Source organism: Salmo salar, chromosome 11 (genome assembly GCF_965601325.2).
Source record: "Salmo salar chromosome 11, fSalSal1, whole genome shotgun sequence".
Classification (NCBI taxonomy): Eukaryota; Metazoa; Chordata; class Actinopteri; order Salmoniformes; family Salmonidae; genus Salmo; species Salmo salar.
The window spans coordinates 110,484,671-110,620,744 of NC_138301.1; the positions used below are offsets into that span (position 1 = coordinate 110,484,671).

At 42.8% G+C, this 136,074-nt stretch overlaps 4 protein-coding genes, 1 long non-coding RNA gene and 1 pseudogene across 13 annotated transcripts; 4 read left to right on the plus strand and 2 right to left on the minus strand.

Moving 5' to 3' along the window:
- The first annotated feature begins 4,717 nt into the window (after positions 1–4,717).
- LOC106563687 (sorting nexin-12) lies at positions 4,718–8,083 on the plus strand. Of its 2 annotated transcripts, none has more exons than XM_082958262.1 (5): positions 4,718–5,094; positions 5,422–5,517; positions 5,774–5,898; positions 6,164–6,254; positions 6,477–8,083. In XM_082958262.1, exons 1-5 carry the CDS (start codon positions 4,930–4,932, stop codon positions 6,480–6,482), a joined length of 483 nt encoding a protein of 160 aa, XP_082814388.1. In that variant the 5' UTR covers positions 4,718–4,929; the 3' UTR covers positions 6,483–8,083. The 2 variants fall into 2 exon arrangements, with proteins under 2 accessions (XP_082814388.1, XP_013984962.1); XM_014129487.3 differs by having other exon boundaries at positions 4,719–5,094; positions 6,718–8,083.
- A 2,871-nt stretch (positions 8,084–10,954) lies between these two features.
- LOC106563685 (cationic amino acid transporter 3) lies at positions 10,955–24,675 on the plus strand. Of its 3 annotated transcripts, none has more exons than XM_045690118.2 (13): positions 10,960–11,103; positions 12,327–12,849; positions 18,359–18,841; positions 19,001–19,162; positions 19,402–19,591; positions 19,779–19,897; positions 20,459–20,681; positions 20,807–20,946; positions 21,231–21,333; positions 21,509–21,717; positions 21,841–22,007; positions 22,130–22,238; positions 22,383–24,675. In XM_045690118.2, the coding sequence occupies exons 3-13, from the start codon at positions 18,475–18,477 to the stop codon at positions 22,529–22,531; spliced, it is 1,938 nt and encodes a 645-aa protein (XP_045546074.1). In that variant the 5' UTR covers positions 10,960–11,103; positions 12,327–12,849; positions 18,359–18,474; the 3' UTR covers positions 22,532–24,675. The 3 variants fall into 3 exon arrangements, with proteins under 3 accessions (XP_013984958.1, XP_045546074.1, XP_082814389.1); XM_082958263.1 differs by lacking the exon at positions 10,960–11,103 and adding an exon at positions 11,236–12,093; XM_014129483.3 differs by lacking the exon at positions 12,327–12,849 and having other exon boundaries at positions 10,955–11,103.
- A 1,209-nt stretch (positions 24,676–25,884) lies between these two features.
- Positions 25,885–42,592, minus strand: LOC106563684 (ras-related protein Rab-39B). The gene is made up of 3 exons (XM_014129482.3): positions 42,251–42,592; positions 41,270–41,496; positions 25,885–31,680 (listed from the first exon to the last, which is right to left on the minus strand). The coding sequence occupies exons 2-3, from the start codon at positions 41,482–41,484 to the stop codon at positions 31,254–31,256; spliced, it is 642 nt and encodes a 213-aa protein (XP_013984957.1). The 5' UTR covers positions 41,485–41,496; positions 42,251–42,592; the 3' UTR covers positions 25,885–31,253.
- A 9,978-nt stretch (positions 42,593–52,570) lies between these two features.
- Positions 52,571–56,993, plus strand: LOC106563706 (ras-related protein Rab-38-like; annotated as a pseudogene).
- Positions 56,994–57,224: 231 nt separating this feature from the next.
- On the plus strand, positions 57,225–80,061 carry LOC106563683 (phosphatidylinositol-binding clathrin assembly protein). 6 transcript variants are annotated; one of them, XM_014129481.3, is made up of 20 exons: positions 57,225–57,533; positions 57,925–58,042; positions 59,607–59,749; positions 60,457–60,532; positions 60,740–60,842; positions 61,152–61,245; positions 61,353–61,464; positions 64,463–64,569; positions 65,523–65,564; positions 67,387–67,472; positions 69,100–69,193; positions 69,447–69,562; positions 69,807–69,907; positions 73,440–73,577; positions 73,694–73,724; positions 73,990–74,128; positions 74,628–74,651; positions 74,770–74,826; positions 75,972–76,091; positions 76,936–80,061. In XM_014129481.3, the coding sequence occupies exons 2-20, from the start codon at positions 57,961–57,963 to the stop codon at positions 76,966–76,968; spliced, it is 1,698 nt and encodes a 565-aa protein (XP_013984956.1). In that variant the 5' UTR covers positions 57,225–57,533; positions 57,925–57,960; the 3' UTR covers positions 76,969–80,061. The 6 variants fall into 6 exon arrangements, with proteins under 6 accessions (XP_013984956.1, XP_013984950.1, XP_013984953.1 ...); XM_014129475.3 differs by having other exon boundaries at positions 57,225–58,042; XM_014129478.3 differs by having other exon boundaries at positions 57,225–58,042; positions 76,954–80,061.
- Positions 80,062–84,132: 4,071 nt separating this feature from the next.
- LOC145858938 (uncharacterized) lies at positions 84,133–101,440 on the minus strand. Its single transcript, XR_014379325.1, has 6 exons — positions 101,244–101,440; positions 100,111–100,158; positions 99,513–99,584; positions 97,518–97,615; positions 94,526–94,562; positions 84,133–85,459 (listed from the first exon to the last, which is right to left on the minus strand). It is a non-coding gene; the product is annotated as an uncharacterized LOC145858938 (long non-coding RNA).
- Between the last annotated feature and the right edge of the window lie 34,634 nt (positions 101,441–136,074).

A 136,074-nucleotide genomic window follows, 5' to 3' on the forward strand; every position in this document is an offset into this window, starting at 1 on the left:
CCACGTTCAAGACAACTAGAAACTCGGAACTGGGAAATCTCAGATTTCAGTGAGTTCAAGTCAATTGGGAACTTGGAAAAAAACTAGCTCCGATTGGGAAAATACGTTTTGAACAGTCATCCAACTCGGAATTCCAAGTCGGGAACTCGGGCCTCTTTCTAGAGCTCCGTCCTGAAAATCACTGATGTCATGATTCAACCTTCTTTTTTCCCTGAGTTCCCAGTTGTCTTGAAAGCACCATAAATCCAGAGAATGCCATACTTTGATTACAAAGTTTGATGACAAAATGTGCCCATGAAGGACCCCCTTGCCACCTTCCTGTTCAAGTGAGTACAGTACAACAAGGTGAGTCCAAAAATGTCTTGTATGCTGCTGCATAAATGATGTAATATGCCAGGAAGATATGTATACTGTAGCTAAAAAAGTAATACTAAGTGTGTGTTATGTAGTAAACTGTTAGTAGCCCATGTGCCTCAACCTAATAATTTGATACCTTTCCCCCTCACAATTTAGCCTACTGTTCTGACTTTGTGGTGCACATGTAGCCTATAGCCTGTTTTAGAGAAATGTAATCATCGACTATTGTAAAAGCATTCATTGTCTTGTAAAAGCATTCATATGCCCCCCATTGTTGTTATTATTATTTTAAAAATTAAAGGCAGTAAATGAGGGTGAATTAACTGTTTCGCTGCCATTCAAGGCTCCGCTGATAGCCAGGTGTAACAGTGGTAAGGATGCACTACATTGTGCTGAAAAGAAAGATCTTTTGGGACAGCTTTATGTAGGCCCTAACTGTTTGTGGGCACCATTTGTCACCATTATAGTGAAATGAATGTATTGTTTAGTGTTGTGTAGTGGCTTTGCTGGCATGCGGCACACAATTGGCCGAGCGTCATCCGGGTTTTACTGGGGTAGGCCATAATTGTAAATAAGAATTTGTAACTGACTTGCCTAGTTAAATAAAGGTTAAATAAATAATATATTTTTTTTTAAATGTGGGGAGTTAGCCCCACCAAGATTTACATGCTAAAATCGCCATTGAATCCTACCATTGGAATTGACTGGCCAGCTGACACTTCATATACAGTATATCAAATAATGTTGTAAATTGAATCTGATAGTGTTTCTAACTTCATTTGTTTTCAAGAATGTATTCAAATCAAATTTTATTTGTCACATGCGCCGAATACAACAGGTGTAGGTAGACCTGCTTTACAGCATTTCTATCAGCATCTTAAATGTGCAACCAGAGGGAAAAAAACTCTAGACCAGCTTTACTCCACACACAGAGACGCGTACAAAGCTCTCCCTCGCCCTCCATTTGGCAAATCTGACCATAATTCTATCCTCCTGATTCCTGTTTACAAGCAAAAACTAAAGCAGGAAGCACCAGTGACTCGGTCAATAAGAAAGTGGTCAGATGAAGCAGATGCTAAACTACAGGACTGTTTTGCTAGCACAGACTGGAATATGTTCCAGGATTCTTCCGATGGCATTGAGGAGTACACCACATCAGTCACTGGCTTCATCAATAAGTGCATCGATGACATCATCCCCACAGTGACTGTCCGTACATACCCCAACCAGAAGCCATGGATTACAGGCAATATCCACACTGAGTTAAAGGCTAGAGCTGCCGCTTTCAAGGAGCGGTACTCTAACCCGGAAGCTTATAAGAAATCCCATCTGACGAACCATGCCCTCCGACGAACCATCAAACAGGCAAAGCATCAATACAGGACTAAGATTGAATCGTACTACACCTGCTCCGATGCTTGTCGGATGTGGCAGGGCTTGCACAACCACAAGCTGCCTAGTGACACAAACCTACCAGACGAGTTAAATTACTTCTATGCTCGCTGCGAGGCAAGTAACACTGAAACATGCATGAGAGCACCAGCTGTTCCGGATGACTGTGGGATTACGCTATTCGTAGCCGATGTGAGTAAGACCTTTAAACAGGTCAACATTCACAAGGCCGCTGGGCCAGACGGATTACCAGGATGTGTACTCCGAGCATGCGCTGACCAACTGGCAAGTCTTTTCACTGACTGTGTCTGTAATATCAACATGTTTCAAGCAGACCACGATAGTCCCTATGCTCAAGAACACTAAGGTAACCTGCCTAAATGACTACCAACCCATAGCACTCACGTCTGTAGCCATGAAGTGCTTTGTAAGGCAGGTCATGGCTTACATCAACACCATTATCCCAGAAACATTAGACCCACTCCAATTTGCATACCACCCCAACAGATGCACAGATGATGCAATCTCTATTGCACTCAACACTGCCCTTTCCCACCTGGACAAAAGGAACACCTATGTGAAATTGCTATTCATTGACTACAGCTCAGCATTCCACACCATAGTGCCATCAAAGCACATCACTAAGCTAAGGACCCTGGGACTAAACACCACCCTCTGCAAATCGATCCTGGACTTCCTGACGGGCCGCCCCCAGGTGGTAAGGGAAGGGAACAACACATCCGCCACGCTGATCCTCAACACGGAGGCCCCTCAGGAGTGCGTGCTCATTGCCCTCCTGTACTCCCTGTTCACTTATGACTGCATGGCCAGGCACGACTCCCAACACCATCATGAAGTTTGCCGATGACACATCAGTGGTAGGCCTGATCACCGACAACGATGAGACAGCCTATAGGGAGGAGGTCAGAGACCTGGTCGTGTGGTGCCAGGACAACAACCTCTCCCTCAACGTGATCAAGACAAAGGAGATGATTGTGGACTACAGGAAAAAGAGGATCGAGTACGCCCCCATTCTCATTGACGGGGCTATAGTGGAACAGGTTGAGAGCTTCAAGTTCCTTGTTGTCAACACCACCAACAAACTATCATGGTCCAAACACTAAGACAGTCCTGAAGAGGGCACGACAAAGCCTATTCCCCCTCAGGAGACTGAAAAGATTTGGCATGGGTCCTGAGATCCTCAAAAGGTTCTACAGCTGCACCATCGAGAGCATCCTGACTGGTTGCATCACTGCCTGGTATGGCAACTGCTTGGCCTCCGACCACAAGGCACTACAGAGGGTAGTGCGTACGGCCCAGTACATCACTGGGGCCAAACTTCCTGCCATCCAGGACCTCTATATCAGGCGGTGTCAGAGGAAGGCCCTAAAAATGTTCAAAGACTCCAGCCACCCTCGTCATAGACTGTTCTCTCTGCTACCGACCGGCAAGCGGTACCGGAGAGCCAAGTCGAGGTCCAAAAGGCTTCTTAATAGCTTCTACCCTCAAGCCATAATACTCATGAACAGCTAATCAAAGGGATACCCAGACATCTCTTTTACGCTGCTGCAACTCTCTGTTTATAATCTATAAGTAGTCACTTTAACTCTATCTACATGTACATATTATCTCAATTACCTCGACTAACCGATGCCCCCCCGGCACATTGACTCTGTACCGGTACCCCCTGTATATAGCCTTGCTTGGTATTTTACGGCTGCTGTTTAATTATTTGTTACTTTCATTTTCTATTTTCTATTTTTTACTTATCCATTTTTTAATTAACACTTTTTTATTTTTTATTCTTAACTTCTTAAAGCATTGTTGGTTAAGGGCTTGTAAGTAAGCATTTCACTGTAAGGTGTATTTGGCGCATGTGACAAATACAATTTGATTTGATTTACCGTGACATTTCTATTTTATTTAACCTTTATTTAACTAGGCAAGTCAGTTATTTACAATGACGGCCTACCGAAAGGCAAATGGCCTCCTGCGGGGACGGGGGATTCAAAATAAAAATATAGTGCAAGACGCACATCACAACAAGAGAGACACCACAACACTACATAAAGAGAGACCTAAGACGACAACAACATAGCATGGCAGAAACACATGACAACACAGCATGGTGACAACACAGCATGGTAGCAACACCACATGACAACATGGTAGCAACACAAAACATGGTACAAACATTATTGGGCACAGACAACAGCACAAAGGGAAGAAGGTGTAGACAACAACACATCATGTGAATCAGCCAAGAAATGCTTACTTACAAGCCCTTAACCAACAATGCGGTTTTAAGAAAATAGTTATATAAGCAATTGTTATAATTGGCTAATTCCTCTGTTTGCTTATTTTACAACTATATTTGAATAAATCAATGTTTGAATTGTGTCTCATGTGTTCAAATTAATCACATTTGATCCCTGCTTTCTTTAGCCCCCCCCCCCAGGAATGAGTTTATCTGACAAATAACAAACTTCAACTAAAAACACTGCATGACATGTACAGTATGTTTGTCTAAAGTTTGAGGCGTTTGAATCTATTTTATGACATTTCCAGAATCACTGATCGCATTAGATACTGGGGCACGTTCAGTCAGTGTGGGGATTCTATTAATTCCCCGGGCATTCCCGGGGTGAACCGGGTTAGCGTTGATTGCGTTCGTTTTAGAACCCGTTTAGGCCGACACCGAAAGTCGGCTCAAAACCAAGGTTAAGCACGTGGAGTAATTTGTAGGATTCTGTGTTTTCACATGCAACATGTATTGCTCTTTTAAAAGTCTTTATCTACCTTCCCAATGAAAACTAGTTGGAACATTTGAGCATCTATTTTAAGGAAAGGAGATACTGTTTGTTTTTGAACGATACATACTGTTGCCTTGTTGATAAAACACATGGCCGACTGGCGCAGATTACTGTTCCATTTGAGAGGGTGCTCCTCGACACCGCTTTTACCCTTTTTACGTCACGGTGCACTTAATCGAACTCCCTCAGTGTGGCTGGGTGTGTGTAGCGAGAGAGGGCACAGGGTGGCCCTCTAAATCTGGGTAGATTCATTTACACCACATTTAAATTGGCATACCACATCAAATTAATGAAAGGGGAGATCTAATAATTATTTCTCAGTATTGAGTGTTCTGACGTGAACTCACTGGGTTGTCGGATAAGGAAAATGTCAGATCCCACAGTGGCTGATACTCGCCGGTTAAATTCAAAGCCTCAGGACCTGACGGATGCTTATGGTCCCCCCAGCAATTTTCTGGAAATTGACGTTTATGACCCACAAACTGTTGGAGTCGGGCGGAACCGTTTCACAACTTACGAAGTCCGTATGCGGGTAGGTTGCTGAAGATGAATATCTGTCGTTAGATATCAAGGTAAACCTACAAACATTTTCAGCTAGCTAATTAGTTATAGCTTACTAACGTTAGGTGGATGAAAATCGAGGCCCGGGATTTAGTCCGGCCTACTCACTGAGGTATTAAGAACGGGCCTACTAGCTAGATAACCTAGCATTGTCAGCTAGGGAAGTTATTAAAATAGCTTTTGAGGTAACGTTAACTTTCTAGCCCTTTTAGGCTAACAGGGTTAACTAACGTTAGTTATATACTTGTCGGCTGTCTCTTGACGAGAATATTCTTGTTTCTGTTTTCATTAAATGCAGACAAACCTGCCGATTTTTAAGTTGAAGGATTCCATTGTGCGAAGAAGATACAGTGACTTTGAGTGGTTGAAGAATGAGTTGGAGCGAGACAGCAAGGTGAGTGAAGGATTAGCTATTTGTTTTTGGGTAAAATGTATTTTTGGTAGGACCTATATTGATGGACTATAATATATACTGTATCTACATATCATTACAGTAGAGTTTTTCTCAATGGTGACGTCTACATAAGTTGCTTATTACATTACTAATGTCATTAGTTAGAGAAATAATTTTGTAATTAATTAGTCATGGTTAAGTTAATCAGCTATTTTAACGGCTATGGACTAAATGCATTGCTATTGATTTATTCCAGATTGTAGTGCCGCCCTTGCCTGGGAAGGCACTGAAGAGACAGCTACCTTTCCGTGGGGATGAAGGCATTTTTGAAGAGGCTTTCATCGAAGAGCGACGTGTGGGTCTTGAGCAGTTCATCAACAGGTGGGTCTTAACTTACTAAACATTAGAGGATCATCTTGAGACAACCGATGCCAGGAGAAAACACATTTTGATCAAACCAAGATCAACTTTTTTGTAATAATGTGAAGTAAGCTGAAACAGTGTTGTGGTGGCAGATTTGGAATTGGCTTCTGCTGGTGTAGATAACTCAGTCATATTTTTAGACACCATTTTTAAATGCACAGTCGGCAAGATGTTTAAATGCATATCTTTATCTATAAATTCATGTCTTTCTCTTTTTTTCTAGAATTGCAGGTCATCCTCTTGCTCAAAACGAGCGCTGTCTTCACATGTTTTTGCAGGACGAGAGCCTTGACCGTAACTACATTCCCGGAAAGGTACGGCCGTTGGGTTTGGACTTGGGTTTGACAATGGGGTGTGGAAATGACTGCTTTCTGCTCTTCTTCCTTGTTCTGCTCTCCTCTGTTATTTTTCCACTGAGCTCTTTGCCATTCAAAGTAGTGCAGTACTTGTTTTATTTGATATGTTGTGTATATACTACTGTGTATGGTGAATTGAGTGGTGTGTTTACTGATTCTATTTATTCTCTTTTTATACAGGTATGAAGTAAGTTTGACTGTCTATTTACATTTTAAACACAAATCTTTTGGAAGTCAGATGATAGCATGGCCACAAAATCTTGTGATTTTACTGACAGTTCACACAGCTATTATATCTGTGCTGCTTAATTAGTATTAAAAAAAAAAAATCTGACCTGACTTTACATAATGTGTGGAACATCTCTTTCACTAATGGAAAGATGATATCTGATCATATGTGGCACAATTGTTTGGGCTCCAGATCCAGTGATCCAGAGGCGAGATGTGCATAGCACCGGCCAGAACCCGTCTGATTTATCACCTCGTCCCGATAAAGCATACAGAGCCCTATCCACGTTGCAGCCGCAGCCACCTCTGACAGCTGCCTCTGTCTCTCTAATGCCTTGTACTGTATATACATGTATATTCTTCTAGATACCCCAGCAACACCGGTTCACGGCCCTCTGCAGCCCTGTTATGTGTGTAGCCAAGCACACTAAATGGGGTGTGTTACAGGGAAGTTAGTACATTGTTGCAGATTTACATATAAACAGAAATTCAATTTTTTTTAAAATCTGTATCTGAATTTTCCCCCTAAAAAACATTGCATTTGGCACTGTAGTTGGGTCCACCTCTATGTATCAATTCCAGCTATGCCTCATAATCTGCCCAACCTCCCAGCGACATTAGTTTTGTTTCACTTGTCTTTGTCCCTCCCTCAATAAATTATTTTCTTGAATGATTTAATCCACAAATCACAATCTGTCTCTCTAATGATCTTCATCCATAGAAGACTGGCTGTGTCTACGTGTAAAGTATATATGATAACCTAATAGAAAATACATAGCTGTTTGAGGGGAAATTGGTATACTCTCTCTGCCCAGCATAGCCTAAAGGATTATGTGTTCATGGTTCTGTCATTCCAGTTAATGGGTTACCTATTTTTCTTCGCACATCAATAAAGAAAAAATACCTATTTCTGTCATTCCTTCTGGAGACGTTTCACTTTTGTAATAGTCTGATTTCTTACCTTTAAGTATTCAATCATAATGTATCTCTGTCCCTTGGTACCCACAGTAACCAAAATTGTTTCTCCAATTGTATGATTAAAATCTCTGGATGTCAGTAAACAATGGTACCTTCCAAAGTTAAGCAAAATGTAGCATCATTGGAAAACAAATGTTTTTTAAAGGGAGATCTTCCCATAGTTTTCCTCTAACATGACATTCCATGTTTCTTTGCATTTTCCATTGAAATAAGAATTTGTGGCTTTCCAAATGCTCTTGCAGTTAGATTTTTCTATTATGATTACTTTTTATTATCAGATCTTTGTTTGCCTTGAATTGTTCATTATCAGTCTTTGCATCGTTTTCAGTCTGTTTATGGGAATGTAATGTCAGGTAATCAAACCACTGTGAAAACAAGGGGCTGATGAATAATCCACACATTTTTATTGATAAAGAAGCTTTTGGCATGAAGTTTATTGACCTAAAGTATTTCTTGAATGCCTTTTTTGTCTTATGTATTTTGTCTTCATTATTATCATGTACATTTAATCTCCATTTTCAGAAGAGCTGCCTTGTTTGTACCATAAATAAAATTCCCTCTGCCTGCAGGGCTATGTCCAATTGTCTCTTTTAAATGCTCTTTTCAAATTCATGTCGGGATATGTGTTTCCTAATGCATCTTGTACAGGACCATACTGTTTATTTCCTGAATTAGATTTTTAACTAGAATGTCATTTCTTAGGTCGCCTCGTATGTGTCCAGCTGATTAAGGAAGTAGAATAGTCCCTGTTGCTCCAAGAGATTAGTTTATGGAAACTAAGTTCTTAATTGAAAGTAAGTCATATTTTCTAATAAACCAGGTATTTTCCCTTTATAAGCATTTTCCAGCAATCATAATCTGTGTTAAAATGTAAACTCTTGGTATAACTAATAACTTCAAAAATAGGTCAGCATGGTTATATAAGATTACACTCCATGGACAACCAAAGTACTGAGTGCTGTAGTTGGGTGGATGTATGGGGTTACTTGCTCTGTTAAACTTTAACTTTAATTTCTTAGTAGCATACTCTAGGAATTTGCGGGATTAACGGGGGAGGAAAGTTTAGTCAAGGGGATTAAACTTCTCCCAAAAATACCTGACCTGTATGGTTCATGGCTCAAAAATCTAATTAAAGTTGACTAATACGACACAATTGTCCCAAATAACCATCTGTTAAGATTTAATTGAAAGTAGCACTAAGACTAATAGGATTTTCTGCTCCTTTGTAGCCACCCCACATACAGTATGCAGGTGTGGTCAGTTAGTTACTATAGCAGGGGATGAGATGTGGATGGACGAAATGATTCACAATGGGCTATTCATGCTATAAAAGATTGCTTGAGTACAAACACTACATACTTTTTCAGTTAAACATGCTTTAGATAATGTCCCATGTCATATTTCTTAGAATATAGTGCTAAACAAAAACAATGTATGTGTGAAGTAAAGAGTTGAGTTTTTGGAGAATCCATTACCAAAACTGCATAGTTTATGTTTAATGTCAATCGAGACTGAGAATATCTACTGATGGCAAAAAAGAACCAAGCCTCTCTTTTGATCTACAGGCCTTGTCCTGTGCAATGAAAGGGGGCAGAATTGTTGAACTGTATGGGACAGTAGTGAGATTAGCAGTGTTATGTTAATGGTGCAGATGGAGATACCATCCCAGACCGTAAGGCTAGTGGTGACGACGCTTGTTTTATTGAGGGAAACACGCAGTTTTGTTAGCTTGATAAAGTGGAAGTTAATTGAAAGAGCAACTCAATGCCTGCCTTGAGGGAGGCAGACTTCACTGAGCAAGGACAATAGGTTGGGTATTAACCAAAGTTAAACTGAAAATAGTCAAATAGAAAGACTAGCCAATTGAAGCATTGTCGGGATATAATTAATCAATGCATATTTTAATTCCTGTTTTATTCTTTCTTATCATGGTCTGTTATGGAGAGTTTGCATGCCCAATGAGATATGAGGACTTGGGAGGCCATATGTCATACATATAGTGACAACACAGAACAATGAGACAGATATTTCACCGGATGTAAAAATGTGAAGCATCCGCTTGGCGTTTCCACTCACTACCAAATATGGAAGCCATGTGTCCGGCAGTGGGAGAAGCTGGAACGAGATGGATTTTGGCTGACATTCTGCACATTTTCTCATCGATGAAACATTTGATCTCAATACCATTTTCTGTTCCCAAAACTAGAATCTGTTACGAACAGAGTGGACTAAGATATGTAGACCTTACCTTTTGCTAAAGTTTTAAAAATGTTATTGTTTCGAAGGAGTGAAAAGGCGAATTGAGTTATTGCAACAGCGCACTTCACAGAGTAGGCATTCCCTAACGTAAATATGCAAATATATACTAAAATTCGCCAATAGGATCTCATAAACTCATGCTTGGCTCTGCCCACCTCCTTGCTCGTTCTGCCCACATGACTAATTTGTTTCCATTTGGTTTAGTTCTAAAGATATTTGGTGACACCATTAGTATGACCTCATTTAACATGGTCATTGCACCTCTAACACTCCACACAAGGGCATTGGGGGTGGAGATGAATAACCTTTTTTCTTCTATTAATCTGGGTGATAAAGCTACACCGGATATCGTGAAAAGTCCTTGGCACCAGGACAGTGGCTGGAGTGAAAGATCTTGAAAAGAGAATGACCCTCTCTTTCCGTACTTGGGTAAGCCTCTTTTGGGGATGGCAGGCTGCTGCCTGAACTAGTATCTGGGCGAGGGAGACATGAATATGATGAGTTCTCCTCTCTCAATTAAATTCAATTTAAAGGGCTTTATTGGCATGGGAAACATATGTTTACATTACCAAAGCAAGTGAAATAGATAATAAACAAAAGTGAAATGAACAATAAAAAATTAACAGTAAACATTACATTTACAAAAGTTCCAAAAGAATAAAGACATTTCAAATGTCATATTATGTATATATACAGTGTGGTAATGATGTGCAAATTGTTAAAGTACAAAAGGGAAAATAAATAAACATAAATATAGGTTGTATTTACAATGGTGTTTGTTCTTCACTGGTTGCCCTTTTCGTGTGGCAACAGGTCACACATCTTGCTGTTGTGATAGCACACTGTGGTATTTCACCCAAAATATAGTTTATCAAAATTTGATTTGTTTTCGAATTATTTGTGGGTCTGTGTAATCTTTCTCACTCTCTCTCTCTCTCTCACACACACACACACACACACACAGGAAGCCACTTTGGAACATTGAGAAGCACCCTGGAATTCATGAATGGCTTGCTCCACCCCTCAAAGAAGGGTCCCTGCTATCTAGAATCCTTGGGACGTCCATACCCCCCTTTGAAGTTGAAATGTAAAATGGTTAGGTAACGGTTATGGTGGGGTTTAGGGTGTGGAGGTCCAAAGAACCCCTGACAGCACTACCCCATAATGAAGGGCTTGTTTATACTACGATTTAAACGTCACTGGCTCCGCCCTCTGAAAATCAAAACGTCCACAAGGACATTTCCACCAAGGAAATCGGGATGTTTCATCAGCCTATGGAAGTCAGCAGTATTTTGTCGTGCGGTGGCTAGGTCCTCCGAACACTTCAGAGTGAAGAGCAACGGTAAAGTAGCTAGCAAACATCACACATTTTATTGAAAAGTATGTCTGCTTTATACCTTTTGATATCGTGGTCCATGTGTTTGCATGAACTGCACGAGCCTCCGTAGTCTTTTACTCTGACGCAATTATTTCTCGTGTGCTGTCAGATGTACTCATGTTACTCGCTTTTGAAACAATACATTCATGGTTATTGTTTTGGTATTAGAATGATCGGTGGTATTTATTTGTTTGAAACAAATAGATGGTTACCTAACCTAACATCTTACAACGAACGTTACCAGCATTGCTCGCTAGGCGGTTGTTTTAGACGATAGCTAACTAACATATTGCTAATATTGTAATGATCAATTTCATTAAATACGTGCAGTTAAAATTTACATTACTGCAACTGTCTGCCGTGCGAAAAAGTGTCAGTTCATTATTGTTTAGTCAGTTCGTGCTAGCTAGCAAACAAACAGTCTTGAGTCAACTAGCAAACGTTATCTAACTAGTTAACAATGTAATGTATATATTTAACTAGTTAGCTAGGAAACTACACATCAACGAACTGTGTGGATGTGTGTAGCATAAATATGGATGCGTTCAGGACGCTCTGGCCTAGGAGTAGCGTTGGTCCGAGCGTCCTGACCTCACAGCGGCACCCAAGCTAAGGTTGGCTAGCTTATTAGCTACTTCGAGACAAAAATGAGAGAACACCTCACTCTGACCATTTTACTCGCCCTAGCAGCGCTGGTTAGTCTGTCTTCATGTTATCCAGAGCGTTGGTGACTGCAACTGTGCTGCTGGCAACAATTTAATAACGATTTTTTTTTTTGTCGACGTTTACTGGCACCGCCCATATTCAACGGGTGTTGAGCGTTAGTCATAAATGATTCTGCGCTCTGCACGCTCACACGAGAGTGCTCTGAAATCGGAGTAGATAGCCAGAGTGCATTTACGAACGCGCACTAACGTAGCTAACTAGCAAACCGATCATGGACAACTTTCACAGGTTAGTGTAATAAACTCACCAAAAGAAGAAATGTCCTCTCACCATCAACTGCGTTTATTTTCAGCAAACTTAACATGTGTAAATATTTGTATGAACATAACAAGATTCAACAACTGAGACATAAACTGAACAAGTTCCACAGACATGTGACTAACAGAAATGGAATAATGTGTCCCTGAACAAAGGGGAGGTCAAAATCAAAAGTAACAGTCAGTGTCTTGTGTGGCCACCAGGTGCATTAAGTACTGCAGTGCATCTCCTCCTCATGGACTGCACCAGATTTGCCAGTTCTTGCTGTGAGATGTTACACCACTCTTCCACCAAGGCACCAGCAAGTTCCAGGACACTTCTGGGGGGAATGGCCCTAGCCCTCACCCTCCGTTCCAACATGTCCCAGACGTGCTCCATGGGATTGAGATCCAGGATCTTCGCAGGCCATGGCAGAACACTGACATTCCTGTCTTGCAGGAAATCACACACAGAACGAGCAGTATGGCTGGTGGCATTGTCATGCTGGAGGGTCATGTCAGGATGAGCCTGCAGGAAGGGTACCACATGAGGGAGGAGGATGTCTTCCCTGTAACGCACAGCTTTGAGATTGCCTGCAATGACAACAAGCTCAGTCCGATGATGCTGTGACACACCGCCCCAGACATGACGGACCCTCCACCTCCAAATCGATCCCACTCCAGAGTACAGGCCTCGGTGTAACGCTCATTCCTTCGATGATAACCGCGAATCCGACAATCACCCCTGGTAAGTCAAAACCGCAACTCGTCAGTGAAGAGCACTTTTTGCCAGTCCTGTCTGATCCAGCAACGGTGGGTTTGTGCCCATAGGCGACGTTGTTGCCGGTGATGTCTGGTGAGGACCTGCCTTACAACATACAAGCCCTCAGTCCAGCCTCTTTCAGGCTATTGCGGACAGTCTGAGCAATGATGGAGGGATTGTGCGTTCCTGGTGTAACTCGGGCAGTTGTTGTTGCCATCCTGTACCTGTCCCGCAGGTGTGATCTTCGGATGTACCGATCCTGTGCAGGTGTTGTTACACGTGGTCTGCCACTGCGAGGACGATCAGCTGTCCATCCTGTCTCCCTGTAGCGCTGTCTTAAGCGTCTCACAGTACGGACATTGCAATGTATTGCCTTGGCCACATCTGCAGTCCTCATGCCTCCTTGCAGCCTGCCTAAGGCACGTTCACGCAGATGAGCAGGGACCCTGGGCATCTTTCTTTTGGTGTTTTTCAAAGTCAGTAGAAAGGCCTCTTTAGTGTCCTAAGTTTTCATAAATGTGACCTTAATTGCATACAGTGTAAGCTGTTAGTGTCTTTAACGACCATTCCACAGGTACATGTTGATTGTTTATGGTTCATTGAACAAGCATGGGAAACAGTGTTTAAACCCTTTACAATGAAGATCTGTGAAGTTATTTGGATTTTTACGAATTATCTTTGAAAGACAGGGTCCTGAAAAGGGGATGTTTTCTTTTATTTTTTTCTGAGTTTAGTAGCCAATAGACAGGTCCTTGGGCTTGGCATGACTGTTGTCCGTTAGCTGCAGCTAGCGCCTTGTGATGTGTTGCATCAGTTTGGGCTACTGGCAGGTAGCTTACGTTATCTTGATGGCTGCATTTTACAGTTGTAGCTAGCCACTACAGTAGGAACATTTTTTTTTTTAATTTAATTTTCAAATTGAGGACCATGTGTTGACAGTTGTGGTGTTTGACTTCAGTCTCATGTCAGTTGTGCATGGGCAGGATGGTGTCACTTCTATAAACAGGATGATATCACTCTCATTTTCAATAGGCCTAGCTAGCTATTCTTGTTCTTCCCACCTGTTTTAGAATGGTTTAGCTGGCAATAGGTTTCCATTTTTATTTGCACTCACTGAGTTTGATGTTCAGGTTGGTCATTATGCAGAGGACAAATTATGTTCTATTTTTTTGCACCTTCTGACACTTTCTAGGGGTCGCTTTTTGCATTGGGAGGTGTTTATTTGTTCACCTTAGTATTCTAAGCTGATCGATGGAAATAGAAATGCTTTCATCATGGTAATAAGAGACATTTTCAGAAATGTTTGGGGGCAAATTTTCCCCTAGCCTGGTGTATTTCCTAGACTGGTCAGTTGTCATGGGGAATGTATTGGACCTTGAGGAAGGAGGGAGGGACCCTGTTGGCTTGGTTCCATTGGTTTGAGGGGTTGCGCAGTTCACTCACAGCAGTATGTCCTTCTTTGCCTAGAGAACAGATTGTTCCATAACTTCAAACAGCTGGACAACTATTGACAATGACACATGAAATGTAGCCGCCCATCACGTAGCTCCAAGGGTGAGCTACCCACTGAGATTAGAATGCTGAAAGGACACTCTTGAATTCCCTACACTGACAGAGCGCCGCATTTATACAAACCCCTTAAAAAGTATCCACTCCCCAATTAACGCTACTCTACCCGCATTACATGGTGACCCGGTTTGTCACGTGATTCTTCTGGTCATGAAGTCTGCAGTCATTAGTCGAACATTAAATGCAGGTCCGCAATTTTCTGATCCAGTCATGTTGAACAGTGCACCCATTAATGGGTATGCTTGTTACAGTTAAAATTAGTTTTTTTTAAGAGTAGAGCAAAATCTAAGTTTTTTTTTAGTTACTTGCATAACTCTCCTCAACAATGTAGTACAATATTGATCAAGCTGCACAATCTCTCTACAAATCCCCCTTTTGGAGACTGGTGAGGGCAAGTGACCGGCAGAACAACCCGTCGACCAACCCTCCTCTCTATCCCACACGCTGGGACTGAGAGAGACAATAAATCCCCCATACCATACTACTTCCACCTTATTATTATCTCTGTGGGTCTTCTCATCTACACTGTGTGTAAGCCTAATTGTTTTCTAATGTTAGTCAATATCTATGTATTTCAGTGTCTATGACTGCCATGTGGGTATAAAAAGAAGAATGGTGAACTTTACCAGTGGGCAGGAACACTGTCTATAACCACTAAGGGAACCCACTCTTTCCATTTACTTGTACACTATAATAACTAAGCAAATCATTTGGTCTTCAGTGTGTTTGTTTCGTGTGTTAACTTTTAGCACTAGCAAGTTTAGGACACCATGATAACAAAAAACTAGGCTAATCATAATAACCTCATATCATACTGGCAGAGAAGAGGCTAGTCAAGAAGTAAACAGACATGTTGTTGACAGTGAGAGTCAAAACAATAACATGCTTTGTGTAGGGTGAGCAACAGTCCCTAATGAGATTAACAGGTTCGTTAGTCTTGGGATAATCCTTTTAGACATGTTTACAAAAGCTCAGTGAGGCATCTAATATTCACTACCTACTCTACTACAGAGGGAAGGTGGGGGGCTAGTAAAAAGCACCACAGCAAAAGCCTAAATGCAATCCAAATGCTATTAGGCCAATTAGCCTAGGCCTAGTAATTTGGGTCTGCTGAAGTAGTTCTATCCATTGTATACTACAGCCTACCTATTACAGAAAAGGGCAGATGGACACTAAACCCTTTCAACCTGGAGGCTCCAACGAGCATGTCTGATTTGAGCTTTCAGACGTTACATTAGAAGAGTTGAGCATTAGCTTCTTCACAACCTGGTTTCACACATCCACTCACGCATACACACAGGCCAGCCACCCTGCGTCACCCAGACCAAAGAGGCTATCTCGAGAGCTTACTGTGTGGGCAGAACAAAAGACTAAACCTCTCAGGCGCTGCGCATGAATCGCTGGCAGGGAGACTCACAGAGGGCACATTCCCAGGGCCAGAGATGCGGCCTGCCTAACTCTAAAATGGCTACATTTACATTTTGAGTAATTTAGCAGATGCTCTTATCCAGGGAGGGATAAGTGCCTTGCTCAAATGCACATCAAGAGATTATTCACCTAGTCTGCTCGGGGATTCGAACCAGTAACTTTTCGGTTACTGGCCCAAGGCGGTTAATCGCTAGTGTAACTCTTCACGGCGAGCAGAGCACTCGGTATCTGTTTCAGCATGTCAGTCTTGCATAACTATTCATTGTTAAATCAGCCCCTGGAGAGCACAGTCATGCTTTCCGTGTTTTACAACAGCGGTTTAAGTTACAGGGTGGACATGCCAAGCCCATGCAGACTTAAATGAGGGAAGCCATTGTGCTTGTCCAAGTAAAGGAGACAGTATTGTTGGCTGCAATTATTTTCTACTTGGCCCCATATCAGCACCATCCTGATCCAATCACGGCTGCTAGCCCGATCATTTTTTTCCCCCCTGTAGACAGTTTGTATCAGTGACTGTGTCAGACGCAATGCCCTTTACATGAAAGTTGTTATTTTTGAACAATTGTTTTAATTTCCCAGTACCTTCAGAGGCCAGGGGCTATGTTTATTTTATACTGCCATTCCTTTTTTGTTCTGTGTTTGCAAATAGTTTTCTCATCACTCTTCCGGTGATTGTGCACTGTGTTCTATGGATAACAACATGTAGAATGGACCTGTACACATTTATTATTATAGACCTAAGTGTCACAGGCTAAGCTACAAGTCTCCAGCCTTTGTAGAGTGTTTGTGGTGTGCTGCTGCAGAGCCAGTGTCTCAGATGTGTAGAATAAGCAGTAGCCATAATGACCTTAAGTACTGTGCAACATGTGTAATGCATACAGGGGTGTGGTAGTGGGCGTGGCCAATGGCACAGTCACCAAACGGAAATGTTAGATTTCTTTAGCTGTTTTAAAGCAAATTTCTTGCAATTCTACACATTTTGACATTGGCGGAGAGATACTTTTAAAGCTAGTTTCCTGCTATTCTACACCATTTCGTAATGGGGCTGAACAAAAAAAAATGCAGTTTTAAAGCTATACTGAACAAAAATATAAACGCAACATGCAACAATTACAAAGATTTTACTGAGTTACATTTCATATAAGGAAATCAGTCAATTGAACTTCATTAATTAGGCCCTAATCTATGGATTTCACACGACTGGGCAGGGGAGCAGCCACGGGTGGGCCTGGGAGGTCATAGACCCACCCACTGGGAAGCCAGGCCCACCCACAAAAGGGCTTTAGTACAGACATAAATGTTTTTTGTTCAGTATGATTTCCTGGTATTCTACACATTTTGCCATGGGGCTCAAACATGAACAAAATCAGTGTCAGTGTTGTGACAGTGTTGAACTTGGTAATATGATTATTTTTTTTTATCTTTGTAGGCTAAATGCCAAAGTGGTTGGCTTACCACGTGGTATCACTTCATTAGGATAAACATTTTTACTATCTGTATTTTGGAAACTTGATATGGACTTGAATATGTGATAGAATATAGCCTATTCGGTACTAGAGTATAATAAAGCAATAAGACACGAGGGGAAATGTGGTATATGGCTAATATACCACGGCTAAGGACTGTTCTGATGTGCAACGCGGAGTGCCTGGATACAGCCCTTAGCCGTGGTATATTGGCCATATACCACAAACCCCTGAAGTACCTTATTGCTATTATAAACGGGTTACCAATGTAATTACAGCAGTAAAAATAAATGTTTTGTCATACCAGTGGTAGGTGGTCTGATATACCATGGCTGTCAGCCAATCAGCCTTCAGGGTTGTAACCACCCAGTTTATAATAGACTACACAACAATTGTTTCTGATGACTGAAAGTTGGTCAGCATGTCTTTAACTCAGTAGTCCTCCAGGAAGGTTATAAGTGGATTGCAACGCACAGAGATATTGGTGTTCGCTTCCATGTCTTCTTATCAAAGCTCTCTCTGTCAGTTCGTTTTTTATTTTCATAAATCCCTAAGGTGAATAAATGTAATTCTGGGAAGTTCCATAGTACCAGCATGCTGTTTCTTAGAAGAATGTGTGGTTTGGTTGTCTGTAGTCTGGAAACATGCAGGAGGGGAATTTAAAACATGGACCAAATCCCAAAATGAAAGAATTACTGGAATTACCAGATTAGGAGGAACCACTAGTGTGGCATCAAACAGAATTGTAATGTCCCGACTTGACCAAATATTAGCCATTTTAGCAGTAGGCTATTCCTTTGCCAGGGCAATTTTCTTGAATGTTCATGTTGTTCGCTCTCTCTCATTCACACGAGAACTAATCAGTTAATCAGTTTGTTATCCCAGAGACAGTTGGTTTGCAAACAAGGATTGCACACAAAACAAAGTAGAAAAATAAAATCATGTCATTAGCAAGAACTAATAGCATACATTTTGCCTAAATACTTTCTTATATACTCATGAATCTGCTTCTCCACTGTGTTTGACCTTAGGATCTCTCCTGCTGCATCTCAGCTTGTGACGCATTTTCACTGCTCTGATCAGCAACTGCCTCGGCTTCACTGCCTCGGCTTCACAGCCTCGGCCCCAGCTCCCTCCACAGACAACCATGGTAGAAAAGATGGCCTCCTTCGGCCGGATCCTGCTGCGACGCAGGGCACTGGATTTCTCCGATGAAGGAACCCGCTTTGCCCGCTGCCTCTCCACACTGGACCTGGTGGCCTTGGGGGTGGGCTCCACCCTGGGGGCAGGGGTGTACGTTCTGGCTGGTGAAGTGGCCAGGGAGAAGGCTGGACCTGCCATCGTTCTCTGCTTCCTCATCGCTGCACTCTCCTCTATGCTGGCCGGACTCTGTTACGCCGAGTTTGGCGCCCGCGTACCCAAGACGGGTTCGGCGTACCTGTACAGTTATGTGACGGTTGGTGAGATCTGGGCCTTCATCACGGGATGGAACCTCATCCTCTCCTATGTCATCGGTGAGTTGGTAGATTGGAAATCAGTGAAGCATTCAACGGCTTCGCATTGCGCTACTATGTTCATGGATGGAGGCTTGTTTCTAGGATGGCTTATCCTCTTTAGTTTGGTTGATGTTTTACGTCATGTTAACTTATTCTCCTTGGTCCTCTGTCCTTAAGGTACAGCCAGTGTGGCCCGAGCCTGGAGCTCTACATTTGATAATCTGGTGGAGGAGAAGATCTCTTTCTTCTTCAGGTCTTCCATGGCCATGAAGGTCCCGGGGGGCGTGCTGGCTGAATACCCTGACCTGTTTGCACTCATCATCGTGCTCTTATTAACTGGTGAGGACTCCTCCAGCATTGTCAACCAACATGGATAATGTTGGGGCCCGAGGAGGCAGCACATAACTAATAACCCCGTCATAAAAGCTGTATGTACACTATTGTAATGTGACTTGATTTCTCACCTAGTTACCTTGAAGATGAAAGCACTAACTGTACATCGCTCTGGATAAATGACTCAAATGACAATGTACAAATGTAGATTTGTGTTAATCATGCCATCATGTTGCTTCCTTCAGGGCTGCTGGCATTTGGAGTGAGTGAGTCTGCCTTGATCAATAAGATTTTCACTGGGGTCAACCTGGTGGTGCTGGGCTTCATCATCATCTCAGGCTTTGTGAAGGGAGACCCAGACCACTGGAACCTCACCCTGGAGGACTTTGTTAATACCTACCCCAACTACAACAACACCTCCAGCATATCCCAGGAGTGAGTCCTTCATTTAATATGGCTACCAGCTGAGATTTAGCTGTAGATTCCATTATAAACCAATCGTACGGAGTAAATCATGTTTGTATGTGACTAGCTGTGTTTGATCTCTGCATTTGGTTTCAGAAATATAACAGTAAAACCATATAATTGGATTTTGTCCCCCTGTGTCCTCTCTGTCACTCAGGGTTGTGGATAAGATGTTTGGCTCAGGTGGTTTTGCTCCTTTTGGCCTCAGTGGCATTCTGTCCGGTGCTGCTACCTGTTTCTATGCATTCGTTGGTTTCGACTGCATCGCCACTACCAGTGAGTTACTTACCTTGCTCCAGAGCTAAACAAACTCTTGACAGTTTAATACTTTTTTGAGAAGTAGCCATTATTTACTATTTTACACCTAGGGTTACTATACATAACTTTAACCCATTTTATAAGAGATTGTCCAAAATTAAAATGGTAAAGGCATTTATACATAAGTTCTAGTCGTACTTTATCAAGTTATTTGAGCTATTTACTTTGCGCTAGCGCTAAACATTAGGTAGGTCCTCGTTTCTTCTCAAGAGTCACTTACATTCCGTTATTCAAAATGTCACTTTTAAAATGGTTGCCAATTTTAAATAGTTGAAGTTCTCTTTGGTGGTCCTCTCTCATTTTACATTTACATTTTAGTAATTTAGCAGACGCTCTTATCCAGAGCGACTTACAGTAGTGAATGCATACATTTCATACAATTTCATACATTTTTTTTTTTTTTTTTCCTGTGCTGGCCCCCTGTGGGAATCGAACCCACAACCCTGGCGTTGCAAACACCATGCTCTACCAACTGAGCTACAGGGAAGGCTCATAGTGCTGCCTTGTATTTTCCCCCAGGCGAAGAGGCTAAGAACCCCATGCGTTCCATCCCCGTGGGCATCGTGGCCTCTCTGCTCATCTGTTTCTTCGCCTACTTCGGGGTGTCTGCAGCCCTCACCCTCATGATGCCCTACTACCTGCTGAACACCCAGAGCCCCCTGCCAGAGGCCTTCACCTACGTGGGCTGGGATCCTGCTCGCTACATCGTGGCTGTGGGTTCCCTCTGTGCTCTCTCCACCAGGTCAGTTAGGCTGATAGATCACACTATGGCTACTGTTCTATAGCTCCCTTAACCTATCCACTACGCTCATCGGTACTTAAGTCACTCTGTCTTTGCTATGTAGTCAATGTTTGTTGTTTTCCCAGCCTGCTTGGGTCCATGTTCCCCATGCCGAGGGTGATCTACGCCATGGCAGAGGATGGGCTCCTGTTCCGTGGCCTGTCCCACATGAACACGCGCACCAAGACCCCCCTGATAGCCACTATCGTCTCTGGCTGTGTGGCATGTGAGTTCAGCCCTCCACCCTCTCTCTGTTCATTCATCTGGTTCTGCTCTACTCCCTCTGGGTTCCACTGTAGTCATTTCCTGCTGTTCTCTGTGTTTATGTATGAAAGTAGGAATGTACAGCAGCATGAGGGAAGACCGTAGAAAAATATTCTCTGAACAATGGAATGCTGTTTTTTGTTCCATTGTTTTTTAATAACTAGTGTAAATAACCAACTTCATGGAGTAGATTGTCTTTATGTAGTGAGTATGATGGTAATGCTGATTTGTCACCTCTCCCTGTAGCTCTGATGGCCTTCCTCTTTGACCTGGCTGCCCTGGTTGATCTCATGTCCATAGGGACACTGCTGGCCTACTCACTAGTGGCCATCTGTGTGCTTATCCTCAGGTTGGTGATGACTTATACCACATTATTTTAAACATACTTTAATACCTAACCTAGCATTTGTGATATTGAAATGGTGATTATCCTCCTATACTGGATTTGCTTCTGGTATTTTACATGGCATGCTCAGTGTGAATACCTCCCATGTTCCAGGAGACTGACCTGTCTGTCTGTCCAGGTACCAGCCCGGCACCCTGAGCTCATCCAGTCAGACAGAAGAGCTGGTTGGAGGGGAGAAGGTGGCCCGGGGGGACAGTGGAGATGAGTACGATCTGGAGGACCGCCCTCTCAGGGACAACTTCACCCCCTGCCTCCTCCTCTTCCCCAGTGGTGCCTTACCCACCAAGACCTCCGGGAACATCGTCTATGCCACCACGGCCATTATCTGTGAGTGACACCTCTCTCACCCACACTTACCGTCTTATGCGGTTGACCATTGGTTGTTTTCAAAGCAGCTCTTTTTTTTGAGAAAGCAAATTTTAACTCGCGCTCTCTCTTCATCCTTTCTAGCTGTGCTCATCACTGTGCTGTGTCTGGTGCTGGCAGGGAAGCTGGATGAGTTGATGGAGGTTCAGCCTGTGTGGGTCACAGTGTGTGTAGTCCTGGCCTTGCTCTGTGCCCTTTGTGTCATTATCATCTGGAGACAACCAGAGAGCAAGGAAGCCCTCACCTTCAAGGTCACTTCCTGAGTATTTATTTCATTTAAACAGGTCCAGTGTTTATTCATCTCTTACAACCAGTTTATAATCCAGCTTGATATGCAGTAAAAGTATGACTAACCTGTCCCTCTTCCCTCTAGGTGCCCCTGCTGCCTTGGCTGCCTCTGTTCAGTGTCTTTGTTAACATCTACCTCATGATGCAGCTGGACCTGGCTACGTGGTGCCGTTTTGCTGTGTGGATGGCCATTGGTGAGTTAACGTGACATTATATACAATAGGAAATGTTTCTAAAGTCACAATAGAATCACAAGCTAAGTCTGTTTTTATGAGCAGCAGAATGTTAACTTAATTTGTGTGGACTCCTCTAACCATTCCTCTTACTCCTTCCCTCAGGATTCACAATCTACTTCTTTTATGGGATCTGGCACAGCAGTGCGGCAACCAGCAGCACCCCTGGGAAATATGAGCCTGCCCTTCAGACCAAGAAGAAGCCCATCTACCTGGGGGGAGACGAGAGTGAGGTGGAGGGGATGAGCCCCTGAACGACTAGGGGCTGGAGGAAACCCCACACATTATACCTCTGCAGTGGAGGCAGACAATTCAACTGACTGACACTACAATTCATCTGTTTTTTTTCTTTCGTTTTTGGTATATCTCTGTTTTAAGCTTTATTGGACAGTTGAGGAATGATATTTTTAACAGTTGAAACATTGCTATTAACATCACTAGTGATTTTATTTATTAGAAGTTAGTCTCTTCCAAGTTTGATTTTGTCTGTGCCTCTAATTGTTATCCCCTGGTGTCCAGCAGCAATATGAACTACAACTGGCCAGGAGTGTTGGTAAGGGCCATGTGTAAACAGAGTACCAGTGTGTCTATGGGGTTTACAATCTTGGTCAGGGCCTCAGTGTACTTGGGTCAACAGCACAGGTTTAGTGGATCAAGGCCTGATGCAGGTGTTTTGGAGATCGCTGGCGTAGACAAACTGTCCTCCATCACCTGTCACAGAGCAATGTATTTAACAGTAGGGCCTTGTACACCTTGTGGCAGAAACGAGTATTTATGGTTGGTGTCAGCTTGTTCTGTAAGATGAAATATCACCACAGAGACGTGGGAACTAAATATCCTGAAGGCATTTATGAACAATCTGTTGCCAGTGATGTCTTTGTCATTTAAACCGTTTTTAAACATATGGTAAAATAGTCAAAGTAATGATGTAAGTTATTGTCTTCACGGTGGTTAGTCCCTGTGTAACTGAAGCAGTATATGCATATTAGGTTCATCCAAAGAATACATGGAGATATTGTACCTTAAAGTTGATGAAACGACATCCTGGCACCACACCACTTATCTGGCTGCTGTGTCAGTTTCATTTGATATATTTTGGGCCGTACTGTACTCTTGTACCCCCACCCTTCATGTATCTCTGTTTATCTCTCTGGAGTTTGGCTTTACAAATCAGAACTACCCTTTTCTTTATATGGACATACTTGAGTTTGAGATCTCTGCCTGCCTCGAATGCTTGAGCTGTCTCTACAGATGTTTAATAAACACCAGTACCCTGGGGGTCTATTCAGTGGCTCTGTGTTGAATCTTAAAGGCATTGACTTCGGTCCTGGTCATGCACTACCTACCACTGATGTAACTTTAGTTGTAGATTCTTGTGAAAACATGTTAGCAAATGTTTTTTTTAAGTTTCCGTTGAAACTTGTTCTTGGAAGCTTAGCTGTCGAGTTTGCATCATTTTATCTAAACATTCTATTCTGTAGAATTGTTTTATATATGTAATTTAGTTTTCTTTTATGCCTTTCAAATTAAGTTAATCAAGTAATGTCCTTTTATAGATGTTATTGTGTTCTTACATGTGCAGTTTTTAAAGTACCCTTTCTTTAATGATTTACTTTATATAGCAAAACTTTTGCACCACCAAATGATTGCGACTTCAACTCGTGATTCCATTTGCTATTAATCACTAGTTGTGGTGCTGCTTGAGCAAAATGCTGTGCGTTGGAGACACAAGGGAAGGACATCATCTGCTCTCTAAATCTGAAGTATATTTGTGCTCAGCTGTAAAGATACGGGAGTTGGTGAGGCTAATTGAGTTCTATGGTTTCTTAAAGGAAAATACCATCCAAAAACTGATGCATCATACCAACTGTATTTCTGTCTTTAGAAAATGATATCTTGAAAACTTGATTGTTGACTTGCAAAAGATGTTGGGCCAATATCAACAATGGACTAATGAAACAAATACCAAAATAGGTTTTGTGTGGAGTTTTCCTTTTAAGTGAGTTGTTGTAGTACAGTAATAACTAATGTACAGTATGTGTATAGCTGTATCATATTTGTATAATTCTGTATATTATACAAATGGACACTAATTCAAAGATGTTTTATACTTGTGCTTCTTAACATACATTTTAACAACCTACTGTTTCTTGAGAACTTGTAAGAATCTCAAAGAAACCAGTGCCTGAAAATACCACCCGCCTCAGATACCAGGGGCTTGTAAACCAAGACTCATACCAGGCCATAGTACTGATTGATCAGTACTACTCTAAATGCTGTCACATAAATATCAATTATATTTTTGGTCTGGTTTTATATACTGTGAATATATGCCTGTCATGTAGAAATGAGCTGTATTTTCAATGTCTTTTCTAAATAAATGTTTATGATAATGACATTCTATGCCTTTGTTGATTCTCAACAGTAGATGGAATTATTTTTTAATAATTTTTAAATGAATTTTTTTATAAAAATGAATAAGCTTATCAAACCAAGGGAGGCAAAATCCATATCCATTTTCTCCACATCTACAGATTCACAACACTTAAATGTTGCAACTTTTGGAATGGCATTGCATGCCTAATATCTACCTGAAAGTATTTATTTTGGTTCATGTGATGAACATGACAAGCATTCAGATTCTCCTGGCCTTGCTCTATACCCTTTGTGTCATTATCATCTGGAGACAACCAGAGAGCAAGGAAGCCCTCACCTTCAAGGTCACTTCCTGAGTATTTATTTCATTTAAACAGGTCCAGTGTTTATTCATCTCTTACAACCAGTTTATAATCCAGCTTGATATGCAGTAAAAGTATGACTAACCTGTCCCTCTTCCCTCTAGGTGCCCCTGCTGCCTTGGCTGCCTCTGTTCAGTGTCTTTGTTAACATCTACCTCATGATGCAGCTGGACCTGGCTACGTGGTGCCGTTTTGCTGTGTGGATGGCCATTGTTGAGTTAACGTGACATTATACACAATCAATAGGAATTGTTTCTAAGTTCATAATAGAATCCCATATGATTTGGCCACCCTATATTTGAACTTTAATGTTCTTGAACTTTTAAATAAGAATTTGTTCTTAACTGACTTGCCTAGTTAAATAAAGGTTAAATAAAACATTTAATTGTGTGCCTTGTAACCATTCTCAAGGTCAATTATTTAGTGTGTGCTGCCCTCTTGTGTTTGTATATGGCATTGTACTAATGGAGACTTCAAACAGTTGTTTCACAGATAGAACAATGAGACTAATATTTCACCACATGTATAAATGTGAAGCATCCGGTTGGCGTTTCCACTCTACCAAATATGGTGATGAGAGGAAGCCCAGTGGCCGGCAATGGGGGAAGATGGAGTGAGATGTATTTTGGCCAACCTTCTGCTAATATTCTCATCGATTAAACATTTGATCTCAATACAGTTTTCTGTTTGAGTTATTGCACATGTGCACTTCAAAGAGTAGGCGTTTCCTAACGGAAATATGCGAATACTTGCCCGAACGTGGCTTGGCTCTGCCCACCTCCTTGCTTGTTCCGCCCACTATGATTAATTTGCTTCCATTGGAAATGACAGGTTGTGGTCTAACTTTAGTTAATAAAAAAAATCTTTGGTTATTTTCTCATCAAGTGTTCACAATTTAATAGGGAGTATATAGTATCTTTGCAGTACAAATAGATACATCACTGACTTTACATGAATGTAGTTTCCAGTGCTTTGACCTGCGTGTACACTACATGACCAAAAGTATGTGGACACCAGTTTGTCGACCATCTCATTTCAAAATCATGGGCATTAATATGGAGTTGGTCCCCCCTTTGCTGCTATAACAGCCTCCACTTTTCTGGGAAGGCTTTCCACTAGATGTTGGAACATTGCTGCGGGGACTTGCTTTCATTCAGCCACAAGAGCATTAGTGAGGTCGGGCACTGATGTTGGGCGATTAGGCCTGGCTCGCAGTCGGCGTTCCAATTCATCCTGAAGGTGTTCGATGGGGTTGAGGTCAGGGCTCTGTGCAGGCCAGTCAAGTTCTTCCACATCAATCTCGATGATGTGCGAGGTCCATCCATTTCTGTATGGACCTCGCTTTGTGCACGGGGGCATTGTCATGCTAAAACAGGAAAGGGCCTTCCCCAAACTGTTGCCACAAAGTTGGAAGCACAGAATCGTCTAGAATGTTATTGTATGCTGTAGCATTAAGATTTCCCTTCACTGGAACTAAGGGGTCCAAACCATGAAAAACAGCCCCAGACCATTATTCCTCCTCCATCAAACTTTACAGTTGGCACTATGCATTGGGGCAGGTAGCGTTCTCCTGGCATCCGCCAAACCCAGATTTGTCCGTCGGACTGCCAGATGGTAAAGCGTGATTCATCACTCCAGAGAATGCATTTTCACTGCTACAGAGTCCAATGGCGGTGAGCTTTACACCACTCCAGCCAACACTTGGCATTGCGCATGGTGATCTTAGGCTTGTCTGCGGCTCCTCGGCAATGGAAAACCATTTGATGATGCTCCCGACGAACAGTTCTTGTGCTGACGTTGCTTCCAGAGGCAGTTTGGAACTCGGTAGTGAGTGTTGCAACCGAGGACAGACAATTTTTATGTGCAACGCACTTCAGCACTCGGCAGTTCCATTCTGTGAGCTTGTGTGGCCTACCACTTCGGGGCTAAGCCGTTGTTGCTCCTAGACGTTTCCACTTCACAATAACAGCACTTACAGTTGACCGGGGCAGTTCTAGCACGGCAGAAATTTGAGGAACTGACTTGTTGGAAAGGTGGCATCCTATGACGGTGCCACGTTGAAAGTCACTGAGCTTTTCAGTAAGGCCATTTTCCTGTCAATGTTTGTCTATGGAGATTGCATGGCTGTGTGCTGGATTTTCTACACCTGCCAGCAACGGGTGTGGCTGAAATAGCCGAATCCACTAATTTGAAGGGGTGTCTACATACTTCTTTTTATATAGAGTGTACATCCAGTTTAACCTCTGGAATATCAATTTCTTTCAACTGCTTGTTGAATAAACAGTGTTTTTCCAGGCTGGAGAATATTTTTTAATTAATTGGGGTATGCGTATGCATGCAAAGGCAGCTAACACTGAGCACATGTATTTTGGATGGGCATCATAGAGCACTGGAATATTGACCATGCCTTTGCTGAGATCAAATGTTAATTCCTTACAAGCATATGAGACATGGAACCTGCCCTTGTGCTATGCACTCCAAACCTATACACTGTTAAAGAAACATGGTCTGCTTTACGTTTGTTTCAAAAAAAGAAATGACATTTACAAGTCACAATTTAATTGGAATACATCTTAGCTCTGACTAGATTTATCAAGACATGATTCATAGCCATTTCAAACCTCTGCATGACATTGTGCAGGTAAGCACCATCACTCAGAGCCTCAGGGCTATAGCAGAGAACATGAAATATGAAAAGATTGTTCTCTCTACATTCCTATATCACAGTCGTTCAATGGTTTAGAATGAAAAACAAAGTTGGTTTAGCGCCACTGCTGTGAATTCAGCAGCTGATCTGGTATCTGGCCTAGCAGAGAATACAGTCAGGAGAGTCCATTCAACGACATAGGTGGGGAGTACAGGAGGCTGCTGAGGGGAGGACAGCTCATAATAATGGCTGAAATGAAATGAATGGAATGGTATAAACCATATGGAAAACATGTTTCACTTGTTCCATACCATTCCATTTATTCCGTTCCAGCCATGACTATGAGCCCGTCCTTCCCAATTAAGATGCCACCAGCCACCTGTGGTGGGGAGGGTATTCACATGTGTCTGGCACATGGAGGCTCAATACGCATGTATAATATGTAGGTAACGGATGTCTCTCTAAAGGCTGTGGACTTCCCCAGGGATCTCTCTCCTTTCATCATCAGAGGGGGTGACTTCAGTGAAAGAAGGGGAAACCAAACTATCTTATTATCCTGAACAGAGCAACACTCCAGTTGCTGTAAGATACAGTGCATTCGGAAAGTATTCAGACCCCTTGACTTTTTCTACATGTTGTTACGTTAGTCTTATTTTAAAATGGATTCAATAGGTTTTTTTCCCTCATCAATCTACACACAATACCCCATAATGACAAAGCAGAAACAGGTTTTTGGAAAATTTTGCAAATTCTTTCCTTAATGTGTTTGAGCCAATCAGTTGTGACAAGGTAGGGGTGGTATACAGAAGATAGCCCTATTTGGTAAAAGACCAAGTCCATATTATGGCAAGAACAGCTCAAATAAGCAAAGAGAAACGACAGTCCATTACTTTAAGACATGAAGGTCAGTCAATGCGGAACATTTCAAGAACATTGAACGTTTCTTCAAGTGCAGCCGCAAAAACCATCAAGCTCAATGATGAAACTGGCTCTCATGAGGACCGCCACAGGATAGGAAGACCCAGAGTTACTTCTGCTGCAGAGGATAAGTTCATTAGAGTTACCAGCCTCAGAAACAGCAGCCCATATAAATGCTTCACAGAGTTCAACAGACACATCTCAACATCAACTGTTCAGAGGACACTGCGTGAATCAGGCCTTCATGGTCGAATTGCTGCTAAGAAACCACTACTAAAGGACACCAATAAGAAGAAGAGGCTTGTTTGGGTCAAGAAACACGAGCAATGGACATTAGACCGATGGAAATCTGTCCTTTGGTCTGATGCAGAGTAGGTGAATGGATTATCTCCGCATGTGTGGTTCCCACCGTGAAGCATGGAGGAGGAGGAGGTGTGATGGTGTGTTGGTGCTCTGCTGGTGACACTGTCAGTGATTTATTTAGAATTCAAGGCACACTTAACCAGCATGGCTACCACAGCATTCTGCAGCAATACACCATAACATCTGGTTTTGGGCTTAGTAGGACTATCATTTGTTTTTCAACAGGACAATGACCCAACACACCTCCAGGCTGTGTAAGGGCTATTTTACCAAGAAGGAGAGTGATGGAGTGCAGCATCAACAATCTGGCCTCAACAATCACCCGACCTCAACCAAATTGAGATGGTTTGGGATGAGTTGGACCACAGAGTGAAGGAAAAGCAGCCAACAAGTGCTCAGCATATGTGGAACTTCTTCAAGACTGTTGGAAAAGCATAGCAGGTGAAGCTGGTTGAGAGAATGCCAAGAGTGTGCAAAGCTGACATCAAGGCAAAGGGTGGCTACTTTGAAGAATCTAAAACATATTTATGTTTGTTTTAAAAACACTTTTTTTGTTTACTACATGATTCCATGTGTTATTTCATAGTTTTGATGTCTTCATTATTATTCTACAATGTAGAAAATAGTAAAAATAAAGAAAAACCCTTGAATGAGTAGATGTGCCAGAACTGGTATTCAGACCCTTTACTAAGTACTTTGTTGAAGAACCTTTGGCAGCGATTACAGCCTTGATTCTTCTTGGGTATGACGCTACAAGCTGAAACGTAACAAAATGTGGAAAAGTCAAGGGGTCTGAATACTTGCCAAATGCACTGTATCTCCTACAAATATTGAAAGTCATGGAATTTCCCATTTCTATCACACCATTATGACATTTCATGTTCTATAAATGAATTCATCCAGAACACCCTGGCTATTTACAAATGGATAAAATGCAACTATACACGTGCAGTATTGAACAACCCTGTTGGAGAGTAAAATTCAGGTCGATTAATACATGTTGTAGCTTTCCTTTCGAGCAAATGGTTAGTTTCCTGCTGCATAGATACTTTGAACTTAGGAGGCTCTTTAAATTGCTCTCAGATATGGTCTGCTTGCATTAACGTTGTATATGGACATTGGGCCTGGCAGAAAATGGGATCATAGCTAACCCAAAATGTTAAATGGGGAGGGTGGAAACTGGCATTGAGAAAAAAAATTTTTTTTAGAGGTACTAAAGGTTGTGGTTGGAAGATATAACGGTTAGATAACGGTTAGAGTCCAATAGTCTGGGAAGAAATATTGGACACGTGCAGAATGTTGCTTAAGATCATGTTAAAACTACAAGCATATGACCCTACAGTATGAAGGTATTAATAAACTAAAGAAAAAACTACTCTAGAACAGCTGACCCCATTTAAAGCTTGGTGTTCACAACATCAGGAGGTGCTATCGTTGTGTAGATGTCAATGTTTAAGGGGTGGGCTTACTGTTAAAGCCAATGGAGTAGATAAAACTTCTTTCTCATGGGAACGATTATGGTGGATGGCCAGGGTAGTTAAAAAAGGTGATATCTTATACAGTACCTTGTGTCCCCAACTGTGCATTTAATATGAGCAACGATGAAGAAAACGGCAAATGAAAAACACTGATGTTAGGCATCTCACAGTGCAGCCTACCCAACACTCAACTGTAGAAATTCCCTGTTGATACTCATGTAGAACTGATTCAGTCCACGCAAGCTTTGGTTCCATCTGTGATGAAAAGGATGATGGCAATACACTATAGTGTTCTTGGTTGTTCATGTGTCTGGTGGTGCCATCAGTCTCGCACCAAAAGCAGAGGAGGCATTGCACACAGCCAGTAATACAACACAGGCTTTCCTCAGTGTACTGGTTCTTTCCATAGACAAGGTGGAATGAGCTGTGATAGATTTGGTGTTTCCCTTGTATTGAACACCCCCCCCCCCTGAAAGTTGTGTGAGCTCTCCAGACTCCAGAACACAGAACAGATGTGTAAAGTTTGAGGTGTGTTCCTTCTGTGGGGCACAAGATGAAGCATAAATACAGGGAGGACAATGAAATCATAAAACAGGCAATTTCTTGTCTTTCGAGTGCCTGTAACAGGTAAGACAGACGCCAGGAAGGTTACTGTGGAAAGTAGCTGTATTCATGTTTTATTCAGTGGTAGACTAGAGCAGAAATGGCCTTCCAGTAGTCAGAATGGGAGTGAGAGAGAACTATAATGTGACAAGATTGGGAGCTAGTGGGACCTAATGTTACAGGACTGCATGGGCTGTGAGGAGTGAAGCCAATGAGACAGACAGGCTAATCAGCAGAGGCACCGGCGGCCGCTCTTGGTGACCTCTTCTGAGGAGTGCACCACGTTGGGCACCAAGCCACTCTTCACCCCCTCCCAGCCCTCCTGGATGTTGATGTCACCGCTCTTCACGAGCTCGAAGATGTCCCGCGTTAGCTCAGTGAAGGCCTTTTCCACGTTGATGGCGTCGCGAGCCGATGTCTCCACGTAGCGCATACCATAGGTACCTGCCAGCTTCTCAGCCTCTTGCTGGCTCACCTGCCTCTGGGGCTCCAGGTCGCACTTGTGGCCCACCAACAGAAAGACGATGCTGTGAGGCTGGACGTGACTCCGGGCCTCCTCCAGCCACTCATGCACATTCTGGAAGGAGCGACGGTTGGTGATGTCGAACAGCAGCAGCCCCCCAACAGAGTTACGGTAATACGCCCTGGTAATAGACCTAGAGCGGGTGAGAGGATAAGCAAAGAAGAGGGACAGCATTTAGATAAATGGTAAATACACTGAAAAATATAACATGTTGTCATGACGTGGCCCTTTCTGTGTATAGATCGTGGCTTCTCACTCTCTCCTACTGTTCTGTTATCTCAGGTCATAAATTCCTGGCGGAGACTCGCTCCCCCTTTTCATGCAGTATGGAGAGAGAGACTTCCACAGTAGAACAAAGGAACTCCTGCTAAATTCTACTACAATACAGAATTTGAGACTGGAACAATATCCATGTTTTGGAGAATGTGTAAACGGTCGGTGGAGAAGCCAGCTACGATCCGGTCCGTTTTGTTTCATGTTTGTAACCTCATGAAAGACAATACAGCCACATTACCCTAACTCTGTTTATACAGGTGCCTCCGTTATGAGGTTTGCATCAAATTATTGTATAGAATGAATGAGTAAAGATGAAACTATTTGTGAAATGATGTAATGTGATGTTAAACCTTTAATGTGAGAGAATTGTAATCCCCTTTAAAGTTGAACTAAGTCATTGGCCCGCCCCCGTGAGCATAGACATGATCAGGCGTCATAGAACCTCCTTTTCTACTGTTATGAATAAAACCCCCTCCTGAGGAAATCCTCTTCAGACCACGCATACCTCTGTGTCAGCTGAGGTGGCACAGGTTTGAGTACCAAGATTGAGCAAACCCACAGCGTGAGCTGTGATTGTGAATAGTTTAGACTGAGCAAACCCACAGCGTGAGCTGTGATTGTGAATAGTTTAGACTGAGCAAACCCACAGCGTGAGCTGTGATTGTGAATAGTTTAGACTGAGAAAACCCACAGCGTGAGCTGTGATTGCGAATAGTTTAGACTGAGCAAACCCACAGCGTGAGCTGTGATTGTGAATAGTTTAGACTGAGAAAACCCACAGCGTGAGCTGTGATTGTGAATAGTTTAGACTGAGCAAACCCACAGCGTGAGCTGTGATTGTGAATAGTTTAGACTGAGCAAACCCACAGCGTGAGCTGTGATTGCGAATAGTTTAGACTGAACAAACCCACAGCGTGTGCTGTGATTGTGAATAGTTTAGACTGAGCAAACCCACAGCGTGAGCTGTGATTGTGAATAGTTTAGACTGAGCAAACCCACAGCATGAGCTGTGATTGCGAATAGTTTAGACTGAGCAAACCCACAGCATGAGATGTGATTGTGAATAGTTTAGACTGAGCAAACCCACAGCATGAGCTGTGATTGTAGTGGTTGAATTCCTAACCATACCACATGGAACATTGGCTACACGGCTGGAAATGGTTAAAATCTGAGACTATCTATCCCGACAGAATAAGAGCAAATCTTAGATACTAATTAATAGTCGGCAGCCCTTCTCAGTCCACACCCACTTCCCTTTGTCCACCAAGCCGTCACATCGCCTTAGCCCACTAGGGAACCTCCCCTATCCTGTGTTAGTAACCAATATCTACTGTTTTGATTGTTTATGCATTTCTGTGATTATTTAGTTAGTTAGTAAATAAATGATTAAGCCAATTGGTGTATGGACGATTTATAGTAAAGGCTGGGTTCGTGCAGATGACCAACAATTTATGACATTTGGAATGAGACTGACGTGAGGTAAATAATAATTCATTAATAAGAAGACTAATTGATCAGATATTAAAATATCTGAAGAGTTATATTAGAAAAATTATAACTTTGTAATCTGAAGATTTCCCTGTTGCCCCGACTTCCTGGTTAATTACATTTACATGATTAGTTTAATCACGTAATTATAATTACAGAGAATTAATGATGCCAAAGACACGACAATGTAAAGTCTTGGTCCCATGTTTCATGAGCTGAAATACAAGATCCCAGAAATGTTCCATACTCACAAAAAGCTTATTTATCTCAAATTTGGTGCACAAGTTTGTTTACATCCCTGTTAGTGAGCATTTCTCCTTTGCCAAGATAATCCATCCACCTGACAGGTGTAGCAAATCAAGAAGCTGATTAAACAGCATGATCATTACACATTGTGCTGGGGACAATAAAAGGCCACTCTAAAATGGGCAGTTTTGTCACACAACACAGTGCCACAGATGTCTCAAGTTTTGAGGGAGCGTGCAGTTGGCATGCTGTCTGCAGGAATTTCCACCAGAGATGTTGCCAGAGAATTTAATGTTCATTTCTCTAACATAAGTTGCAACCAACATTGTTTTAGAGAATTTGGCTGTTCTTCCAACCAGTCTCACAACCGCAGACCATGTGTATGGCGTCATGTGGGTGAGCGTTTTGCTGATGTCAACATTGTGAACAGAGTGCCCCATGGTGGCGGTGGGGTTATGGTATGGGCAGGCATAAGCTACGGACAACAAACACAATTGCATTTTATCAATGGCGATTTGAATGCACAGAGATACAGTGACGAGGTCCTGAGGCCCATTGTGTGGCCCATTTTTTTTAAGGTATCTGTAACCAACAAATACATATCTGTACTCCCAGTCATGTGAAATCCACACATTAGGGCCTAATGAATTTATTTCAATTGACCGATTTCCTCATATGAACCGTGACTCAATAAAATCTTTGAAATTGTTGCATGTTGCGTTTATATTTTGGTTCAGTATATAAGTGTGGCGGTCAGTGCAGTTTAAACAGAGGATGTGACATGGAGAACAGTGGAGGTCAGTGCTGTTTAAACAGAGGATGTGACATGGAGAATAGTGGAGAACAGTGGAGGTCAGTGCTGTTTAAACAGAGGATGTGACATGGAGAATAGTGGAGAACAGTGGAGGTCAGGGCTGTTTAAACAGAGGATGTGACATGGAGAACAGTGGAGGTCAGTGCTGTTTAAACAGAGGATGTGACAGGGAGAACAGTGGAGAACAGTGGAGGTCAGTGCTGTTTAAACAGAGGATGTGACATGGAGAACAGTGGAGAACAGTGGAGGTCAGTGCTGTTTAAACAGAGGATGTGACATGGAGAACAGTGGAGATCAGCGCTGTTTAAACAGAGGATGTGACATGGAGAACAGTGGAGGTCAGTGCTGTTTAAACAGAGGATGTGACATGGAGAACAGTGGAGATCAGTGCTGTTTAAACAGAGGATGTGACATGGAGAACAGTGGAGGTCAGCGCTGTTTAAACAGAGGATGTGACATGGAGAACAGTGGAGGTCAGCGCTGTTTAAACAGAGGATGTGACATGGAGAACAGTGGAGATCAGCGCTGTTTAAACAGAGGATGTGACATGGAGAACAGTGGAGGTCAGCGCTGTTTAAACAGAGGATGTGACATGGAGAACAGTGGAGGTCAGCGCTGTTTAAACAGAGGATGTGACATGGAGAACAGTGGAGGTCAGCGCTGTTTAAACAGAGGATGTGACATGGAGAACAGTGGAGGTCAGCGCTGTTTAAACAGAGGATGTGACATGGAGAACAGTGGAGGTCAGCGCTGTTTAAACAGAGGATGTGACATGGAGAACAGTGGAGGTCAGCGCTGTTTAAACAGAGGATGTGACATGGAGAACAGTGGAGATCAGTGCTGTTTAAACAGAGGATGTGACATGGAGAACAGTGGAGGTCAGCGCTGTTTAAACAGAGGATGTGACATGGAGAACAGTGGAGGTCAGCGCTGTTTAAACAGAGGATGTGACATGGAGAACAGTGGAGGTCAGCGCTGTTTAAACAGAGGATGTGACATGGAGAACAGTGGAGATCAGTGCTGTTTAAACAGAGGATGTGACATGGAGAACAGTGGAGGTCAGCGCTGTTTAAACAGAGGATGTGACATGGAGAACAGTGGAGATCAGTGCTGTTTAAACAGAGGATGTGACATGGAGAACAGTGGAGGTCAGCGCTGTTTAAACAGAGGATGTGACATGGAGAACAGTGGAGATCAGTGCTGTTTAAACAGAGGATGTGACATGGAGAACAGTGGAGGTCAGCGCTGTTTAAACAGAGGATGTGACATGGAGAACAGTGGAGGTCAGCGCTGTTTAAACAGAGGATGTGACATGGAGAACAGTGGAGATCAGCGCTGTTTAAACAGAGGATGTGACATGGAGAACAGTGGAGGTCAGCGCTGTTTAAACAGAGGATGTGACATGGAGAACAGTGGAGGTCAGCGCTGTTTAAACAGAGGATGTGACATGGAGAACAGTGGAGATCAGTGCTGTTTAAACAGAGGATGTGACATGGAGAACAGTGGAGGTCAGCGCTGTTTAAACAGAGGATGTGACATGGAGAACAGTGGAGGTCAGCGCTGTTTAAACAGAGGATGTGACATGGAGAACAGTGGAGGTCAGCGCTGTTTAAACAGAGGATGTGACATGGAGAACAGTGGAGATCAGTGCTGTTTAAACAGAGGATGTGACATGGAGAACAGTGGAGATCAGTGCTGTTTAAACAGAGGATGTGACATGGAGAACAGTGGAGGTCAGCGCTGTTTAAACAGAGGATGTGACATGGAGAACAGTGGAGGTCAGCGCTGTTTAAACAGAGGATGTGACATGGAGAACAGTGGAGGTCAGCGCTGTTTAAACAGAGGATGTGACATGGAGAACAGTGGAGATCAGTGCTGTTTAAACAGAGGATGTGACATGGAGAACAGTGGAGATCAGTGCTTTTTGATTTTTTTTTTTTTTTAAGAATTCATGTGCATGGCCTTATTTCTATTACAGCATATTGGATTACTCTCACTCTCATTCATATTCCATTCACCCAGTCAATATAACAGCGATAGGTTTAGGCTACAACATGATACTCAAATTTTCCCTTTACCCATCATGAGGTTCCTACAACCTAGCCTATGAATGAAAGTTTACAATGTAGGTGCACACAGGTTGAGAGACAAATTTGAGGCGAGTGACATTCAATACCGCCGTGCACACTCTTGCCTGCATCTAGCTGATATAGGGTGTAATCATTAGTCCACCAGTTGCAAATGGTAGTTTCTATTGGACAAATACAGGTATGTTTATACCCGTTTTATTCCATTTGCTTCTGTTTAAGAAATGTTTTTCAACAGAATCGGCAGTATGAATACACCCCTGATCAGAGTTCACTCATAACAGCCACATTGTCGCTTGTGGACTTCAATGCACAACAAATCAGCTGTATGTGACCAGGTGAAAAACCCTTTCCAAGACAAACCTCTATAAACAGCCTACATCGTTGTCACCATATTAGCTAAAGTAATGTCCTAGTCAGCATAGCTAATAGAACTAATGCGTTAGTAAACCCGCTACAGTCATGCAGTAACGTTAGTGTACAGTCAGCTAGCAGTTACACGGCGGGCCCCGGTGGCAATAAATGAGTAATACCAAAAGCTTACTTTGACTTGGAAGAGTTTCAGGGTTGTGTTGAAAAGTTATAGCCAGCTAGCTAACATAGCATCCCTCTGTTTGAGCAGAGTGATTCAGTAGGCTAAACTAGTTAGCTGCATTACTAGCTAAGTAAGTGAAACAGATGGGTCCCGGGAAGGTGTGAGCGGTGGTGGATTGGCCCCAACCTACGTCCAGAGTACAGTTGCAGCGTTTCCTGGGATTCACCAACTTTTATCGTCGCTTTATCCGGGGCTACAGCATCCTGGCTTCCCCCCGTCTACACTCACCTCTCCCAAGGTTCTGTTCACTTGGTCCCCAGCTGCTGACCGGGCGTTCCGGGATCTTAAACACCGCATCACCACAGCTCCCATCTTGGTTCATCCTGACCCGTCCCGCCAGTTCGTGGTGGAGGCCGATGTTTTGGATGTCGGAGTGGGGGCTGTCCTGTCCCAGGGGTCTGCCCTGGACCTCAGGTTACATCCCTGCGCCTTATTCTCTGACCGCCTCAACGGCATGGAGAGGAACTACGATGTGGGGAATCGTGAGCTTCTCGCGGTGAAGATGGCGTTGGAACATCCATTCATTGTGTGGACCGAACACAAGAACATGGAATATCTCCACACCGACAAGCGCCTCAATTCCAGGCAGGTTAGGTGGGACCTACTGTTCACCCGGTTCAACTTCTCCCTCTCCTACCGGCTGTGCTGTCACGTCGCTATAGTCCCACGACTACTACCCCGGAACCTGAGACCATCCTTCCCACCTCGTGCCTGGCGACGGCACTCAGCTGGTTAGAGAAGCAGGTTCGGGAGGCATAGTGTTCCCAGCCGAACCCTGAGGGGGGGGGGTCCAGATAACCGGATGTTTGTGCCTGACGCGATGCTTGCCTACCACCCGGGCTCCCGTCGGACCCTGGCTTTTGTGAGACAACGCTTTAGGTGGCCTACCATGGTTCCTGACATCTCACATTCTTCACCGCATGCACGGTCTGTGCGCAGAACAAGACTCCTCGGCAAGCTCCGGTTGGTCTCCTCCAAACTCTGCCTGTCCCTCACCGTCCCTGGTCTCACATCTCCCTGGACTTTGTCACGGGTCTCCCCCCATCTGATGACAACACCGCCATCCTGACCGTGATCGGTTTTCCAAAGCCGCCCACTTCATTCCTCTCCCCAAGCTACCCTCTACCAAAGAGATGGCCCAGCTCATGGTGCAGCAAGTCTTCCGGATCAATGGACTGCCAGTTGACATGGTCTCTGACCGGGGTCCTCAGTTCTCGTCCTGGAAGGCGTTCTGCACCCTCATTGGGTCATCGGCCAGCCTGTCCTCCGGGTTCCACTCCCAGTCCAACGGCCAGTCAGCGCGAGCCAACCAAGACCTTGAGACGACTCTGCGCTGCCTGGTCTCCGCCAACCCCACCACCTGGAGCCAGCAGCTTGTGTGGGTCGAATACACCTGCAACACCCTTCCCTGCTCTGCCACGGGCCTATCACTTTTCGAGTGTTCCCTGGGGTATCAGCCCCCGCTCTTCCCTGAGCAGAAAGAAGGGGTCAGCATACCTTCGGCCAAGATGTTTGTCGTCGTACCTGAAGGAGAGCCCGGTCGGTCCTTCCTTAAGACCACCTCCAGGTATTGACGACAAGCGAATCACCACCGGACCCCGGCTCCACGGTATCATCTCGTGCAGAAGGTATGGCTGTCCACCCAGGATCTGCCCCTCCGAGTGGAATCCCGCAAACTCCCCCCCGGTTTATCGTCCCTTTTCCCATCGCCAAGGTGATTAGCCCCTCTGCTGTTCGTCTTCTGTAGCCCCGTACCCTCCTTATACATCCCCCCTTTCATGTGTCCAGAGTTAAATCCATGTCTCACAGCCCCTTGTCTCCTGTTTCCTGCCCTTCTGTATCTTGCCCCACCTCACTGGATTATTGACCCCTGCCTGCCCTGACCCTGAGACTGCCTGCTGTTCTGGACCCTTTGCACCCTCTCTGGATAATTGACCCCTGCCTGCCTTTGAACTGTCATTTGCCTGCCCCTGTATTAGAAATAAACGTTTGTTCCTTCGACACTGTCTGCATCTGGGTTTTCCTGAAACGTGATAGAAACTGAAAGTGAAAAAATGACTCTCTCACTCTATTTCTCTATTGCTTTTTCATTTTGTAAGAAATGAATTAGTTAAAAACTGTTCAACTATTGTCTTTCCCTCTCTTTGAGTCAACTACTCACCACATGTTATACACTGCAGTGCTAGCTAGCTGTAGCTTATGCTTTCAGTACTAGATTCATTATTTGATCCTTTGATTGGGTGGACAACCTGTCAGTTCATGCTGCAAGAGTTTTGATAGGCTGGAGGATGTCCTCCAAAAGTTGTCATAATTACTGTGTAAGTCTATGGAAGGGGGTGAGAAACATGAGCCTCCTTGAATTTGGATTGAAGTCAATGTACCCAGAGGAGGACGGAAGCTAGCTGTCCTCCAGCTACACCATGGTGCTACCCTACAGAGTGCTGTTGAGGCTACTGTAGACCTTTGCAAAATAGTGTGATGAGACAAATTATAGATAAAATGATATATTGTTATACACTACCAGTCAAAAGTTTTTCAACACTTACTCATTCAAGGGTTTTTCTTTATTTTTACTATTTTCTACATTTTAGAATTATCAGGAAGCAAGGTAAGACCCAGATGCAGACTGTCAAAGTAACACTATTTAATGTAACAACAGGGGCAGGCAAAGACAGGTCAAGGCAGGCAGGGGTCGAAAATCCTGGGTAAGGCAAAGGTACACGACGGCAGGCGGACTCAGGGTCAGGGACAAGCAGGGTTCAGTAATCCAGAGGTGGAACAAAGGTACAGGACGGCAGGCAGGCTCAGGTAGAGAGGTCAGGCGGGCTGATACAGGGTCAGGACAGGCAAATGTCAAAACCGGGAGGACTAGCAAAGAGAGGCTGGGAAGCGATAGGCGCTGACAGGAAAAACACTGGTAAGCTTGAATGAACAAGACGAACTGGCAACAAACAGAGAACACAGGTATAAATACACGGGATAATTGGGAAGACAGGCGACACCTGGAGGGGGGTGGAGACAAGCACAAGGACAGGCGAAGCAGATCAGGGCGTGACAAGAATAATCTTGAAGACATCAAAACTATGAAATAACATATGGAATCATGTAGCAACCAAAAAAAGTGTTAAACAAATCAGAATATATTTTCTGTTTGAGATTCTTCAAATAGCCACCCTTTGCCTTGACAGCTTTGCACACTCTTGGCATTCGCTCAACCAGCTTCATGAGGTAGTCACTTGGAATGTATTTCAATAACAGGTGTGCCTTCTTAAAAGTGAATTGGTGTAATTTATTTCATCCTTAACGCGTTTGAGCAAATCAGTTGTGTTGTGACAAGGTGGGTGGGGGTATACAGAAGAAAGCCCTATTTGGTAAAAGACCAAGTCCATATTATGGCAAGAACAGCTCAAATAAGCAAAGAGAAACGACAGTCCATCATTACTTTAAGACATGAAGGTCAGTCAATACGGAACATTTCAAGAACTTTTCAAGTTTCTTCAAGTGCAGTTGCAAAAACCATCAAGCGCTATGATGAAACTGGATCTCATGAGGACCGCCACAGGAATGGAAGACCCAGAGTTCTCTCTGCTGCAGAGAATAGGTTCATTAGTTACCAGCCTCAGAAATTGCAGCCCAAATAAATGTTTCACAGAGTTCAAGTAACAGACACACCTCAACATCAACTGTTCAGAGGAGACTGTGTGAATCAGGCCTTCATGGTCAAATTGCACATTTAACCAGCATGGCTACCACAGCATTCTGCAGCGATACGCCATCCCATCTGGTTTTGGGCTTAGTAGGACTATCATTTGTTTTTCAACAGGACAATGACCCAACACACCTCTAGGCTGTGTAAGGGTTATTTGACCAAGAAGGAGAGTGTTGGATTGCTGCATCAGATGACCTGGCCTCCACAATCCCCCGACTTCAACCAAATTGAGATGGTTTGGGATGAGTTGAACCGCAGAGTGAAGGAAAAGTAGCCAACAAGTGCTCAGCATATGTGGGAAGTCCTTCAAGACTGTTGGAAAAGCGTTAATGTAGAAAATAGTAAAAATAAAGAAAAACCCTTGAATGAGTAGGTGTTCTAAAACTTTTGACTGGTAGTGTAATAATAATTACAGGTGACTATAAAAGAAAACGTGTAATTTATTTCACACAAGTTATGTGGTCTTTACAATGGAAGATTTTATTTTTTAAATCGAAAAAGTGTCACCTGAATCGCTCTTGTCCGGCTGTGTCCCAGATTTGAAGTTTAATGCGTTTTCCTGGCTCTATCTCCACTAGGCGCGAGAAGAAGTCTACACCGACTGTGGGGTCGGACACATGCGCAAAGCGTCCCTCTGTGAATCGCCGGATCAGGCACGACTTTCCTACTGTCGAGTCCCCAATGACGATGAGTCGAAACTGGTACAGCCATATCGCTTCCATCTCTCATAGAATCTATGGGGGAAAAAATAATATATTTGACGATTAGTAAATCATGCGCATGGCCCGTCTACAGCTAATCAAATAACTTAACACTTGTTTTGACCCCAAGGGTAGGCTATCCAATCCACTATCAGTGATATCCTTATCGGGCTATTTTTTTTTTTACAAATGTAGTCCTGTGTGGTAGGCCAGCCTATATTTTTTAAACCTATTAGTGAGGATGTGTGCGCAAAACCGCGCAAAATATCGAAAACCGACTTGATTGTTTGCCCTGCTTTAAAAGCCCACAGCGCACGGTTGATTTGCTTTTTCTTGAAAAACTGTTATCTGCATTATAATTATGAGGGAAGTGCCTCTCCTCTTTCCTGGTGAATACACAGACAGCTCTTAAAAAATAACACTCGCCTATTCAGCTCACATGTGGATACACAGTTGTTGCATAGCAAAGCCGATCAAGTGCAATAATATGTGTTGACATAAAAACCGTTTTTCTTAAAAACACAATTAAAAGGGCAGTTATGCACATTTTTATGGACAAACAATAGGCTACGTATTGAATACTAATTTCACCATTGCCAAAAGCTACATAAATCTGAACGAGTCTTATAACATTTAAAACGCATTTAACTTATCTTCTTTCTGCTCTTCGTAGACAATAGTCTTAATCTAAAATCGACTTACAACGGTATTTAATTTGGCAATGTTATATTAATCCATAATACATTTTAGAACATGGTCGTGTAATAAGTTGCGTGCTATTAATTACCTTGTTAGATGAGCGATCAACGGCTGGAAATCGCAAACCCCATGATCTTGAGAAATCTCGTATATCGAAGATGCTCTCTGAAACAGTGATCCCAGCAGGCCTAGTCAAACACTGTTTTACCCCAAGCAGTGATACGCAAATAGGCCTTGTCCTAGTATCCTTTTGTATTATTTTATTCTACACAGGGAACTGTTATTGTGATGGCGAGTTTGATGTAAAATTGGCTAATGGCCGTCCTTACAACTTGTCGACGGGTTAATTTCATGGCAATTTCATGTTTAAAGATGGAGATGTTTGTGAAAATCCGCTGATGAAATGGCAGTAACAACAGCATCACATAGCATTACTCATTCCTCATCAGCACCATTACCGTAAGAACCCAGACATCAACGCAGTAATATCTCTATGCCTCAGAGGGCACTACATTGGGTGCTACAAATGGGCATTTAAATGGAGTCCTATAAAGAAGATCAGATTCGGGTTATCATACCTGACATAAAGGGATTGTCTTTGTGGGAGAAAAAACAATGACAACTGTGTGTAATGAACACGAGGGGAGACGGAGAGCTGGTTTCAAGCACAGGGTGCAGCAGGTGTTTATTGGTAAAGGACCACAGGAGGAGGCAGGTAGCTGGGTGAGGGGCAGGCAGAAGGTCATACACAGGGGGTCCAAAAAGGCAACAGTACAAGCAGGGAAAAGGCTAGTAACGTCATCTGGGAGATCAGGCAATAGGTTGATAACAGGTTATCCGATAGGCTAAAGTACATGCAGGGAATAGGTAAAAGGCATTGTTAGTGAGGCAGGCCAAAACTATCATACACTGGAGGATTAAATTACAGGGGAAACCCAGCACTCCAAATAGAAGTGTGTCACAAACAATACCTCACAAAGATGGGTGCAGGGAACTGAACTAAATAGTGTGTAATAATGACATACAGGTGTGTGAACAGGTGATTAGAATTCAGGTGATTGGAATCTGGAGAGTGAGCTGCGTTCAGGGGATCTACGTGTTTGAGAGTGTGAGTTTGAAGCAGAGGTTACACTGTGTAACCACCTGAACGATCAAAATATCTAGGGTGTGAATCATGCTCTGAGTTAGGCCTACAGTAGGCTGCAGGATATAAGAGAATGAGTGTGGCTTGGCAGTAAACCCCCCCCCCCCCCCCCGTTTATTATGACATCGGGTAGCAAGCACACTGGTCTCGAGGTGACTGGAGGGCCAGAAACTCATTGTGGAGGTGTTGCAGAGCTACCGAGTAGACCTATAACAAATATATATACACTGCTCAAAAAATAAAGGGAACACTAAAATAACACATCCTAGATCTGAATGAATTAAATCATCTTATTAAATACTTTTTTCTTTACATAGTTGAATGTGCTGACAACAAAATCACACAAAAATAATAAATGGAAATCCAATTTATCAACCCATGGAGGTCTGGATTTGGAGTCACACTCAAAATTAAAGTGGAAAACCACACTACAGGCTGATCCAACTTTGATGTAATGTCCTTAAAACAAGTCAAAATGAGGCTCAGTAGTGTGTGTGGCCTCCACGTGCCTGTATGACCTCCCTACAACGCCTGGGCATGCTCCTGATGAGGTGGCAAATGGTCTCCTGAGGGATCTCCTCCCAGACCTGGACTAAAGCATCGGCCATCTCCTGGACAGTCTGTGGTGCAACGTGGCGTTGGTGGATGGAGCGAGACATGATGTCCCAGATGTGCTCAATTGGATTCAGGTCTGGGGAACGGGCAGGCCAGTGCATAGCATCAATGCCTTCCTCTTGCAGGAACTGCTGACACACTCCAGCCACATGAGGTCTAGCATTGTCTTGCATTAGGAGGAACCCAGGGCCAACCGCACCAGCATATGGTCTCACAAGGGGTCTGAGGATCTCATGTCGGTACCTAATGGCAGTCAGGCTACCTCTGGCGAGCACATGGAGGGCTGTGCGGCCCCCCAAAGAAATGCCACCCCACACCATGACTGACCTACCGCCAAACCGGTCATGCTGGAGTATGTTGCAGGCAGCAGAACGTTCTCCACGGCATCTCCAGACTCTGTCACGTCTTTCACATTTGCTTAGTGTGAACCTGCTTTCATCTGTGAAGAGCACAGGGCGCCAGTGGCGAATTTGCCAATCTTGGTGTTCTCTGGCAAATGCCAAACGTCCTGCACGGTGTTGGGCTGTAAGCACAACGCCCACCTGTGGACGTCGGGCCCTCATACCACCCTCATGGGGTCTGTTTCTGACCGTTTGAGCAGACACATGCACATTTGTGGCCTGCTGGAGGTCATTTTCCAGGGCTCTGGCAGTGCTCCTCCTGCTCGTCCTTGCACAAAGGCGGAGGTAGCGGTCCTGCTGCTGGGTTGTTGCCCTCCTACGGCCTCCTCCACGTCTCCTGATGTACTGGCCTGTCTCCTGGTAGCGCCTCCATGCTCTGGACACTACGCTGACAGACACAGCAAACCTTCTTGCCACAGCTCGCATTGATGTGCCATCCTGGATGAGCTGCACTACCTGAGCCACTTGTGTGGGTTGTAGACTCCGTCTCATGCTACCACTAGAGTGAAAGCACCGCCAGCATTCAAAAGTGACCAAAACATCAGCCAGGAAGCATAGGAACTGAGAAGTGGTCTGTGGTCACCACCTGCAGAACCACTCCTTTATTGGGGGTGTCTTGCTAATTGCCTATAATTTCCACCTGTTGTCTATTCCATTTGCACAACAGCATGTGAAATTTATTGTCAATCAGTGTTGCTTCCTAAGTGGACAGTTTGATTTCACAGAAGTGTGATTGACTTGGAGTTACATTGTGTTGTTTAAGTGTTCCCTTTATTTTTTGAGCAGTGTATATCCAGATCCAGTACCAGTCAAAAGTTTGGACACACCTACTCATTCAAAGACACACCTATTCATTCTTTATTTGTACTATTTTCTACATTGTAGAATAATAGTGAAGACATCAAAACTATGAAATAACATATTTGGAGTAATGTAGTAACCAAAAAAGTGCTAAACAAATTCTTCAAAGTAGCCACCCTTTGCCTTGATGACAGCTTTGAACACTCTTGGCATTTTCTCAACCAGCTTCATGAGGAATGCTTTTCCAACAGTCTTGAAGGAGTTCCCACATATGCTGAGCACTTGTTGGCTGCTTTTCCTTCACTCTGCGGTTCAACTCATCCCAAACCATCTCAATTGGGTTGAGGTTGGGTGATTGCGGAAGCCAGGTCATCTGATGCAGCACTCTCCTTGGTCAAATAGCCCTTACACAGCCTGGAGGTGTGTTTTGGGTAATTGTCCTGTTGAAAAAGAGCAAACCAGATGGGATGGTGTATCACTGCAGAATGCTGTGGTAGCCATGCTGGTTAAGTGTGCCTTGAATTCTAAATAAATCACAGACAGTGTCACCAGCAAAGCACCCCCATACCATCACACCTCCTCCATGTTTCACGGTGGGAACCACACATGCGGAGGATTATCTGTTTACCTACTCTGCATCTCACAAAGACACAGCGGTTGGAACCAAAAATCTCCAATTTGGACTCATCAGACCAAAGGGCAGATTTCCACCGGTCTAATGTTCATTGCTTGTGTTTCTTGGCCCAAGCAAGTCTCTTCTTCTTATTGGTGTCCTTAAGTAGTGGTTTCTTTGCAGCAATTTGACCTTGGCCTGATTCACGCAGCCTCGTCTGAACAGTTGATGTTGAGATGTGTCTGTTACTTGAACTCAGTGAAGCATTTATTTGGGCTGTAATCTGAGGTGCAGTTAACACTAATGAACTTATCCTCTGCAGCAGAGGTAACTCTGGGTCTTCTTTCCTGTGGAGGTCCTCGTGAGAGCCAGTTTCATCATAGTGCTTGGTGGTTTTTGCGACTGCACTTGAAGAAACGTTCAAAGTTCTTGAAATATTCCGCATTGACTAACCTTCATGTCTTAAAGTAATGATGGACTGTTGTTTCTCTTTGCTTATTTGAGCTGTTCTTGCCATAATATGGACTTTTACCAAATAAGGCTATCTTCTATATAAGAAAAACAATGTGACATATCCAAAATGTACCCAAAAACCATCCAGTGTGAACAATGTTGAAGAGTTGCAAAAGCAACTGGGCTATTACCTTGTCACAGCACAACTGATTTGCTCAAACGCGTTAAGAAGCTAAGGAATTCCACAAATTAGCTTTTAACAAGGCACACCTGTTAATTGAAATGCCTTCCAGGTGACTACCTCATGAAGCTGGTTGAGAGAAGCTGTCATCAAGGCAAAGGGTTTAACACTTTTTTGGTCACTACATTACATTTACATTTACATTTATGTCATTTAGCAGACGCTCTTATCCAGAGCGACTTACAAATTGGTGCATTCACCTTATGATATCCAGTGGAACAACCACTTTACAATAGTACATCTATATATTTTTTTTTGGGGGGGGGGGGGTAGAAGGATTACTTAATCATATCCCAGGTATTCCTTAAAGAGGTGGGGTTTCAGGTGTCTCCGGAAGGTGGTGATTGACTCCGCTGTCCTGGCGTCGTGAGGGAGCTTGTTCCACCATTGGGGTGCCAGAGCAGCGAACAGTTTTGACTGGGCTGAGCGGGAACTGTGCTTCCGCAGAGGTAGGGAGCCGAGCAGGCCAGAGGTGGATGAACGCAGTGCCCTTCTTTGGGTGTAGGGACTGATCAGAGCCTGAAGGTACGGAGGTGCCGTTCCCCTCACAGCTCCGTAGGCAAGCACCATGGTCTTGTACTAGATGCGAGCTTCAACTGGAAGCCAGTGGAGTGTGCGGAGGAGCGGGGTGACATGAGAGAACTTGGGAAGGTTGAACACCAGACGGGCTAGGGCGTTCTGGATGAGTTGTAGGGGTTTAATGGCACAGGCAGGGAGCCCCGCCAACAGCGAGTTGCAGTAATCCAGACGGGAGATGACAAGTGCCTGGATTAGGACCTGCGCCGCTTCCTGTGTGAGGCAGGGTCGTACTCTGCGAATGTTGTAGAGCATGAATCTACAGGATCAGGTCACCGCCTTGATGTTAGCGGAGAACGACAGGGTGTTGTCCAGGGTCACGCCAAGGCTCTTAGCACTCTGGGAGGAGGACACAATTGAGTTGTCAACCGTGATGGCGAGATCATGGAACGGGCAGTCCTTCCTCGGGAGGAAGAGCAGCTCCGTCTTGCCGAGGTTCAGCTTGAGGTGGTGATCCGTCATCCACACTGATATGTCTTCCAGACATGCAGAGATGTGATTCGCCACCTGGTTATCAGAAGGGGGAAAGGAGAAGATTAATTGTGTGTTGTCTGCGTAGCAATGATAGGAGAGACCATGTGAGGATATGACAGAGCCAAGTGACTTGGTGTATAGCGAGAATAGGAGAGGGCCTAGAACTGAGCCCTGGGGGACACCAGTGGTGAGAGCACGTGGTGCGGAGACGGATTCTCGCCACGCCACCTGGTAGGAGAGACCTGTCAGGTAGGACGCAATCCAAGAGTGAGCCGCGTCGGAGATGCCCAACTCGGAGAGGGTGGAGAGGAGGATCTGATGGTTCACAGTATCAAAGGCAGCAGATAGGTCTAGAAGGATGAGAGCAGAGGAGAGAGAGTTCCATATGTGTTATTTCATAGTTTTGATGTCTTCACTATTATTCTAATCACATAAAATCAAATGTTATTGGTCACATACACACGGTTAGCAGATGTTAATGTGAGTGTATCGAAATGCTTGTGCTTCTAGTTCTGACCGTGCAGTAATATCTAACAAGTAATCTAACAATTTCACAACAACTACCTTATACACACAAATGTAAAGGATTGATTAAGAATATGTACATATAAATATATGGATGCGCGATGGCCGAACGGCATAGGCAAGATGCAGTAGATGGTATAGAGTACAGTATGTACATATGAGATGAGTAATGTAGGGTATGTAAACATTATATAAAGTGGCATTGTTTAAGTGACTAGTGATGCATTTATTACATCCAATTATTAATTATTAAAGTGGCTACAGATTGAGTCTGTATGTTGGCAGCAGCCACTCAATGTTAGTGATGGCTGTTTAACAGTCTGATGGCCTTGAGATAGAAGCTGTTTTTCAGTCTCTCGGTCCCAGCTTTGATGCCTGTACTGACCTCGCCTTCGGGATGATAGCGGGGTGAACAGGCAGTGGCTCGGGTGGTTGTTGTCCTTGATGATCTTTTTGGCCTTCCTGTGACATCGGGTGGTGTAGGTGTCCTGGAGGGCAGGTAGTTTGCCCCCGGTGATGCGTTGTGCACACCTCACTACCCTCTGGAGAGCCTTACGGTTGTGGGCGGAGAAGTTGCCATACCAGGCGGTGATACAGCCTGACAGGATGCTCTCGATTGTGCATCTGTGAAAGTTTGTGAGTGTTTTTGGTGACAAGCCAAATTTCTTCAGCCTCCTGAGCTTGAAGAGGCGCTGTTGCACCTTCTTCACCACGCTGTCTGTGTGGGTGGACCATTTCAGTTTGTCCGTGATGTGTACGCTGAGGAACTTAAAACTTTCCACCTTCTCCACTACTGTCCCGTCGATATATGGAATGGAGGGGTGCTCCCTCTGCTGTTTCCTGAAGTCCATGATCATCTCCTTTGTTTTGTTGACGTTGAGTGTGCGGTTATTTTCCTGACACCACACTCCGAGGGCCCTCACCTCCTCCCTGTAGGCCGTCTCGTTGTTGTTGGTAATCAAGCCTACCACTGTAGTGTCGTCTGCAAACTTGATGATTGAGTTGGAGGTGTGCATGGCCACGCAGTCATGGGTGAACAGGGAGTACAGGAGAGGGCTGAGAACGGGGTGGAGATGTTGTTTCCTACCCTCACCACCTGGGGGCGGCCCGTCAGAAAGTCCAAGACCCAGTTGCACAGGGCGGGGTCGAGAACCAGGGTCTCAAGCTTAATGACGAGTTTGGAGGGTACAATGGTGTTAAATGCTGAGCTGTAATCGATGAACAACATTCTTACATAGGTATTCCTCTTCTCCAGATGGGTTAGGGCAGTGTGCAGTGTGATTGCGATTGCATCGTCTGTGGACCTATTGGGGCGGTAAGCAAATTGGAGTGGGTCTATGGTGTCAGGTAGGGTGGAGGTGATATGATCCTTGACTAGTCTCTCAAAGCACTTCATGATGATGGAAGTGAGTGCTACAGGGCGATAGTCGTTTAGCCTCTATGGGCTAGGTGGGACGCTTGCGTCCCACCTACGTAACAGCCACTGGCAGCCTGTGGCGCGATTTTCAAAACGTTAAAAATCCTATTACTTCAATTTCTCAAACATATGACTATTTTACAGCTATTTAAAGACAAGACTCTCGTTAATCTAACCACACTGTCCGATTTCAAAAAGGCTTTACAACGAAAGCAAAACATTAGATTATGTCAGCAGAGTACCAAGCCAGAAATAATCAGACACCCATTTTTCAAGCCAGCATATAATGTCACCAAAACCCAGAAGACAGCTAAATGCAGCACTCACCTTTGATGATCTTCATCAGATGACAACCCTAGGACATTATGTTATACAATACATGCATGTTTTGTTCAATCAAGTTCATATTTATATCAAAAACCAGCTTTTTACATTAGCATGTGACGTTCAGAACTAGCATACCCCCCGCAAACTTCCGGGGAATTCGCTAACATTTTACTAAATTACTCACGATAAACGTTCACAAAAAGCATAACAATTATTTTAAGAATTATAGATACAGACCTCCTCTATGCACTCGATATGTCCGATTTTAAAATAGCTTTTTGGTGAAAGCACATTTTGCAATATTCTAAGTACATAGCCCAGGCATCACGGGCTCGCTATTTAGACACCCGGCAAGTTTAGCACTCACCATAATCATATTTACTATAATAAAAGTTTGATTACCTTTTGTTGTCTTCGTCAGAATGCACTCCCAGGACTGCTACTTCAATAACAAATGTTGGTTTGGTCCAAAATAATCCATCGTTATATCCGAATAGCGGCGTTTTGTTAGTGCGTTCCAGACACTATCCGAAATAGTAAAGAAGTGTCGCGCGCATGGCGCAATTCGTGACAATAAAATTCTAAATATTCCATTACCGTACTTCGAAGCATGTCAACCGCTGTTTAAAATCAATTTTTACGACATTTTTCTCGTAGAAAAGCGATAATATTCCGACAGGGAATCTCCTTTTCGGCAAACAGAGGAAAAAATCCCAAAGGCGGGGGCGGTCGGGTCACGCGCCTAAGCCCAGTGTCCCTTGATCGGCCACTTGAGAAAGGCGATAATGTGTTTCAGCCTGGGGCTGGAATGACGACATTCTGTTTTTTCCCGGGCTCTGAGCGCCTATGGACGACGTGGGAAGTGTCACGTTAGAGCAGAGATCCTTAGTAAATGATAGAGATGGAAAAGAAGTTCAAGAAATGGTCAGACAGGCCACTTCCTGTAAAGGAATCTCTCAGGTTTTGACCTGCCATTTGAGTTCTGTTATACTCACAGACACCATTCAAACAGTTTTAGAAAATTTAGGGTGTTTTCTATCCATATGTAATAAGTATATGCATATTCTAGTTACTGGGTAGGAGTGGTAACCAGATTAAATCGGGTATGTTTTTTATCCAGCCGTGTCAATACTGCCCCCTAGCCCTAACAGGTTAGCTCAGTTACCTTAGCTTTCTTGGGAGTAGGAACAATGGTGGCCCTCTTGAAGCATGTGGGAACAGCAGACTGGGATAGGGATTGATTGAATATGTCCGTAAACACACCAGCCAGCTGGTCTGCGCATGCTCTGAGGACACGGCTAGGGATGCCGTCTGGGCTGGCAGCCTTGCGAGGGTTAATACATTTAAATGTTTTGCTCACGTTGGCATCGGTGAAGGAGAGCCCGCAGGTTTTGGTAGCGGGCCGTGTCAGTGGCACTGTATTGTCCTCAAAGCGAGCAAAGAAGTTGTTTAGTTTGTCTGGGAGCAAGACATCGGTGTCCGCGACGGGGCTCTTTTTCTTTTTGTAGTCCGTGATTGACTGTAGACTCTGCCACATACGTTTCGTGTCTGAGCCGTTGAATTGCTACTCTACTTTGTCTCTATACTGACGCTTAGCTTGTTTGATTGCCTTGTATTCGGTCATGTTCCCGGTCACCTTGCCATGATTAAAAGCAGTGGTTCGCGCTTTCAGTTTTGCGCAAATGCTGCCATCAATCCACGGTTTCTGGTTGGGGAAGGATTAAATAGTCACCGTGGGTACCACATCACTGATGCATTTGCTTATAAACTCGTTCACCGAATCAGCATATACATCAATGTTATTTTCTGATGCTATCCGGGACATATCCCAGTCCACGTGATCGAAGCAATCTTGAAGCGTGGAATCAGATCGGTCGGACCAGCATTGAACAGACCTGAGCACGGCGTTTCCTGTTTTAGTTTCTGTCTATAGGCTGGGAGCAACAAAATGGAGTCGTGGTCAGATTTGCCAAAAGGAGGGCGAGGGAGGGCTTTGTATGCGTTGCGGATATTAGAGTAGTAATGATCCAGAGTTTTGCCAGACCGGGTCGCGCATTTGATATGATGATCAAATTTAGGGAGCCTTGTTTTCAGATTAGCCTTGTTAAAATCCCCAGCTACAATAAATGCAGCCTCAGGATATGTGGTTTCCAGTTTACATAGAGTCCAATAAAGTTCTTTCAGGGTTGTCGAGGTGTCTGCTTGGGGGGGATATAGACGGCTGTGATTATAATCGAAGAGAATTCTCTTGGATGATAATGTGGCCGGCATTTGATCGTAAGGAATTCTAGGTCAGGTGAACAAAAGGACTTGAGTTCCTGTATGTTGTTATGATCACACCACAACTCGTTAATCATAAGGCATACACCCCCGCCCTTCTTCTTACCAGAGAGATGTTTGTTTCTGTCGGCGCGATGTGTGAAGAAACTGGGTGGCTGTACCGACTCTGATAACGTATCTCGAGTAGAAATAAAGAAAAAATCTGGAATGAGTAGGTGTGTCCGCACTTTTGACTGGTACTGTATATATTTTGACGAGAACATACAAGTTTATAAAATGAAAATTTGACCTTTCATGTATGGACTATGGAATCAAGTTGGATAACATAATTTCCTTGACTCCATCCTTAACATCCTCATATGTTAAGGTGCACAGTGAACCTTAAAAGTTCTGTATGGAAACATTTGAAAGAATTTCAGGCTCTAGTTGGAATGGAATTAAAACTAAATCGTAATATGTTTTCCATGTGCCATCAATACCGGCAAATATTCGATCAGACAGCAGTGTGAGTTTTGAATGGGCTGTTGTACAAACTCAGACTATGCAGCAGGAGCATTTGTTAAAACTTCTCGTTATAGCGGACCTTGGGGTCAGAAAAAAGGTCAGTCATCAACAGTTATGTCCATCAGATCTTTTCTCAACATTATCGCGCAACTATTGATGTTGACTTTGCGCTGAAGGTTCTGCACTGGGACAGTGACACCGTTATAAGACTACAGCTTTGGGACATTGCCAGTATGTAAAACCACTTCATTTTACTTTGATATTACTTGATATATTATCAATTCATTGTAACACCAGTGGTTTGGACAAAACTGCAGACAATCAGTCTACATCAGACTTTATTCAAGTTTATTTTTTTAACAACTCAATATCAATGAATTAGCACACTTTTGATAATTATATTTTGTCTTGTCCATAGATAGCCTGTGTTACATGTATCATCATAATCACCAGTGTACAGTATTTCTCCCTACAGAATTTCATGTGTGCTGTGGAGGAATATGTGTCTTGTCTCTTTGTTTATTAGGGGCCCCATTAGCTTTAGCAGAGGCAGCAGCTATTCTTCCTGGGGTCTACAAAAAAACATGACAAGTAACAAAACACTGATACACTGACAGACAATGACAGGGTTCACCTGGTCTCATGCTCATTAGAGCCATATGAGCACAACAGTTACTCTCTCGCTCTCTGTATGTGTGTGTGTCTGTACTATGAAAACTTGACCTTTTCTGCTGTTTTTGGGATGTGCCAAATCATAACGCAATATAATTAGATTATAAGTACATATAATTACAGTATACGCTAGATCAGTGCTGTATGCCGGTCTGACCCTGATGTGTGCTGTTCATGTATTTGTTTGTCCCAGGACCAGAAAGATATGGGAACATGAGCCGTGTGTGTTACCGGGAGGCTGTTGGAGCTCTGGGAGGGTTTGACGTGACCCACGCCTCCACAGTTGATGCAGTGCTCAAGTGGAAGGAAGACCTGGACACTAAGGTCACCCTCAGTCATGGCAAACCTGTCCCAGCTATGGTGCTGGCCAACAAGTCTGACCAAGTCTGCTCCCAGCAGCTCAAACTGGACATATTCTGTGGGCAAAAGGATTTGTGGGCTGGTTTGAGACCTCAGCCAAGGTAAGGGAGGAAGATAATGACACAGATAGGGAAACGCTTCAGCTTGCTTACTGTAGTTCTCCTAGTCTCTCACAACTGCCATCTGTGGGCTGCTCTAGAGGGTATCTTTGCAATGGCTAAGATACACTTAAATGGTGTGTGTGTCTGTGTGTGTCTGTGTGTGTCTGTGTGTGAGACAGACTAGCCTCAGTATATTAATATTCTAATCTAAACACATTTCAGACTGCTGGGGAGCTCCCTGGCTGGAAGATCACTTTCTACAATGGTCTCTATTTCTTATAAAAAACACACACACATTTGACAACAGGATTTGATTGTCAGCTTGGGTTAACTTAACTCATTCGAATGTAATCACAAATATATGCGATCAATTGGAATGAAATGCTAGCATGCCGTCGGGCATTTGAGAAGAACACAGGCTAGTTAGCCAAGGGGAATGTGAACAGGAACATGTAAAATGGTCCAGCAGGCTGTGTAATGTGTGTTCCCTCCTCACAGACTGAACCTGAGAGAAAGGGAACACTCACAGCTACTCTCTAACCAGTTATTCAGTTTAGTGTGAAGGCTGATTGGGTGAATATGTCACTGGGGCCAACCCAGCTGATAGTTTACATTGATAAAGATGATGAAAGATTAGAAGAAACCTTCTGTCTGATGTAAAAGGATTTAAAATGCTGAGCAGATCTGACCTGGGATTACTCCCCATCTGAGATCTATTGTCTTCTGTCTCCTAGCTGCCTCCTAGCTGTCCCCTAGCTGTCTCCTAGCTGTCTCCTAGCTGTCCCCTAGCTGTCTCCTAGCTGTCCCCTAGCTGTCTCCAAGCTGTCTCCTAGCTTGTCTCCTAGCTGTCTCCTAGCTTGTCTCCTAGCTGTCCCCTAGCTGTCTCCAAGCTGTCTCCTAGCTTGTCTCCTAGCTGTCTCCTAGCTTGTCTCCTAGCTGCCTCCTAGCTGTCTCCTAGCTGTCCCCTAGCTCTCTCCTAGCTGTCTCCTAGCTGTCTCCTAGCTGTCCCCTAGCTGCCTCCTAGCTGTCTCCTAGCTGTCCCCTAGCTGTCTCTTAGCTGTCCCCTAGCTGCCTCCTAGCTGTCTCCTAGCTGTCCCCTAGCTGTCTCCTAGCTGTCCCTAGCTGTCTCCAAGCTGTCTCCTAGTTTGTCTCCTAGCTGTCTCCTAGCTTGTCTCCTAGCTGTCCCCTAGCTGTCTCCAAGCTGTCTCCTAGCTTGTCTCCTAGCTGTCTCCTAGCCTGTCTCCTAGCTGTCCCGTAGCTGTCTCCAAGCTGTCTCCTAGCTTGTCTCCTAGCTGTCTCCTAGCTTGTCTCCTAGCTGCCTCCTAGCTGTCTCCTAGCTGTCCCCTAGCTGTCTCCTAGCTGTCTCCTAGCTGTCTCCTAGCTGTCCCCTAGCTGCCTCCTAGCTGTCCCCTAGCTGTCTCTTAGCTGTCCCCTAGCTGCCTCCTAGCTGTCTCCTAGCTGTCCCCTAGCTGTCTCCAAGCTGTCTCCTAGTTTGTCTCCTAGCTGTCTCCTAGCTTGTCTCCTAGCTGTCCCCTAGCTGTCTCCAAGCTGTCTCCTAGCTTGTCTCCTAGCTGTCTCCTAGCTTGTCTCCTAGCTGTCCCATAGCTGTCTCCTAGCTTGTCTCCTAGCTATCTCCTAGCTTGTCTCCTAGCTGCCTCCTAGCTGTCTCCTAGCTGTCCCCTAGCTGCCTCCTAGCTGCCTCCTAGCTGTCTCCTAGCTGTCCCCTAGCTGTCTCTTAGCTGTCCCCTAGCTGCCTCCTAGCTGTCTCCTAGCTGTCCCCTAGCTGTCTCCTAGCTGTCCCTAGCTGTCTCCAAGCTGTCTCCTAGTTTGTCTCCTAGCTGTCTCCTAGCTTGTCTCCTAGCTGTCCCCTAGCTGTCTCCAAGCTGTCTCCTAGCTTGTCTCCTAGCTGTCTCCTAGCCTGTCTCCTAGCTGTCCCGTAGCTGTCTCCAAGCTGTCTCCTAGCTTGTCTCCTAGCTGTCTCCTAGCTTGTCTCCTAGCTGCCTCCTAGCTGTCTCCTAGCTGTCCCCTAGCTGTCTCCTAGCTGTCTCCTAGCTGTCTCCTAGCTGTCCCCTAGCTGCCTCCTAGCTGTCTCCTAGCTGTCCCCTAGCTGTCTCTTAGCTGTCCCCTAGCTGCCTCCTAGCTGTCTCCTAGCTGTCCCCTAGCTGTCCCCTAGCTGTCTCCAAGCTGTCTCCTAGTTTGTCTCCTAGCTGTCTCCTAGCTTGTCTCCTAGCTGTCCCCTAGCTGTCTCCAAGCTGTCTCCTAGCTTGTCTCCTAGCTGTCTCCTAGCTTGTCTCCTAGCTGTCCCATAGCTGTCTCCTAGCTTGTCTCCTAGCTATCTCCTAGCTTGTCTCCTAGCTGCCTCCTAGCTGTCTCCTAGCTGTCCCCTAGCTGCCTCCTAGCTGTCCCCTAGCTGTCTCCTAGCTGTCCCCTAGCTGCCTCCTAGCTGTCCCCTAGCTGCCTCCTAGCTGTCTCCTAGCTGTCCCCTAGCTGCCTCCTAGCTGTCCCCTAGCTGTCTCCTAGCTGTCTCCTAGCTGTCTCTTAGCTGTCCCCTAGCTGCCTCCTAGCTGTCTCCTAGCTGTCTCCTAGCTGTCCCCTAGCTGTCTCCAAGCTGTCTCCTAGTTTGTCTCCTAGCTGTCTCCTAGCTTGTCTCCTAGCTGCCCCCTAGCTGTCTCCAAGCTGTCTCCTAGCTTGTCTCCAAGCTGTCTCCTAGCTTGTCTCCTAGCTGTCTCCTAGCTTGTCTCCTACCTGTCTCCTAGCTGTCCCCTAGCTGTCTCCTAGCTGTCCCCTAGCTGCCTCCTAGCTGTCTCATAGCTGTCCCCTAGCTGCCTCCTAGCTGTCTCCTAGCTGTCCCCTAGCTGTCTCCTAGCTGTCTCTTAGCTGTCCCCTAGCTGCCTCCTAGCTGTCTCCTAGCTGTCCCCTAGCTGTCTCCTAGCTGTCCCCTAGCTGTCTCCAAGCTGTCTCCTAGTTTGTCTCCTAGCTGTCTCCTAGCTTGTCTCCTAGCTGTCCCCTAGCTGTCTCCAAGCTGTCTCCTAGCTTGTCTCCAAGCTGTCTCCTAGCTTGTCTCCTAGCTGTCTCCTAGCTTGTCTCCTAGCTGTCTCCTAGCTGTCACCCTAGCTTGTCTCCTGGCTGTCTCCTAGATGTCTCCTAGCTTGTCTCCTGGCTGTCTCCTAGCTGTCTCCTAGCTTGTCTCCTAGCTGTCTCCTAGCTGTCCATAATTTGTATATTTTTGGTTTTATTGCGTAGGAGAACACTAACATTGGTAAACCCTACTGTAGAGAGAGCCAGGAAACTGAGAAGCTAGTGCTTTGTGAAAGGTTGTTGTTATAGCCAAATACTAATGATATAACATCAATACCATACTAGCCCAGGGGTTTGTCTTCAGATGTGTCTGAATCTGATTGGACAGAATGCCTACTGCAGGCTTAATCGGTTTGAGTTTTAGACAGATTTCATCCACTTGAAATCATGAACCAGCTTCCTAAAATTAAATTGCAGTGTTCCACTTTAAGATGCCCTCCCCGGACCCTTTCTGTGTTGGCCAATCAACCCCTTTCTAAGTCACCTGATTCATAGGCGATACTGCCATTTTACACATGAAGTTTAACTGAAAAAATGAATAATCAGCCACCTAACAAAAAAACATTTGTAAGATGTAAGAACCATTTGTAAATGCCTTCAGATTAAACCATATAGAGCACGGCAATAAAAGGATATGGAAAAACTCGGTGTCACTGCTACAAGACCTCGACACGAACACCGGGAAGCTCGAGAGAAAATACACTAATCATGCTATTTTGTACGTCTTCAAAATCAGTCTAGCAGCAATCATCTAACCAGCGTGAACGTTGAGTGATCAACCGAGCATTGGTAGGCTACCTAATCAATGATTGCTGCTGTTCATGTAGTATACTGTACTGGCTGTTCACTAACTGGCATCACCCTTAGAAAGCTTTTACGGGGATACATTCACGACCATCCGAACGAATCATTATCGGCTGATTTCGGTGTGGTCCGTTTTGGATAAGGTGTTTGAATTTGTATGTGTGGACCATTGGATTGCCAATAAAATATATGGTTTACTGAATGTAGCCGTCTATTTTATTTGGCTGCCGTATGAATTCTGCCATCGGATTCAAGTCAGTGTACGTTTTTTGTTTTCAGACGGGCAATCTGTTTAGAGGGCACGCTCCCAATCACCACTAAAGACATTTTGATTTCTAATTCCCCGATTACTTGCTTTTGGAACATGTCTGGACAGTCTATCACGGATCGGATCGCTGCGGCTCAGCACAGCATGACAGGATCCGCTATAAGCAAAGCGGTCTGCAAGGCCACGACGCATGAAGTCAGCGGACCCAAGAAGAAACACCTTGACTGTAGGTTAAGTAGACCACCAGTGTCCCGCCGTTACTACATATTTCGCAACAAAAAGCATTGGTAACATTGAATATTCAACAAGACCTGTATGTTCATCATGTTTGATTGGCCATTGGTGTATTTTTAATAGCAAGGTTTTCGACATTCTATGGTAATAGGCTATGAATAATTGCGCATCATAGCCTTCAACAGCTCATGTAGTCAATCATTACAGTGTCATCATCCTACAGTAGGCTATCGTACTGTAGCCTAAACATAATGAGACAAATAGGTTATTACTCAGTGTCATATATGCAAATGCACACATTGTGATCATAAATAGCCTATTACCTTATTCATCATTGTATGAAATAATAATGCAATCATTTCCTCATTTAATAGGACAGGCTATGTAGGCTAACATTTTCTGGCAGTTTAGCTTTAGAGGCATAATTTGAGTTCATCTACCTATTATTTCCTCTATTTCCTACTGAGTTTTAGACTAAAATAAGTCTAATTTAAGACTAATAACTTATTAACAATGGTATTATTCAGATATTATTGCTGCCTTAAAGGCACAGTATACTGTGCTGTATGTAGCCTTTGAGGTTTCTCAGCTACTTTAGTCTGTGGTGAGCTGGTGTCCATGGGCCATTCATATTAGTGCAATGACAACAGTATCATAGACAACCTTGATCTCAACATTTCTATGATTATCTGTGTGGTGGGGAACTGGAGTGTGTATTGATATCAAGTCATTTCTCCACATTTAACTGCTGATGATTAGGTTAGGTGGCTTTCTACCCCAATAATGACTGTGTCCAGTCAATCACTGAAGCTCAGTCAGGCCTGTCCTGTAACAACACAGACCCAGAGGGTTATTGGTTCAATGGAACAAATCTTGTGTTGCCGCTCTGGTTATTTTCTGGGAAGGAATTTTTCATTATAGAATTCTCTATTTACCCAATCTTTATTGGAAGTAATCAATTGTGCAAATTTGAGTCATGTTAGAGTCATTTTGTGTGCAATTACATAAGCTAAAATAATAAAAAAATGTAATTTCTGAGTGGAATCGAAGACTTAAAAATGTGGTAGCCTACTGCAAATGTAGTTATTTAAAGAGTCTGTAATGCTATGGATTATCCTGATGCCTCACATAGTTCAAATTTCAGTCTTTGAGGAAAGTGGAAAAATCCTGTGGGTAAGAATGTAGGAAATGTACTTTTATATTCTCTTGTATGGTTTAGCATAAGCTTAAACTCCTGGGAGGGAAATCCCTCCTACAGTCAAATGTCTGGAAGGAATACATAATTATATTTGAGTTCTTTTGATCACCGTCTGCTTTACAATCAGATTTCCAGTTTGAAATGTTAATCGCTGGTTAGTCACTGTAATTAAGGCATAATAAGTGATAGTTAATTCGCTAGTAACAGGATCTTTTTCAAGGGTGGGAGGTGCCGACCAGAGATCCAACTGCGGTTAGGAATCTTCACATGAGTTGATCAACCTGTAAAGTAGACTATATGTAAACCACAGAAACCACTATCCAATGTTTAATTGTCCACATGCCGTGTTTTTTGGCAGACCTGATCCACTGCACCAACGAGCTGACCGTGAGTGTCCCCCACCTGGCTGACACGTTGTTTGAGAGGACGGCCAACAACAGCTGGGTGGTGGTGTTCAAATCCCTCATCACCACGCACCACCTCATGATGTACGGCAACGAGGTGCGTAACAAACACACACACATGCGCACACACACACACAGTTTTAACCTAACCATAAGCCTAACCTTAACACTAAGCCTAAAACTAGACCTAACCCTAACTAAATAAAATAAAAACTCCTAACCGTAACCTCTAAGCCTAAAATAGCACTTTTCCTTGTGGGGACCGGCAAAATGTCCCCACTTGTCCGATTTTTATTTTATATTTTTTTATTTAACCTTTATTTAATTAGACAAATCAGTTAAGAACAAATTCTTATTTACAATGATGGCCTACACTGGCCAAACCCAGACGACGCTGGGCCAATTGTGCGCCGCCCTATGGGACTCCCAATCACAGCCGGTTGTGATACAGCGGGATTCAAACCAGGTTGTCTGTAGTGACGCCTCAAGCACTGAGATGCAGTGCCTTAGACCGCTGCGCCACTCGGGAGCCCAATGATGTACGGCAATGACTGGCTTCACTGTAGCTCAATTGTTACTGGTAGAGCATGACACTTGCAACGCCAGGATGGTGGGTTCAATTCCCGGGACCACCCGTATGTGAAATGTATGCACGCATGACTGTAAGTCGCTTTGGTTAAAAGTGTCTGCTAAATGGCATATAATGTATTATTATATTATGCACTGTACTCTGGAATTAAAACATTTGATTGAATCTTTATTCTTACTGGTTTTGATCCCACTCTCTCTGTATTTTATCACCAGCGATTAATTCAGTACCTGGCGTCCAGAAACACACTTTTTAACCTGAGCAACTTCTTGGATAAGGGGGCATTACAAGGTACTGTAGGGAATTTTTCAACGCAAGCCATTTCGCACCAGAGACATACTGTACATGCATAAAAAACATTATAATCGTGCAATGCATGAACAACAGTGTGCAGTACAACAATTCAAACTGTCACTCTGAATGCGCTGCAGAGGTGTGGCTCTGTAAGCTGCCAGGCCAGCACTCTAAATATGAATGTAAGTGCTCCCTCTCTGCCAGGTTCTGATATGTCAACGTTCATCAGACGCTACAGCAGGTATCTGAATGAAAAGGCCCTGTCCTACAGACTGGTGGCTGTGGACTTCACCAAGATGAAGAGGGGGTAAGATGTCCTGTAGTGGCTAGTGTGGAAAACCTCCACATTGTCACCCTGGGATACATACTTTACCTCAGTGGCCAGGCCCACCTCAAGAGGGAGAAACAGTGGCAATAATTGGGGACAAGCCTTTAATTAGATTGAAGGTAATCCAGCTAAACAAGTCATTTATTTCAGCAGCCTCTTTGGATAATGTGTGGATTATATTACGTATCAACATGATTGACAGGGAGTTGTTTGATTCATGCTGTATGAACATGTTAGTCAGTCACCACTTGTCCTGTTAAAGTGGCGCTGCGTGTCTCTTGCTGACAGGGTTGATGGTATGATGCGCACCATGACCGTTGACAAGCTGATCAAGACTCTACCTATCATTCAGAATCAGCTGGATGCTCTGCTGGACTTTCAGGTAGGCTGCATGGTTGTGGTGTTGAGCGGTCCTTAATATGGGCTACATGATGACAGTGAGCTAGCTGTCAGTATGAAATCTCAATGTCGCATCTGTTCTCTTCCCAGGCTAACTCTAATGAACTGACCAATGGCGTCATCAACAGCGCCTTCTTGCTGCTCTTTAAAGACTCCATCCGCCTCTTTGCTGCCTACAATGAAGGAGTTATCAACATGCTGGGTAAGTACACTATCTGTTAGTTAGAAGATAACTATGGTGTTACGAGGGTGTTACTAGGGTGTTACTAGGGTGTTACTAGGGTGTTACTAGGGTGTCACTAGGGTGTCACTAGGGTGTCACTAGGGTGTCACTAGGGTGTCACTAGGGTGTCACTAGGATGTCACTACGGTGTCACTATGATGTCACTATGATGTCACTATGGTGTCACTAGGGTGTCACTAGGGTGTCACTAGGGTCTCACTATGGTGTCACTAGGGTGTTACTAGGGTGTTACTAGGGTGTCACTATGGTGTCACTAGGGTGTCACTAGGGTGTCACTAGGATGTCACTATGGTGTTACTAGGGTGTCACTATGGTGTCACTAGGATGTCACTATGGTGTCACTAGGATGTCACTATGGTGTTACTAGGATGTCACTATGGTGTCACTAGGATGTCACTAGGGTGTTACTAGGATGTCACTATGGTGTTACTAGGATGTTACTAGGATGTCACTATGGTGTCACTATGGTGTCACTATGGTGTTACTAGGGTGTCACTATGGTGTTACTAGGATGTTACTAGGATGTCACTATGGTGTTACTAGGGTGTCACTAGGGTGTCACTAGGGTGTCACTATGGTGTTACTAGGGTGTCACTATGGTGTTACTAGGGTGTCACTATGGTGTTACTAGGGTGTCACTAGGGTGTTACTAGGGTGTTACTAGGGTGTCACTATGGTGTTACGAGGATGTCACTAGGATGTCACTAGGGTGTCACTAGGATGTCACTATGGTGTCACTAGGATGTCACTATGGTGTTACTAGGATGTCACTAGGATGTTACTAGGGTGTCCTAGGGTGTTACTAGGGTGTTACTAGGGTGTCACTAGGATGTTACTAGGGTGTCACTAGGGTGTCACTAGGGTGTCACTAGGGTGTCACTATGGTGTTACTAGGGTGTTACTAGGATGTCACTAGGATGTTACTAGGGTGTCACTAGGGTGTCACTATGGTGTTACTAGGGTGTCACTATGGTGTCACTATGGTGTTACTATGGTGTTACTATGGTGTTACTAGGATGTTACTAGGATGTTACTATGGTGTTACTAGGGTGTCACTATGGTGTCACTAGGGTATCACTATGGTGTTACTATGGTGTCACTATGGTGTTACTATGGTGTTACTAGGATGTTACTATGGTGTTACTAGGGTGTCACTATGGTGTTACTAGGGTGTCACTATGGTGTTACTAGGGTGTCACTAGGATGTCACTAGGATGTCACTAGGATGTCACTAGGATGTCACTATGATGTCACTATGGTGTTACTAGGATGTCACTATGGTGTTACTATGGTATTACTATGGTGTTACTAGGATGTCACTAGGATGTCACTAGGATGTCACTATGGTGTTACTATGGTGTTACTATGGTGTTACTAGGATGTCACTATGGTGTCACTAGGGTGTCACTATGGTGTTACTAGGATGTCACTATGGTGTTACTATGGTGTTACTATGGTGTTACTAGGATGTCACTATGGTGTTACTAGGGTGTTACTAGGGTGTTACTAGGGTGTCACTATGGTGTTACTATGCTGTTACTAGGATGTCACTATGGTGTTACTATGGTGTTACTATGGTGTTACTAGGGTGTCACTAGGGTGTCACTATGGTGTTACTAGGATGTCACTATGGTGTTACTATGGTGTTACTAGGATGTCACTAGGATGTCACTAGGGTGTCACTAGGGTGTTACTATGGTGTTACTATGGTGTTACTATGGTGTTACTAGGGTGTCACTAGGGTGTCACTATGGTGTTACTAGGGTGTTACTATGGTGTTACTAGGGTGTCACTATGGTGTCACTATGGTGTTACTATGGTGTTACTATGGTGTTACTAGGATGTCACTAGGGTGTCACTAGGGTGTTACTATGGTGTTACTATGGTGTTACTAGGATGTCACTAGGATGTCACTAGGGTGTCACTAGGGTGTTACTAGGGTGTTACTATGGTGTTACTATGGTGTTACTAGGATGTCACTATGGTGTTACTATGGTGTTACTATGGTGTTACTAGGATGTCACTAGGATGTCACTAGGGTGTCACTAGGGTGTTACTATGGTGTTACTATGGTGTTACTAGGATGTCACTATGGTGTTACTAGGGTGTCACTATGGTGTTACTAGGATGTCACTATGGTGTTACTATGGTGTTACTAGGGTGTCACTATGGTGTTACTAGGATGTCACTATGGTGTTACTAGGGTGTTACTATGGTGTTACTAGGATGTCACTAGGATGTCACTAGGGTGTCACTAGGGTGTTACTATGGTGTTACTATGGTGTTACTAGGATGTCACTATGGTGTTACTAGGGTGTCACTATGGTGTTACTAGGATGTTACTATGGTGTTACTATGGTGTTACTATGGTGTTACTAGGATGTCACTAGGATGTCACTAGGGTGTCACTAGGGTGTTACTATGGTGTTACTATGGTGTTACTAGGATGTCACTATGGTGTTACTAGGGTGTCACTATGGTGTTACTAGGATGTCACTATGGTGTTACTATGGTGTTACTATGGTGTTACTAGGATGTCACTAGGATGTCACTATGGTGTCACTAGGGTGTTACTATGGTGTTACTATGGTGTTACTATGGTGTTACTAGGATGTCACTATGGTGTTACTACGGTGTCACTATGGTGTTACTAGGATGTCACTATGGTGTTACTATGGTGTTACTATGGTGTTACTAGGGTGTCACTATGGTGTTACTAGGATGTCACTATGGTGTTACTAGGGTGTTACTATGGTGTTACTAGGATGTCACTATGGTGTTACTAGGGTGTTACTATGGTGTTACTAGGATGTCACTATGGTGTTACTAGGGTGTCACTATGGTGTTACTAGGATGTTTGTAAATGTATCTACAAAAGAACTAGCTAAAATGCTTTGTCCCTTTTTCTTTTGTTCTTTGCTTAGTTAACATATCCTCTTTTTTTTTTATCCTAAAGAGAAATATTTTGACATGAAGAAGAACCAATGCAAAGACGCCCTGGAGATCTATAAGACGTTTCTCAACAGAATGACCAAGCTGTCAGAGTTTCTCAAAGTTGCAGAGGTAATGTTTCCCTGTTTCGCTTGTGTTGAGGAAAGGAAGGTTTCAGATAGATCCAGCAGGAAGGTAGGGCTCTTCTCCTAGACCTCTGCTCCTCTCCGTCTCTTTCTCCCTGTCCCTCTGTTGCCGTGTGGTGGAGGCTCATGCTGAGGTCATGAATGCAGAGGTTAGCCTATTAGTGGGCATAAAAATCTCACAGTGAAGGCCCCTCCATGTGCTGCCTGTTCTGATGCCTGCGTTGCATGTCTAAGCAAGAGGTTTTTTTCTTACTCTTTCCTTCCCTTTCTCTCTTTTGCAATGATGAATGTCTGCTGTTATCCAAGTGAAGTACTACTTGTAATTCAGAAGGCCGTATTGCGAAGATAATTAGTGTCTCTCTGTAGTTTTATAGTTTCTCCTGCATTCTTTTATTAAAAGGCGTTCTTGCTGTCTTTACTGATTTGGTTACTATTTGGAGGAAGGTTTGGGGTGATGGGGGTGGGGTTCTATCCAAAAACGGGCTAACGTTGACTTTAAGGGCCCATTCATTTAGTCGTCTAACAATGTGTTTGTCATTTGTTCCCCTGCCTTTTTCGTTCAAAGTCAACATTAGTTGTGTGTTTCTTTTGGATGTTTCTCACCTTGCAGTCACATGAGTATTACAGCCCAATGTACCCGGCCCACCTGTCAATGGCATTTCAATGTGTAAACATTCATTTCAAACCAGTCTTCAGATCCTGTGTGTGTGTGTACTGTATGTACGTGTGGGCATGCCAATTCCCCTGTTGTCTTTTTATTGTTTTGTTTGTAGTCAGTGCATGGAGTAATGGATCCTTTGGTTTCATTCTTCTATTTCCCTCCTCCACACACCTACCCCCCCTTTATTCCGTGGTTGTTTGTTCATTTGTTTGTTTGTTTATTTTTTTAAATTATGTTTGGTTTTTACCCCCCCCCCTCCCTCCTTTTTTGTGACACAGCAAGTTGGAATTGATCAGGGTGACATCCCCGATCTCACACAGGTCAGTGGTACATTTCATCTCAATATCTCCCATGTGGCTCCATTGTAAACGCTCTCATTCCCTACTCACCCTACAGACTTCCACAAGCCCTTCCTCTCATTCTGATGAACCCCCCTCTCTCTGAGCTCTGGGGTACAGAGGGGGCTACTTTCAAAATGGGTTCCAAATATGTGACCCTTCCTAATTTTGGAGATTGTGCAAAACATACGTTTTAGTGATATAGCAGACGCTCTTATCCAGAGCGACTTACAGTTAGTGCATTCATCTTAAGATAGCTAGTTGGGACAACCACATATCACAGGCATAGAAAGGACATTTTTCCTCAATAACGTAGCTAACAGTAGAGTTGGATCTAGAAGTGGGGGGTCAAGTGCTGGTGATTTTTTTTTGCTTTACCTTGATTTTAGTATTTTTTTTCTAGTTGAATCACAAAATACATTTAGTTTGATTTTGAAATGACACTGAAAAGTCAGGCAAATTCAGCCTCTGTCCTAGCAGATATGGGCCTATGGTGTTGCCCATATAAGCCTTTTGTACATCAAGGTTTGACATCCCTTCATGATTTCTCATACAGTTTAACTTTGTGTTGCCTCAAAATGAACACTATTGTACATATTTTACCTGAAAAGATATCCCATCAAAATAGCTGTGGGGAGAGCAGCGAATGGTTTCTACCAAATTGGTTTCTGCAAATATTTCTTGAAAAGTGTCCATAATGCCATCCTAAGCAGTGCATAACATCTGATGTAACGCTACAAACGCTTGTTGAAGCTTTCTTCAATGACACTCATGGTGTTTCCCTCCACATTGGGAAAAACAATCATGAACAAATGGTTCTGTAAACTGTTATGTCATGTTTGCAGTGCTTATGAAGACCTTATGTATCCCTGTTCAACTAAATAGTAACCCATGTCTTTACTGAGCTGTAGATGTTTTTTCTTTACTTTAAACCTTTAGAATATTCTAGCATCTGAAGAAGGATATCCAGAATTCTAATTATTCACGTTTCCCCCAAATAATTGTACAAGTTGCTGCATGTGTTAAGATTGTGTTCTGTAATGGAAAGCAAGCCTCTGGTTGAAACATGGGTATGACATGTGCAAAATTAATTTGCTCATCCTTGGTTTATTAAACCATCTTTTTTTAGATCTTTATAAAATATGCTATTCATTTGCCAAATGTGTTTACCTAATTTTCATCAGATATTTGGCTTTTCTGTCAGTTAACTCGTTTGGCTCCCAAACCCTTTTTGAATTGGACACTAAGTTAATGACAGAATTGTAGCATCCACTAATATTATGTCTCCTCTAACCTGTAAAATACAATTTATTACATTAATATTCATGAATGAATAGTGATACTCAACTTAGCATATAAAACGGAATCCATTGGTTAACTGGCCGTTAATGGACTGTGATTTGTGTGTGTGGGGGCATAGATGCATGGGCTAAGCTCTTTTCTGTATTCTGAACCCCTCAGGACCATACACTGTAATGACCTCCCAGGCCTGTCTACTTGATTGCATGAGAGAGATGACTGATCTGCGCATGTGTGGCGTGAAGCCAAACCTAATTATACCAGATGTATTGATATGTAAAAATACCTGCAAATATGGAGACTATGCTGAACAATGTGTTATTTGGCTCTGTGTGTGCGCGTGTGTGTCTGTGTGCTTGTGCGTGCAAAAATTTGTGCGCACCGCGCCTGTGAGTGTGTGTGTGACAGCACGCTTTTGGGTGTGTGTGTTTTCCCAATTTCTCTACACAATGCTGTTCTCCCTTGGTAAAGTATTGTTGCTTCACCCTCCCCCTTTCTCCATCAGGCCCCTAGCAGCCTCCTGGAAGCTCTGGAGCAGCATCTGGCCTCTCTGGAGGGGAGGAGAACCAAGGAGCTCTCCACAGACACCAGGTAACACTTTGAGTCTGAAGGAGGCATTTACACTGAAGCTGGCATGTCAACATATTTATCAGTCACTGAAGCTGGCATGTCAACATATTTATCGGTCACTGAAGCTGGCATGTCAACATATCAGTCACTGAAGCTGGCATGTCACCATATTTATCAGTCACTGAAGCTGGCATGTCACCATATTTATCAGTCACTGAAGCTGGCATGTCAACATATTTATCAGTCACTGAAGCTGGCATGTCAACATGTTTATCGGTCACTGAAGCAGGTATGTCAACATATCAGTCACTGAAGCAGACATGTCAACATATCTATCAGTCACTGAAGCTGGCATGTCAACATATTTATCAGCCACTGAAGCTGGCAGGTCAACATATTTATCAGTCACTGAAGCTGGCATGTCAACATATTTATCCGTCACTGAAGCTGGCATGTCAACATGTTTATCGGTCACTGAAGCAGGCATGTCAACATATCTATCAGTCACTGAAGCAGGCATGTCAACATATTTATCAGCCACTGAAGCTGGCAGGTCAACATATTTATCAGTCACTGAAGCTGGCATGTCACCATATTTATCAGTCACTGAAGCTGGCATGTCAACATATTTATTGGTCACTGAAGCTGGCACGTCAACATATTTATCGGTCACTGAAGCAGGCACGTTAACATATTTATTGGTCACTGAAGCTGGCACGTCAACATATTTATCAGTCACTGAAGCTGGCACGTCAACATATTTATCAGTCACTGAAGCTGGCACGTCAACATATTTATCGGTCACTGAAGCTGGCACGTCAACATATTTATCAGTCACTGAAGCTGGCACGTCAACATATTTATCGGTCACTGAAGCTGGCAGGTCAACATATTTATCGGTCACTGAAGCTGGCAGGTCAACATATTTATCGGTCACTGAAGCTGGCACGTCAACATATTTATCGGTCACTGAAGCTGGCACGTCAACATATTTATCAGTCACTGAAGCTGGCACGTCAACATATTTATCAGTCACTGAAGCTGGCACGTCAACATATTTATCAGTCACTGAAGCTGGCACGTCAACATATTTATCAGTCACTGAAGCTGGCACGTCAACATATTTATCAGTCACTGAAGCTGGCACGTCAACATATTTATCAGTCACTGAAGCAGGCACGTCAACATATTTATCAGTCACTGAAGCTGGCACGTCAACATATTTATCAGTCACTAAAGCTGGCACGTCAACATATTTATCAGTCACTGAAGCTGGCACGTCAACATATTTATCAGTCACTGAAGCTGGCACGTCAACATATTTATCAGTCACTGAAGCTGGCAGGTCAACATATTTATCAGTCACTGAAGCTGGCACGTCAACATATTTATCAGTCACTGAAGCAGGCACGTCAACATATTTATCAGTCACTGCTCCACCATTAGTTAGTATGTCATGTCTTGACAATAAAAATGTCACACTACTGTTGTGGTATGCTGTAGAATGCCTGTCTTTTGCAATACAATTACGGCACACAGTCAGGTACATTATTAGTGTTTTTCTGATCCCTGTGGTTAGTCCCAGAGTGCTATGTGTGACAGTTAGTGTGCGTGGTGGTCCCTGACAAGCGCTGTGTGGTCTCTCTAGAGCCAGCACCTTAACCAGTGCTGTATCATCACTGTCCAGTACTGGAATCTCCCTCAGCCTCATGGAACAGACGGAGGACCCGAACAGCCTCCAGGTCAGACTGCTACCACTGTAGAACAACTTTCTTCAATAGCCCATTACATTGTAAATGCATTACTGTATGAATACTTATATAAGTGAGAATAAATTATAACGCTTATCATTTACATATTATAAACACTTGTTATACATTGTTCTTTCACATAATGTACCCCTATATAGGCTAATTAGGAAACACATGTACAACCCAGCCCTGTTGTACTTTCTTTCGTCTCATGTGGATTCACTCCTGTGTGTCTGTCCCGCAGCATGAGGGAGCCATGCCCACCAGCTCTCCCAGTGCCCAGTCAGTGGGCAGTGCCAACAGCAGCAGTGGGGCCACAGAACTCTTCTCCAACTCATCTGTTCTATCCGGTACAAATAAGTAAGCAGATCCGCTGTCTGATAATTGTCGTGTTTAAGACCTATGGGTATGTTTCATTCAGTTTGTTTGCTCTGTATAACTACACTATGTATCTTATTAAAGATGGGAGCTAGCTAAATCACTTTATAGTATATAAGTTGGGTTATTAGTGAATAGGAACCCCCCCCCCCCCCCCCCCCCGAAGGGGTCTGCTCTGCTCTCTTTTTTTATCTCTGCTGTCTGACTCTCTCCTCTGTCTCCCCAGCGTGCCAAACCTCACCAGCGACCTATTCAACGTCCAGCCCGCCTACAACCCAACCATCCAGACAACACACACTGTACCGTCTAACAGCAACGCCTGGGGAGGTGAGGCTCACAGACTACACATCCATACAGTACAAACACACACTGTACCGTCTAACAGCAACGCCTGGGGAGGTGAGGCTCACAGACTACACATCCATACAGTACAAACACACACTGTACCGTCTAACAGCAACGCCTGGGGAGGTGAGGCTCACAGACTACACATCCATACAGTACAAACACACACTGTACCGTCTAACAGCAACGCCTGGGGAGGTGAGGCTCACAGACTACACATCCATACAGTACAAACACACACTGTACCGTCTAACAGCAACGCCTGGGGAGGTGAGGCTCACAGACTACACATCCATACAGTACAAACACACACTGTACCGTCTAACAGCAACGCCTGGGGAGGTGAGGCTCACAGACTACACATCCATACAGTACAAACACACACTGTACCGTCTAACAGCAACGCCTGGGGAGGTGAGGCTCACAGACTACACATCCATACAGTACAAACACACACTGTACCGTCTAACAGCAACGCCTGGGGAGGTGAGGCTCACAGACTACACATCCATACAGTACAAACACACACTGTACCGTCTAACAGCAACGCCTGGGGAGGTGAGGCTCACAGACTACACATCCATACAGTACAAACACACACTGTACCGTCTAACAGCAACGCCTGGGGAGGTGAGGCTCACAGACTACACATCCATACTGTACAAACACACACTGTACCGTCTAACAGCAACGCCTGGGGAGGTGAGGCTCACAGACTACACATCCATACAGTACAAACACACACTGTATACTCCTGAAGTCTTCCACAAATTATTTCAAGCTAACCAAGTCAAGCACATTTTAACAGGTTGTGAATTGTATGCTCCTGAATTGATGTTAATTGAGTTGAAGTGGAACTGAGCCCAACCTTTGTTAGAAGAAGTGAAATGTCCAGTTGTGTCCCTAATGCAGTTTCCTCCTCTCAATGATAACTATCCCTGCTGGGTCCCTCTCTCTCTATGATAACTATCCCTGCTGGGTCCCTCTCTCTCTATGATAACTATCCCTGCTGGGTCCCTCTCTCTCTATGATAACTATCCCTGCTGGGTCCCTCTCTCTCTATGATAACTATCCCTGCTGGGTCCCTCTCTCTCTCTATGATAACTATCCCTGCTGGGTCCCTCTCTCTCTCTATGATAACTATCCCTGCTGGGTCCCTCTCTCTCTCTATGATAACTATCCCTGCTGGGTCCCTCTCTCTCTATGATAACTATCCCTGCTGGGTCCCTCTCTCTCTATGATAACTATCCCTGCTGGGTCCCTCTCTCTCTCTATGATAACTATCCCTGCTGGGTCCCTCTCTCTCTATGATAACTATCCCTGCTGGGTCCCTCTCTCTCTATGATAACTATCCCTGCTGGGTCCCTCTCTCTCTATGATAACTATCCCTGCTGGGTCCCTCTCTCTCTATGATAACTATCCCTGCTGGGTCCCTCTCTCTCTATGATAACTATCCCTGCTGGGTCCCTCTCTCTCTATGATAACTATCCCTGCTGGGTCCCTCTCTCTCTATGATAACTATCCCTGCTGGGTCCCTCTCTCTCTATGATAACTATCCCTGCTGGGTCCCTCTCTCTCTATGATAACTATCCCTGCTGGGTCCCTCTCTCTCTATGATAACTATCCCTGCTGGGTCCCTCTCTCTCTATGATAACTATCCCTGCTGGGTCCCTCTCTCTCTATGATAACTATCCCTGCTGGGTCCCTCTCTCTCTATGATAACTATCCCTGCTGGGTCCCTCTCTCTCTATGATAACTATCCCTGCTGGGTCCCTCTCTCTCTATGATAACTATCCCTGCTGGGTCCCTCTCTCTCTATGATAACTATCCCTGCTGGGTCCCTCTCTCTCTATGATAACTATCCCTGCTGGGTCCCTCTCTCTCTATGATAACTATCCCTGCTGGGTCCCTCTCTCTCTATGATAACTATCCCTGCTGGGTCCCTCTCTCTCTATGATAACTATCCCTGCTGGGTCCCTCTCTCTCTATGATAACTATCCCTGCTGGGTCCCTCTCTCTCTCTGATCGCTGAGTCAACGTGGCTTGTAGCTTTCTACTGGACAGCTGACAGGACTGAAATAGCCAGCAATATGACTGGACTGAAATAGCCTTACAATATGACAGGACTGAAATAGCCTTACAATATGACAGGACTGAAACAGCCTTACAATATGACAGGACTGAAATAGCCTTACAATATGAGAGGACTGAAACAGCCTTACAATATGACAGGACTGAAACAGCCTTACAGGACTGAAATAGCCTTACAATATGACAGGACTGAAATAGCCTTACAATATGAGAGGACTGAAACAGCCTTACAATATGACAGGACTGAAACAGCCTTACAATATGACAGGACTGAAATAGCCTTACAATATGACTGGACTGAAATAGCCTTACAATATGACAGGACTGAAACAGCCTTACAATATGACTGGACTGAAATAGCCTTACAATATGACAGGACTGAAACAGCCTTACAATATGACAGGACTGAAACAGCCTTACAATATGACAGGACTGAAATAGCCTTACAATATGACAGGACTGAAATAGCCTTACAATATGACAGGACTGAAACAGCCTTACAATATGACAGGACTGAAATAGCCTTACAATATGACTGGACTGAAACAGCCTTACAATATGACTGGACTGAAACAGCCTTACAATATGACAGGACTGAAACAGCCTTACAATATGACAGGACTGAAATAGCCTTACAATATGACAGGACTGAAACAGCCTTACAATATGACAGAACTGAAACAGCCTTACAATATGACAGGACTGAAACAGCCTTACAATATGCTTGAGGCTAGGGCTATTAACCTGTAGCCTGCAGCCTGACTCTCTCTCTCTCTCGCTCTCTCTCTCCCTGTAACCTGTAGCCTGACTCTCTCTCTCTCTCTCTCTCTCTCCCTGTAGCCTGCCTCTCTCTCTCTCCCCCTGTAGCCTGCCTCTCTCTCTCTCTCCCTGTAGCCTGCCTCTCTCTCTCCCCCCTGTAGCCTGCCTCTCTCTCTCTCTCTCTCTCTCTCTCTCTCTCTCTCTCTCTCTCTCTCTCTCTCTCTCCTCTCTCTCCCTGTAGCCTCTCTCTCTCTGTCTCTCTCTCTCTCTCTCTCTCTCTCTCTCTCTCCCTGTAGCTTGACTCTCTCTCTCTGTAGCCTGACTCTCTCTCTCTCTCTCTCTCTCTCTCTCTCTCTCTCTCTCTCTCTCTCTCTCTCTCTCCCTGTAGCCTGCCTCTCTCTGTCTCCCTGTAGCCTGTCTCTCTCTCTCTCTCTCTCTGTCTCTCTGTAGCCTGACTTTCTGTCTCTCTGTAGCCTGACTCTCTGTAGCCTGACTCTGTCTCTGTGGGACCTGACTTAATTCAATACAAATGGCTTTATTGGAAACATGTTTACATTGCCAAAGCAAGTTAAATCGATAATAAACAAAAGGGAAATAAACATTCACTCTTGGACTCTTTCCTTGTGAGAACAAACTCTATCCCCCTGTATGTCTCTGTCCTCAGGTTTGGGGCTCCCAGGGGATCTTCTGAAGCCAGCTCAGCCCACACACATCCACTCCCACAGCCCTGGGATACCGCTGCACTCTGGGGGAAAGATGATACCCAGTCACCTGGACTCCTCTTTAGCCAGCCTTGTTGGTAGTGAGTCTCTCTCTCTTTTACTTGTTGCTTCACATATTATTTTCTTTTTCAGTAGGAATTAAATAGTCTGTAATAACATCTGAGCATGTAACACATCTTAATCGCTCATTTTCCAGACTTGCAGTTCGGAGAAACACCAGCCAAAAAGTGAGTGTCAAAACTCTTAGAAAAGGAGCGATGAGCAAAGTATCTACAGTATAATATTGGATCCAGTATAATACAGTATAGTATTGGATCCAGTATAATATAGTATTGGATCCAGTATAATACAGTATAGTATTGGATCCAGTATAATACAGTATAATATTGGATCCAGTATAATACAGTATAATATTGGATCCCTATTTAGTTATTCATCCTCAAGAATGTCTGAATCCTGATCTGATACATAACCCCATCCCGCCCCCCTCAGGCCAGAGCTCCAGTGGACCCACCTGGTAGAGAAGAGGCCCACAGGGGGGACTCACTGGCAGGCCAAAACCACATGCACCACCCCCAACTGGAGCCACCACACACTCATGGCTCCTCAAGCTATGCCCATACCACAGCTGGTGAGAGACAGTATGTAATATATGCCATTTAGCAGACGCTTTTATACAAAGAGACATTAGTCATAATGTATGTGCATACATTTCCGTATGGGTGGCCCCAGCGGGAATCGAACTCGGGTTCCTGGCGTTGCAAGAGTCTCCTGCTTACTCTCACCAAATATAATGTTAAGGACAAGCCAGCAATGCAAAAGGTGGCTTTGATATTAGATATATTAGATCTACTCTTTCCTTATGGAATCTAACAGCACACATTATACACTGGCATTCTGCTGCAAATCCCACCTTTCAAAATGGAAGTGGTTATTGCAGCTCTTCTCGGGCGATTCTCATTTTTCCTCTGCATATTTGAATAAGTTTGCACTCTAATTATCTCTCCTCTTTTCATTTCATTTTTTCATCCATCTTCTCTTTACATTTTCCACTCAATTATCCACCACACCATCCATTCCCATCTACATGTCCTGCTATTGCTCCTCCTCTCCTTACCCTCATGCTGCAGAATGGAATGATCTATACTGGCTATGTAAGTAGATGACTATCTGTAGAGGGACTACCTGTAGTTACCTGTAGTTACCTGTAGTGCATTCCTCAGTCTGTTCTTCTAGTCTTGCATTGTTCCATTTCACCCTTTCTCTCCATAGGCTCCAGCGCCAGTCGCTTTTCCCATGACGACACAGCAACTGCCTGTTTATGGAATGGTAAGGAATGATCTGCACCATGGTACAGTACCCAGGCCTAACAATAAGGAATGATCTGCACCATGGTACAGTACCAAGGCCTAACAATAAGGAATGATCTGCACCATGGTACAGTACCCAGGCCTAACAATAAGGAATGATCTGCACCATGGTACAGTACCAAGGCCTAACAATAAGGAATGATCTGCACCATGGTACAGTACCAAGGCCTAACAATAAGGAATGATCTGCACCATGGTACAGTATCCAGGCCTAACAATGAGGAATGATCTGCACCATGGTACAGTACCCAGGCCTAACAATAAGGAATGATCTGCACCATGGTACAGTATCCAGGCCTAACAATGAGGAATGATCTGCACCATGGTACAGTATCCAGGCCTAACAATGAGGAATGATCTGCACCATGGTACAGTACCCAGGCCTAACAATAAGGAATGATCTGCACCATGGTACAGTACCCAGGCCTAACAATGAGGAATGATCTGCACCATGGTACAGTACCCAGGCCTAACAATGAGGAATGATCTGCACCATGGTACAGTACCCAGGCCTAACAATGAGGAATGATCTGCACCATGGTACAGTATCCAGGCCTAACAATGAGGAATGATCTGCACCATGGTACAGTATCCAGGCCTAACAATAAGGAATGATCTGCACCATGGTACAGTACCCAGGCCTAACAATGAGGAATGATCTGCACCATGGTACAGTATCCAGGCCTAACAATGAGGAATGATCTGCACCATGGTACAGTATCCAGGCCTAACAATAAGGAATGATCTGCACCATGGTACAGTACCCAGGCCTAACAATGAGGAATGATCTGCACCATGGTACAGTATCCAGGCCTAACAATGAGGAATGATCTGCACCATGGTACAGTATCCAGGCCTAACAATGAGGAATGATCTGCACCATGGTACAGTACCCAGGCCTAACAATGAGGAATGATCTGCACCATGGTACAGTACCCAGGCCTAACAATGAGGAATGATCTGCACCATGGTACAGTATCCAGGCCTAACAATGAGGAATGATCTGCACCATGGTACAGTACCCAGGCCTAACAATGAGGGGGGATCTGCACACCAAGACCACTGATCCTCAGGTGACATTTCGTCTCCCTCCCTCCGTCATAGATGCCTCCTCATCAGATGGGGCAGATGGGTGGAGTCCCTATGATGGCACCACAGTCTATGATGTACAACCAGCCTGTCCTGCGACACACCAATCCATTTGCCCCCATGCCAGGAGCCCAGGTAATCCCCACTGTCCTCTCTTTACTGTCCACTTCTCACTGTCCTCTCCTCACTGTCCTCTCTTTACTGTATTTTCCTCACCGTCCTCTCTTCACTGTCCACTCCCAACCTTCCTCTCACTCCTCACTGTCCTCTCTCCACTCCTCACCGTCCTCTCTCCACTCCTCACTGTCCTCTCTCCACTCCTCACTGTCCTCTCTCCACTCCTCACTGTCCTCTCTCCACTCCTCACTGTCCTCTCTCCACTCCTCACTGTCCTCTCTCCTCACGGTCCTCTCTCCTCTCCTCACTGTCCTCTCGCCACTCCTCACTGTCCTCTCTCCACTCCTCACTGTCCTCTCTCCACTCCTCACTGTCCTCTCTCCACTCCTCACTGTCCTCTCTCCACTCCTCACTGTCCTCTCTCCACTCCTCACTGTCCTCTCTCCACTCCTCACTGTCCTCTCTCCTCACGGTCCTCTCGCCACTCCTCACTGTCCTCTCTCCACTCCTCACTGTCCTCTCTCCACTCCTCACTGTCCTCTCTCCACTCCTCACTGTCCTCTCTCCTCACTGTCCTCTCTCCTCATGGTCCTCTCCCTAACCACTTCTGGCATGTGAGTCATGATTCAAGGCATCAGTTAAGAGGCCTAAGTAGGCTAGTCATAATCATACTTCTAATCCTGTCTCTGCTACTTTATAATTAATCACTTACTGTTTAATACTTCATTTGTCAATGCCAATTACTGTTGGTTTGTTAGTAGGTTCTGGAATAATGTAAGACCTTGTTACTATATTACTTTTTGTAGTATTACTGTACTGTTTTGTTTCTTACACTGAATGATCTGTTATTAAACCGTAACAGGCTTATTTTCCTATGCAGATGCACTTCATGTAGGACCGGGAGTATTTTACCATGACAGCAAAGCAGAGAGACAAAACAAACCAATCCAGAACCAAATACAATGCAAGATAGAGGAGCAGAAGATCGGGGTGGAGACAGACTGGAGACGTGTTGGTGTCCGTGCTCTTTCAGTGGCCTCTGTGGAATAGAATCTCTGTTACATTGTGTTTCATGACTGATAGTCCCATCCAAGTCTTTTGAAAAGTCACAGCTCACATTCATTGTGTATTTGATTTGATCATTTTAATGGGTAATGTTCTGTCTGCTGAACCCATGGTATGATGACTGCTGTATTCCAGTTTGGAGCTTGGCCCTTTGTAGTGAATTCCAGACAACTACCAGCCCCCATCCACCAGTGTCTCTCTCTTTCTCTAAGAGTTTGCACGCACTTTAATCAATGTCTACAGGCGCATTGTCTGCTTAGCATCTCATACAAACCACTACAGTATCGCTACGTCTTTTCTCTCCAAGGTTCATGTCAGAATTGCTGTTGCCATCATTGTGACATGGATAAGTGTGTCCTTTTTTTTTGTGTATTTAAATCAATGTACACCACCATCAGTATTCATTCCATTTTGTTGTAACTGCAAATTCCACAGCCAGTTGTAGTAAGACCTTGGATAAATGGCTTGGAGACACATGTTGTGTGTATGTACTGTGTATCTGTCTGAGGGTTAGGTAGCGCTCAGACATCTAAATGTACAAAGGCTATTGTGTATTGTTTTCATAGGTTCCTGTGAAAGCTGTGGTCTGCATGGCATTGACTGGCCACTGTGCTAGTTAGAAATGGAGCATTCCATGTCTACATACATCCACAAACTGAAAGTATTACTCCTATGAAAGCAATGAAGAAGGCCCACTCATAATTTCATATGTAACGTCATAACACATTCTGCCTCTGCTGTCCCGTCCATTGTTCGCTCTGCTTGAGGTTGTTTTATATGATCCATGTTTCTTGAGCTGCTACAACAGATTCTGCTCTTTGAAACTGGTTGCGTTTTATAGATAGATGTGCTGTTCTTGTAATGGTCCTACCAGTCTTGCCCTGTCTGTGAGTAAACGTTGGGAGAGTGCGTTCTTTGTTTTTCTTCTCCAGCTAACTGTACTGCTCCAGGTTGAGGCCTACTGAGTTGTTGCGTCTGTCGTTGTGTTTCTGAGTGGCAGTTATTGTAGTGTAGCTCCTCACCAACCACTGGGGAATGTTGTTGAGGAGCTCTTTCTGAGACGGCGTCCTGAGACACTGAAACTGACACTCGCTCTAGTAAATCAGCAACTATCTGACATACTGTCGCTAACTCCAGCCCCAGAGAGAGCCTAGCTGTCCGGAACTTTAGCAGAAGGCAGGGGACAAGTGAGGAGGAAGTACAGGGATCTGTAAATGTGATCAAGGGTCATGTCTGTCAAACTCCCAAAGGGACTAACGGTGACAGACAACATATATAGCACAAACCCTGGAGGGGTGAGCGTTCTACTGCACAAAACTAAAACCATTGCTGGGATGTACAGTCGAAGGGGCTGGGGAAAGCTTTGTTTTCTATTGATTGTGTTTCTCTATGTCCATGCCTTCCCCGTGAGATAAACAGGGTAGTGATCCTCCACGAGGCCTCCCAGCTTCTGGGTCCTCCGAGGTCAGTGAGGTCACTGAAGTCATCCAGGCAATCCGGTAGCGTGTATTTAGCAACGAGTAGTCAAGTGTCGTAACGTGTCTCAATACATGTCCGTCGTCTGTTAGATCGCTATAGAGCCTCTCATTCTGCTGATCATTGGCCTGTCGGACTACTGCATTCTGATCTGTGACCAGCCCACATTGTGTAGATGTTATTTGAAACGTTGTAGTTCAGTCTCAATGTCCTCTGTGTCAGTTAAATGGTTTCATGCAAGTTTGTGCACTCCCATAGACCAATCCTGACCGTTCTGCTGTCCTCTGTATATAACCTCATGTGTTTTTGACGTGTTCTCTGTAAGTGATGGCCCATGGAGAGACATGGGTTGTTCTAGCTGTGGTGGGGTTATTGTGTTTGGAGATGTCATGGGGTGTACGTCTGTAATGTTTGTCTACATCTTGATGAGGGATGGGGGTTGGGTTCAACAGTATCACAACTTGTCTACCAAGAGTGTCTTCATTGTGGCAGTGGACACTGTCCTCTCAGTCCGTACAGGAACATTTTGCACCAAAGTCATCAAGCGCAGCTTTTCTCAAGGTCACATTGCTGATATCCAATTTGAAGGAATTTGATTTCAGAGACAAGTCTTTATGCATGATTAGTGTTGTCTTTTTATTGACTTGTGTGCCCGGTAAAAAGCATGATCATGTGTGAAATTGCATTTACCGTGTGTTTGCAAAACCAATATTTTACTTACCTCTTTACAGAAGCATTCATTGGAATTCATAAATGTGTGTCCCACCAGATAGCCGTAAGACGTCTGTGTTGCATTCGAAATGCAATTCGGAAGCTCTATCAAATCAGCCATGAGATCACACGTTTGTGAAACAACATGAATGTGAATGACATGCGTCACCTAGCTAGCTAGACATTAGTCTGCAAAACTCCTCTTTATTAAAGCGTTGCTATTTTCAATACATTTGTTGAATGCTTGCTCTTTTTTGAGTACTCTGACAACAGTTTTGGACATCTCTAAGGTTGTCTTGTCCCCCTGTCATTGGACCACATCATTCTTTGCCTATATGCGTCCTTTGTGTTTGCAGTGGAAAATCTCACTCCCATATCTTTTGGCCACTGAAAGATGTCAACAACATGCGTTTTCACTTTTTGCCTGACGTTCTCTGGTTATATATAATATATGCATATTTCACAATGTGAGAACAGTATTACCTACTGTATACCATACTGTCTGTCTGGAAACTGTCATTTTTCCTGTGATGAAAGCATTGTCCAGGATGTCCTGTTTGAGGAGTGAGGGCCCATACCTTTTGATTTTCATTTTTTTTTGGACATCAAATGGATTGATAATACATAATACACTGTATTGTCAATGATAAGTTACATTGTTATAAACAATTGGTTCTTATTTTAAATGCAGAGGTTGTTGTTTTTGGAATAAAATAGAATAAAATGTCATATTTTGCTCAGGTTTTATGTAGTTCTTGGCAGTAGTCCTGCTGCCCATTGTAGCCGCTTCACCAGTGGAAGAGGAGAGATGGCTTGCTGGTAGATGTTTCTATAGGATATACGGTATCAGTGAATCACCTTGACAGGTAACATCGTCAGGGGGAAGCATTATGCATACTCATGAATACTTGTTGGATCGGATCTTATGAGTTGGATATGAGAGAGCCTTGAAGCACTCCATATGTAACTCACAACAACCGTGTACAAGATGAAGATTGTCACTATTCTCTATCCATTTCAAAGACCTGTCACAAAAACACAATAGGAGAATTATAATCTTTCAAAAGCAGCAAAGACAACTAATTTCACTACCACTAGTATTGCAACAATCGCTCACTATGACATAGAATCACAGTTTACCATCTATTTTTAGTAACAAATATCTACCTGCTGTGAACAACAACAAGCCTGGAAACCTAGCTATATGTATTACAGCAGTGTTTCCCAACTCCAGTCCTCCAGTACACTCAACAGAACACATTTTTGTTGTTGCCCGGAACAAACATACCTCGTTCAACTAATTTAGGGCCTGTTGACATGTTGAATCAGGCGTATTTGTCCAGGGTTACAATAAAAATGAGTACTGTTGGGGTGCGTAAGGACTGGAATTGGGAAACAGTGCATTACATAACAATCTGCCATATCAGAGGAAGTTGGTATTCAGAATACTGTTATCTTGTGATGTGTTCTCCCTCATAGGGAGTGTCTCCCTGTCTAGGTCAGTCACAGTCTTCCTAGGATATGTAATATACCAAAATAAATGAACCTCCATGAGGAACAGGTCTGAACAGGTCGGATAACTATAATAAAATACCCCTTTCTCAGGGTCTGATCCCTACTATAGTATGTGTCGCTGAAAGCTCATTGGAGGACACAGACACCGCTGGGAAGGAAGTCCTGGACGTAGGTGCCCACCAGAGGAGGAGCTATAGGAAGACCGGCTCATTGTAATGGATGGAATGGAATCAATGGAACGGAGTCAAACGTGGTTTCCATATATATAATGTTTGATACCGTTCCATTAATACCATTCTAGCCATTACAATGAGCCCGTCCTTCTTTAACCTGTCTCCTCACCTTCATCTACATTGATTGAAATGAATTTAACAAGTGACATCAATAAGGGATCGTAGCGTTCACCTGGATTCACCTGGTCAGTCTACGTCATGGAAAGAGGTCCACAGACGATGCAATCGCCATCACACTGCACACTGCCCTATCCCATCTGGACAAGAGGAATACCTATGTAAGAATGCTGTTCATTGACTACAGCTCATTAAGATTGAGACTATCTATTCCATCTTAGCTGCTCTGTCACTGCTCATCGATATATTTTATATTTATATATTCTCATCCCATTCCTTTACTAGATTGTGTGTATTAGGTTTAGTTGTGGACTTGTTAGATATTAGATTTAGTTGTGGAATTGTTAGAAATGACCTGTTAGATACTGCTGCACTGTTGGAACTAGAAACATAACATCTGCTAACCATGTGTATGTGACCAATACAATTTGATTTGAAAGAGCAGGTGTTTTTAATGTTTTGTAAACCCAGTTTATAATATACAGTACCAGTCAAAGGTTTGGACACCTACTCATTCAAGGTTTTTTTCTTTATTGTAGAATAACAGTGAAGACATCAAAACAATGAAATAACACATATGGAATCATGTAGTAACCAAAAAAGTGTTAAACAAATCAAAATAGATTTTAGATTCTTCAAAGTAGCCACCCTTTGCCTTGATGACAGCTTTGCACACTCACTACATTCTCTCAAACAGCTTCACCTGGAATGCTTTTCCAACAGTCTTGAAGGAGTTCCCACATATGCTGAGCACTTCTTGGCTGCTTTTCCTTCACTCTGCGGTCTAACTCATTCCAAACCATCTCAATTGGGTTGAGATCGGGTGATTGCGGAGGCCAGGTCATCTGATGCAGCACTCCATCACTCTCCTTCTTGGTCAAATAGCCTTACGCAGCCTGGAGATGTGTTGGGTCATTTTCCTTTTGAAAAACAAATGATAGTCCAAACCAGATGGGATGGCGTATCACTGTAGAATGCTGTGGTAGCCATGCTGCTTAAGTGTGCCTTGAATTCTAAATAAATCACAGACAGTGTCACCAGCAAAGCACCCCCACATCATCACACCTCCTCCTCCATGCTTCATGGTGGGAAGCACACATGCGGAGATCATCCGTTCACCTACTCTGCGTCTCACAAAAACACGGCGGTTAGAACCAAAAATCTCAAATTTGGTCTTAACAGACCAAAGGACAGATTTCCACCGGTCTAATGTCCATTGCTCGTGTTTCTTGTCCCAAGCAAGTCTCTTCTTATTATTGGTGTCCTTTTGTAGTTGTTTCTTTACAGCAATTTGACCATGAAGGCCTGATTCACGTAGTCTCCTTTGAACAGTTGATGTTGAGATGTGTCTATTACTTAAACTCTGTGAAGCATTTATTTGGGCTGTAATTTCTGAGGCTGGTAACTCTAATGAACTTATCCTCTGCAGCAGAGGTAACTCTGGGTCTTCCGTTCCTGTGGCGGTCCTCATGCACTTGTAGAAACTTTCAAAGTTCTTGAGATTTTCCGCATTGGCTGACCTTCATGTCTTAAAGTAATGATGGACTGTCATTTCGCTTTGCTTATTTGAGCTGCTCTTGCCATAATATGGACTTGGTCTTTCACCAAATAGGGCTACTGTATCTTCTGTATACCACCTCTACCTTGTCACAACATGACTAATTGGCTCAAACGCATTAAGAAGGGAATAAATTCATCAAATTAACTTTTAACATGGCACATCTGTTAATTGAAATGCAATAAAATATATTTTGATTTGTTTAACACTTTTTTGGTTACTACATGATTCCATGTGTTATTTCATAGTTTTGATGTTTTCACCATTATTATACAATGTAGAAAATAGTAAAAAATAAAGAAAACCCCTTGAATGAGAAGGTGTGTCCAAACTTTTGACTGGTACTGTAAATACATGAATATAAAGAGACATGAGCCAAAACCAATTACCTGTAGAATGGAATAGGTTATAAGACCTCTATGATTCATTCCATTTCATCAGTTCTACCAGCTAATATGAGACTTTTAGATTACATAACAATTGAGGACACATCATAAGTGCCTATGTATTTTCAATGTTGTGTTCACCTACAATCTCACCACAAAGCTGGCCATCTTTTCCCCTCCCTTTCTGGCTAACCTCCTCCTTTCCTTCTAAGTTCAACTTTGTTTATTTGTCATATACACATGATAATATGGAGGAGTATACCAAACAATAGGAACACCTACCTAATATTGAGTTGCATCCTTTTTTGCCCTGAGAACAGCCTCAATTCGTGAGGGCATGGACTCTACAAGGTGTTGAAAGCGTTCCACAGGGATGCTGGCCCATGTTGACTCCAATGTTTCCCACAGTTGTGTCAAGTTGGCTGGATGTCCTTTGGGTGGTGGATCAATCTTGATACACACAAGAAACTTTTGAGCGTGAAAAACCCAGTAGCGTTGCAGTTCTTGACACAAACCGGTGCTCCTGGCACCTACTACCATACCTCATTCAAAGGCACTTTCATTTTTTTGTCTTTCCCATTCACCCTCTGAATGGCACACATACACAATACATGTCTCAATTGTCTCAAGGCTTAAAAATCCTTCTTAAACCTGTCTCCTCCCCTTCATCTACACGGATTGGAGTGGATTTAACAGGTGACATCAACAAGGGATCATGGCTTTCACCTGGTCAGTCTATGTCATGGAAAGAGCAGGTGTTCTTAATGTTTTGTACACTTAATGTACATGTAGGTACACAGTGCAGGCCATTTTCTTGCAGTCCCGAAATGAAAGGGGGGGCTGAGAATTTCGGCAGGCAAGAAAATAGTCTTGCCGAAATCCTCCCCTCTCCTTTCTAATTTCCTTAATTTTGTGGCTAGAGTCAAATACTTTCTGTGGCACACATCAGAGTCAAATACTTTCTATAGAACAAACTTCACGTCAGGATTGGCAAACGATAAGAATAATTAATGTATGTGTGTTATATTAAACATAGAAGAGGGAGTAAAATGTAAGCAAGCAATAAACATTTCAGAACAACTACTAGTCGAATATGACATGGGAGAGATGACGAATTTTGGCAGAGATTTATAGATAGGCTAATACACTTGAAACAAATAGCCAAACCGGAAACTGCAGACATTACTAGTGCCTCCTCCGTGATCAAACCGACATAAAAAATCAAATGAAACGCAGCCTAACTTGATCAGAAATCTCAACTAGCAGGCAAGTCGCAGCAATGAAGAATTGAGTGCGTGCGCGTTTACGCGAAGGAAGTGGAGAATTCTGTCAGGGGGGAGCTTTTCGGCACAACACCGTCAGTTCTACCACCTCAACATTACACATTTCAAACAGGGTTAAATATGTTGTTGTAGTAAAGTTCAGCTTCAGTCCTCAGGGGGGCACTGTGTCACGGTCAGAAGATATGTGCTTCAGTCAAAAAAACGTTCTCATCTCTTCAATATCAGCTAGCTAACCAGCCAGTAGCTAATCAGCTAGTCAGCCAAGAAACGAAAGCCAAATCAAATACACTTTTCCCAATATCATGATTTATAGCAACACCCTTATCTTGCTCATTCCTTAAATATACAATTAAATAACTCTGACTGAAACCCAATAGCCTAAGGACGCTGAGCACTAATGCTACGCTGCAGACTAACTGAGTGACAGGCGTTATTCTGAGTGATGACGTCTCCATCTAACCGGTGCTGTAGGGGTGGGGTCAAGGGACATGAGCAGTCCACCGCGTTGGGATATCTCGACCAATCACAGCGGACACCGTGTCACTCCAGGGGCTTCTTGCAGTGCCTGCTACTACCTAGCACAGTATATTTGGTTATTAAAGAATTGGTCAGTAAAACATTTTTTTTTAATGAAATCTATAGTGCATATCAGCCTGACATTTTTCTTTTACCATCAAAAACCGCCTCGGAAGCCAAGGCCTAATGACGCCACTGACAATGTGGATGCTACAATGATTAGGGATAATCCTGAATGAATTGTGAATTATGATGAGTGAGAATGTTACAGAGGGTCAAATATCATACCCCCAAGACATGCTAATCTCTCACTATTACCATTAACCACAGAGGTTATGTCTTGGTGTATGATCTTTGCTTCAGTTTCCCATTTTACTCATCACTGAACAGTCAATAGACTTGCATTACTTTGGTGGAATTGCCTTTTAAAAAAAACCAAATATATAAAACAGGCATTCTATTAAATGATAAAATATGCACACAGCGTGTGTCAGATGTTCTCCATGGGTTCCTCTTCATCGTTAATCTGAATAGACAAACACAAATGGGAAACAATCAATATAATTCAATAGACAATTAAAAAGTCCTTACAGAAAAATCACATGATATCACATAATTATTAAACAACCTATCCTCAACCAGGTTTGAACTCACAACCTATTGGTTCAAAGCACTTCAATCTTGCCACTACACCACCACCATGTTTGTGTCAATAACAGACTTCACCTGTATTCCTACACTTTGGACTTCAAAGTGAATCTCAGCTTTGTTAAAAATAAATTCAAGATAAATATAATAGTTTCTCAAAGTGATTGAGGCGTAACATTGAAACAGAATATTATGCCCCACCAACATTAGACAACTAAACATAAAACCTTCAAATTGCTCAAACAAGTAAATTAAATCAATGATGAGAGAATAGTCAGATTAATTTATCACTAAAAAAGCAGCACAGATGGCTCCTGAGTGGCGCAGCGGTCTCAGGCACTGCATCTCAGTGCTAGAGGCATCACTACAGACACCCTGGTTTGATTCCAGGCTGTATCACAACCGGCAATGATTGGAAGTCCCATAGGGCGGCGCACAATTGGCCCAATGTCGTCTGGGTGTGGCCAGTGCAGGCCGTCATTGTTAATAAGAATTTTTTCTTAACTGACTTACCTAAATAAATTACAAATATGTCTTAATTCCACTCTTTTGCTAAGTGCAGATATGTAATGAATGTGTATAGGAATGCTATAGATTTTGTGGTGCAGAAGAAAGTACAGTGCACTTCAATTTTAGAGATTGTGAGTTCAAATCCCAGATGGGGTCATACTTTAGCTGAACAGTGAACCTCTAACTTTAAAACAACCATTTCATTATTTTACTTATAATGGTTTGGGATGGATTGAGACCATTAAGAACCATCCCATTACGTCCTGACGACTGGTAGAACCAATGTTTTGAGAAATTCTTAAACATCCTAACATGGTCCTCACCCTTATGGAAAAACCACATGAATTTCATGCAATCAAATGTTTTTCACATGTGAAATGTCACGTGATGTGCTCCAAAAACCTGTTTTCACATCTGAAATGTCACATGATGTGTTCTGAAACCAAATCATGTGATTTTCCACATGTAAAATCATGTGGTTTTTCCGTAAGGGGGGATGCCAGCGATCTGAATTTCCTGCTACAGCACCTGGTCTGTGGCCATGACAGAGATCAGCCACAAATTTATTGTCAAGAATACATTTCTAAAAGTTGCCCAGAATCAGGTCAATAATTATGCGAACATCTGAAAACACCAACAAAAAGGTAGCAGTGCTCAGTACACTTGACATTAAGTGTGCACAAATGCTCTCTGGATTTGAACTTGCAACCTTTTGGTCTGGATTGCATTAATGTCTCAGAAGTGCCACCAGATAATTATTTGATACCAAGAACATATATCCACACACTCTCAAAAATAAGAGTACGGTTACAGTACAGTGTTGTTCCCTGGTTTACAAAAATCTCAATAACATAAGGTACCTTCAGAGGTACAGAAAGGTATTCACATGGTACTGGTCAGTACCGTTTTAGGGTACATGTGCGAATAATTTAGTATAATAGTATGACAACCGCAAGGCACTAAAGAGGGCGTACGGCCCAGTACATCACCAGGGCCAAGCTTCCTGCCATCCAAGACCTCTATACCAGGCGGTGTCAGAATAAGGCCCTAAAAATTGTCAGACTCCAGCCACCCTAGTCATAGACTGTTCTCTCTGCTACCGCACGGCAAGCGGTACCGGAGCGCCAAGTCTAGGTCCAAGAGGCTTCTAAACAGCTTCTACTGATTTGTTTTGGCGTCGGCGACAATCAAGAGCTGCACTGTTATGGGGTTTTAATGTGCTTTTTCCAGTAGCTTAATGCCAGCGGGTTCACAGAAAGTTAATGTTTGATTTTCAATAACAGCTGCAAGTCAGTTATTGTAAATTTGGCAGTATATTATTGTATGTAATATGTCACACTCACTGACTAGACGGTTTGTCAAGGAAGTGACTATTACAATGACATAGTGACCAGCTATAAATGAAATAGTGAACGGATCTTTGGTATAACATGCACTTATGTCAGTCAGCCTTTAACAAGGCTGGAGAACTGACACTCTACAACCTTATTGTTTATGAACAGAATACAATTGAGCACATTCACTGGGATGGCATCCCCTCTCTTGGGAGACCAAAAAGAGCTATAAGTAGATGAAAGCCACGCCTTCAATATTCTGATAGGCTGCCACTGCTACGGTATGCTGCTAATTAGCAAGTAATGTTCCATGCTGTCAACAGAAGACTCAGGGAAGGCACAGTAGGTTACCTGCATGTATTGCTAGAGTCAGCAAGACGCCTGTAGGTTAATGGCAAACGTCTTGCCAGTAAGTTATTGTGAATTGTACAATAACTTACTGACAAATAATTTCCAGTTAAGAAATTACAAATTCACAGCAACAAGTTGCCATTAAATTACTGGAAAATGTACAATGACCTCTTTGCATTGCCACTCATCAGTAACACATACATTTGCAGTACAGACAGTGTCAAAGGAGATGCTCAATTTGCATTGGCATAACCATCAAAAACTTAAACTGCTACAACACTTCCACTGACTGTTGGCACAAATCTGGACGTGGTACGTCAGGACCTCCACCAGCCGAAGCTAAGTAGTAACATTAACATGATGCCTTCTAATTGCAGTCGCTGTACTCATAATATACAGGAGAATGATTGCCTTATGGCGAGGATAGCTGTGCTGCAAGCCCAGCTTCAGATGCAATCGTTAGGCAAGGGTAATTTCAGTGTAGGAAAGGATGAAACAGCGTCTGTGCCACCAGTAAGTACAGATAACGTTAGTAGTATAAAGCCCCTCGCACGGTCCCCGCAGCCGGACAACTTTCTCATGGCTTCTGGAGGAAATGCTGTAGGAATGCTCAACCGGTGTCGCTCATTCAGCCGACAGAAACTTTCAACCGGTTCTCCCCATTAAGCAACGAGTCAGAGTCAGAGGCCGAGCCTTCTCTGGTCTCACCTCCTCCGGTTACGGGGTCTGAGACGCCGAAGCCTCCCACCATTAGCTCTGAAAAATTGAAAACCCTAGTCATTGGCGACTCCATTACCCATAGTATTAGACTTAAAACGAATCATCCAGCGATCGTACACTGTTTACCAGGGGGCAGGGCTATCGACGTTAAGGCTAATCTGAAGATGGTGCTGGCTAAGGCTAAAACTGGCGAGTGTAGAGAGTATAGGGATATTGTTATCCACGTCGGCACCAACGATGTTAGGATGAAACAGTCAGAGGTCAACAAGCGCAACATAGCTTCAGTGTGTAAATCTGCTAGAAAGATGTGTCGGCATCGAGTAATTGTCTCTGGCCCCCTCCCAGTTAGGGGGAGTGATGAGCTCTACAGCAGAGTCTCACAACTCAATCGCTGGTTGAAAACTGTTTTCTGCCCCTCCCAAAAGATAGAATTTGTAGATAATTGGCCCTCTTTCTGGGACTCACCCACAAACAGGACCAAGCGTGGCCTGCTGAGGAGTGACTGACTCCATCCTAGCTGGAGGGGTGCTCTCATCTTATCTACGAACATAGACAGGGCGCTAACTCCCATAGCTCCACAATATGATAAGGTGCAGGCCAGGCAGCAGGCTGTTAGCCAGCCTGCCAGCTTAGTGGAGTCTGCCACTAGCACAGTCAGTGTAGTCAGCTCAGCTATCCCCATTGAGACCGTGTCTGTGCCTCGACCTAGGTTGGGCAAAACTAAACATGGCGGTGTTCGCCTTAGCAATCTCACTGGAATAAAGACCTCCTCCATCCCTGCCATTATTGAAAAAGATTGTGATACCTCACATCTCAAAATAGGGCTACTTAATGTTAGATCCCTCACTTCCAAGGCAGTTATTGTCAATGAACTAATCACTGAACACAATCTTGATGTGATTGGCCTGACTGAAACATGTTCCATGCTGTCAACAGAAGACTCAGGGAAGGCACAGTAGGTTACCTGCATGTATTGCTAGAGTCAGCAAGACGCCTGTAGGTTAATGGCAAACGTCTTGCCAGTAAGTTATTGTGAATTGTACAATAACTTACTGACAAATAAAGCTGTGGCTTTACTGTGTTAAATGAGGCCTCACCTCCTGGTTACACTAGTGACCATATCCCCCGCACATCCCGCAAAGGCGGAGGTGTTGCTAACATTTACGATAGCAAATTTCAATTTACAAAAAAACCCCAGATGTTTTCGTCTTTTGAGCTTCTAGTCATGAAATCTATGCAGCCTACTCAATCACTTTTTATAGCTACTGTTTACAGGCCTCCTGGGCCATATACAGCGTTCCTCACTGAGTTCCCTGAATTCCTATCGGACCTTGTAGTCATGGCAGATAATATTCTAATTTTTGGTGACTTTAGTATTCACATGGAAAAGTCCACAGACCCACTCCAAAAGGCTTTCGGAGCCATCATCAACTCAGTGGGTTTTGTCCAACATGTCTCCGGACCTACTCACTGCCACAGTCATACTCTAGACCTAGTTTTGTCCCATGGAATAAATGTTGTGGATCTTAATGTTTTTCCTCATAATCTTAGACTATCAGTACGGGGAAAAAAATGTATGAAATGTATGCGTTCACTACTGTAAGTCGCTCTGGATAAGAGCGTCTGCTAAATGACTAAAATGTAAAATGTAAATTTAATCGGACCACCATTTTATTACGTTTGCAATCGCAACAAATAATCTGCTCAGACCCCAACCAAGGATCATCAAAAGTCATGCTATAAATTCTCAGACAACCCAAAGATTCCTTGATGCCCTTCCAGACTCCCTCTGCTTACCCAAGGACATAAGATGACAAAAATCAGTTAACCACCTAACTGAGGAACTCAATTTAACCTTAGATGCAATACCCTAGATGCAGTCGCACCCCTAAAAACATTTGTCATAAGAAACTAGCTCCCTGGTATACAGAAAATAGCCGAGCTCTGAAACAAGCTTCCAGAAAATTGGAACGGAAATGGCGCCACACCAAACTGGAAGTCTTCCGACTAGCTTGGAAAGACAGTACCGAAGAGCCCTCACTGCTGCTCGATCATCCTATTTTTCCAACTTAATTGAGGAAAATAAGAACAATCCAAAATGTATTTTTGATACTGTCGCAAAGCTAACTAAAAACCAGCATTCCCCAAGAGAGGATGGCTTTCACTTCAGCAGTGATAAATTCATGAACTTCTTTGAGGAAAAGATCATGATCATTAGAAAGCAAATTACGACTCCTCTTTTAATCTGCATATTCCTCCAAAGCTCAGTTGTCCTGAGTCTGCACAACTCTGCCAGGACCTAGGATCAAGGGAGACACTCAAGTGTTTTAGTACTATATCTCTTGACACAGTGATGAAAATAATCATGGCCTCTAAACCTTCAAGCTGCATACTGGACCCTATTCCAACTAAACTACTGAGAGAGCTGCTTCCTGTACTTGGCCCTCCTATGCTGAACATAATAAACATCTCTCTATCCACCGGATGTGTACCAAACTCACTAAAAGTGGCAGTAATAAAGCCTCTCTTGAAAAAGCCAAACCTTGACCAAGAAAATATAAAAAACTATCGGCCTATATTGAATCTCCCATTCCTCTCAAAAATGTTAGGAAAAGCTGTTGCGCAGCAACTCACTGCCTTCCTGAAGACAAACAATGTATAGGAAATGCTTCAGTCTGGTTTTAGACCCTATCATATCACTGAGACTGCACTTGTGAAGGTGGTAAATGACCTTTTAATGGCGTCAGACCGAGGCTCTGCATCTGTCCTCGTGCTCCTAGACCTTAATGCTGCTTTTGATACCATCGATCACCACATTCTTTTGGAGAGATTGGAAACCCAAATTGGTCTACACGGACGAGTTCTGGCCTGGTTTAGATCTTATCTGTCAGAAAGATATGTTTGTCTCTGTGGATGGTTTGTCCTCTTACAAATCAACTGTACATTTCGGTGGTCCTCAAGGTTCCGTTTTAGGACCACTATTGTTTTCACTATATATTTTACCTCTTGAGGATGTCATTCGAAAACATAATGTTAACTTTCACTACTATGCGGATGACACACAGCTGTACATTTCGATGAAACATGGTGAAGGACCAAAATTGCCCTCGCTGGAAGCCTGTGTTTCAGACATAAGGAAGTGGATGGCTGCACATTTTCTACTTTTAAACTCAGACAAAACAGAGATGCTTGTTCTAGGTCCCAAGAAACAAAGAGATCTTCTGTTGAATCTGACAATTAATCTTGATGGTTGTACAGTCGTCTCAAATAAACCTGTGAAGGACCTCGGCGTTACTCTGGACCCTGATCTCTCTTTTGACGAACATATCAAGACTGTCTCAAGGACAGCTTTTTTCCATCGATGTAACATTGCAAAAATCAGAGATATTCTATCCAAAAATGATGCAGAAAAATTAATACATGTTTTTGTCACTTCTAGGTTAGACTACTGCAATGCTCTACTTTCCGGCTACCCGGATAAAGCACTAAATAAACTTCAGTTAGTGCTAAATACAGCTGCTAGAATCTTGACTAGAACCAAAAAATTTGATCATATTACTCCAGTGCTAGCCTCTCTGCACCAACTTCCTGTTAATAAGGCAAGGGCTGATTTCAAGGTTTCACTGCTAACCTACAAAGCATTACATGGGCTTGCTCCTACCTATCTTTCCGATTTGTTCCTGCCGTACATACCTACACGTACGCTACGGTCACAAGATGCAGGCCTCCTAATTGTCCCTAGAATTTCTAAGCAAACAGATGGAGGCAGGGCTTTCTCCTATAAAGCTCAATTTTTATGGAATGGTCTGCCTACCCATGTGAAAGACGCAGACTCGGTCTCAACCTTTAAGTCTTTATTGAAGACTCATCTCTTCAGTAGGTCCTATGATTGAGTGTAGTCTGGCCCAGGAGTGTGAAGGTGAACGGAAAGGCACTGGTGCAACGAACCGCCCTTGCTGTCTCTGCCTGGCTGGTTCCCCTCTCTCCACTGGGATTCTCTGCCTCTAACCCTATGAGTCACTGGCTTACTATTGCTCTTCCATGCCTTCCCTAGGAGGGGTGCGTCACTTGAGTGGGTTGAGTCACTGACGTGGTCTTCCTGTCTGGGTTGGCACCCCCCCTTGGGTTGTGCCGTGGCGGAAATCTTTGTGGGCTATACTCGGCCTTGTCTCAGGATGGTAAGTTGGTGGTTGAAGAGATCCCCCTAGTGGTGTGGGGGCTGTGCTTTAGCAAAGTGGGTGGGGTTATATCCTGCCTGTTTGGCCCTGTCCGGGGGTATCGTCGGATGGGGCCACAATGTCTCCTGACCCCTCCTGTCTCAGCCTCCAGTATTTATGCTGCAGCAGTTTGTATCGGGGGGCTAGAGTAAGTCTGTTATATCTGGAGTATTTCTCCTGTCTTATCCGGTGTCCTCTGTGAATTTAAGTATGCTCTTTCTATTTCTCTCTTTCTCTCTTTCTTTCTCTCTCTCGGAGGACCTGAGCCCCAGGACTACCTGGCATGATGACTCCTTGCTGTCCCCAGTCCACCTGGCTTTGCTGCTGCTTCAGTTTCAAATGTTCTGCCTGCAGCTATGGAACCCTGACATGCTCACCCGATGTGCTACCTATCCCAGACCTGCTGTTTTCAACTCTCTAGAGACAGCAGGAGTGGTAGAGATACTCTCAATGATCGGCTATGAAAAGCCAACTGACATTTACTCCTGAGGTGCTGACCTGTTGCACCCTCAACAACTACTGTGATTATTATTATTCTTTGACCATGCTGGTAATTTTGAACATTTGAACATCTTGGCCATGTTATGTTATAATCTCCACCTGGCACAGCCAGAAGAGGACTGGCCACCTGTATCCTCTCTAGGTGGATCCTCTCTAGCCTGTATCCTCTCTAGGTTTCTTCCTAGGTTTTGGCCATTCTAGGGAGTTTTTCCTAGCCACTGTGCTTCTACACCTGCATTGCTTGCTGTTTGGGGATTAAGGCTGGGTTTCTGTACAGCCCTTTGAGATATCAGCTGATGTAAGAAGGGCTATATAAATACATTTGATTTGATTTAGAGGCTTACTAACCCTCTTATTAAAAAAACCCAGAAGAAGCTAAATCAATGGCTACAGAGGGACTTCTCTTTAAAAGGAAGAGTCCTACTAACGAAGGCTGGAGCTATCTCTAGGCTAATACATGGCGCTCTGTCTTTATATCTTGATGGCAAAATAATCAAGGAGATAGACCAGATGCTTTTCAACTTTCTGTGGAGAAACCGTACCCATTACATTAGGAAAACTGTTGTAATGAACACTTATGAGAAAAGTGGGCTGAATTTTCTGGACTTTACTACCTTAAATAATACTTTTAAGATCAATTGGATAAAACAATTCCTAAGAAGACCCACTTCTATGTGGAATTTTATTCCTCGACATGTCTTCTCTACTTTTAGTGGCCTTAGCTTCATGTTGCAGCTAGTTGGTTTCTTTGTTTTTAGAATATTGGTTCCAAAATAATATCTTACAAACAAAACACCACATTTTCTTACTAACAAAAAAGCTGTTAGAATAATAAGTGTATGTATATCCCTTAATAAGGTCCTTGAGTAATGTGATATAGTACCCCCTAGCACAATTGTCCTTTGTATATTATTTATATATACTTGTGTTCCCACATGTACTTCCTGTATTGATTTTTTGTTAATAAAAAAAAAAAAAATATATATATATATATATATATATATATATACACTTCTTTTTTTTAAGATTAGGGATAATCCTGAATGAATTGTGAATTATGATGAGTGAGAATGTTACAGAGGGTCAAAGATCATACCCCCAAGACATGCTAATCTCTCACTATTACCATTAACCACAGAGGTTATGTCTTGGTGTATGATCTTTGCTTCAGTTTCCCATTTTACTCGTCACTGAACAGTCAATAGACTTGCATTACTTTGGTGGAATTGCCTTTTAACCCCCCCCCCAAATATATGAAACAGGCATTGTATTAAATTATAAAATAAAGGCACAGAGTGTGTGTCAGTTTACCTCCATGGGTTCCTCTGGATCTTCATCGTTAATCTGACTAGAAAAACACAAATGAGAACCAAGCAACATAAATCAATAGATAATTAAACAGTCCTTATAGAAAAATCACATGATTTCACAGTTATTATTATTCAACCTGTCCTCACCTGGGTTTGAACTCACAACCTATTGGTTCAAAGCACTTCAATCTTGCCACTACACCACCACCATGTTTGTGTCAATAATAGACTTCACCTGTAGTCCTACACTTTGGACTTCAAAGTGAATCTCAGCTTTGTGAAAAATAAATTCAAGATAAATATAATAGTTTCTCAAAGTGATTGAGGCGTAACATTGAAACAGAATATTATGCCCCACCATCATTAGACAACTATACAGAATATTATGCCCCACCATCATTAGACAACTATACAGAATATGATGCCCCACCATCATTAGACAACTATACAGAATATGATGCCCCACCATCATTAGACAACTATACAGAATATGATGCCCCACCATCATTAGACAACTATACAGAATATGATGCCCCACCATCATTAGACAACTATACAGAATATTATTCCCCACCATCATTAGACAACTATACAGAATATGATGCCCCACCATCATTAGACAACTATACAGAATATTATGCCCCACCATCATTAGACAACTATACAGAATATGATGCCCCACCATCATTAGACAACTATACAGAATATGATGCCCCACCATCATTAGACAACTATACAGAATATTATGCCCCACCATCATTAGACAACTATACAGAAAACCTTCAAATTGCTGAAACAAGTAAATTAAATCAATGATGAGAGAATAGTCAGATTAATTTATCACTAAAAAAGCAGCACAGACGGCTCCTGAGTGGCGCAGCGGTCTCAGGCACTGCATCTCAGTGCTAGAGGCATCACTACAGACACACTGGTTCAATTCCAGGCGGTATCACAACAGGCCATGATTGGGAGTCCCATAGTGCGGCGCACAATTGACCCAATGTCATCTGGGTGTGCCTGGTGCAGGCTGTCATTGCAAACAAGAATTTGTTCATAGCTGACGTATCTAGTTACATTAAAAAATATATATAAATGCCACTCTTTTGCTAAGTGCAGAGATGTATTATATGTAATGAATGTGTATAGGAACGCTATAGACTTTGTGGTGCAGAAGAAAGTACAGTGCACTTCAATTTCAGAGATTGTGAGTTCAAATCCCACGTGGGGTCATACTTTAACTGAACAGTGAGCCAAGTCTAGGTCCAAGAGGCTTCTAAACAGCTTCTACTGATTTGATTTGGTGTCGGCCCTGGTAAGAACTTGTGACAATCAAGAGCTGCACTGTTATGGGGTTTTAATGTGCTTTTTCCAGTAGCTTAATGCCAGCGGGTTCACAGAAAGTTAATGTTTGATTTTAAATAACTTACTGTCAACTAGCTGCAAGTTAGTTATTGTAAATTTGGCAGTAAATTATTGTATGTAATATGTCACACTCACTGACTAGACGGTTTGTCAGGGAAGTGACTATTACAATGACATAGTGACCAGCTATAAATGAAATAGTGAACGGATCTTTGGTATAACATGCACTTATGTCAGTCAGCCTTTAACAAGGCTGGAGAACTGACACTCTACAACCTTATTGTTTATGAACAGAATACAATTGAGCACATTCACTGGGATGGCATCCCCTCTCTTGGGAGACCAAAAAGAGCTACAAGTAGCTGAAAGCCACGCCTTCAATATTCTGATAGGCTGCCACTGCTACGGTATGCTGCTAATTAGCAAGTAATGTTCCATGCTGTCAACAGAAGACTCAGGGAAGGCACAGTAGGTTACCTGCATGTATTGCTAGAGTCAGCAAGACGCCTGTAGGTTAATGGCAAATGTCTTGCCAGTAAGTTATTGTGAATTGTACAATAACTTACTGACAAATAATTTCCAGTTAAGAAATTACAAATTCACAGCAACAAGTTGCCATTAAATGACTGGAAAATGTACAATGACCTCTTTGCATTGTCACTCATCAGTAACACATACATTTGCAGAACAGACAGTGTCAAAGGAGATGCTCAATTTGCATTGGCATAACCATCAAACACTTAAACTGCTACAACACTTCCACTGACTGTTGGCACAAATACACATATATTTGACCACTCCCCCAACTATGCTAATGAGCCCCACCAGTACATTGCCCCCACCTAACAAAGTGCTCTGATGACCATACCTTATTTTCAAAATATTGGGTAGAAAACTGTCCCATTATACCTACAAGGTACCGAAATGTACCATTTGAACTCATATGAATTTGTTCTTAACTGACTTGCCTAGTTAAATAAATGTTAAATAAAAATAAATATGTGTACCTGTGAAGTGTACCTTTGACTTTTTTGCACCCCAGGGAACAACCTAACCACACCCTTATTTTTGGAGTGTCTTAATATATGTTCCGAGTAATGAGTAGGAACCTGGTGGCACTGCAGAACCATTGATGCGCTCAACCAAGAGGTTGCAAGTTCAAATCCCCAAGCATTCATGTATACTCTGTGTCAAGTATCCTTGAGCACTGCTAGTTTTATATTAACGTAATGTTGGTGGCAATAACTGGACAACTGTTTACTTGATTCTGGGCAGTTTTTAGCAAAATGCAGGAATTTATTCTTGCCAATAAGTCTGGAGCCATATCTATTTTATGCTCAGAGACCTGTTATCACATGCGCTCACGTTATCATGGCCGCGGGAAGATGTTTTGGGTTGGGGTGCTGTCGAAGGTGGGGGGAGGGGGGTCTTAGTTCCCTCATTTTGTTGGGGGGATTATTTTACACGTTATCCCATAAAATCAAGTGATCAAATGAGATCACACAAGATCACGTTTTCATGTTATTGCTTAAAATTCATGTGGTTTTTCTGTGATAGGTAGAGACATACAGCTGAGTGAGAGGTTTCTCCCAGCTCCCTCCTAAATCAGAGAGGTGTTAACATGGTCATACCTCCTCTCTCCATGAAGATGTGTCTGGTTCATGGGACATGTCCACAGGTCGTAGACCACCTCTCCAGGATTACCCAGCGGGTTGTTAACACACTGAACCTGCACACAGTCAAGAAGTCACAGAGACGCACAGTATTATACAGAGCCCATGATCACATGGAACTCCCTTCCATCTCCAATTACTAAAGCAAATTACCTTCAACAAAACATAGAAAACAACATCTCATTGCACAATAGGGACTGTGAAATGACACACAAAAGCTGCTGTTCGGCCAAAGCTAATGGGGATCCGAATGAACCACCTAGTAAAGCTAGAAGTGGGGAAAGATAGGAATGTGTGATGCTTTTTTTTGTAAATCTTAGAGCAGGAGAATGGATGGAAAATATAATGAAACAATGTGTTTCTTACAGTAGGCTGTATATGTACGGGACAGGTTCACTTGTTGTAGACCATCACTCCAGGCACACCCAGATGGTTGTCAACACACCAAGAAAATATTAATTAGGTGCAGCTTATATTTGTCCTGTTACACAGTTGTGTGTAACGGATTTGTGTTTCTGGCATATCACAACTCCCCTTTAGACATCTGCAGGAGTGGGGCCACCATTGTCCAACGCCCCTGAAGAAATTAGAGTTAAGGGTCTTGCTCAAGGGCACTGCAACAGATTTTTCACCTTGTCGTCTCAGGGATTCAAACCAGAGGCCTTTCAGTTACTGGCCAACACTCTAACCTTGAGGCTACCTGCCACATTAGGTTAAAGACACAGGAGAGGATGATTTCTTTGGTTATAGGTGTATACCATAAGGTACTCTTTCATAGGTTAACATACATGGAATAAACAGTAGTTGATGCTGGATTGTAAACAATGTGGCCAAAAAATTCCTGAAGTAACCGAGGCACTCTCATGTAGTGAACATTTTTTAAGCCTTTATCATTTACGGCTTATGCATAGCAAGAATTTAAAAAACACAATCTTCACCCCGATGAAGGCCTTTGTAGCCGCAATGTGTAAGTACGTTTTTTATTCTTGCTGTGCATTATTTTACCTTGACAACAGTACTGCATAGATGTGCAATCTTGGACCAAGGAAATGGACAGAAAATATGTTTGAACAAACTCAAAATACAATTAAAACATTTGCTTCTTACTGTAGGCAGTATGTTTCTGGGAAATGTCAGTTCATCATACACCACCATTACAGAAGCAACCACACTCTAAAAAATGCTGAGTTAAAAAGTTCACAAAATTGTAAATGTATGTGAAAATTAACAACAGCAAAGCACACTGCATATTTTAATTGGCCTTGTTTTGGGCCGGAGTTCATTAGAATAACACCCGGCATGCTTTGCAATTGTTCATTTTTACATATACATTTAGTTCATTTAGTAGAAGCTCTTATCACACCATAGGATCATCAGACTTTTGATACCAATATAGGGTGAAAGAGGGTCACAAAATTGTGACCTGCTATAAAGAAATGGTATAGAAAAGTATTTTATATTTTGAATATACAAATGACAGCTTTCGAAAGTATCTTGTTACAAAATACATTGGAGTGTAGTTCAGCCCAGTGTTATGCAAAATACATTGGAGTGTAGTTCAGCCCAGTGTAATGCAAAAATACATTGGAGTGTAGTTCAGCCCAGTGTAATGCAAAATACATTGGAGTGTAGTTCAGCCCAGTGTAATGCAAAATACTCAGAAGTAATTAAAATACGTATTTCAAATACATGTAACAGAAATACTGCCCATCTCTGATCGTAGCTCAATAACCCAGCATCAACAACAAAATCCTCTGGCTCTGGCAATGGGCTGTGACCCAAATGCTGGGTGAAAATAACCCAACATGTGTTAAAAACAAATTGAGTCATTTTTAACCCAGCATATTTTAGAGTGCCGAGGGTCCTCGATTAATAAATCTTTGTAGATAAAAAATTATTACATTACTAGGCCACGGTAAATTAACATAATAACAATAACAATGTGTTTCTTACAGGAGGCTGTGTTTCCTCAGAGGGTCCCACGTTGACTCCAGGATCAGCCCTTGGGTGGTCACGATGCCTGCTCTGTAAAACAACACAAAACGGTCAATGCTGAGGAAAGAAACGTATGAGTATGGACTATTTCACTTGACCATGAGCGATCATTTGGTATATACACAGGAAGCACTGCACAGCTCTGGGTCTTTTCTGTGCCGTGAGATGATAATAGGGCATTATGAACGTGCCAAACATTATGAACAGCCTGCAGGTATAATACTTTATGATACACTTATAATGCATTGTAAGACTTGTCATGAGTCAAGTACACATGACAAATAAACTTGACTCATGACAAGTCTTACAATGCATTATAAGTGCATGATAAAGCATTATACCTGCAGGCTAGAAAGTGTTCCTCAAACAACAACCTACACAAAAAAAGTACTGTTTGTTTGGTTGACCTAACTGCTGGGTTGCAGGTGTTGGGTCACTTATTTGGGTTGGTTTCCTTAAAAAGAGCAAGGTTGTGTTGTTAATGCTTGGTTATTGGTGCTGGGTTATTAAGATATATCCCAGCAGGTCAGATCAGAAGACTGAAGGTTGTACTCACTTTGACCCTGCCCTTTGGTTTCTGCAGGGGTTTGCTATGACATTGACCCTACAAAACAACAGTCAACAATTAGATTGTAACTTTACATGAAGTAATGTTGTATTTCTGTTGGAAGACTGTGGAATGTAACAGACAATGAGGAACCATTCTTCCTGGTACAAATAACGTAATGGAAAAAATAAAACCTACTGTTTTCTTAAAGACACAATCTATTATATTGATACACGATCAGATATACATTTGTCATTGTTCATCTGTAGAACAAAGAAGTCATACTTCTGAGATACATAGTGAAGATATTCTACCCTGGATGCTGTATCGAAAAAATCACAGGATATGTTATCTAGGTATGGCTAGCATGCTAACACAAGTAGCGTAGGCTAAACAATCTTTATCTACTGATCTAGTGTTTAACATACTGTACATACTTGCGTGTTAAGGAAAAAGCTACCAAACAGTGCTACATGAACAAACAAACAATACTATATGGAGGACATTTCCATAGCAGTTGTCCTCAAATTAAAGGAATGTCGGCCTATAACTTCAACGGGAACGTTACGTTTACCGAGCCAATAATCAACATTTTTGCGTCTGACAAGAGCCAAAACAAATCATGCAAATCATTCTTGAGGGCTCTGTCCTATCATTCTGTCTGCATGTGAGCCAAATATATCAATAATTTTAGGTACAATTAACATTACCATAGTTCTTCGGGACTGAAAAATGGCACGTGCACTCGTAGAGCAAATCCGGAAACGGAAGAAGCCACGATATGTCGATCCATAATTATTGTGACACACAAGCGACACCTGTGGTCCGGATTCAAAGGTGTGTATGGTTTATCATCTGTGTGTTGTATGTAACTTCTGAAGTACAATCTTATTTTACCTTTATTTAACAAATGTTTTCTTTCACCTTTTCAACGAAGTTAGTGCTGTTGAAAACGTATTCCTGGGTTTTTTCCCTAAGCTTTTCTGCATTGTCATTATTTACATCATCATTCAATCATAATTTGTATTCTTTTTTCAAGTTGTTAATAGTTGGCTATGTGTTGTAAACCAGTAATTAAGAAGTACTTTTGTTTAGTACTTAAAATAAATCCAAAGAACTTATTAAGTATAACATTAAGTTACCTTTTTCCATCTTGTGGACAAAACACCAGTTGATCAGATTTGATGGGTAATCGTTCTTAGAGGGGCCAATGTGTTGGGTCATGTTTCCAGAAAATCCATGGTAATGGTCAAAAAGAAATCTACACACTAAAATATTAAATCAATATATTACAAAAACAAAGCTTCAAAAAATACATGTCCATCCGTGACCGGTCACATCGGGGAAAGTGAAGGTGAAAGTGAAGAAGGAAGTTTCAAATATTCAAAATATATTCAAAAGCCACTCCTACCACAATGAACCTGTCTAACAAGTACTGTACCCGGTCACCAAAAATATTAACATTCATTCAAATTCAACTCTAAATATAGCTGCAAGCATCCATGCCGAGGTTCAGAATTTGGCCCCATAAGACCACCATCACTAAAAATTGCTCACATTACCCTGGGATGAGCTATTTCTGTACTCATTACCACGCTTGCCAAATATCAGAGCTCAGTCTAAAAGACCATGCAACATGCTTTTGATGTATTCTAGACAATTTTCAATGATGTTGACTACTTTAAGGACTCTAGCTCAGACAATATGGCCGCTATGAGCCAATGAGTACAGATACATGCACACAATAACGTGATTACTGTGGATAGTCAGAATAATATAATAGTTTAATTAATGTTTACATGCTTTGCAAGAAGAAGGATTTCCCTAATAATCCTGTTTACATGGACACGTCTGAGATCAGGCTACCTGATGGGACTTTTGATAAATGCAGAAAATTACCAATCAAAATAAACGTTCTACCACAGTGACCGTGTTGTTTTTGGGAAGCTTATTTGACTTGGAGTTAGGACATATAAAGTTTGTATGTAAAAACTACTACTAATTCGCAAACTTTTATTTGTTCTGAACTGACTTCACTTGCGCTAAAAAGGGAGGCTCGCTCAGCTGGTGCTAGCACCTGCCCAGATCAAATACACCACTGGAACACTGATTAAGCCATTTACATGTCCTAATAACTGGAAAGATTGCTAAAAAGAAAACAGGTGTTTTATTCGGCATATGTTTACTTTCATATTGACCTTACTCCAATTAAGATAAGCAGTTGGATAACCAAACTTTGGCTTTAACCAACCAGGATTACTGGGAAAGTTACGTGGATTTTGCAACCCTACTTGCAGGCCTGATGTGGCCCATAAAACATCAAAATACATTTACATTTTAGTCATTCAGCAGACGCTCTTATCCAGAGCGACTTACAGTAGTGACTGCATACATTTCATACATTTATTTATTTTATTTTTTCCCCGTACTGGTCCCCCGTGGGAATCGAACCCACAACCCTGGCGATGCAAACACCATGCTCTACCAACTGAGCCACACGGGACCACAATAAGGCCTTATGAGATAAGTAATTACATTTTAATGATAACATACACCCAAGAACTCATTTGGTGAAGGCCACAGGACTGAAAATAAAGAAATTCAACAACCCATGTCTCTGTCAGTAACAAATACTGTCATTGGTGGTAACTCTAGAATTCACTTGAAAAGGCAAGGCACACTGGGACATTATATTGGAAGTGTGACTAAGTGTGGTTGTGGCTTTCAGTTATTTATTTTTGGTCACCCTTGAGTGGAAGTGTTGTACCAGTTTAAGTGGTCTATGGTAGAGAATAATTGTGGTTCTTTTCTAGGGAGATAAGGCTTTGTCATTGTGCAAAATTGTCTAAAAGCACACATTTGCACCTGTGGATGATATATAAGAAAGGTCCTGAGGTATGAATTGGTATACAATTATCTACCAATTACTAAAATGACTAATGAGGACCTTACAGGGTACCAACACAGTGGCAAGTGGAACAAACCTAAAAGTTTATTTCTGAGAGTGTATTTGCATAATAATGGAGTGAAAAAAGGAACAGTCACTATTCCTCATCTACAGTAGTTAAGAAAACCTTTAGTTCTTACAAAGAAAATGCTATTACCAAAGTATTATGTAACCACTTGTTTAGAAAATGTTGCTCCAAAACCAATTCAAATGTTATTACACAGGCATAAGAACGCTTTAATGTTATATGTTACTGAGAATGATAACAGTAACAAAATATGGCTATGAAGTGTCGAAAGGAAACTTAACCAAAAACTGCCGCCTTCAATCATCTACAGCCAAGGTTCAAAGAAAATCATGTTAATTTGTATTCTGAGTAAACTATACCTTTAAAGATGGTATAGTGAAGGGGTATTCAACTCTGACCCTACGAGGTCAGGAGCGTGCTGGTTATATGTTCTACCTGATAATTAATTGCACCCACCTGGTGTCCCAGGTCTAAATCAGTCCCTGATTAGAGCAGTGAAAAAACACAGCGGTACTGGTTTCAAGATCGAGGGTTGAGTTTGATGGGTATAGTGTTGGTTTGAAACAAGAACACTTCCTCTCAGATGGACAAAGAGGTTCAGACTTTTTATTAAGTGTCCAACTTGCTGTTTGCAATGTTTACAAATGGCTTTGAATTCATCTGCACTATTTTCAGGTATTAAATGCAGCTTTCAACTTTTTCCATGACATGGTTGAAAAAGTGATTTAAACACTAGTTGAGCATCCCAATGTATTTATAATTGACAAAATGTTCAGATAGATATGTATTGTGTTGATCAAAATATGACTGTCAGATAGATTGGAAAGGTATAGGAGATTGTGCTCTGTTCATTATATTACTATCTTCAACATGCAGTTGCAGATACAGCCCTGCCAATCCAATACACTGCGTGCACAATTATTAGGCAAATTAGTATTCTGATCTTTTTATTTAACATTATTTCTATGCACATTTTCCAACTCCAAACCATATAAACTTGAATGCTTATTGGATGCAATAATTTTCAGGTGATATGTACTTGTGTAATGAGGGAGGGTGTGGCGAAAGTGAATAACACCTTATATCAAGGTGTGCATAATTATTAGGCAGCCTCATTACCTCGGGTAAAATGGGACAAAAAATTGATTTTAATGACACTTAAAAGTCACAAATTGTAAAATGCCTTTCAGATGGATGCAACACTCTTGAAATAGATAAACTATTGAGGCATGACCACCGGACAATCAAACGTTTTGTTGTGAATAGTCAACTGGGGCGCAAAAAAACGCATGGAGAAGAAAAGGCGCAAATTAACTGCAAAAGACTTGAGAAGAATTAAACGTCAAGCTAACAGGAACCCATTATCCTCCAGTGCCACCATATTCCAGAACTGTAACCTACCTTGAGTGTCCAGAAGTACAAGGTGTCAAGTGCTCAGAGACATGGCCAAGGTCAAGAAGGCTGAAACACGACCACCACTGAATAAGATTCACAAGTTGAAGCGTCAAGATTGGGTAAAGACACACCTGAAGACAGATTTTTCAAAGGTTTTATGGACAGATGAAATGAGAGTGACTCTTGATGGACTAGATGGATGGGCCCGTGGCTGGATCAGTAATGGACACAGGGCACCACTTCGAGTCAGGCACCAGCAAGGTGGAGGAGGGGGTACTGATATGGGCTGCTATCATTAAGGATGAGAAAGTTGGACCTTTTCGGGTTGAAGATGGACTGAAACTCAACTCCCAAACCTACTGCCAGTTTCTGGAAGATACTTTCTTCAAGCAGTGGTACAGGAAGAAGTCCTCAGCATTCAGGAAGGCCTTGATCTTAATGCAGGACAACGCTCCATCACATGCATCCAAGTACTCCACTGCTTGGCTAGCCAGCAAGGGCCTCAAAGATGCCTGAATAATGACCTGGCCCCCTTCCTCACCTGACTTAAATCCTATTGAAAACTTGTGGGCCCTTCTCAAACGTGAGATTTACAGTGAGGGAAGACAATACACCTCTTTGAACAGCATTTGGGAGGCTGTGGTTGCTGCTTCAGCGGAAATTGATCGTGAACAGATCAAGAAACTGACAGACTCCATGGATGGAAGGCTCATGGCAGTTATTGAAAGGAAGGGTCACTGAATATTGGTCACTGAATATTTTTGAAAGGCCAAAAATATTATTTAATTGTCATTTTGTGTTACTTCTTTGTTGCGCTTACTCTAAAAATGGAGAATACCCAAGTGAGTTGGGAGAAATTATTTTTGTAATTTAGTTGCCTAATAATTCTGCACACTAGTTGTTCTCAACTGGCCTACCTGGTTAAATAAAGGTGAAATAAAAATACATAGTTGCCTAATAATTGTGCATACTTATACTGTATATTCCCCCTGAGAAAGACAAAACTCACTTTTCCTTTGTTAAACATTCATGTTTGTTTGTTCAACAATAAAATTAATCCTGAGGAATACAATTTTCCTAATAATTGTGAAGGCAAGTGTAGTTTCTGAAAAGTTGTCACTACTCAGATCTTACTTAATCTTAATTACTTTCTGAGATCAGTATTCAACAAGTTTTAAAAGTAGTAATTTTTGGGGGATCTGTATTCATAGTTGTAGTCATCTCAAAGTAACTATTTGTATGACTCTAAGTCACATGGGGTGAGGGGCTTGACCTTTCAATGTTTGCATTAAAGCCAGTTAAATGGAACTAAATGTAATTTAAAATGCAATCTATGTAATCCCCAAAAGTAATTATTTATCATGAGGGCCGTACACAATTGTCCATACTCCAACAAAGGTAAAATCTCACCTTTCTGGTGAGTTACAAATTGCTCAAGTGTAGTCATTTTTTATGACACAAGCTCAACTACACAGTACAAATATACCAAAAATATGAAATATTTTGATGTATTTCCTATTCAACAAAACTGTATGAATAAGGCTTGAAATGACTATGCTTTCTAAAAATATTTATAATCGAATTAAAAAACGACTAAGATTTCACCTTCCTTAAAATACATATATGTTAAGTGTTAGAGAAAATGTGCATATTTTTTTTAAAAGGTCTCTCTTGATCACAAAGTCTGCCGCGACCGCTGTGAACGGCACAGAGCTCTCTAGCTTCGCTTCCTGAACTCGTTAGGAACTTTCCTTTCATCTCATATTAAATGAGGTCCGTCTATGAGTGTTTTTTATAAAAAATATATTATTTTAGATGACTTTGATAAAGTTGGCTATAAATCGATCTCTGAATGTGCTAGAGTGACAAAACCACTCTCTCCTACTGTGCTACAATGTAAGGTTTGCAGGCATGTGCTTTGTCAATAGCAACTCCTTCAGCCAGGAGTTGGACAGTCGGCAGAGTGAATGACATGATAGGAGCGCCATCCCAGCTTCAAGTGGTGTTAGATTTCACATCCTACTTCACACAGGCGGAAGAGATATACTCCTGTGGCCTTGAGAAGCAGGGCTACCACTCAATGCAAGCCATTTCAATCTACGGTGTCCACAGATCGATTTATAAGGAAAATGTCAGTCGGAACCGGTACCAGAACCACACAGGTCTCCTAAACAAAGGACTTTAAATCGAAGAGGTTCTTAAATCAATTATTATAGTGCTACTAAATGTGGCCAATTGGCATGGCAATGCATGAGAGGGTGGGAACCTTGACCCTTTGCCACCATGAAAGGTTGCACCATTATCATTTTAATGTGACGTTACAGATGACGTATAATGGCAACAAATACAATAGGATTTCACCCAGCTTTGCTGCTTGAACCCCTAATAACTTGTATTTCCTGTGAATGGTTGTGTGTGTGATCTCAAATGAGATAAAACATTGACTTTAGCTGACTAGGTTGGTAATGATATAACCTGCATTGTCTTTTGGACAGCCCTGCCACAGACACACCCCATTAATCAAGTTAAGTTTTATTAGTTGTATGTACAGGATACACAAGGTATACTCCGTCAAAGGAAATGCTTACTTGCAGGTTCCTTCGACAATACAATAAGAAATAATACAAATATAAGAATACGAACATAAAGTAAATGGCTATAACACTGGAAGGCTAAATTTATAGTCCAAAATGTACATGTGTTTTGGGGAAGCGAGATTGGGGGGCAAGTGTTCAAACTGTGCAGTATTTATCTACCATAATAAGAGCCTGGTAGCAGCAGTTGTGATGTGTAGCATCAAATCACATTTTATTTGTCACATGTGCCGAATGATAAAACCACGTATTTGGCGTTAATAATCGGTAGCATGGATAGACTACATTTACAGCCGATTGAAAAGCCCTCTGGGTGCTAAGAGGAACACCGTAAAATCATGACGCTTACAGTGAAATGCTGAATACAACAGGTGTAGTAGACCTTACAGTGAAATGCTGAATACAACAGGTGTAGTAGACCTTACAGTGAAATGCTGAATACAACAGGTGTAGACCTTACAGTGAAATGCTTACTTACAAGCCCTTATCCAACAATACAGTTTAAAATACTTTAAATTTAAAAAAAATAAATAAAAGTAACAAATAATTTAAGAATAGCAGTAAAATAACAATAGTGAGGCTATATACAGGGGGTACCAGTACAGAGTCAATGTGCGGGGGCACAGGTTAGTCAGGGTGTCACGACTTCTACTGAAGTTGATGCCCCTCCTTGTTCGGGGGGTGTTCGGCGATCGACGTCACCGGCCTTCTAGCCTCCATTGATCAGTTTTTCATTTTCCATTGGTTTTGTCTGGTCTCTTTACACACCTGTTTCATATCCCAGTAATTATATGTTGTGTATTTAACCCTCTGCTTCCCCTCATTTCTCTGTCGGTGATTGTTTGTTTGTTATGTACGTGTTGTTTCTGTATCGGTGTGCGACGGGTTATTATTTTACCCGGATTATATGAGTTTACCACACCAATCTTAGTTGATTATTTATTTACTAGCAAGCTAAAATGATGATAAAAATACACATACACAAAACACAGTCTAGGCTATTGATTAGGACTTAGTATAACGGGCCAACACACTATGGCACGTGTTACCCAAAATGGGGATTTAAAAGAGAGAGAAACAAAGAAAGTACACGAGAGAAATATACATTTTGGTTCATTTGTCAGCTATGCTTATTTAAACCTAGCCTTGCCCCGAACTGCTGCTCTTATGGGTCAGAATATAATGATTTAATTACGTGTTGGAGGTCTCAGGTGGGAAGCTCCGCGTGGGTCGTTTAGGCGTCTCAACGACGCACTTCTCCGGCGCAACTCTCTGGTTGTCCTCACAATGTCAGTGTCCTCTTGGCTTAGTGGTCTGATTTCTCCCCCTTTCTCTGATAGTGACGTCTGAGGGAGGCAGCTCTGTAGCTCAGAGCTCACAGCGTAGGAATGAAACAGCGTAGATACCACGATTCGATGGAGAGTGGAGGCTAGGTGGTTCGGCTTGAATTGACCCGCTTAGACACAGCTACTCATCCGTAGCTTGTGTAAAAAAAGATTCCTTTGTCTTCTTCCTTGTGTTTCGTTTTGGGGTTCGTTGACCATTTTGACCGTGGCTGCAGCCTGGGGTCACTTTAGACTGCATGTTAATTCTTCACTCTCCTGTCTTATACCCTCGGGTCAGAAGTGGGCGTAACCGCCTTTAGGGCAATTCTCTGGGCGTACCAAGTTAAGAGCAAGGCCTAGATTTTACTCAAATCCAATTTTAGACACTAACTTCACATTTCATCCTTACCAAAACATTCTCTTTGATTTTGATATTTTCCACACAACGTACAATGTATAAACATCAGGCATATACTGGGAAAACTCTTAAAGGTACAATGTTTTCATAATAACGTCATCTCTTAACCTTTAATAACAGTACAAAAATTACATACATTTTCATATTCCATCTATCGTCCTGACCACCATTGTGGCTGACGGAAACCATTGTTCCAAAGTCCCTCTATTGCATGTTTAATGTCCTGAGGCCAGTTCTCCATAGTGAGGCCAAAGGAATTTCTCTGTGGCCCAAGCTTTATCATGGGCGTGAGGGGTCATAAAACCCCCACATCCTCATACTCCTAGATCTCTCCTCCTCTGTTGGGGGTTGAGAGATAATCTGTAGGGTTGTGGTCTCCTGTAACCTGACATGATCAGGACAGTCATGACAATGGGAATCTCAGACGATATGAAAGAGAGGTTGAACAGGCTAGTAATAGGGGTTGCAATAATTTCGGTGGATAATTTTAGAAAGAGAGGGTCCAGATTGTCTAGCCCGGCTGATTTGTAGGGGTCCAGATTTTGCAGCTCTTCCAGAACATCAGCTATCTGGATTTTGGTGAAGGAGAAATGGGCGAGGCTTGGGCGAGTTGCTGTGGGGGGTGGAGGGCTGTTGATCAGGGTAGGGGTAGCCAGGTAGAAAGCATGGCCAGCCATAGAAAAATGCTTGTTGAAATTCTCAATTATAGTGGATTTATCGGTGGTGACAGTGTTTCCTAGCCTCAGTGCGGTGGGCAGCTGGGAGGAGGTTCTCTTATTCTCCATGGACTTTACAGTGTCCCTGAACTTTTTTGAGTTTGTGCTACAGGATGCAAATTTCTGCTTGAAAAAGCTAGCCTTAGCTTTCCTAACTGCCTGTGTATATTTGTTCCTAACTTTCCTGAAAAGTTGCATATCACGTGCGCTATTCGATGCGAATGCAGAACGCCACAGGATGTTTTTGTGCTGGTCAAGGGCAGTCAGGTCTGGAGAGAACCAAGGGCTATATCTGTTCCTGGTTCTACATTTTTTGAATGGGACATGCTTATTTAAGATGGTGAGGAAGGCACTTTTAAAAGAATAACCAGGCATCCTCTACTGACGGGATGAGGTCAATATCCTTCCAGGATACCCGGGCCAGGTCGATTAGAAAGGTGTGATCACTGAGATCTTGGTTGAAAACAGCAGAGGTATATTTGGAGGGCAAGTTGGTTAGGATGATATCTATGAGGGTGCCCGTGTTTACGGATTAGGGGTTGTACCTGGTGGGTTCATTGATCATTTGTGTGAGATTGAGGGCATCAAGCTTGGATTGTAGGATGGCCGGGGTGTTAAGCATGTCACAGTTTAGGTCACCTAGCAGCACGAGCTCTGAAGATAGATGGCGGGCAATCAATTCACATATGGTGTCCAGGGCACAGCTGGGGGCAGAGGGTGGTCTATAGCAAGCGGCAAAGGTGAGAGACTTGTTTCTGGAAAGGTGGATTTTTTTTAAAGTAGAAGCTCGAATTGTTTGGATACAGACCTGGATAGTAAGACAGAACTCTGCAGGCTATCTCTGCAGTAGATTGCAACACCACCCTGTTTGGCAGTTCTATATTGTCGGAAAATGTTATAGTTAGGGATGGAAATGTCATGGTTTTTGGTGGTCTTCCTAAACCAGGATTCAGACACAGCTAGGATATCCGGGTTGGCAGTGTGCTAAAGCAGTGAATAAAACCAACTTTTGGGAGGAGGCTTCTAATGTTAACATTTACATTTACGTCATTTAGCAGACGCTCTTATCCAGAGCGACTTACAAATTGGTGCATTCACCTTATGATATCCAGTGGAACAACCACTTTACAATAGTACATCTATATATTTTTGGGGGGAGAGGGGTTAGAAGGATTACTATATCCTATCCCAGGTATTCCTTAAAGAGGTGGGGTTTCAGGTGTCTACGGAAGGTGGTGATTGACTCCGCTGTCCTGGCGTCGTGAGGGAGCTTGTTCCAACATTTGGGTTCCAGAGCAGTGAACAGTTTTGACTGGGCTGAGTGGGAACTGTGCTTCCGCAGAGGTAGGGGGGCCAGCAGGCCAGAGGTGGATGAACGCAGTGCCCTTGTTTGGGTGTAGGGCCTGATCAGAGCCTGGAGGTACGGAGGTGCCATTCCCCTCACAGCTCCGTAGGCAAGCACCATGGTCTTAACATGCATGAAACCAAGGCTTTTACGGTTACAGAAGTCAACAAATGCGAGCACCTGGGGAGTTGGAGTAGAGCTAGGCACTGCAGGGCCTGGATTAACCTCTACATCACCAGAGGAACAGAGGAGTAGGATAAGGGTACGGCTAAAGGCCATCAGGACTTTGTCTACTGCGTTCGGAGCAGAGAGTAAAAGGAGCAGATTTCTGGGCGCAATAGAATAGATTCAAGGCATAAAGTACAGACAGAGGTATGGTAGGATGTGAGTACATTGGAGGTAAACCTAGGCATTGAGTAATGATGAGAGAGATATTGTCTCTAGAGACGTTTAAACCAGGTGATGTCACCGCATATGTGGGAGGTGGAACGAAATGGTAGGTTAAGGCATATTGAGCAGGGCTAGAGGCTCTGCAGTGAAATAAGACAATAATCACTAACCAGGACAGTAATGGGCAAGGCATATTGATATTAAGGAGAGGCATGCGTAGCCGGGTGATCAATAGGGGTCCAGTGAGTGGTTGGGCTGGCTGGAGACACGGCGATTCAGACAGCTAGAAGGCCGGGGCTAGCAAGCTAGCAGAAGGGCCTTTGAGGGACGTCTCAGAGGAAAGTTTGAGGAAAGTCTGTGCGGTGACGTCGATAGACCAGTCGTGATGGATTAGTAGGGTTCCGATCAGCAGAGGGGTCCAAGTCCAATTGGCAAAATAGGTATAGTGGCCCAAGAAATTGGCCGATGGATCTATACAGCTAACAGTCCAATATGCTCTGGACAGCTAGCGGGCCGCGGCTAGCAGCTAGCGGGCCGCGGCTAACAGATGGGCATTCAGGGGACATCGCGATGTAGAGGCCAGTTGAGTACCCCCTCGAAGCAGATTACGTCGTAGTCCAGTCGTGAAGGATCGGTGGGGTTCCGTCCCCCGTACCGGCAGTAGAAGGGGTCCGGGTATTGTAGCCCAGGAGTGGCTGATGGGCCTCTTTAGCTAGCCAGGAGAAAGGGCTTAGCATGGGCTAGCTCCAGGCTAATTGGTGCTTGCTTCGGACCGACGTTAGCCAGGAGTAGTACTCGGATAGCAGCTAGCTAGCTGCGATGATCCAGGTTAAAATGTCCAGAGCTTGCGGTAGGAATCCGGGGATATGGAGAGAAAAAAGGTCCGGTATGCTCTGGTTTGAGTCGTGTTGTACAAACTGGCGAGAGCTTTCCGAGCTAAAGGTTAGCTGATGACCGCTAGTAGTGGTTAGCTGACTACTAGCTAGTAGCTAGTGAGCTGGCTAGCTTCTGTTGGGGGATTCCGGATTCGAGGTAAATAAAAATACTTTAGTAAAAACAGATCCACACCACATTGGGTGAGGCGGGTTGCAGGAGAGTATTTTGAAGTTGAGGTTTAGAAAAAAATATAAAAAAGATATGCAAAGAAAAATATATAAAACGATATATACATGGGACACAACAAGACGAAGGACAAAGACGTCTGACTGCTACGCCATCTTGGGATATGATCTGTTCTACAATGTGCCAGCAGAGCATGATACACTTTGTTGGCATAATTGATCTCTTTCAGGCAGAGAGTACACCTGGCATACCCCTTTTTAGCCACTGTATTGAAAGAGGGAAAGTGTGTGGCGTTTCTTTCACCTCTATTGGCATCCAGCATAAGTCAGGCCCAGCTCCAGCTACACTTGATCCCTTGAAGCAACGCCTCAATTTCACCCAATTCTCTCATTCTGAAAATTAACCACATACTGTAAAGGGAAAACATTAGTTCACAGATAGTAGTTAGTTCGTTAGCTAGATAACATTTCACACAGATTGCCAGGGTACAGTAAGCAACTAACGCATTATAACTTGAGGAATGGCAAGGAGTCGTATACCAGTTAATACTATAGCGAATTGGTTAGGTTACTAACGTTAGCTCATCTGATGTTGTAACATTAGCTAGCTAGCTGTCTGACTTTATTAGCCAGCAAATTTTAAAATAATAAACTCAATTATTTGATCAGCTAAGTTGGCTAATGTTGCTCAACATTTCTCTGGCTAGCTAACAGAGAATTTGATCCAGCTACTATAGCAATATACTTAAACCTCTACAGGATCGGTGGGTCCCCTGTGGGACGGTTGCGCTAAAATAGGCTAATGCGATTAGCATGAGGTTGTAAGTAACAAGAACATTTCCCCAGACATAGACATATCTGATATTGGCAGAAAGCTTAAATTCTTGTTAATCTAACAGCTCTGACCAATTTACAGTAGCTTTTACAGTGAAAGAATACTATGCTATTGTTTGAGGAGAGTGCACAGTTATGAACTTCAAAAGTTATTAATAAACCAATTAGGCACATTTGGGCAGTCTTTGGGCAATTTTGAACAGAAATGCAATAGTTCCTTGGACCAGTCTAAAACAAATTGCACATACACTGCTGCCATCTTGTGGCCAAAATCTAAATTGCGCCTAGGCTGGACTAATATATTATGGCCTTTCTCTTGCATTTCAAAGATGGTACCAAAAAAAAGTTGTTTTTTTCTTTGTATTATCTTTTACCAGATCTAATGTGTTGTATTCTCCTGCATTCATTTCACATTTCCACAAACTACAAAGTATTTCCTTTCAAATGGTATCAAGAATATGTAAATACTTGCTTCAGGTCCTGAGCTACAGGCAGTTGGATTTGGGTATGTCATTTTAGGCGAAAATTTTAAAAAGGGGTGGATCCTTAGGTTTCAATGCTAACAATACTTGTTCCACCACACTTTCTCCCTCACATCAAACTTTCCAAATGCCAGTTGTTTTTTGTTTACAGCTCATGAAGTACACTTCATCACCTTCTCACCCCCGTTTCAGTGGTCAGGCTTCTCACGTACCTCTTCGTTATCGTTCAGGGACGCGCTGCTGTAACTGGCAAACTGCCTTCGCACTCTACTGCTGTCTTTCCAGAGCGTGCGCTGATTCTGTAACTAGCAAATTGGTTGTCTCTTTTATTCAGTCTCGTGCTGCATTCTGTTATGTGAATGATTGGCTGAGCCTTGGATACAGCCAGTAGTGCTCCAAACGCGCATCCTTCGTTCGTTTACAGCCAGAAGTGATCCAAAGCTCCCCCCCAAACTTTTCTCATCTGATCTACACGATTCACCTAGGTCCCCTATTTTTGATTTAAAACGGCGAATTTCGCCGAAAGGTGACTAGTTTCCATCCCTGAGTAATAATATTATGTTCGCTGTGCAACCAACCGACCAGGCAATCAATCAACAAACCAATCACTCACTCAATGGAGGTCCTGTCCTCAGTTGGTAGATAGAACTGATAGATACACTATTGTCTTGACATGAGTTTGTATATGGAGAAACGAAATGGCCTTGTTTTCAAGGGGACAGCGGACTACGTATGTGGCGAAGGCGGAGTTTTCCGTTGTAATCAAGTTTAAAAATATATATACACACACAGTTGAAGTCGTAAGTTTACATACACCTTAGCCAAATACATTTTAACTCAGTTTTTCACAATTCCTGACATTCAATCCTAGTAAAGATTCCCTGTCTTAGGTTAGTTAGGATTACCACTTTATTTTAAGAATGTGAAATATCAGAATAATAGTATAGAGAATGATTTATTTCAGCTTTTATTTCTTTCATCACATTCCCAGTGGGTCAGAAGTTTACATTCACTGAATTAGTATTTGGTAGCATTGCCTTTAAATTGTTTAAATTGGGTCAAACGTTTTGGGTAGCCTTCCAAAAGCTTCCCACAATAAGTTGGGTGAATTTTGGCCCTTTCCTCCTGACAGAGCTGGTGTAACTGAGTCAGGTTTGCAGGTCTCCTTGCTCGTACACGCTTTTTCAGTTCTGCCCACAAATGTTCTATAGGATTGAGGTCAGTGCTTTGTGATTTCCACTCCAATACCTTGACTTTGTTGTCCTTAAGCCATTTTGCCACAACTTTGGAAGTATGCTTGGGGTCATTGTCCATTTGGAATACCCATTTGCGACCAAGCTTTAACTGACTGATGTCTTGAGAAGTTGCTTCAATATATCCACATAATTTCCTTTCCTCATGATGCTATCTATTTTGTGAAGTGCACCAGTCCCTCCTGCAGCAAAGCACCCCCACAACTGGATGCTGCCACTCCCGTGCTTCACTGTTGGGATGGTGTTCTTCGGCTTGCAAGCCTCCCCCTTTTTCCTCCAAACATAACAATGGTCATTATGGCCAAACAGTTCGATTTTTGTTTCATCAGACCAGAGGACATTTCTCCAAAAAGTACAATCTTTGTACCCATGTGCAGTTGCAAACCGTAGTCTGGCTTTTTATGGCAGTTTTGGAGCAGTGGCTTCTTCCTTGCTGAGCGGCCTTTCAGGTTATGCCGATATAGGACTTGTTTTACTGTGGATATAGATACTTTTGTACCCGTTTCCTCCAGCATCTTCACAAGGTCCTTTGCTGTTGTTCTGGGATTGATTTGCACTTTTCGCACCAAAGTACGCTCATCTCTAGGAGACAGAACGCATCGCCTTCTTGAGAGGTATGACAGCTGCGTGGTCCCATGGTGTTTATACTTGCGTACTATTGTTTGTACAGATGAACGTGGTACCTTCAGGCGTTTGGAAATTGCTCCCAAGGATGAACCAGACTTGTGGAGGTCTACAATTTTCTTTCTGAGGTCTTAGCTGATTTCTTTTGATTTTCCCATGATGTCACGCAAAGAGGCACTCAGTTTGAAAGTAGGCATTGAAATACATTCACAGGTTCACCTCCATCTGACTCAAATTATGTAAAGAAGCTTCTAAAGCCATGACATAATTTTCTGGAATTTTCTAAGTTGTTTAAAACCTCTTGAGGATACAATCACGCTAACGGGATTGGTTGGACAACAACCAGTGAGATAGCACGGCACGATATTCAAAACAAAATAATCTCAAAATTAAAATTCAAGTATTATCCGGCATTTTAAAGATACTCAACTCGTTAATCCAATCACATTGTCTTATTTCAAAAAGGCTTTACGGTGAAAGAAAAACATTAGATTATTTTAGCATAGCACCTCAGCAAAAAAAAAAAAAGAAAAAAGCAATTTTCAAAGCACGATAGCCATCACAAAACCAGATATACAGCTAAAATTAAGCACTAACCTTTGACAATCTTCATCAGATGACACTCCTAGGACATCATGTTAGACAATACATGCATTTTTTGTTCGATCAAGTTTATATTTATATCCAAAAATCCAATTTTTACATTGACGCGTGACGTTCAGAAAAAATTCTCCCCATAACTGCCGGTGAATAGGCACATTTAATTTACAGAACAACTCATAAACGTTGATAAAAATGTTATAACAATTATTTAAAGAATTAGAGATAATCTTCTCCTTTATGCAACCACTTCGTCAGATTTCAAAATAACGTTACGGAAAAAGCACATTGTTCAATATTCTGAGTACAGAACTTAGCCTTCAATGCTAAGCTATACAGTTAGCCTACAACCACGGCGTCGACAAATCTCTAACAATATGTTCGAAATATTTACTTACCTTTGCTGATCTTCAGCGGAATGCACTCGGATGGGCACCCACTTCCACAAGAAATGTTCATTTGTTCTGCAAAGTCCATAATTTATGTCCAAATACGTCCGTTTTGTTGACCCATCCAGAACACTTTACAATGCCATGTGGCGTGGACGGAAATCCATAGACGAAATGTTCAAAGTTCCATTACCGTTTGTAGAAACACGTCAAACGATGTTTACAATCAATCCTTTAGGGTATTTTTTTACGTAAAATTGCGATAATTTTACAACCGGGCAATAGCTATTCATCCCAGAGGAAAAATTCAAAAACGATGACGTCACGTGTACGCGCATCATAAGACACCTCTCCTCAGACTAGCCAATGATTGACTGAGCCAAAATGATCTGCCCGGTAACAGATGACGGTTGAAACCTGTTGATAAAGATTGTTGACAGCCAATGGAAGAGTTAGGAGGTGTAACGTGAATCCTATGTCACTGTAGTTTTCCAAGGGATTCTAAACAAAAACTACATTTCTAAATTCTCCCACTTCCCGATTAAATTTTTCTCCGTTTTTTTGCCTGCCATATGAGTTCAGTTATACTCACAGACACCAATCAAACAGTTTTATAAACTTCAGAGTGTTTTCTATCCAAATCTACTAATAATATGCATATTCAATGTTCTGGGCCAGAGTAGTAACCTGTTTTTAGTGGGTACGTTTTTCATCCGGCCGTGAAAATACTGCCCCCTAGCTCCTAGAGGTTGCACAGTCAACTTCGTGTATGTACATTTCTAACCCACTGGAATTGTGATACAGTGAATTATAAGTGAAATAATCTGTCTGTAAACAATTGTTGGAAAAATTTACTTGTGTCATGCACAAAGTAGATGTCCTAACCGACTTGCCAAAACTATAGTTTGTTCACAATAAATTTGTGGGGTGGTTGAAAAACAAGTTTTAATGACTCCAACCTAAGTTTAAGTAAACTGCCGACTTCAACTCTAATATATATATATATATATATATATATTAATTATTAACAAATATCAACAAACAAAGAGGAATAGTCACATGCAAACAAGCATACATACAACCTATTTACATTGCCAGAATCAAAAACAAACAAATCATATTCATTAATAATACAAGTTTTAATTGGCTTTTTGTTTTTCCTTTTAGTTATAGTGCCATACTGTTTAAATTCATTTACAAAGTGAAAATGTACCTAATATTATTAGCAGTTGAATAAAATATACTACATCTTTATCAGTGTCAGAATATCTGAAATAAATCATTATATCAAAACCATTAAATTGTACAACCAGTCCTGTTTTCTTTGTAACAAAGTTCTGTATGAAAAAATTATAATATCTACTATAGGTAAAAAACTAATAAAAAATGTTTTCCTCCATTTCAGAGAAATTACAGTTATAGTCAATATTCAGCTTGAATCTTTCCAAAATGTTTCACAGGATAAATTCTATGTAACATTTTAAATGAAACTTCCTTTACCTTGTTACCATGAAAACATAATTTACCTTGTTGCCATGGAAACATCCTTTACCTTGTTACTGATACAATGTGTTTTAGCCATTGTCCATGCTTTCCCCCATTGTATGTCACCATAGATGTTCGACCCAAAACATCATGCTGAGGGAAGTGTAGTATCACAAATAGGGATGCATGATAGATCGGTGAACATATCGGAATCGGACGATATTAGCTAAAAATGCCTACATCGGTATCGGCCGATGTCTAGTTTAACACCGATGTGCAAAGCCAATGTCAAAGCTGACGTGCATACCTAACGTAGGTAGATGACGTAATGACGCCACGTAAAACTTGCACTATACGTGCAACACAGCATTCCTCAACTAGCCCACAATGTCTGCTGAGTGGATTGAGCAATCAACAAGTCGAGCAGTTATTTGAAAGAGTAACAAAACTTCAGCGAGACAACTCAAAAGGTGAAATCCATTAAATCCAAGATAATGGAATTAATTGCCCTTGACAATCAACCGTTCTCTGTCATGGGTGATATTGGCTTTCGCCGACTGGTCGAGCTCCGGTACACACTACCAAGTGCGCTATTTTTCAGATGTTGCCCTACCGGAGTTACACAGTAATAGTGTCACTGCTATTAACTTCATGATATACATACTACGGAATGCCGTTTGGGTCTTTGAGTGTCAGAAAAGATACAATAGCACTGTCAAAGATGTACAAAAAAGTCTGCAAACACCGACCATGAATGATGTGTTTACAATACCGCGTTGGTAATAAAGCATCATTTGTTCAAACCGCAACTTCTAGAGTAGTTAGCTTTAGCTTGGTACCTAGCTAGCACCAATACAACCAGCCTGAAAACAATGACCAGTAGAAACTGCAGTCATTTTCATTATTCTTAGCAATGATTTAGGAATCCTTGTAAGTATTAGCTAGGTTGCCACATGTTGTTCGCCTATTGAAATTGAACTTCAGTTCATGAAAATAAATAGCTAGCCAGCTACTTAACCCTGTTGCCCAAAGCTAACGTTATAAGCAGCCAGCTAGCTTCATCTGGCTAGTGAGGCTTGACCAGACTGCGTTATGTGTTGTGAAGCTAGCCACAATAAGAATGAGGCACAATAGTGAATATGCGGTTTGCATTCAAAATAAAAGTATGGCAAGTCAGTTAAGAACAAATTCTTATTTACAATGACGGCCTACCTCGGTCAAACCCGGATGACGCTGGGCCAATTGTGCACTGCCCTATGGGATTCCCAATCACAGCCGGATGTGATACAGCCTGGATTCGAACCAGGGACTGTAGTGATGCATCTTGCACTGAGATGCAGTGCCTTAGACCGCTGTGTCCATGTGTGTGTGTTAACTATTTAACTGTACTAGAATGCTTAAAAGACCGCTAAGATTTTTAATATCGGTATTGGGTTTTTTGGCAAGGAAAATATTGGATATCTGTAACGATGTACGCTAAGTCGGGAAGCAAGTTCAGGGAGTGAATACATTTAATAAATAAACAAAACAAAACACACAAACAATGCACCGACATGAAACAGGAACAGATACAATTACGAATGGGGAAGGAAACTAAATGGAGTGACAATTATAGAGCAGGTAATCAAAGAGGTGATGGAGTCCAGGTGAGTGTCATAATGCGCAATTACATGTTACGATGGTGACAGGTGTGCGCCATAACGAGCAGACTGGTGACCTAGAGGCGGAGAGGGAACACACATGACAATATCGGTATCGGACAAAAATATCTGTGCATCGCTAGTCAAACAATATTCCTAATCTGTTTATTACTACATTTATCTTTGAGGATGTTAATGAATGTGTTTTAATGTAAATCTGTTACTTACATCAACCACAGAGGAATAAAAAAATAAATAAATACAACCCCCCCTTGAAATCGCATCAAAAACAGTTGCATATTCTTTCGGGGTTATTGGAATTCTAAATTTATCGAGAAATTCCCCATATGAGATTAGATATCCATCCTCATTCAGTAACTGACCAACCAAAATAATTGTATTCTCAAACCAGATCCGAAAAAATAGACACATTTTTAAATCGTGTATCTTTGTTGTTCCATATAAAGTTATCTGTGAGGGGGAAAATTATGTTTATATGCTAACATCCAAGCTTGCCTGCTTGGGGAATTTGTCCAATTTTACTGGGATTTTATGATCAAAATTACACCGAAGCAGAAATCCTAAACTACCAACAGAGTGAAATAAATACTTAGGGAAGACATTCCAAATACTGTTCTGGTTCTTAACATAGTTCAGAATCCAATTTATTTAAAAGTATTATTTACAGTACTGAAATCTAATACCTCAAGACCTCCTTGTTCTTAGGTATAACTGAGAATATCTTTCCATAGATAGTGGGGCTTGTTCCTCCAAATAAAATTATAAAGTCCTTTACAATTTTAGGGGGTAAGTCAAGTGATAACAAGACAAACTGATCTGGATAACCCTTCAGCTTCAGACAATACAACCCGACCATATAATGAAATATCTCTCAGTAACCAGAGGTTCAATTTCTTCTTTGTTTTAATGAGACTGCGTTGAATAATGGGGTTAAAGTTTTATTCACTCCTTTGTTTGTTTTTCATCCTTGCATACAACAATTCCAAGATAAGGTAACTTATCTTTAATTGGGACACCATATACTTCCCGTAAAACACAGTCCTTGAGTGGAAATAAGACTGACTTAATGATATTAATTTTCAAACCTGAAACTAAGGAAAAGTGTTCAATACAGGCAACTGCTTCAGAAACCTCATTCCTGTCTCTCAAAAATATGGTATTATCATCAGCCAGTTGACATAGTTTAAATTCATTGCCAAGTTCTGAAACACCTTTAAATTCCCTTTCTTGATATGAAGAGCCACAACTTGAGTAACTAATAAAAACATTTTTTTTTTTTACTAATTGGGCAGCCCTGCCTAATGCCACGCCCAATATAACATCTTTGGGATGTCCTGTGAGCTAATTTCACAGAACTAGTACAACCACTATATAAAGTTGACTGCTTTAAAAAAAAAAAGAGAAAAAAAAGTTGAATTCACCAAACCCCCAAAAAACGCTTTGAACATAAATAAATGTTCTACAGTGTCAAAAGCTTTATAAAAATCAACAAACATAAGAAAACTATAATCAAGGAAGAGGTCATTATAGTCAATCATATCTGAGATCAATCTGATTTTATTACTAATGCGTCGACCATGTATAAAACCAGATTGTTCTTCATCAATTATATGATGCAAGCCTTGTTTCAACCTCTTTGCAAATACAAGGGCAAATAATTTCACATCATTATTCAACAGGCTAACGGGTCTCCAGTGGTCTATATAAAGAGTATCCTTATTAGGTTTGGGAATCAAAGTAATTACACCTTGCTTTAAGGAAACAGGTAACTCCCCTTTTTCTATTGATTCTTGGAACAGCAAGAATGAAAGGAATCAATGAATCATTTAATGTTTTATAGAAATTGCTTATTAAACCATCATTTCCAGGGGACCTATTGTCTTTAAGGCTTTTAATACAGTCTTTTATCTCAATTTCAGATAACTCATGATCACAAAAATCCCTGAAATCATTATCTATCTTGTTAGCATTGTTTGCTACATTGTCTAAGAAAGGATCCGTATTGGAAGTTGACTGGGCTGATGTATACAGATTCTGATAAAACTGGGCAACATGCTGAGAGATTTCTTTTGGATTTTCATTGGGAGTATTATTAATCATTTATTTACATATGTAAGTCATTTCGCCCTTTTTTCTAAATTAAATAAATATTTTGTATTTTTCTCTCCCTCTTCCATCCATTTTAGTCTTGATCTTAACCGGATCTTACTCTCCCCGGCCTTTTCCTCATAGATACAGTCTAACTGCATTTGCAGTGATGATAACTCCAGTAATTCTAGATTAGTTATATTCGTTTTTTTTGTATAATCCATTATTCCCTTTAAGATGTCATATTCTTTCTCTCCTGACACCAGCAACTTCTTTCCCCATTGAAATAGCCAAAAGCCTTATATCAAATTTCATTAGCTCCAAGTAACTTCCAAACGTATTCATAACACACACATGATTCCAATATTTAAACAATTCCTGCTACTTCCTTCTTAAATACTTCATTCTCTAGTAAAGTCTTATTCAAATTTACAGTTAACTTTTTTTGTTGACAAACTATGCACATTTATCTTTATTGAAATCCCTTTGTGGTCTGTTAAAATCGATGGTTCAATTGAGACTATCAACCTTGTCAGCCATATCCTCAGATATCAGCCAGAAATCAGTATGGGATTGTGTAGATACATTTATGTTTACATAGAGTAGCAATGATTTATCTGGGTTCTTATGTCGACAAATATCTGGAACACCTAACCTTAGACATATATTCCTTATCTCACAAACAGAATTGCTCTCCTTAGGAAGCCATCTATCTAGATGATCATGTAATACTGTATTAAAATCTACACCTCATATTAAAATCTACACCTCATCATTTTACTTATTTTCCTCTGAATGTCTCTAAATAACATACAGTTACTTGACATCTACCTATAACATAATCCATCTCCCTGTATTATCTGCTTCATGACTCAGTACATTACTCTTAAAGCCAAATATCATTCCCCCATTGCCACTTCCAAAACGCAGCATCGGTGGACCAGGCATGAGTTTCTTGAATGAAATAAAAGTCGCCACTCTTACAATAGAAAAATAAAGATTTCCTTTTAAAAATATTTCGGATTCTCCTGGAATTCATACAAAAAAACTGAAATTGACATCTACTGTCACAGTGACTATATGAAGAATATTACACTTGTATACGTTCACATGAACCGGGGTTTCACAAAATGAAACGTTCTTACTAGTTGCAAATAAAGAGTATTTTGCCCACGCAGGTGGTAGACCTAAAGTATATATTGTAATGACCTGACTAGATCATGAAGGAACAATTGTCCAGACAGAGGATGGAGTTAACGAATGGACGGTTTATTAACCCAACTTAACACAGGCTACTGTTTGGCCGTAGCCCACGCCAAATAAATGAAAGGTACACTAGAAACCAACCGTGACCTTCTCTTGTGAAGCCCAGACGTAAGAGAGAGAACAATGGCTAAACCTGGTCTTATCTTCCAACGCTCGATCCCCCTGCCCAACCCCCCTCCACGCCACTCCGCCAACCACCAGCATGCCCGGCATCAGAACATTCCAGGCATTCCCGTGATTGGCAGATAGCAGGTTGATTGGCATGTCGGATCCCGCGAACACTGGGTACTGTAAGTACAACACAACCAACTAATAGCCTAACACATAACACACAGCTGTCTGTGCGGGTCGCTACATTATCAATAAATCCTTTCCAATAAGGCAGGACATAATGTGTAGATACAACATCCTGCTGAAACAAGGTTCTGTTGTTGAATGGACCAAAAGAGAAACAAATCGTTCCTACTGATGAGTCAACAGGGTCAATGGAAGGCAGGCTTTGAGGGTCAGGTCTTGACACATTCCTGAATAATAAAGCAACACCTGAGGGAATGGCATCTAAAACAATTGCAAAATCTTTAGGTGTTACAGGGACCTTGTAAAGTGATAAGAATTCCTTATAACTAAGTAAAATACCCTCTGCATTTACCAGTTGGCTCACCAATAGGATATTATTTCAGAACCAATATTCTAAAAACAAAGAAGTACTTTTATACAATACGTCCCGATTATTCTATATATAATATCTGCGTGGAGAAAAATTATGCTTATAAATTAAGGACCATGATCAGAAAACCTGCTGATGAAAAGCAGAGAGTTTCACTGGAACTTTGTCAATATTATGTCAAACCAACATGAAGTTAAGGCCACCAAAAGTAGAGAAGACATGATGAGGAATAACATTCCACATAGAAGTGGGTCTTCTTAGGAATTGTTTTATCCAATTGATCTTAAAAGTATTATTTAAGGTAGTAAAGTCCAGGTAGTAAAGAAAATTCAGCCCACCATACTCATGTGTTCATTACAACATTTTTCCTAGTGTAATGGGCGTTGTAATCCAGTACTGTAGAGCAAAGAGCGGCGAATGTCGTCACTAACCGTAATACAAGAAAAAATACCAGACAAATAAAAACTTCTTGAAGCTTTCCGGTAGACTAGACGATTTGTGGTGTATTGCTGCCCTTCACAGGTCGGAGTGCGAATTACATATTTGGGACACTGACACGGGAGAGGGGGCCTAGCTGAAGTTAAACAGATTTATCCGATGTCAACTAGATTACTAATGCTTTCATTCTGCCATGTAAGACATTATTCGGTCTACTTTATTTAGTATTCTAGGGCAGAAAGTTGTGACAGAAGAGAAGCTGCACGTATCTATCTATAGTTGACAAACAATTGGCCTACCAAATGTCGGAAATGATAAGCAGAAATGTGATGGCAGTGTTAGTGTCCCCTGGCTATCGATAACAAACAACAACAAAAAAATGTGTCGTCTGATTTGCTTAATAAGTAATTTGAAATGATTTATACTTTTACTTTTGATACTGAAGTATATTTAAAAACAAAAACTTTTACTCAAGTAGTATTTTACTGGGTGACTTTCACTTTTACTTGAGTCATTTTCTATTAAGTATCTTTACTTTTACTCAAGTTTGACAATTGAGTACTTTTTCCACCACTGATAACGGGATATTAGTATGCATTTAAATGTGTTCAATATAGCTGCAGCGTCTGAAGAATTTACTTGGAATTAAAATTGCCACAATCTTTAAAAAAAAATGAATTTAATTGGAATTTAGACTGTCTGAATTGGAATTGTATAGAAAATCATCCCTGGAATGGAATTGAACAAGAACCATCCTTGGAATGAAATTGATGGAATTGACCCCAATCCTGATGTACACACACACACTCCCTCGCTCTACCCCTGAGGAGTGACACTACCTGTAACGCCCTGGCCATAGAGAGGGTTTTTTGTTCTCTATTTTTGGTTAGGCCAGGGTGTGACATGGGTGGGCGTTCTAGGTTTCTTTTTCTATGTTGGTGTTTTTTTTTGTTTCGGCCGTGTATGGCTCTCAATCAGGAACAGGTGTAGATGGTTGTTGCTGATTGGGAGTCATACATAGGCAGCCTGTTTTTCCTTTGGGGTTTGTGGGTGAATGTTTTCTGTCTAGTATTTTGTTATTCCTGACAGAACTGTTTGGCTGTCATTTTCGTGGTTTCTTTTGCTAGTGTTCATTCGGTCATTAAAATCATTTAAGATGAACACATCCTCCGCTGCACCTTGGTCTCATTCTGACGACGGCCGTTACAGATTCACCCACCAACAACGGACCAAGCAGCGGAGGAAGGAGCAGAAGGTTCAGGATTCTTGGTAGTGGGAGGAATTACTGGACGGAAAGGGACCATGGGCTCAAGCTGGGGAGTATCGCCGCCCGCAGTGGGAGATCGAGGCAGCGAAAGCTGAGAGGCGGTGGTATGAGGCAAGGGAGCGCAACAGGAACGAGAGGCAGCCCCAAAACATTTTTTGGGGGGGGCACACGGGGAGTGTGGAAGAGCCAGGATCGAATTCTGGGCCAACTCCCCGTGCTTACCGGAAGCAGCGTGGTACTGGTCAGGCACCGTGTTATGCTGTGAAGCGCACGGTGTCTCCAGTGCGCACTCAGAGCCCGGTGCGCTATAGACCAGCCCCCCGCAAGTGCCATGAGAGTGTGGGCATCGAGCCAGGACGGATTGTGCCAGCTCAGCGCGTCTGGTCTCCAGTGCGCTGTTTCGGTCCAGGCTATCCTGCGCCGGCGCTGCGCACTGTGTCTCCGGGGTGCTGGGAGGGTTCAGTTCGTCCTATGCCTGTGCTCCGCCCGTGCCGGGCAAGAGTGGGCATTCAGCCTGGAGTATGGGTGGCAAGCCTACGCACCAGAACTCCAGTGCTCCCCCACAGCCCGGTTTATCCTGTGCCTCCTCCTCGGACCAGGCCTCCAGTGGGTTTCTCCAGCCTGGTCTATCCTGTGCCTCCTCCCAGGACCAGGCCTCCAGGGGGTCTCTCCAGCCTGGTCTATCCTGTGCCTCCTCCCAGGACCAGGCCTCCAGGGGGTCTCCCCATCCTGGTACATCCTGTGCCTCCTCCTCGGACCAGGCCTCCTGTGGGTCCCCCCAGCCTGGTGAGTCCTGTGCCTGCGCCCAGAGCCAGGCCTCCTGCATGTCTCCCCAGCCTGGTGAAGCCTGGGCCAGAGCCGCCAGAGCCGCCCACCAGTCCGGAGCCGCCAGAGCCGCCCGCCAGTCCGGAGCCGCCAGAGCCGCCCGCCAGCCGGGCGCAGCCAGGGTCGCCCGCCAGTCCTCCGGCGCAGCCAGGGGCGCCACCGAAGTGGGCTAAGCCGAGGGTGGAGCGGGGTCCACGTCCCGCACCAGAGCCGCAGGAAGGCCCACCCGGACCCTCCCCTTTAGAGTCAGGTTTTGCGGCCGGAGTCCGCACCTTTGGGGGGGGTACTGTAACGCCCTGGCCATAGAGAGGGTTTTTTGTTCTCTATTTTTGGTTAGGCCAGGGTGTGACATGGGTGGGCGTTCTTGGTTTATTTTTCTATGTTGGTGGTTTTCTTTGTTTCGGCCGTGTATGGCTCTCAATCAGGAACAGGTGTAGATGGTTGTTGCTGATTGGGAGTCATACATAGGCAGCCTGATTTTCCTTTGGGGTTTGTGGGTGAATGTTTTCTGTTTAGAGTTTGTTCCTGACAGAACTGTTGCTGGTCGTTCTTTTGGTTTCTTTTTTGTATAGTGTTCATTCGGTCATTAAAACCTTTCAAGATGAACACATCCTCCGCTGCACCTTGGTCTCATTTCAACGACAGCCTTTACACTACCCCTCATCTCACATCTCCTGCCCAGCCCTACCTCCTGCCCAACCCTCCATCTCTCCCTTCTCCCTCTCTCCCTAGTAAGGCTATTTTCTACCACATCCCATCACAAAGAGGCATTCCAACAGAGAGAGCAGAACAGATCATTCCGGGTGAAATATGGGAAATATTACTTGAATATTCAGTCATATTTATGAAACATTTGGGACTCAGACAGTCATGTTGACTGGGCCTTGAGCCAGTCATCAGTCACCCTGATCAGATATGGTTATGTAATTGGCTAATACCCTGACTACACCACTCATGTCGGTGCGCGAGCACGGCAAAATACATTTTGAAATCTGTTATTCAATTATTGCTCGCGAGCGTCTGCGTTGCCAAGGGCTAAAATAAAATCGCGCTGCAAGTCCTGCCTCTCTGTCACGCCCTGACCGAAGAGAGCTGTTTTTTCTCTGTTTAGTTAGGTCAGGGTGTGATGGGGGTGGGCATTCTATGTGTTTTGTTTCTATGTTTTGGCCGGGTATGGTTTCCAATCAGAGGCAGCTGTCTATCGTTGTCTCTGATTGGAAGCCATACTTAGGCAACCTTTTCCCACTTGGTTTTCATGGATAGTTGTTTTCTGTTTCGCTTAGGTAACCTGACAGAACTGTTGGCTCTCGTTTGTTTCTTTTGTCAAAGTGTTTCATTTTCATTAAACTTAAATCTGAGCACTCAACACACTGCGCCTTGGTCCCCTCTATACGACGCCCGTCACACTCTCCCATCTCCTCATTGGTTTATAGAAGCAGGTATCCACGTGCCATCTCCTCATTGGCTATACCCACATGGGTGATTGAAAGACGAACTGTTTTGCCGGTTGTCTGGTAATACTATGAAAGTGTAGATGCCAATCACCATATAAGTTGAAAGATGAAAAAGCCTGGAATGAGGAGAGATGACTAGAAATGATTCGGTTGGCCGTTTTATGTGTGGATTAATTGTCGGAGTAGAGGACCTTGTGCATTTCAGGTAAAATAACAACTCAATGTTTATATCCCAGGACAAATTAGCTAGCAAGTGCAAGCTAACTAGCTAAATTGCCATACATGTTTAACAGTTTTTGACCTGTCCCCAAATTAATGTAATTGGTTCAGAGTTTTGTTTTGATATTTTAACCTGTGTGTAGGGGAACAAAATAAATGTATGCACGATGGCGCACGCGTGCAGCCGGTTTGAGTTCCGTGTTACGCTCATATCCACTAGCGTGTGTGTGTCTGTTCTGTACGGTAGATAGTTAGGGCATTGAGGATTTGCCTAACTCGTAATTGGTTTGACTTGTACTAAATGACTGTAGCTAGTTCATTTGAAACACTTTATGAAACAGCTCTGACATGAATAGATGCACACATATACACACACACCACTCATTACACCTCTCTCTCTGTCAGTCACGTTTCACACTCCTCTTAAACAGACCGGACAGATCAGAGGAGAGAGGGATGAAAGGGTGTTACATAAAGAGGAAAACAGGGCTAGGAGGGAGAGAGGAAAAGAGGAAGGAGAAGAGGAAGGATGTAGTAGAATTAGGTGGTCCCCTAATGGTTCTCTTTCACTGTTAATGAGGGAGATAGAGGGGAGAGAGAAGGAGAGAGGGGAGAGAGGGGAGAGAGGAGGGGAGAGAGAAGAAGAGAGGGGAGAGAGAAGAAGAGAGGGGAGAGAAGAAGAGAGGGGAGAGAAGAAGAGAGGGGAGAGAGAAGAAGAGAGGGGGGAGAGAAGAAGAGAGGGGAGAGAAGAAGAGAGGGGAGAGAAGAAGAAGAGAGGGGGGAGAGAAGAAGAGAGGGGAGAGAAGAAGAGAGGGGAGAGAAGAAGAGAGGGGAGAGAGAAGGAGAGAGGGGATAGAGGGGAGAGAGAGGGAGAGAGGGGAGAGAGAGGGAGGAGGGAATAGATGCAGGGGAGAGAGAAATTATTATTTTTCAGAGAGAGAGAACCGGAGTACTCCAAAAGAACATTTGCTACGCTAGTTAGAAACAGACACCTAGCTGCCTGCCATCCAGCACCTTTCACCGAATTTTCCAGGATATATCTCACCATGCACGGTCAAACTACAGCAAGAGGTGGCTTAGTAGGGGCGTGGCTTTAAGATATGTTGTAATTTCTGTTAATTTGTTCTCTTGTATTGTCATCACATGTTAAGGTCTGCCTCCAAGCCCAGTCTGTAATGAGAAGATCACAATAAAACTGCAGACTGGGAAACCTTAAAACTCACCACAACCACCCAGAGCCTTGATCTGCCCCCATGTGACCCAGAACCCCTATCCCAAAGAACCGTCCAGATCGGCCAAGTCCTCCTGAAAGCCAGACAGGGTCTCCGTGAAGCCCAGGGGCAGCCCCAGGCACCTCCTCCAGTACTCCACCTCATACAGCAGAAGAGGAAGCTGAGGAGAGAGTACATGAAGACAAGGTCAGAGGTCACCAGTCACCCCTCATTACACCTGTCACCATAAAATAACTGCTGAGACACATCAAGAAGTTAAGTCAAGGCACCATGGGAAGACACCAAGTCAAAGCGGCCTCCCCCGAGTTCCACTCCCATCTCTATGACCTCTACACGCTCTGCCTCCATGCTGGTCACTTTCCAAAGCCCTGGAAGTCAGCAGTAGTGACCATGATCCCCAAGCAAGGTAAAGACCCCCACCAGCCAGGAAACTATAGGCCCATCAGCCTTCTTAACAACTTGTGGAAGTTCCTGGAGAGGGTGCTGGTGCACCGACTTCAGAGACACTGACAACATGGGGTCCTCTGGGTGCACCAGGCCAGCTTGAGTAAGAAGATCCACCACCGATAACATCCTGAGGTTGGCCGATATCAAATCATCCAGCTTTATTTATATAGCACATTTCAGACATGAATGCAATGCCCTTCACATAAAAAAAACCATGAAAATAAACAGAAATATATACCACTCAACAAACATAAGAGGGTTAAAAAAAACAAAAGAATATAAAAAAATTAAAAGAATAAGAATAGAACAAGAAAGAGGTCACAGTAGCGATGTTCTTTGACGTCGAGAAGGCCTTTGACAAGATGTGTCACAATGGACTCATCTACTGCCTACAGGATACAAACACGAAACTCCCTACTCAGTTGGTCAGTCTTAAACAGTTTTTTATAATTAAAAAATAAAAATAATTAAAAGAATGGAGATAGTGGTGAGGGTGGGAGAAACCACATCACCCAGGTTCTCTCCAGAGGCAGGAGTAACCCAAGACTCCACCCTCAGCCTTCTACTGTTTAATTTATATATGTGATATTAATTACTTCCATCCAAGAGAGAGAGACAGGTCTCCCAGTTTGCGTATGACCTCTGCTACTGGGCGGCCTCAAAGACCTTTGCACATGCTGGGAAGAAGTTACAGAACAGCATAACTGAAATAGAGACATGTGGCGGGTTAAACTCAGCCCTCTCAAGACACAGTGCATCCTCTTCTCCAAGCACCTCAAGAAAAACAGGCAAGTGAACCGGAATCTCCTGTGCTTGGAGATTGAGGGAAGGAAGTGACTGAACCAGCTGAGGGTGCTTTGCAGAAAGAAAGGAGAAGCCACCCCCGGAACAGTCATCAAGTCTATCAGAGAGTTATATCAGAGCCCTGTATGAATATGCCTGTCCAGCCTGGAGCAATGTGGGGAGGTCTCATCTGAAAAAAATGCACACAAAAAAGACCCTGGCAATCAGGATGGCATACAGACTCCCCCCGTGTACAATACCCGCTACATCCACCAGATGTCAGGACTGAGAACAGTGCAGGAGAAGATGGCTGTTCTGGGGTGTAAGTTTACCCTGACGTCAGTGGGGAACCCGTCACTGAAGACAATGATTCAAGAAGAACAAACAGACCCGCACAGATTTTTATCCAGCACCGGCCTCTCTGTGCTTCTTAAATAATTGTATCACTTTTAAAACCATTTTAGAGTGGATATCGGTTGCATTTTGATTGTGAATTTATCAACTTCTACTCCCGTATATATTTTAAAGCCTGGCTTTAAACCCCTGGACCAATTTTCTTTACCCCTTTTAAACTCACCTGTCAAAGAGGGTGGGACACTGCAATAGAAGCTGACATTTTAACAAATCCAAACCCATTTTCTTTTACAGCACTGCAAGCTGACATTTTAACACCACTCTTAATAACGCTGGAGGTTGACACCGACCAGGGTTTCCTAAACTCTGTCCTGGGGCCCCCCGGGTGCACGTTTTGAAAGTTGCATGAGTGAAAGAACGCTTAGTTTTGCCAATTGCGCTGACGTTGATCTCAGGAATCCCCCGGTTTGTTTTGTCCCCACATTCCCCCCAAAATCCAGAGAAAGGACTGAAGGACTGCTGGTTCACACTTCTAGAAAAAAAGACGTAGACCGTCTACACCAGGGATGGGAAACTTTTTTAGGCCTGCGGACCAATTTCACAAAATATAGATTTTTTGGAACTAAGTCAGGTTCTCAACTTACTGTTGAGAGTTATAATAACAAAATACATAAGTGCAATTTCGAAATTAGGTTGTTCAATTAGCCCTTGTCAGCTACTTTTAGTCTAGCAACCAGCTATCTAAACTTGTAGTAAATAATTACCAACCAGGGTGGAGCCCATTGATCATATTATCATTAAAAACTGCTAACATTTCCCTCCACCCTATGGTAAAATGTGGAGAATTGCAAGAAATTAGCTGTAAAACTGCATTTTCTTTCACCCCCATGGCAAAATGTGCAGAATTGCAGGATTTTTTTCTTTCATTTAGCTGATGGGGGGTACGCAGACCGATGAGCCACTGTGGCCTCATGATGAGTTCCGCTTTTTTGGTGGCCTCCACCCCCATCAAAGTTGACCATCCCTTGTTAATAAAAACCCGCAGAGCTCAGCAAATGCACTGAACATCAACAGCAGGTCAAAAGGAGAACTTCCTGCCACTTTATATGCAGCTTTTATGTAGAACATGACGTCCTGAATGAGTATCATCTCGAGTGTAGACGATATGAAGGCCAGCCGATGACAGCAGACAGGATTAACAGAACTGTTGCCACATTTGAAGGTTTAAGGTTGCAGCAATACTGGAGGAGAGGGCATACAGTAAGGTATATATGTGTACCTGATGCGGTCATTTGGGCCAGGAAGAGCAAGAAAATTGAGGTGGCATCCACCGGGCTGCAGGTGACCCTACTCATCGTCTCCCACCACTGTAACAGTTGTCTGGGAGTTATACTTGGAGTTCATGCAGTCAGACTTGCACTTGCTGTATTTAAATGTCTCCACTTTGTTAATCTGAGAAAAAGGAACAAACACCCGGGGCCTCATTGATCAATATTGCATAGAAAATATAAAATACTAATTTAGAATGTTCGTAGGCATAGAAAAAGTGTGATTTATCAAACAATCCTACAAGCGTCATATGCACACTGGTAGGAGATGTGTTGATGAATACCAATTCTTCTCAGCCTGAGTGTTCATGAATGACTTTCGCCATTTGCATTTTGAAACGTGCCTAATTAACCATACATGGCTAAAATCATTGCTTTAATGGCCGTGAGGAATATACAAACGCCTTAACATTAAATATCCCACAATGGCGCAGCAAAAAAATAATACAATACAGGACCATTAGGACTACTCAAGTTGCTTTAGCAATGGCAAATATCCCCCAAATGGAGTAGGTAACTCTCACCAATAAGCTATCCATGCTCAACAGCTCCCTCCTGTAGACGAACAGGCAGGCCAACATTGCTGAAGTAGAGGGCGGTGTTTAAACAATTGAGTAGGTGAATTTATGGAGATTTAGAGAGAGTTCCTTAGTTTATGGTTCTTTAATGTTGATTGGAGATGAAAAAAAGGTTTGCAATTCTGTGCCATGTCACTTAGCCATGGCCGGCCCGCTCATTAGGCAGCCGTCCGTGGTGGCAAATTGACGAGGGCGGCATTTTCTGAGCTAAACTGACCAAGACGTACCTCCAACAACACATAAAACCTCATAATTCTGCCCCAAAACAATGACAATTTCACTCAACCAGTGTTATATGGGCTTTTTAGTTGAGCACGCTGATGCCGTCTTGTAATAAGCAGTGTCCATTTTGTCAAAGGCAGAGACGCAATATATTTATCTTGTCCATTCCCAGTGCACCTCTCCAGGGTGTTGTTAGAGAGACGCATTGCTGCGGCGCTCCATCAACATGCCATCAATTTTTTTTTACATAAATCATTTAGCAGATATAACATGGTAGAAAGAGTATGTGGCCTTTTCTGTAGCCTACAGGCTGGGGATAAAATGTATGACAATGTAATGAGACGGGAACTTTTTACATTATACAGGTTTCTCCGATCAAATAGCTTAACCTACTTGGCGACCAATCAAATAAACAAATGCGCTGACATGTTAACAAACAACATATCCTAAAAACAGGACAGGTCAAAGTAAAATGGACAATATGGAATGGACAATCAGGCTACTCACATAACTGCTGTCCAAGAGTTTCACCCCATAGGCTAAATTGTTATGATCAGCTGTTTCAAGTTTGTATACATTTTTTTACATGCTGATCATAGCAAAAAAATAAAATACTTCTGCATTTCTCGCTGTGTTAACACATTGCAAATAGGTTCAGGATAACTCCTACTGATAAAGTTGGGTAGCTGAAATTCAGAGCTTAAATAGCCAAATTGATTAGTCACAGAAATCAGGACTTGCCAATGCAACGGCATGTTTTACAAATGGTGGGACTACCATAAGGATTGGCATTCATAAAATTCCATTGCAGGTTTACATGGTAGGCTACACCCCAGTAACCACAGACCAACACCAACGTCTTTTGGATGTCTTTTTTTGGTCCTATCCGGACGTCTTTTTTTTGGTGTTTTACGAAACAGTAGTCCTATCACGTAGATGGGCATTCCTAAAATGTAATTTCAGGCGACACTGTAGGCTGTACCCCAGTACTGTAGGCTGTACCCCAGTACTGTAGGCTGTACCCCAGTACTGTAGACTGTACCCCAGTACTGTAGGCTGTACCCCAGTACTGTAGGCTGTACCCCAGTACTGTAGGCTGTACCCCAGTACTGTAGGCTGTACCCCAGTAAGCACGGACTGAGGCTGATGCCTTTAGGCTGTATTTTTTGGTCCTGTCCGGACATCTTTTTTTGGTTCAGATTTTGTCCGGTCTGGGCCAGCCTTGATTTGGTCTAAACATAGACATCTATCAATGACGTCTTTTCACCTTTCATTCAGAACCTAAATTGAACCTAACTTCAACGTCTGGAAAACATGTATTTTAGACGTCATTTTGCTTACTGGGACGACAATTGTGGCAGAAAGGCCAGGACCAGCCCTGCACTCAGCTGTGATTAAACAATTAACTTTCCATTTATCCATACAAGATGTGGTGTGGAAATAATAAACATGATAAAAATGACATGTAGACTAAGACAAGGCACATATTCATTTAACAATTACAAAACAAGATATACAGCTCCTCATCTGTTATAATAATCCAATGACTGAAACCAAAATACAAGTAGATAGCAACATCAGACTAGCCAGTTAAACAATGACAGGCAAAAATGTAGCTATTAATGTTAGATAGCTAGCATCAAAAAATAGATACATAATGCTTTAATAATTATGCAAATATTCTTAAAGTATTGACAACTGTCAGTGAAATATGGATAAAACAAATACCATATTTACAGTTCTGGTATTTACACACAGTGATGAATAAATTAATTAGAACGGAATAATGTCCAAAAACTGAGATTTGTGTTCACAGCAGGTGGCAAGCTGCACTTGGTAAAGGATTGATAGCTGTGATGTCATCACTGAAATATTTTTCTTCTTCTATGATGGGGTTTAAAAGCGGTTGGCATCCAATGTTAATGGTGCGCTGCAGCCACCAGCTGGACAGGACATTGAACGAGAAAAAGAAATCCATTGCGGAAAAACTGCATACAAAAAGTTACACGTCAACAGACAAAACCCATCTTAATTAAGCAATTAACATCCCATCATGCCTAGGGTCATAACAATGCTGGTCAGGCAATTATTTTGTCTACCATGGCTATGCCCCCATAGGATGACCATGCCCACATCCACAGGGCACGACTGGTCACTGAATGGTTTGATGAGCATGAAAACGATGTAAACCATATATCATGGCCATATCAGTCACCAGATCTCAACCCAATTGAACAATTATGGGAGATTCTGGAGCGCAGCTCTTTCCACCGCCATCAACAAAACACCAAATGATGGAATCTCTTGTGGAAGAATGGTGTCGCATCCCTCCAGTAGAGTTCCGGACACTAGTAGAATCTATGCCAAGGTGCTTTGAAGCTGTTCTGCCCCGTGGTGACCCCAACGCCCTATTAAGACACGTTACTTACTTTATTTTGGCAGTTACCTGTACATGTTTACACACAATTTCGCCCATGGAAAAGAGCGTCTGCTAAATGACTTAAATGTAAATGTTGACTGATGCAAGAAATGTGACAGAAGGGGAGGTGCTGATATTAGCATTGAGTATATAAATTCCAACATATAAGCAGTGCACTTTAAAAATCAGACAAGAATCAACAATATTTGCCTTTCCAAAAAATGTAATTGTTTTTGGTATTAAGTAGGGCTAGACTAATCATAAATGTACATTAGATATTGGATACACATCACATCAAAGGTAGCCAGCCTATTGTCATGAATAGGCCCACAGTGCACTCACCAGTTGACAGAGTATAGTTTCCGTAACCATCTGTGCGTTATTGTGAGTTTCACCCCAGAGCACAGAGGGCAGAGTGAGTGACTGCGGGTTTTCGTTCCACCCTTGGACTTGATTGATGAATTAAGGTCACTGATTAGTAAGGAACTCCCCACAAATGGTTGTATAGGTCTTAACTGAAAGGAAAAAACAAAAACCCTGCATACTCTAGGCCAGGGCTGCCCAACCCTCTTCCTGGAGATCTACTGTCCTGTAGGTTTTCAGTCCAACCCTAATTTAGCAGTTCTGATTGAGCTAGTTAAGGTCTTGTTGAGCAGCTAATTAGTAGAATCAGGTGTGTTAAATTAGGGTTGGACTGAAAACCCACAGGAAGGTATAGCTCTCCAGAAAGAGGGTTGGACTGAAAACCCACAGGAAGGTATAGCTCTCCAGAAAGAGGGTTGGACTGAAAACCCACAGGAAGGTAGCTCTCCAGGAAGAGGGTTGGACTGAAAACCCAC

What these genes read in the sequence shown, in the direction of transcription:
- LOC106563687 (XM_014129487.3), top strand. Translation starts at nt 4,930, where the DNA reads ATGTCAGATCCCACAGTGGCTGATACTCGCCGGTTAAATTCAAAGCCT. An exon ending in CTTACGAAGTCCGTATGCGG is followed by an intron (nt 5,095 to 5,421) that starts GTAGGTTGCTGA and finishes CATTAAATGCAG; the next exon opens with ACAAACCTGCCGATTTTTAA. An exon ending in AGTTGGAGCGAGACAGCAAG is followed by an intron (nt 5,518 to 5,773) that starts GTGAGTGAAGGA and finishes GATTTATTCCAG; the next exon opens with ATTGTAGTGCCGCCCTTGCC.
- LOC106563685 (XM_014129483.3), top strand. Translation starts at nt 18,475, where the DNA reads ATGGTAGAAAAGATGGCCTCCTTCGGCCGGATCCTGCTGCGACGCAGG. An exon ending in CATCCTCTCCTATGTCATCG is followed by an intron (nt 18,842 to 19,000) that starts GTGAGTTGGTAG and finishes TCTGTCCTTAAG; the next exon opens with GTACAGCCAGTGTGGCCCGA. An exon ending in CATCGTGCTCTTATTAACTG is followed by an intron (nt 19,163 to 19,401) that starts GTGAGGACTCCT and finishes TGCTTCCTTCAG; the next exon opens with GGCTGCTGGCATTTGGAGTG.
- LOC106563684 (XM_014129482.3), bottom strand. Translation starts at nt 41,484, where the DNA reads ATGGAAGCGATATGGCTGTACCAGTTTCGACTCATCGTCATTGGGGAC. An exon ending in GCCGGACAAGAGCGATTCAG is followed by an intron (nt 31,681 to 41,269) that starts GTGACACTTTTT and finishes CACCCGCTCTAG; the next exon opens with GTCTATTACCAGGGCGTATT.
- LOC106563683 (XM_014129475.3), top strand. Translation starts at nt 57,913, where the DNA reads ATGTCTGGACAGTCTATCACGGATCGGATCGCTGCGGCTCAGCACAGC. An exon ending in GGATAAGGGGGCATTACAAG is followed by an intron (nt 60,533 to 60,739) that starts GTACTGTAGGGA and finishes CCTCTCTGCCAG; the next exon opens with GTTCTGATATGTCAACGTTC. An exon ending in CTATGCCCATACCACAGCTG is followed by an intron (nt 74,129 to 74,627) that starts GTGAGAGACAGT and finishes CTCATGCTGCAG; the next exon opens with AATGGAATGATCTATACTGG.